The sequence below is a fragment of the Hippichthys cyanospilos genome, chromosome 19 (assembly GCF_059441005.1).
Source record: "Hippichthys cyanospilos isolate Australia breed blue-spotted pipefish chromosome 19, RoL_Hcya_1.0, whole genome shotgun sequence".
Taxonomy (NCBI): Eukaryota; Metazoa; Chordata; class Actinopteri; order Syngnathiformes; family Syngnathidae; genus Hippichthys; species Hippichthys cyanospilos.
Window position 1 is genome coordinate 8,972,994 of NC_142387.1, and position 121,896 is coordinate 9,094,889.

At 39.7% G+C, this 121,896-nt stretch overlaps 2 protein-coding genes and 1 long non-coding RNA gene across 4 annotated transcripts; 1 reads left to right on the plus strand and 2 right to left on the minus strand.

Annotated features, from left to right (window-relative positions):
- Positions 1-9,971: 9,971 nt before the first annotated feature.
- znf438 (zinc finger protein 438) lies at positions 9,972-42,641 on the minus strand. Of its 2 annotated transcripts, XM_088441881.1 has the most exons (5): positions 42,523-42,641; positions 41,285-41,374; positions 21,860-21,932; positions 11,305-13,056; positions 9,972-10,710 (listed from the first exon to the last, which is right to left on the minus strand). In XM_088441881.1, the coding sequence occupies exons 4-5, from the start codon at positions 13,026-13,028 to the stop codon at positions 10,119-10,121; spliced, it is 2,316 nt and encodes a 771-aa protein (XP_088298007.1). In that variant the 5' UTR covers positions 13,029-13,056; positions 21,860-21,932; positions 41,285-41,374; positions 42,523-42,641; the 3' UTR covers positions 9,972-10,118. The 2 variants fall into 2 exon arrangements, with proteins under 2 accessions (XP_088298007.1, XP_088298008.1); XM_088441882.1 differs by lacking the exons at positions 21,860-21,932; positions 41,285-41,374; positions 42,523-42,641 and adding an exon at positions 15,732-15,872.
- A 14,842-nt stretch (positions 42,642-57,483) lies between these two features.
- LOC148407820 (zinc finger E-box-binding homeobox 1-like) lies at positions 57,484-121,616 on the plus strand. Its single transcript, XM_088401807.1, has 8 exons — positions 57,484-57,790; positions 100,253-100,405; positions 109,721-109,882; positions 111,357-111,559; positions 112,632-112,737; positions 113,075-114,792; positions 117,554-117,734; positions 119,482-121,616. Exons 1-8 carry the CDS (start codon positions 57,733-57,735, stop codon positions 120,078-120,080), a joined length of 3,180 nt encoding a protein of 1,059 aa, XP_088257933.1. The 5' UTR covers positions 57,484-57,732; the 3' UTR covers positions 120,081-121,616.
- Positions 106,082-106,647, minus strand: LOC148407821 (uncharacterized). Its single transcript, XR_015863607.1, has 3 exons — positions 106,558-106,647; positions 106,411-106,480; positions 106,082-106,173 (listed from the first exon to the last, which is right to left on the minus strand). It is a non-coding gene; the product is annotated as an uncharacterized LOC148407821 (long non-coding RNA).
- Positions 121,617-121,896: the final 280 nt, after the last annotated feature.

Sequence of the window (121,896 nt, forward strand, 5' to 3'; positions counted from 1 at the left end):
CCGACTGTTTTTAGAGTGCAATTTTAAAAGTAGGTCAGAAGTAACCCACATAGGTTAACAGTCCAACCCAGAAGGTTGGGTCAAATTGCCCATTAGTAATTCATGCCCATAGTAACGGCATGAAAAAGTAGAATCAAACTAACCCAATTAGTGGATCGGCCCTTTTTTGGCCAGAATTTGGATTTTTATGCCATCTGTTTATAGAGTGCATTTTTAAAGCTGCTGGGGTTCAAAGTAATCTACATAGGGTGAAATACTCTAACCCAAAAAGCTGGGTCAAATCGATGCAAGTAGTGGATCGGTCTCTTTGGCCCAAATTGGGTTTATTTTTAACTGTTATTAGACTCTAAAATCCATTTGGGTCTCTAACCCATTTCTTGGTTGCTTAAACTCAGAACCCCTTGTTGGATCAAAATCTTGACCCGACACGCTGGGTCAAATCCTCAACCCAATGCACTGAGTAGATAACCCAACTTTTGATTGTCCCATTTGAACCCAGATGTTTTATTTTTTTTTTTTTTTCATGTGATGTTCACACCATTTTTTGTCCTTTTAGGGTTGGGTAAATTTCCAAATTTTGAGTAACTCAACAGTTTGTAAAAGTTATCCATTTTTTTTACCTTCCAAAAATCAAAGAAAACAACAGAAACAATAGGAGCGATGCGGCCAAATATGTCTCCTACATAGACATGCAAACGTTCAAACACATTTCTATGCAGAGAAACACTCCTCCTCTCATTACCCACGCAGCCACGACTCCTCGGAGCCAGACTGTGTAACCAAATTAGCGATTCAGATGGCTTCTTACTTGCAAACCTTGTTAGCTTTTGCGCTACAGCAAACACAGACATCCTTGTTGTGAGTTGTGTCTAGAACTATTGTATTGATGATGGTTATTAACCGCGCATGTGTTCGTGCATGCGTGCGCGCGCGTGAATATACGTGCGCTGTGTGTGGAAAGCGCGTCGGCCCTTCCAGCAGGCCTGATTCATTAACCTCATGTAAGAGACAACTCAGTGAATGTAGGTTACTGCTCCGTAATTCCCCAAAGGCAAAGTGTCGGCATTAGCATCCGGTTATCTCGCCATATTCCCCCGAGCTGAGATGACTCCGGAAAGATGCTCCCCGCCTCATTTAAAGCATTGTTGGACACACACGTGCAAATGTTGACACACGCGAGTAGAATATGAGATGTGATCCGGACAGGGAAGGTAATGGGAAAAATATGTCACGAATAAACATTTTCGTCAGGATCGCGAGTGGATGTTTTGGAACCGATGACAAAACATGACCGAACGAATCCGGAAATAGTGCGCGGAATTATGAGTCTACATGAAGCGGATAGCAGACTTTGAGTCATATGAGAAGTGAGGGTAAGATTGGAACAGATGGCAGGAGTTCCCCTGGGCGAATGGCGCCTGCCCCACTGAACACCGGGAGCTCTTGACCATCTGGACAGAAAGGCAACGAGCAGCATCCCGGAGAGGATTCCCCACCAAGCGACATGGAAAAGGAGAGCGGGGGCAGGCCCATTTGGAGCAATGTCACCAATATTATGTCCGCGAGCCATGTGAGAATCGGGTGACAAGTGGCCTGAGGAGCGGGCGGAGGGGGCATGTCCGACCGCATCCAGTAGTAGGCGCCGTCTCCTATGGTATAGGATGGGTAACATAAATGCTAGAGGGAGCCATTACGATGTCATAAAAGACACCTAACAGGGTCAATTACAAAAACACATTCATAATAAATACACTTAATATTTTTACATTTTTCGATGCATGTATACAACCACATACTGTACCCCCCCTCCCAGTACAAAGGGCTCACTTGCATAAAAATAACCAACATGTTGATTCCTCAAACAAAATCTAATTGAAATTACAACATTGTTGAAGTTTTTGCATCTAATTCCAAATCCATAGTAATTAAATCATAAGAAATGAATAAATAATTAGGGCAATCAAGGACCCATAAGTGCAACTAAGACATGTCTGCCATCTAGTGATGACTGGTGCTATTACAACATTAAATCGCAGTTAGGCACCCTCAGATTTGTAAACACACATATACATATTTGAGCGCAGGTGACCAATTCAAGGCCCTGGGGCCAGATCTGCCGACCATGTCCTTTTTTTTTTTAGCTAATAATAACTTCAAGTTACTAGCTGAAATGCCAAATTTGCAAGATATATTCAACTATAATGTTACGAAACAAGGACCTTTGTTGTTATAAATTCCCCTTTAAAACAATTTTTGCTGGCCTCTGATTTCCAAAATAGTTATGTGTGACGATCATATTCAAAATTGATTTGACTTCACAGTCATGACGACCATCCAACAAAAACTATAACGCCAATGCGGCAGACGATAAAATTGAGTTTGACAACCAAGTTTGACAACAATCGGTGTTGCCTCAAGTTGAGATGTGAACTGGCCATTGGGAACGAACGCCGAATCAGAATTTTGACTCAAATACATCATGACATATTGTCGTCAGGGAGGGAATTGTTTGTGCGCATTTTAGCTAGCTAATGAGCATTATATTAAACTGGTAAACAATCAACTACGAAGGAGCAATGTATCATTACCTTTGTCCTTCCTTTGCTTTTGATTTGTCGTTGTGTTCCGCGACAGGAGTTTTCAAACGTTCGAAGTGGAACGTAGAATCCTTCCTTTGCTGACTTAGCGCTAAGCTAACTAGAATGATGGACATGACTCGGATGGATTTAAAAGTTACGACAAGGGTGGGACGCTGGATTGCAGAATCCTTCCTAGCTTAGAGCTAAGCTAGCTAATATGACATACGTGACTTGGATGAGTTTAAAAGTTTACTTAGTGAAAAATTCACTTTACTAAAGAGATAAATTACCTTAGGTTCTGCCAGTGACCATTCTTCACCAAGGATAAATTGGATTCCCGTTTTGAAGCCTACATACTGTAAGAAGGTGGTAGCAAAGTATTTTTAATAGGTGTCAGTATCATACACACTAAAACGTTAAGTGCGCCAATCTTCGTTCAAAGAGTTCAAGCTGATGTTTAATGCACGCACACGCTGAGCGTTTTTTTCAATCTCAGCTGTTAAGAAAAAAAGCTGCAGTAGTGAAGCATGCGCGATGGAAGGAAATCTCAGTAATATTCTGTAAACTGTCCATCACCTGATGGAGTGTAAGCACTTGCTGGAATGTATGGAGCCAAGCTTGGCAGAAATACAAATCAAAAGCATATTTCTGGTTTTGGCTTTGGGAAGTGTGCAGTCATCTCTCATGCTCTTCAGGAAGCTTTAAATGGAACCAGACTGAAAGCGGAGTAGGGGCGATGGTATGTTTAGTTAAGGTAGATGATTTGAACCGGAGAGTTTGTTTCTCTTATCTTTCTATCATGGTACTTCTACATGAGGCGTCTATGAATATATAAACAAAGAATATACCGGGAAGAAAATGAAAGGGGAGCTTCCGTTTTGTGCCTGATTCATTTGAGTTCTTTTTAGAAGTCGTTTAACATTGTTTTTAACAAATTGAAAAATAAAATAGCCGCGCGCATCCATTCAGCCATAAACTTTCATAAACATACTTTCAAGTCTAAATTATGAAATAGACACAAATAATGAATGCATTTTGAATCATGACTTGGCTCTTGTTTATATGCTTTTCTAAAGTGAGGAGCAAGTTAGGCTCAATTTCAGTCGACTTGAAATGCACAAATACAAGCTTTAGTTATATATTGCGCAACTGTAGGATGGACACAAAGGTGTTTTTTTTATTGAAAACATCTTCTGAACAAATGTTTGTACCTGATTTAGATCTCAACGTGATGTTTTCCCGGAACACTTTCTTGGAAAGTGGTCATTACAAGTGACAGCTTTTCGAAAATATCTTTGGGGCTAACTTAAAAAGTGCAGAATCTTTGGACTGTTCACGGCTTCCAGGTAAGAGTGCAACTGAGGCATAGTCTACACCAGGGGTCACCAACTCTGGTCCTTGAGGGCACCTATCCAGCATTTTTTCAGTGTATCCCTCCTGTGCTGCACCTGACTCAAATTATCATGATTGTTATTGTGCTCCTGCAGAGCTTCCTGGTGAGCTCATCATATGAATCAGGTGCAGCGGAGGAGTGTTACACTGAAAAAATGCTGGATAGGTGCCCTCAAGGACCACAGTGGGTGACCCCTGGTCTACACATAGCCAGGATATTTTCCAAATGTGCGGTAAATGTCTCGTTTGTCCTATCTGCATGCCAGTGGGGTTTTTTTTCAAATTCTCAGAACAAAGTGAAATTTGTTGAATTTTCCAGATCCGTGTTTTGCGTGTAGCTATCATGCACCAGAGATTTACATGATCACTGAGACACTGTTAGCGATTGAAGTTCTTTCTGACAGGACAGAATTTGGTGAAACTACCACTGCTTAACGACTTGGCATGCTTGTGAATAAATAAAACTGCACTATGCAGATTCGTGTAAAAGCACATTTTTTTAAATTAAAAGAGCTATATGGACGCAATTTTTTTTACACACCAGGAGAGGAGAATCACCCAGATTTAAATAGCCCTGGTTAGACTTAGACAAGGATTAAACAGTCTTTCCAGAGCTGCACCTTTATCTGGGTCTTGGGTCTTTATACTACGAACGGTCCGGCGTGTACGCGGAGTCAGGAGGCATAGAAATTGGCTAGATATGCGTTTTAGGCTTGGCGGTAACCATGCAAGCTTGTCCTCCTGAGGTGTCTGCCTCTTTACTCCATTTGGAGCTCCAACGGATCGATGACTTTCTCCAGCCTACCGTCATCAATTATTCACCTGATCAGCCCTGCTGCTCATTAGATGACTAATCTCTGAGGGCCAAGGGAGACGGGACACTTTGAAACCCGAGACCAGTCCAGAGGTAGCGAGGGAAAGGAAAGGCGGCTCACGTGTCTGTATTGAGAAAGAGACACGGAGGGAGGGTGGCCTCTCAAATATGGGCCTTCCGTTCAGTACATGTAGATCCTGACATGTAGGCGCTTTATAAATCTTTCATGTAACCATAGAATCACTTTGATGAATGTGTACACATATCACCGACATGCCGCATGTGGCGACAGAGTCGTCACACATGTTAGTGTATCAAGACAGACTGGCAAGCACCAGTAGGGAGTGAGTGAAGAGCAATGGAGCTCATGTTCAACAAAACATTGCATGTTGGGTTCACGTTACACTGCCACTTAAGATCTTCTCAATGGCTAGTGGATCGCATTTTTATGCGCCAATAAATCTCTGCTCAGGGGTGCCAGCTCTCCTTTTTTTGGCGCATGTTCGTTCTGCTTCTAACCCTGTTTAAGAAAAGAATCGGGAGATAAGAATAGATTGCTTCAGAAATGTTCAAAATAAAATTCTTGAAGAAAGTCTTGGTTTCAAGATCGCTCTTGAGAACATTTTTCAAGGGTCTTGAAGGCATTTTTCAAGGGTCTTGTCCCAGTCTTGTACAGAGCTCATTTAGGATTTTGATCAAGATTGGTTGATACCTGATTGGTACTCTTACGATCAAGGAAACACTCGGAAGGCGGGATCGACTCATTGTATTATTCCTTGAACATATTCTGATAGAAACATGTACGTTATTACATTTAAACACATACCGTATAAACCATTTATTTGCTCAGGGTCTGTTAAAAGGGCGAATGTAAGACATGTTGCTGATATGAAAGACGGCTGTGTACCGGCATTGATAGAACCAGATGGATTGCTTCTGTATAGAGTGGAATGTCCCTGACCAGGTGGAGAAGTTAACAAAGGCATCTGGATTCCTTTTTGTTTTGTTGAAAGCCCACAAAGTGTGAAATGGCAGAAGAAGAGAGGTTCTCTTCAGAACAGGTTAGACTGAGCTGACGCCCTTCACTATGCTGCACATAAAATCAATTGTTTGAGATCGTGTTCTGTCTCCAGTCTCTTTTATTGATAACTCTGACATTGTGGCAACAGAAACACACATTGCTGTTCAAGTATACTCTTCACGTCAACAAGTAATGTACAACATAGTTAAAGTCATCAATGTTATTGTATCAGTCATTACATCATAAAGGTACATTCAAAAGTGCCCCCCATCAAATCGCCAGCCGGGTGAGGCGCAGTTCCAAAGCCCGTCACAACATTTACAGTCTTGGCCTCAAAATTCTCGGTCTTGTCTTGGACTCATCCTTCAGAAGTCTTGGTCCACCTCCAAAACTCTTGATCTTGCCTCTGTGTCAATATTCTGTCTTGATAACGTCAGGTCTCCGTGCGATTGTCAGTCAACAGATATAGCCCCAAATGGTCTAGGATTTTTCTATTCATTTTCCTCAAAAAAATAAAACTCAATCCAGTGGGCATGGTAAATAGATAAAAACGATCGGAAGCCTGCCTCAACTAGAACCAAAAATCCAATATAAGATTTCTAGAAATCACTCCACCTTGGTCAAATGACACGTAAAGGTTGTCCTTCTGGTAGTGCCATCAGAAAACGCTAATCGTTGTCCCTGTTAAGTCATGGAAAAAGGTCCTATACACACACACACACATCAAAAAATAGTCTGCGTCCAAGGCCAACTGCCAAGGTGTGCCAAAAGAAAAACCACACAAAGAATTGGACCCAAAGAAAGCAAAAAGAAAGCTTCAGTTCTCCGATCTCACTGATCACGAAGCAGAGGGGGAGGCTTTGATCAGACGGGTCCCCCTGAGAGCCAGGCGGAGGTGAGAGCGCTTGTGTGACGGCTGTGCTGCTCGTTGACTGATTAAAGAGAAATATGCATCAATGTATAGCGCACTTCTTTTCATCTGCGCCTTCCATGTGTAACTGATGTCGCACCTTCGGCGGCTGAAACACCACCTGAAGTCGCTCATTTAGAACCTTTTGAGTCTTTCCAAAGTAGAGGAAAATAAAAGAGAATAAGGGATCGATTGACGTGGTTTTGTCTTTGACGAGCTGCAGAAAGCCTGCCAGAGATGCCCTTTGACCTGTGACAAACAATCTGTGTGCTTCCAAAACAATTAGAACCAAGGACCTGCATTCTACACCGCAGTGATGAGGAGCTAGCCTCCATCCGTTGGATTTATTTTCCTGTCTGCTGTCTTTTGGGACTTGAAAAAGAGTGGAGTTTCATGTCGCTTGAGAACAAGAAGACAAGCTGGAATCGGCCTCGTCTATTAAATATGAAGCAATCAAAGGGAATACAGCTATTGTTCAAATGCTCTGCTTGGAACCTGATAACCTCACATTCCTCTGAACGTATCCTCTTCTCTACTGCATTTATCATGTAAGACCCAAAAAACTACGCTGCTGCTGATAGGGTGGGACCTCTGGATGTAGAAACTTCGTTCCAAGGCAATGATTGACCTCCAGATTTGGTTGGCTTCGAGACAATCTTGGGATTAAAAAAAGACCCTCTTGTTCCTTGCTTGTAACGGCATGAAGCCGCATATATATGCGGTGAGGTAAGCAAAGAGCAGACAACGGATGATAGGCACAAATCTACTTTCCCTACGGGCAGGTATAAAAATACAATGGCTGATCTAATTGATAGGCACAACCGCTCTTCAAAAATCGCATGGACATTGGGGAGAGTGCCTCAGACCAGTTTTGTGGTTTGCCATTTGCGATCACAGAGTAGGTTCAATTAATTTGAGCTTTGGATGTTCATACATTAATGTCTGAAGATCTGTTGAAAACTTTATCTCATTAAAACATTGAAACTTACCCTTACCTATGTGACTTTTCTTACTCAGCCATTTTCTGACCGTTAAAATCTGTAGTGTTATTGCTCTGACAAGAAACGTTTATATTCAAAAGTTAAAAAGATAGTAGTAGTAAACGAACAGTAAAGTGCCTCCTAAGCACAGTACATAAAACGAAACACCATTAACAGCAAAACAACCTGCAACTTCAGAACAGACTTCCATTAACAAATTAGAAAACTATAGACATTACGTGATTAAATGAGTCACACAAAAACTGTCTCAGCAAAGCATCTTTTTATTTTCATAAACGATTCTTTCTCAGGTTACACAAACTAGCACAAACACATTAAACCTTTTTTTTTAAACTTTATGGATTTTACTCATGTCATTGATGAGGTTTGTTTTAAATCCAACCAAGAAATTCTGACCCTCAAGTCAATTCTACCACTTTCTTCCTTTTAAGTGTTGAGCATTGAAACACGAGTCAATGAGAACTCGTGCGCTTTTGTTTGGTCACTTCCAGGTTTAATACCAAAATACGGGCAACTTTGTGTTCTCTTATGACCAGAGCAGTAGATAATCTAAATATATGTGTAAATATATATATTTATAATTTTCACAATATATCTATAGATTACATCTATATATCATATTTATATATGGAAACTATGAAATAGGATTTTTTTTTTTTTAACATCTAGGTACATTCATTTGACCCTGTCATTTTTTCGTATGAAAAGATACATTTTCACCGTATTTTTCCGACTATAAGAATACATAAATTCCGTACGTTTCCTCAAAACTCTCTAATGGATCTTTTGAATTATCTACACTTTCTTTTCGGATGTAGAACTGAAGTTTAATTAACTTTACAGACATTTACTGTACCTTTTTTCAGCAATGTCCCTTATAGACCGAAAAATACGGTAACTCCCAACCAAGACATTAAATATGAAGCAAACAAACATCTCCGTGACACCTCATTTACCACAACCACACTTAAAGACCTCTGTATTAATCTAGTATAAAATAGCATATTTCTCTGGACAACAGTACATGAAGCTCTACAGAGAGAGTCAATAGATTTCTTGAGGTGCATACAATGAGCTGGCAACAACATTAACTAGCTAAAACAGTATCATGTCAGTGGTTAAAAGCTTAAACACAGATGTACAATCACTTTTGTGAATAGAACCTTGGCGTGTCACAGAATACAGAAATAGGCAAGCAACAAGTCAAGACGTTTTGGCTACCTAACTGAAGCCGCGTAACACATGGAGTACTTTTATTTATTCTTTTAAAGGCCATGAGTACTGGTCAGGTGTTGTTGGGTTCAAGTTGGCATCTGACCATACAAAGGAGAATTTGGACCACACAAAACAAAATGGAAATACTGTAGCTAATATTTCCATATTTTAGGGGGGAAATTTGGTAAAGAAATGCAAGAGAATTAAGTCTAAATGTTGCTAAAAGCTGTAAATCATGTTTGGATCTCGTTAATTTTATGGGAATAACATTGTAATATTGAGACTAGAGAGGCAAAACTACTAAATTGAAATACAAGGTTAAAAAAAAATACAACCATAAACGTTGACGACTACTATTTGTAGCTTAAATTAAAAAATAAAAGAAACGCTAACGACATTGGCATTTCCGTGTTTCTGTAATCACTGATTTAATGTGATCTTGTAAACGTTTTTTTCTGATTAAGACCCGCACAGTATGATGCAGTGTGGGAATTTATAATCTATACCTAATCCAGTGTTGCCCAAATACTCCTACGTATGACCCAAAACAGTACAGTGCCTTTAATGCTACAATTTTTCATTACAGTTAGCAATATCTCCATTCTTTTGGGCCAACAGATGATACGGTCTTCCAGTGTAGATAGTCTTAGCTAAACTACTTACACCCCTTGGCTCATACAAAAAACAACAAAAACAAAACACTTACTAGTGACGGTGCCACACCATGCAAATTATTTTGGGTTGTTCTTGCAATATTGTCAATACACAGGAAAGAAAAAACAGTCCTGTTTTCCTGAATAAACACACAGAACAACCTAGGACCCATTGCAAACAAAGTTGTTGTTGTTTGACTATAGACAACGAAAAGTACTTTCATGTGTGTTATTGAATGCAGATGTTCCACACAAGTTGGACCAAATCTACATTCAGGGCTACTACTGAATGTATCTATGAAAAATACGGATGTTTTATATATGTTTATATATATATATATATATATATATATATATATATATATATATATATATATATATATATATATATATATATATATATATATATATAAATTATGGGAGAAGTTGAGAACATAAACATGAGTAAAACAATAAATCCCTGCCTCGCTAAAGGTTACAACAGAGTGAATGTGACGACAAGTTCCAGGTAAATGGGCTCCATGTTGGGTAGCCTAATGTGGACTAAGAACAACAGAAACCAGAGTGTCCCTGTCGGCTTCATTGTCTTCCAAACCTGAGAAGGAGCTCAAGGCAGCCCACAGTAAGTCGGGTTTCTCACAGTGGTGCAGATCCTTCCAGTGCTCCAGAGTTCCTTGTTTAGTATCTAACACCTTACTGCACAGTACACAGTTAAAGGCAGAACCCACCGCAAGTACCCCGAGGCATTCGACGGCAGCTGACGTCGCAACAGTCTCCCTGTCCTCCCCTTCATGTCCACGTTGGTGGAACACAATGTGCCGCTTGAGTTTTGCAAAAGAGAAGAACTCCTTATCGCAGTTGCTGCACTTGACAAGGTTGCGTTTCTTGTTGAGCTGCCAGCAGTAGTGTGCGGCATGTTTAATCAGTTCTTCCTCAGCAGTACGACCATCCGGTGATGGTTCACCTTCCTGAAGTTGTGTTGACGGGATCTCCTCTCCATGAACACACACAAGGTGCATCTTCATGTCGGCAAAATTGGAGGTGACCACTTGACAGCGGACGCATTTAATCTGCAGCTCCACAGATTCTTCGAGATCCTGTTCGTCAGAAGCTTTTGAGTTGTACCTGTTGGGAGAGGATGAATAAATACCTGATGAAAATTGACTCACACAGATGTGAGACAGCTTGAGGGGAAATGCTCCAGACCCGCATGGTGAAGGTTATTGCCCAATGAACACATACGTTAGAGCAGTGGTCACCAATGCGGTGCCCGCGGTCACCAGGTAGCCTCTGGGGATCGAATGAGTAGCCCACAGGGCTCAAAAATCTGGTTAGGATGCCTCTTAGACTCCTTTCTTGGTGAAGAGTTCTGGGCATGTCTCTTGCCCCAAAGGACAACCCAGGACAAGTTGGAGAGACTATGTCTCTTGGCTGGCTCGGGACTGCCTGGACATGTCTCCACAGAGGAGCCAGAGGAAGTCTGGGCTGTTCAGATAAGCAGTAGTAAACTGATGGGACTATATTTTATTATTTAAAAACACACAAAAAAAAGTTGTTTGTTTTCCTGGGGAGGATTATATAAATTGCATTCCCTTTCATTTCAATTTATAAAGATGATTTGAGACGAGTGTTTTGAGTTACTGGTGCAGTCAAGGAATGAATTAACAGACGGTCTGAAAGCAACACTTTTGTCAGAGAGGATAAAATGAATCATCTTACCCCTCAGGCACGTTCTCTTCATGACGTTTAATGGACGGTTCCACTGTAAGCAAGACCTTGTGCACCTCTCGCAGATGGCTGAAATACACGCCCACGTATCCAAAGGACTTTTTGCAGAACTCGCAGCTCAGAGACCGGCAGGATCGAGCTTCACAATGGTGAAGTTTCATATGGGTTCTCAGGCTGCCTGAATGGGTGTAGGTTTTGCGGCACACCGGGCATATGTACGGTCGGCTGCTGGTGTGACTGTTCATGTGGCTTTGGAGGTGACGTTGAAACTGGAAGCAGCGGTTGCAGGTGGGGCAACGATGGATCGAGCACCTGATTCTGGAACGGGACAAACTCCTCCGATGGTAAGCGACCGGGGGTTCTAGGGGAGGAGAATCTAGGTCCTTAGTTGCAGTTGTTGTTTGGAGTTGATGACTCGGTACAAGCTCCAGTTCTTGACCTTCTGAAGTACTGGCAGGTAGGCTAAGTAGCTGGGGAAGTGTTTCCATCACCAACATTGGTTTGGGCTGAATGCTACGATACTTTTTCGAAATATCAACTTCTTGTTGCTTGGAACTTGATGTGATTACTGATGATTTTTCGGGGACCCTTCTGCGAAAAAAGGACAATGACCTCTTTTTTCGGGCCTCATATGCTAAAATGTCTTCCATTGTCTTCCTTTTTCTGCCTCTCTTGTTTACCGGCAGCTTCTTATTACCCAACACCGGAGTGACCGAGTTTTTACTCTGGGGCTCACAAGATGAGCTTGGCTCCTTGCTACTACCCCGAGCTTGATCGTGGATCGAAGATGGAGGGTCTTTGGGGCTCATGGGAGCTGGTTGGCTTAAGCAATCCTTCTTATCTTGGGACATGTTGAGTTTGGCAGCTGGAATGAGTGTGGTCTTCATTTTAGAGTAGGGAGGGATGGGCAGCTTACCCTTAGGAGGGGAAGGGACAATCTGAACTGCTTTACTGAAGATGGCTGGAGAGATAACGGTGATACTGTTTGGCGCCTTTGACTGGCACACCTTCATCATAGTACCATTTTGCTCCAGTGATTTGCCCGTCGACATCTTTGGAGCAGTTGGGACTGAAGAAAGTGGGCATATATTTTGGGTAACGGCAGTTGCCGCTGATTGTTCAGATTTGTCCGGGGCTTGTTCTAGTTGGGACCCCGGGTACAAGACCGCATTGTCTGGTAAAAGGGCAGGGACTGATATTTCAGAACGGGCCGGGTCTATAAAAAGGACCTGCTCTGACGATTCCTCCTTTGGTTTTTGATTTTGAGCGACCACGCACACCTCTTTCTTTATCCTAATCAATGAAGACGTGCTGCTCACCAGCTTCTTTGTCGCAGCAACCCCAGAGGCGTTTTTTACCCTTAGAGCCATCTGCGCTGACTTTGCCTTATCTGTGGTTCCTGATCTCCTCACAGGCTTATATCTGGGTATGGGCAGCTTAATACTCCTTAGGATTGACTGGCTTTGTTGAAGTTGTTGCTGTGAGGTCTGAGAGGAGGAAGGATGGGGCAGTGCCACCAGAGAGAATGTGCCACCTTGACCAGCTATTTGCATCAGTGCATAGTTCTGAGTAGGCATAACGATGGATTTAGGGGTTGAGCCACTATTGGGTTCAGGGAGGGCAGAGGGAGGTTGGCAGGCGAGGAGTGTAGAGAAAGGGGAAGGCACAATGACTGGGCCCTTGGGGGCGATGCTGCGGAACTGAAGGCTCTTCATTTGAATGGCTGGATTCACTGGAAACCAGCTGAAAAGCAAAAATAACTGTATTAGATTTGGATATTCGGACCCAAACTTTCCATAGCCTTGCAGCTAAACATCTGCATTCTTTTGCTGGTGGACATGAACATTTTAGAGACCTCTTTTCGGAATAATTTTCATGAACTGTTGGATGTCAATTCAATTTCATGGTGCACAGCTCAAACGGGAAAATCAAATATAGGACAAAAAAAGTATCTGCACCAGTGTGACAAGCTGTCTGTTTAGCCATATCTCTTTGGTCACACATAGTAGTTATCTTGTCCCCCAAGGCTAAGGACAGAATACCCTCTTTGATTTGAACTCAGCGTGTAGTCATAGTTCCTGCTGGGCCATTGCAGTGAATTACTTGCGTCAGCCCCCCAACTCACTTCCTGGAAAGTACCACTAGTAGGGCCTGATAACTCTGAAAAGGATCATCTATCGACACTAAAAAATATTATTGATGACCTTTATATTTTTTTGGGATTATATTTTATCAAGCTTTGTTCTTTGTTCATTGTTCTTAATGAATTATGTTTTGAAACTTGATTTTATGTCTGTGTTGCAAAATGGAGAATCTTTTTAACCTTTGTGCAGTATTTTGATCATTTTGGGACTTTTTTTTTTTTTTTACACACCATTCTAGCAATATTTTAGCCAAGGGATAGCACACTCCTGGTATTGTGATTTCATCGGTAGTGCCATTTTAACTCTGACATTTTGTCACCATCTGGGTGAAATTTCAGTTTGCCTTTGATGTCAAGATCAAAGGATTGGACAAAGTTAAATCTCAATTTTTGCAATTTAAGAACCTACAGTGAAAACTACCGTAAAAAAACATGTTTATATAAAAGGTGACAGACAAAACACTGTAATACATCAAAGCCCAATAGTAAAAAAAAAAAAAAAAAAAAAAAAAGACTATGCTAACGACGACTTCAGTTTCATAAGACTGATTTCCATAGAACCATTAAAAACAGACATTATTCCAAATCCACATTCTTATAGCAGTCGCTAAAAAAAGCAATCTGGTGGTGTTACAAAAACTGTGACAAGAAAAAAAAAAAACTGCAGCGAGATAACATCTTTTTCAAAAAGAGGCAGTAATGAGAAACAGCAAAAGGCATCATGTTTAACAGCTGGAAGTGTTTTTGTGCAAAGAATATTTACACAGTACCTGACCACATGACAGCTCCATAAAACCGGAGGTATTCCTTCTCTATACACAGTAGACAGCTGATAGTACTTTGATTGTTACCGTGGCTGAACGCTCAGTGGAATAAAACCAAGGGATGCTAGCCATTGTTTCTTTTGTAACAGAGCATGACTGATTTCTCATAAAAGGCGCAATACACCTTGGTTTGGATTTTGAAGAGATGTGTCAGGGTTTTAGAATTAAATGTTAATTCTGAAACCTCTGCATGAAACCATTATTTAACCCTTGAGCACACACTTAGCAAATGATACATTGCATTTTCCCCCTAATTTTGTAAATGTTTTTAAAGGTGTAGTAATTAAAGTGTTTTATGAATATTTTTTTCCTTCAACCACTCAAATTGTTCAGTGCAATTAGTTCTATCTGGTCTTATGTAGGTTAAATGTATTAACACCCACAAAAAAATTGAAAAATGGTTTGGTCTGTCTATCGCCTGTGACGTGAAGATGTCATTGTAAGACATAGCCATTAACTGGTCTCTACCACCACCTACTGTCTTAAGGTGAAACACAAGTCAACAAAGAATTTTCAGTTTGCTGACATAGTTTGACTGCCGCTCAACAGAATGTTGCAAAAATCGCAGAAAGTCAATGTAATCAAACCTATTAAATTGCATCTTAAAAATTGTGATAATGATTTAATATGGTCCAAAATTTGGACAATGATGATTTTTGTAAACACATTCTTGCATGTCCAGCTGCAATCACATAGAAATTAAATTTTACATGTTTTAATAATTTACTGGAAATTTCAGCTCCCTAGTGATTTTTTTCCCACTGATTCTTTTATGATATCATTAAAAAAAAAGTAAATTCTATCATTTGTAACATAATGCCACAAGGGTTAAAGCTGATTATTTCCACCAAAAAAAAAAATTGTTGAATTACTTTTAATATTGTTGTCCAATAGGTTCTAGCTTCATGTTGACAACTGAAGCTCAGTCACATCTAACTAGTCCAAGGCATTCTTCTCTTACAATGGTCTCAATTTTACAGTCTGGGTTTATTTCACAGTCGAGCACTGGAAAGTTGTGCAAATATAAAAATTGAAACCTAAAAGAAAACCAAAAGGGTCTGACTATTTTACAAAGTCAACAGTGAGCAGTGAGGGGCTCCAAAATTTATGATTATTGAGCTTATAATGGCCGATCAAGAGGGGAATCACATTCAGGAGTTAAAATACAAATCCATGTGGAGGTGATAGATTCCACCCAATCTGCCATTGCATTTTAAAAGGTTTAATCTGACTGAGGTCATAGGTTAGAACTAGGATGATGCTGTTTTGTTTTGTTTTTTAAGAGGATGCGGGGATAGAGAGAAAGGAGAGACAGATTACCAGGTGAAGCCAGGGGGTGAGAGGTGAGGAACGTATGTTTATGCATGGAAGAGGTCAGGGTTGAATAGGAGGGCAGTGTAAGAGCAGACCAAGCATGAAGAGAGCATTAAAAAAAACACACACACACACACCTTTGGCTGACATGCTCAAACAGAGCTGGGACACATGCAGAAATGTCGCCCCCTGAAGAAAAATAAGATGGCAGACAAAACTGGCCTTAGTTATTAATACTTTCGAGCCAAGCTAAAGTTGTGCTGTAGAGATGTGGAAAGTGCAGTGTCTTCCAGAGTGCATTTTTTTTTCCAGGAACCATAAATGGTCAATGCGCTTAAAAGACAATACAAATCACAAATTTAGGAGAAGAATAAGGATGTCAGATCACTAGATGCCCTTGATCTGTACAACTAAAGATTGATTGCTAATTTTAAATATTTTTAATGGTTTGAGTTCCAAAGTACTGCTGCCATGATGATGTACACTATATATTATGGCTACCACAATAAAAAATACAAACGTAGAATAATAGCTGCATGAGAGTACATGATGTTTTGGCAAAACCGTTCAAACTCCACAATACTATGATGCCTTTTCCTTACATCTTTCATGAATTTGATTTTGTTGATTTGGCTGAACATGTTACAATTGTACTAAAAAGTTTCATTTTTACATGTTAAGTGCCACAATAAAGTAACATTTGACAAGTATTGTTTGAAATAAGCTGTGATATGACCACTGTAACGTCCAAACATAAAACTTTTAAAGGTCAGGGAGCAAAGTTTTATAGGCGCTGTTAAAATTTTCTTTCATAGGATTTGCAAGACATACAGGTCATTTCTAGCAAGTTGTCAATCATAGTCCGATTAAAAATTAGGTTTTAACTACGCATTCCGAGTGTTTCCGAACGTCCTGAAGCTTGAGTCATCAAATGTGTAGTTACTCTCAACCACCACTAGGGCAACTGGAAGTCATGTTTCAACAGCAGAGAAAGTAGGCTTAAAGATGCTGCACAATTTTTCATGCATTACACGCAGTACTCAATGGTGAGCAACATTTTTTTTAATTCAAGGAGGAGAATGTTTTGACACACAGAACCCCTTTATCTAATCGCTGTTCAAGATTTTCCATTCTTGATTCGTGACCTTAAAGGGACTTAAAAAAAAAAAGACTTCAAATTTGTAGGACTGTTAGAACATTGAAATAGGTTTTAACATGTCTGCATTGCAGGGCTGCTTGAATTTCTGTTGTGAACGTTCTTATTTTAAGAATACGTTTTTATATGATTGTGTAATTGTCTGAAAACACTCTCTTGCGCAACCACACTATTTTGGTACCTTCGTTGTCAAATCGAATATACTGGGGTTGGTTCCACTTTTTTTTGCCGGACAGAAGTAGTCTAGAAATTGATTTTTGTTTTTGAAATAGCGTTTTGCAGAGCCCTTTAATTTAAACTTACTGTTTCTGTCTTTTTTTTTTTTTTTTTTTTGCAAGTACTGTTTACTTGCATCATTCCGCATTGGCTGAGAGCAGGAAACAAGACATACTCCATCCATTTTTTTTTTTTTTTACACTGAACTTGTATTCTAAGGAGGGGACAGCAGAGAGCATAGTTGTGAGGTTTGTTATCTCTGATCAGGGAAAGCAATGCTCATCTGGGACTCGAAGATAGGGCCTAGAGATGGAGCTGGTCTGGAATGAACTAAGTGTCCATGTTTGGGAGAGGGAGGGGCAAAAACACAGCAGAGGCCAAACTCCCCCAGGTTTTAGCGCAGATGAAAGGCCAGGATCTGGGCTAGATAAGAGAGCAGATCATGGGGGGTCGGGGACAGCCGGCTGTGCGAAGCCATGTCTACCAGCCATCTTTCACAATCCCCTTCCTACAAGCAAACATGTGACAGAGATCAATACATGTGAATATTTTTACCGGTTGTCTTTTTTGTTTCAAACAGTTCAATTTTATTCCACTCGAGGAAACTTGTTTATCCGCGTTATCTGTTGCGAGATTATTTTTCCCCTATGTATGTAAACTGCTCAATCACTGTTGGCGAAAACAGTCTTCAACTTAAGCTAAGTGTAAAACCGCATGCATTTGTGTGTGTCGGAGAGTTAAGCTCTCTTGTGTCCGGAGCAAACGCAGTCATGGGGAAAATGAAAATCGGTGTTTGCAGTGGTCCTCGATTCGGCCCACGGCTCATGCTGGATGAAACAGCTAGAAAGGCCCACAAATAGCGATTTGATAGCATCCAGCTGCTACTTCTGTCTTTTCGTTGCACAACAATGAAAGGTGTTGCTCTCTCTCTATCACAGCACCATATGGTATGCATGGCATGTACAAACAAACACGGAACCATATGTCATCCACTGTCACCTGAGCAAATCAATGCACGGGAGAAATCCATTCCAATTAGGGCCATGCCGATTCAGCCTGCATGTGGATGAAAATGAATCGATGTTGAGACCCTCCATTCCTCATATGGTATCCCTTAAACTGACATAAATGGACTTAACTGCCTTTTTGACCACATACAAATAAAACTGTTCACATTCTGTGCAAATCAATAGTATATGCATTCCCTGAATGTATATGGAGGTTGGTCAAAACGCTATTAGCCCAGTCCTTCTCATACAGTCGGGGGGGTCGCACTGTGATGGCAGGGGTAGGGAAACGGGCTTTGCTTTTGAGCTGTGTCGTGTAATTGCATAACTATGACACTAAATGTTGCAGTGGCGCCCTCATTGTCAAAGTATGTTTGGGTGTTCTGATAAGAATTGACATATTTATCACTTTCATTCACTTTAACTGTTTTAGTGCCGAGCATTATTGGAAAAAGAAACCTCGAGAGGGCCAGTATAGTTAGCATTTTCACTCATCTTTCAATGTTGAGGAAATATCATGTGCTATGTCTATGTAAATGTGGGTGCTACCATATGAAAGATTGATTTCCATTCCTTACTTTGAATTGCATGTAGGTAATATCTGTGTTGGAAGTGTGGAAACACTGCCATCCAATGGTCAGAGTTATCACTCCAGTGCTCAAATGGCTTATATTAGGTAAGCATTAGTCAAGGGTGTCAGCTACCCTCCATAACGAAAGGTATTTGATGAGAATTGTAGTATTTATTATTGTTATTACTATATTAAAAGATGAGAATTCTCGTTCATGGCACTGAAAGAGTTAAGCTAGTAGAATTAACATTTGCTGAACTTGATTTAAATGGTGGTTAAAAAGGATAGAAATTTAGGTATCTATATCATTTTTTTCTTAGATAATGATCTTTTTAGTTACCACAGGTAGTGGAGTGCTAGGGGCAAATTTTTCTCTTTCCTTGGGGGGCTTTGTCAAAAATGATAGTTCTGGCTTGGTGAGGCTCTTCTTCTGAAATTTTGATGTTTTATATTTGGTTATATTGCCCTGGGTCAAACATGGACGAAATAACTGAGAAACACTGCATTAACCTCTTTCAACCAATGACCTTTGACATACTTTCAGCAAATCTGTATATCACCCAAAGGAAGTGAATAAATAATGTGTTCACAGATGAACCAAATAGACATATTTACAAGCTTACACATAAATAATTATTACGGCAAAAAGGATTTGGACGTGAGTGGCATCAATGTAGAGTGAAGGTGACAGCAGTGTGTCCAAAAGCCTGTCCAGAAATGTGTGTTTGTGGTCTCAAGTGTTAACACCCTATCCCTCCCCAGGCAGCCAGACGGTCTTAGTCATCCAGACTTTGCAACGCTAAACCTTTACCTGACCTTTCCTTACGCGGTGACATTTGGACCCATTCGAATAGGTCAAACAGCACTAAGGAGTGTGGAAGGAAAATGGAGGGGAGCTTGATGAAATAAATAAGATGTTGAGTGAGAGCAGTCGGCAGAGAAACAAGACGTGCACATCGACTGTCTGAAAAAAAGAAACCATTGAAAAAAAAAGTATGTAGTATTCAAACTTGATGTTCTACAACGGTGGTTCTCAAACGAGAGTACACCTAGAGAGTATATGAAGGCGCATCACAGGATATAATGGATTTTAACGGTTTCTGTATCAGATATCAAATATAATATCATGCGAAATATTAGATGCATATATATCAAAATTTGATGAATTATTGACTTGACTCCCTTTCGTTATAGATTATAGATTATAAGGGCGAACGTTTGGTTGTACCCCGTCAACTAGAGCTTATATTACCAAAGGAATACCAATAACACAACCATATTAGAGATCAACGGTCTTGCATCTCAAGTTACTAATGATACAAAAAGCATCGTAACCACAGGGAGGGGAAAAAACACTTCCCCTTTTTCCTAGTTTACCACGAAACCACTTTAGATTCATCAGCACGATTTGATGCTCTGCTCAAAGACAAGAGGATGCAATGTGTGATGTACTGTAGCTCTAATATATAAACATTATAATATTTGAAATAAACACTTCAACACAGCATCTTAAAAAGAGTTTTGTTCATATTGGCACTGCCTGGGGAGAAGGGGCGTCATTGCAACCTCTACTGGGACACAAACACCTTAATGATCCCTCGACTCAATGGGACAAATTCAATGGGGAATCTGAGAGGAAGGAAGATGCCGGCATGCTAATTCTGGTCCCCTCTGCATCTCGGATAAAACATTGGAAAAGCAGTGGCTTGTCGAAGTGGAAAGTTCTGCACATCTAATTTTTGACTTTTTTTTTTTTTTGCATCATGTCGTTCTTAGTATCATTATCTCATGCATCCAATATGAAAGAGAGTCTCATAGCGCTTTGATTTTGTGAAGCATTCCTCCCTCTCTTCCTGTTCCCAGCCCCTCATCGCCTCTTCCCCTTCCTTAGCTTTCTGCTTCCAACGATCCCTTTCATTCTCACCTCCCTCCCCTTTTCTCGGTACCTGAGTAAATAAACAAGTGTTATGTGGATGCTAATTACAGCTGGTTCAGGGACGTGATGGGCCCAAGGTAGGAAGAAGGCAAAATGAGAGGCAGAGGTGGGGGTGAAGGTAATGCAACTCAAGAGCAACCCAACACAGGCGCATGTGTGTATGTGTGTGTGTGTATATATATATATATATATATATATATATATATATATATATATATATATATATATATATATATATATATATATATATATATATAAAAAGCTCGGCTATAACAAAAAAGGCACCTCTGGCTTGGTTGAGCCATTAAAGTGATGTGACTCAAAGAAAGCAATTGAAGGCAACGCCAACTTGGAAGAATACTTGCAGGAAGAATTGTTCTTCCACTTCTTAGAAAAATAGTTGAAAAGTTGAAACAGTTGAAAAGGCAGAAAGGGGGGCAAAATTCAAATAAAAAAAAAATCAGACATACATTTGTCTTCGGTACAGTCCACGCTACACCTGAACAGGATAAGCCATATTCAGAAGGGGTGGATGGAAGAAACATCAAAGACCGGCCAGTGTCCCAAAATGTAATGTGGTCCAACACAAAAGTTCTCCTCCTCCTGATATTCAACGGTAGTTGTAAATACACAAGTTATGAAAATCATAGGGGAGATTAAACATCAAAGACATGCCCGTCCTCACTATCTCCTGTTAATTAATGAGGAAGCAAGCACTCTAAAGACGGAAAGGAAGGTGAAAGGATGCAAGAGACCAGGTAGAAGAGACAGTTGAAGTGATTGATTTGTGGCTAGAGGACATGGTTGGCATCTCACGAAACTACTGTTTTAAATGTTATCCTGAGAGGTTTCTTGATTAAAAGAAATCTTATGATCCCAGATTAGGATGAGATTGGTAATGACAGGTGCAGGAGAAACCTTAATGTTACAAAGACTTGCGTAAGCTTTTAATCTTGCGTTAAATCCACTGCAAACACCGACAGACACACAAAGTGGAAAGGGAAAGGTAGAAAGGATCACAACGTATAAGGGATTGCAGAGGAGAGGCAAAATTGAAAAAAAAAATGTGATGGGTGGATAGATGAGCTATTTTTATAATGAGGTCAGTGTGAGCTATGGGATTTTTTTCTCTTGGGAATTACACACACACATACACAAGGAGTAGTCATGTATCCTGCTGTGCATGGCTACCTCCATCGAGCAGAGGTACATGATGCAACTGTATAATGCATTTTTAACAACATCCTTAATGTGAGGACAAGTCGTGTGAAAAAAAGACAATTCTACCCAGTGATTGGGTCGATCATTCACTACCAATGATGACTATAGAGGTCAAAAATACATTTTAACTAGGCAGAATAAAACTCATAGAAGATTACCTATTTGATGATTTCCTTCTTCATTAGGTGGAGCCTAGGTTGTGGTCCTGCCACCCACCTCGCCACTCTCCCCCTACGAGGAGGAGATCAAGAAGCTCAACATTAGATTAAAAAAGTCAAAAGAAAGAGTAAAAACTAAAATGAGCATCAATTGTGATGGAATGATTAATGGAAACAAGCTCACTTTGCTAAACTCTGTTGCAAAGCATATGTTCTTCTTGATCAATATTACTTGCACATGGTTCCCACCAAATTTACTCAAATAAACTAAATATTCTGTAATCTATGTATGCAGGTATTGAGTATTTTGGTTTCCGAATATCCCATGAAGATTTTTATTTTCTTCGTGAAAAACAGTAATAAACACAGAAGACCAAATAACACATTTCTTAATTATGAATGAATAACTTTGATCATCTTTAGATTGACAATTTAAACTCATATTTAAATTGTGCTTAGCAATACACAACTCTCAACTCTTGAACCATAACATTTTAGACATTTTAGGTTTGTCAAAATGTGATCAGTAGGAACGGCACTGTCAGGTTATATGCATCAAAGTGTACAGAGTTATTTACTATGTCTATTTTATGTCTCCAGCCTATATGGAGCAATTGAGCGCTGCAAGCTTGCGGTGAATTTTATCGGAGCCCAAGACACCCGTAAACACTGGCAACAGGTGCCGTATGTCAATGTCAGTGTAATAAAGTAATTTGTTAGTGCTCTGAATTGGCAATTGAACATGATTTTAGAACAACGTTGTGTTGTTTGTGTCCGGAATCGGGACTACCTGTCGCAGTAGAAAAATTCGTCAAACTGTTATGCTATGACATGCTGCTGTGAACAACTTTAAATTAAAAGTGTGCCAAGGTATTTGAAAACAAAAAAAAAAAGCTGTTTTTATGTTTTTATGGTATAATACCAGCAACTTGGTTGCCAGAAAAGTACAGTTAAATTACGGTAACACATTTTCTACATTTATAGGAAGAAATGGTCTTGAAATTGTTGATTTTACGCAGTAATTGTTAAATTAACAGTATCAATACAATTTTCTACTGTAAAAAACTGAATTCATACAATTTGTTTTACACAGTTATTGTAAAATTAACAGTATTAATAAAAAAATTTAACAGTAGAAACACTACTTTTCAGGCAAACAAGTTGCCGGTATTTTAAAACAACATGTTTTTTTTTCTTTTGTTCTCCGCATATATTATTAAGTAAACCGTTCATTTGAAAGTTGGCTTTTCATGAGGTATGTTTTACTGCCAATGCCAAGCAGTAAGAACTGTTGCTAGGATTTTTACTGACATTTTTTTTTTTTTTTAAATGACGTATTTACTCAAGTACTCGTTTCAGCTCTAGACATAGCACACATGAGCTTCCTCCAAGGATTCAACAAATGTTCCTTTGCAGGGTGTTTGGCTGTTAAATTGCTTAATTCGCAAACGCAACAATGACAAAGGTGAAAGATTTCTCAAGCGATCTATTTGCATCAAAGTGTAAAGAGTAACACGGCGCGGCGACGAGTACATTCGGCAGGGACATGATTCACACGTGGCTTCGCGCATACACACACAGACACACTCCATTTAACAAAATGAGCGCTCGTTTAGCCAACAGTGTCTCGGCAGGCAGGGACACAGGCTGCCCACTCAGTCAGATCCATCCATATTAAATAAATAAGAAGCGCTCTTGTGTGTAAATTATTCATTTAACACGCCTTATCCTCTTCCAACAACCTTGTTAGAGCAACTCGGGAGTGGAAAGAGGGTGTGCGAGGGGGGGCACAAAGCAACGACCAGGCAGACACTGTGGCTCATGAGCGACTCAGCAGAACCTGTGGTGCATCTCTAAGCTCTCTGGGCGTTCAGTCATAAGAGGGCTAATTCGGCCTGACACCTCCTTTGTTTCAAACAGAAAAGAGCTGCGTACACACGTGCAAAAGGGCACACACTGACACGCACAAACTTGAAGAGAAAGAGCACAAGAAATGAATTTTTACTGCATATTCAAAGAATAATCATTCTACTTGTCTGGATAAATTATTGAAGAACGGGAGAGCGGCAACACGCAATGAAGTAATGCAGTGGATGTTTTCCTGTGCAGCCTGAACAATGATCAGAAAGCACAGGAAGTCATCAACGCTGCACACACTGACGCTAACATGACGCAGGGTGAGCACAACGTATTCACTGCGTGCCCAGTCAAATGGATCTATGACTTGATAGCCATCAAAGGCGGGGAACGGGTTAAAACGTGGAAACGCTGATTTCTTTGAAGTGGAAAATTCCACCCAAAAAAACAAATTCCTTCTTGTTATTCAAAGAAAAATAAGGCAGGTGCCCCACAGCGGCGGGACAGCAATCTAAATTTGCTGGGACCACATGAAAACATCGTCTCTATTCCAGACCAGGGCGGCAAAATTACAGCCCTGCTCATTCTACTCTAGCATTAAACCTCAATTAGCGCACAACTTTGCCAATGATGTCATTACACTGGGACTCAAATGTCCTGAAAGTAAGGGTTACCTTAGAAAAAATAAATAAATTAAATACAAATGCTTGTATCTGAACTACTTCCAACTTTCAAGTTTTTTCTAGTGTGGTTCCTCAGCGAAAAAAAAATCCTTCGGGGAAAAAAGGTGATGTTCTTCAAATGTGTGAAAAAGAAAAACAGACAAAAAGTTTATGGTCTGATTTGTCTAAATTTACCAAGACTGGTAAGACTATCACGGCAGGTCTTTTCCAAGGGGAAAAGTCAGTTAGACAATAGACAATAATAAAAACGCTTTGACCTATTATAATCTGCCAGAAGAGCATCCAGTTGGTCACATGTAGAGAAAGAATGAACACAAAATAATGGACCTCCTTCATTATCACTGTTTGTTTACTCTGCAATTACTTTTTTATTGAATTCATTAGAAAGTTATGTTTCGCAAAAAACGAAAATTTCACTGAATGGTCACATTCTATTGGCCTGTACCCAATTGCTAGAAACATTGTAATTTATTGTTAATTCCGCAGGCCATTTTTTTAAAAATTGTATTTGGCCAACATTATACTTTATAAAAACTAACTAAGTAGAATGTATTTATTAGTAATCATTATGGTATTATTTATGTTATTAATAATGTTAATGTTATTTATTAATGTTTATTAATATTCCAACGTATTTAAAAATACATTTGAAAATGAAAGTAGATGCACATTCGTTCAAAAGTGCTTGCAAATAAGTTCAAATCAAAAACACTCCACAGTATATTGATAGCACCATGCTCCCGTAAAATGTCATCCATTTGATTTAAAAAAAATATTATAGTTATAGTTATTATAGTGCAATCATGTGGTCCATTGTTGGCTGGCTGTCCCTACATGGGGAACAAAGGAAGGAGCAACATCAACACACTTCTTCCAGACAGCACCTCCTACCTTTCTTTTTCTGACAGTTTCCTCACACTTTAAATTATTTATTGCTGCTCATAGCAACTTCTCACCCAAAGACTACTAGTTGCAGGGGAGTGGGATCATTCTCACATCTTCAAAGAGAAATCAGTTATGCTTTAAGTTTGTGGGTGTTTTTTTTTAAACCGCCCAATGGCTTTACAAAGCTTCTCAGTCACTACGCCGTCACTCACAGGTGAAAAGAGATGAATTGGTGGGGCCACTTGCTCAGAAAGTGGAACAGGCTTTTTTTTTTTTGTTGTTGTTCCGAGCAATGCTCGGGCAAAAAACTTTGAGAAGGGGTTGATTTGGAGAGGGTGAGATCAAAAGCAGCAAGTTTCTGGTGAGCGGATCCAATCAGCCGAGAGGGCCAAGGAGAGGAGGAGAGACAAGTACTTCCCTTTTAAATTGATCCCACTGAGACCCTCAAGGTTCCCCTCGTAGGACTCGCAGAAAAGCGCTAAAAATTTGGCCCCGTGGATCTGATGAGGCACTGGGAGGAGAGAGGGAGAGAAGAAAGACTGTTTTGGTGGGTGGCGGGGGGCGGAAGGAACGGAGAACTGCGAGGGAGAGATGCCAGTTGTGGCAGATCAAGAGAGGTGAGGTAGACAAGGTGCGTTCGTTTGCCAAGGGGGTATCATTGCATATCTGTGTTCCAGCAAAAAGTGCGGGAGGTATCTGCTATCAAACCAGTGCTACATGTACCATGATGAGCTCAACCAATCACAAGTGGATCTTTATTCTGCCCGGGTCTTGGCAGCAGCGACTCTGGATCATTTCAAGCTGGCCTGTGATCAGACCTTGGACCAAGATGGTGTCATTACACGGAGCTTGTTTGTCTCTCAAAGGGACATGCGCTATCAGAGCAACACAGAGACTGCATCCTGCCAGACTCACGACCAACTAAGCGTTCGCCAGCATGTGCATGAAATACACACAGTGATGGTGTATATGGATGTCTTGTCAGTCACCTCGGTTTTGAGACCAGGTCGTTTCCAGGAATTAGCAAAGGAAGAAAGATCCAAAATACGAATGGGGTATAAGTCCTTGTAATCCTTGTATCGTTCAAGTCCCTAATAATTTGTTTGAAGCTTATTTGGGTTACTTGAGGAGTATGACAGTAAGATCAGGAAAAGCAAGATGTGGGCATTCCACAACCTTTGCATGACGAGTGTGTGACACGCAATCGTGTCAAGCGCTCATTACTGGTTCTGGACAGTTTTAGGTGTTATTGAAACCTTGACTTTTTGACACCGACAATGCCAACTCACCAGCAGTGGTGAGAATTCCCTCCATCAAAAAAAAAAAAAAAAAAAAAAAAATCTAAACAAACAAACAAAAAAACACACCAAAGCCTTAATTTGATCAAATTCTCTAGTTGCACATTATTAGCTCTGTGGCATTTATAGCCTACAATAAACCAACTTGTGATGGACAGCCACTGCTCTGCATAAAAAAGTCACAGGCTAATAAATAAGCAGATCTCTACTAATACCATTAAAGTACCCTAAGGTTAACCACGCCCCTTTATCCCTGAAAGCACCACCATCCACAATCCTTTTCCCAAGACAAATGCTCTGGAATCAAATGACTAATTACCATCAACAATGCGACATTTCATCCAGATGACCATCCTGATAAAGCCATTTATTTAATTACAGAGAAAAAAAAATAAAACAGGCATATTCAAGGTTACATGAACAGATAACCTTTTTTTTAGTGGGGACTTGGTGTGGCCAATTCATTTCTTAGAGGTCAGGCTAATCATGAGTGCAAATTTCTTCAGTGTACACGTTGGAGTAGAGAAATAAGAAAATCTATTTATAAAGGAGAAAGCTGTAGAGGGGGATTAACTTAATAAAATAAAGAATGAGGACGAACAATCAATTTCAAGACTTAAAAAGCTGCTAAATACACCTCACTTATTCTTTAAAGCCACCCTTTTTTGCCTCAAGAAAAAAGATAAAGCTAAGAAACAAGTGGCAATTAATGTGTATCAATTTAACAGCTGTAAAGCCATAGTTACAATAGACACTTGACAGAGATGAGTTTGTTTGCCCCCCCCCCCCAAAAAAAAAATATCCCTATTGTAATTATAAAGGACTTTTTGATGAAGCATGTATGAGACATCCATTCAGAACTGCCCGTCATATATTTCATAAGCTTTTAGTAAGCATTATGTTTTCATAATTGTTAGCCCATCATCACCTTTATTGACCTCTTTTTTTTTTTTTTTTTTTACACATGGTGAATAGGAAAGCTTTATCTGAGAAGAAAATAGCACATTTACGAGACTAACAAGTTCATTCAAACATACGGAAAATAAAATGACAACAACAAAATTAACTGTATTATACCCTCACAAACTAAGTCATATCTATTTGATGGTTCCACTTTGAAATCAGACCCACCTGTCAAAAACATTCAATCAGCTTTTTTGGACAGGTGGGATACCCCTAAAGGCCATGCATAAAAAAAAAAAATAAAAAAAAAAGAAAATCGGTGACAGAAAACCAAACTGTCCTTTTCATCCAAAAGCCTTCAATGAGAGAAATAGCCATGTTTAACCAGAGTGGGAACATTTAAAGGCTCAGTTTGTCCACCATCCAGAATTTGGACAATTCGGACATCTTTAGACAGCTAGACACGACAATCATCCAACAGAGGCCAAATGTCTAGATTGTTCAATACGGAAATAGAAAACCTTTGCAACAATTGATCCTACGACCCATTTATAGCACAGCTAATAAAATACAAGGAGGAAGCGTAGTAAGATAATTTGTCTTGTCTGCGGAGCGCATTGACAGGCCCATTGACGCTGACATCTCTTTAACATGAGGTTGGAAGGTGTTGGGTCTCCCCCTTCAGTCGCTTGTGAGTTGCAGAGGCTGGAAATGATTAGGCCTGGGAGGGCAATTAGCCTGAGCATCGCTGGGCTAAATATAGTAGTTCAGCTTGGCCCAGCTCTGCTCCTGGGTCATGTCCACGATGCAGCCTCCACGCACATATGTTAGCACAATCTGGATTGTTTCATGACTGATGCGAAAGCTCCGCTGACTCAGACGAGATAACATAACTCGGCTGTCGATCAGGTGTCTCGTGAGCCAAGGAGTTGGGAATCAGCCCTGAAAGGAAACAATTCCCTTGTCCTCTATAACTTATAAGCTTACTAAAATGGAACCTGATATTGACTATTTAAATTTTTTCCATCACACTACAACGCAATTTCTTCTTCTCAAAAAAAAAAAATCGCGATAGGGATCTACTTTCCCACAGTCTTGCAGACATGGCCGAGAAAGCAAAGAAAGAATGCTTCTCATTTCGTAGCCTCCTGCCCCTTCAGTCGCAGTATCTCCTGCCCCTGTGAGAAAAAATGCAGATTTTATCCTTAAAAACAGGAGGTTCGCCCACTTGTTCACCTGGGACAGCTGTTGGACAGCAGAGTCAAACCAAGAAGGTTATAAGAGCCTGGGAATGTTTAACATCTAGAAAGCAATCAGAACATAGCCACTGCTCTGGGAATTGGACAGGAAATACAGAGAGTAACCCTTTCCTGCCTGAAAGGAAAGACAAGAGGAAGTAATTTAGGCTATGACAAATATTCAAACCAAAATGGGAGCCTGTTAGCGGGTCATCTCAAGAGAATTAAACACCAAGCGATCACATTAAAAAAATACAAGTCAGTGAAAAGGTCTTTGCCCCACGCCTGCTGCTGCATTTTTCTGAATATTTATCACATGTAAGCAACAGTAATGTTGCCAATGTGGAGTTTTTATTTTAAACTGGCAAACTCATTTGAACATATTTAAAAGGTATTCTGCAAGCATTTTTAAGCTTATATATTTTGTTAAAAAAGAAATTAAAACTTTCTTTTTGTCAGGTCCGACTTGGAGAAAAAAATATCAAGAAAAATAACTGTAAATCTGCTCTAAAGGTAAATTAAAAATCCACAAAAACATCTTTAATTTTTTTGGTTCTCTTTTTTTAACTTGTTTCTTACATTAAAAACATAAATACATGAAGTCAGTATTTTTCTCGGTGGTTTAAACGTGGGAAAAATATTAAAAAAAACAGCAAGATAAACCTGCAAAAGAAAAGGTTATGGCCATAAATGAAAATCTGCGATGGAGTGAAGGAGCAATAACCGAATCCTGTATGATTACTCCACAATGGCAGCTCCACACTTCCGCACAAGTGAAATGTCCTCACTAATAATACCTTCAAACCGATAATGTTTTATTTTGTGGTAAAACATCATAATAAATAAGTTGCCTTAGTGGGGGAAATAGTAACAGGTCAGCGAAAAGCTCTGAGGGATGTCCGTCCGATTAATGTGCGATTATTTTCTTTATATTTTGTATTTGTAATGATAGAATATTTTTAATTGATACAGTACTGCCAAAATATGGATCTGATATTTCTTCGCACCACTTTTAATGTATTCGATCCCATAACTTGCAATAGGACGGAGGTACAAAATAATCATGACAATCATTTCAGGGTGCGGCAGTTTTGAAATTTTAACGCCCTCTGCTGCTGACTGGAATTGACGTCAAAGTGTTCTCAGGTAACACCATGGCTCATCAGCTAGCAGGCTAGATGTTAGATATTCCGGCCAATGGCGCGCAAACAAATCACATTCAAATGATCGATTTGTTTGTGTGCATTTTTTGGATGCCTGATGATCTTTTTATGTTTGATATAGTGGCTGAATCTATTTTTTTTTCCTCACAGGATGGACCTTTCGCCTGTCACAAGACAAATAGAGGAATTTCATTCTCCTAAAGCGCAGCTGCTGACAACTAACCTTCTCTTCCTCAAACAGGCTTATGTGGCAAGACTTGCGCGTGTGTGTATAGGTGATAGGAAGTTTCGTTTCCGTCCAGTGTTCCTCCTTGCTGTTTTATTTTACTGTCTCTTGTTCACTTTTATAGTGTATATAAACCATTTTGCTTTACTGCTAATGAAAGGTGGGGGGTTGTGGGAAATACTTCTGTGAGGATCACCCCTTACAATTTAGCCAATAAGGTACATAGGTTTGCAACAATAATATTGTTCAGGCACCATTGCATGTTTCGCATTGTGATTGAGATCACTGACTACCAGTGAATTCATAATGATAATTTAGTTGATCTAGAAAGGTTGTAAAGAGATCGTGTGTATTCATTTTGGTATTACCATATATAGTATATTAATGTTATTGCGTAGATCATTGAAGTGCAATTTTGGTTTAACGTTTACTGTATTTCAGAGAACATGGAAAGGTATTCCATTTGATCCGTTTATTGAGATCTTTTGGCCCATACACACAATCATAAACTTGGTGGAACATGGATTGTGTGCAACTTTGGGTATTTATGGTAATATAAACTCGAGTTGCGTCCCAAGGAAAAGGAAAAACAACTGCTTCGAGCGAATTCAAAGTTACACTGGCGAGGCGTTCAGGATCGCAAATATAATGAAAATACCAGACTGAAATAATGAGACCGAAAATAACAAATTTGAACACCAAAATTAAGGGTGCATCTTAAACACAGACGTGTCTTCTATTTGGGGAATTCTAGAACTATATTAAAAAAAAAAAAAAAAAATCCAATTAAAAACAACAACTAAACAATTAGTTTACAAGGAAATGCAAAATTATAGACAGTACAATTTTAACTGAAATACAAAGAGGAAACAACAAATACATTTTTTAAATAAATATAAAGTTAAAAAGCTGTTTTTCCACAATTTTAAACTATAGAAATTGAATGTTACAAGTACGGGTGTCATTTGAATTTTTTTATATAGATTATTCTATTGAATATTCCATCAATTATTAAATAAAAAAAAAATGTGTCTTACAAAACCATTTTCCCCCCAGTTTGAATGTATTTAGCAATTATTGTTTTTTATTGTGTCTAGTTTATTTTAAAGGGATTGGTCATCATTTTCCCAGACTAAAAGCAAACTTTTCAAATATCATACCTAATAAAGACTAGAAAAGGCTAAATTGGAGGATTTGGACAAATCTAAGTTGTATAACGGGTCTAAACAATTACTCGATCCAGAAAACTGTCAATAAATTTGATCATTCGTTCGTTCTTGATTAATTGGTTAATTTTGACAGCGCTACATTCTACGCACCCAAAATACAATCCTAAAAATGGCATTGACTCAAATCACATTTGAAATCCCTTCCCCTTTTACCCGCTAAAGTCGATTCCTTGCGCACACTAAATACATACGCAGCAATATTTATACAGCCTTTGGCGCCAGAATAAAAGACACAAATACATTCATCACACGGTGAGGTTATTGTGCCAGCCAGAGAGAGTTGGTGATCAAACAGTGCCCTCCTGAAAGAAACTGTTCATCATCTACCATTTGCCACAAGAGAAAGGAGATAATGCGGTATGGCTTACAGTCGATGTTGCCCTGGCAAGATCCCTCCATGTCCTTGGAGTGACATTATTTATTGAAATACATTCAGATATGTATAGTGAATGCATTATGAACAGAGCTTCTGTTGGAGCGATATTGGCTCTAACTCGGATTAAAATTGGCTTGCTCTTTCTTAACAGATGTCCCTTGTGACAGGCGGTGGGGATAACAGAGGAAAAAGGCTCTGAACGGTTTCATTTACCCTTTTCATGGATGGAAGGGATTTCTTTTTGATGGCCTATTTAATGTATAGACAATTTATGGCCGTTCTTTGAATCGAGATTTTGATCTTAATTACTTTGTTAATTAGCTGGGATTCACAGGAGAAGCCTTGGTCTCGTCCAGGTCTCTCTGCATTGCTGAGAGGGCTTCTCGAGAATCTCTCAAATCCTCTATTCTGTTTTTAAAAGTACCATCCCTGCACTTGTGACTCTGATTTGCAAGTCTGTCTTTTTTTTTTTGTTTTTTTTTTTTTTTTACCCTTCGAATGTCTGCAAACCACAGAGAGCTCCAGCTATCGGTTTCCACTGCCAGGGGAAAGCAGAGCAGAACCTGGCTTTCTTTCCCTACCTTCTTACGTTCATGCAGTAGACTTGAATCGCATGGACGCATTCCACAGATTTATGTTTATCGTTTTCCAATGAAAGAGTCAGAGAGGTAAGGTGATGAAATGGCTCCCTCATTCCTTGTGCCTCACCCTTGATTTATGGATCAAACATTTAGCTAATCGAAAAGAAATGGACTGTCAAAGGCATACAAATGGTCTATTGTGGCTGTTTTGTGAACTTTCTAGTCAAACAATGGTTTTCATTTGCATGTGATGTTTACTAGCTTGTGATATATTCAAACAGGTTGTGCGGAACATGAACAAGAAGTAGGCGTTATTGGCACCCATGCTTTCTTGACAAGAACAAGCTAAGAGCGAGGAAAGGAGAGGTCCAGCTGAGGCAGCTGCTTGCTATTACTCACCCCCCTCCCCTCTGGCAGGAAATGAGCAATCATTTAGTACTGACAGGTACATGCTGAACCACTGCTATCTCTGCTCTGAACCAACCAAATAATGGATTACAGCAGTTTAGTATTAACCTTAAGCCTCTCAAAGTATCAACGCTAGGTTCGGCAGTTTATATCTTTTCAGGTGCAAGATTTTTTGAGCAGGGCGAATCATGAGGTGACGTGGCCCTTAACCGATAAATGGACTTGAATCCACAGCCATATCAGAATCCATGTCCACAAGTGTGATGCAGTATCAAAGAGAACAAGGAAAAACAGCTTTTTAAATCCCATTCAAACATGTGAGGTGCTTTTCTGGTTGTGAAAAGCAGTAATTTAGAGGCCTCTGGTGTGTTGGAGGGTTTAGTGGGTCCAGCTGGATATGGAGTGTAGCTGTGGACGTGCCTTAATGCACTGCCAAAGAACACGAGCAGTTCCCAGTGACATTGGTTGCATAAAAGTGACAGTTGAAATTAGGATCCAACGATACAGATTTTTTGAGGCCAATGCTGATTTGACCGTTTCACAGAACCGTATTTTATTTAAAAAGGCTCACCAGATTATAAGGTGCGGTTTCAGTGAACAGGTCAATTTATGGAAATTGCCATTTAAAGGGTGCACTGGGGAAAAAAAAAGCACAATACTGTATGTTAAGGTAACCAAATCAGTACAGAAAATGAGTCAAACTTTATTCAATTCAACTAGACCGATAAATAAGGCAAACCAACACTTTTTACAAAAGCGTTGACACTAATAAAAGCGCCGGAAGAAGAAACACTATAGTGTAGAGTGAACCTTAGTTCACTCTTGGTGAACTAAGATTTGTTGTAGCATACTGTAATGTGATGACAGTGAAATCAGTGAACTATTAATGATGTCATTGGTATTTCCTATTATTGAAGTTTTGAAGAATAAACTCGAAATCTAGCTTCTGTTTCCTTTCTTGGTCATTTACATCAGTTGGCTACGTATACAGTGACAATGTACAACGGTGACACGAACAATGAATTCAACAATAAAAGAGGAAGGCAACAAGTTACAGTTAGTTCTGTGTGCTGATAAACACAAATGGCTTTGAATCATCCCTCCTTTTTTTCCCCAATTGTTCCTATTCCATTACTGGAAGGAAGTGGTGATTCGGTTTAGCTTGGTGCTGCAGTGGTTGGTATCCCCAATGGGAGGGTGCATAACATAACTGTTGCATAGTCTGACTGTCATTCATGGTGTGATTTTTCTATGATATCCGAACGAAGATATTAGTCTATGTTGATACATCGCAAATGTAATTAATCGTACGATGTCCACAAAGAGGAACATGTAAACACGCTCAGTGGTTTTGTCTGATAGTCCTCAACAAACATTTCTGTTGTGCAAACCCCAGATGTCTCATTACTGCAAAACAAGCAGCAAGATGAACAACATCGAAGCCACCGGCCCTCAACGATGCCTCCTTTTCAATTAGCGAAGATTATCCCAGCCAGAGTGGGTCTTCCTGCGCAGTGATTTGCCGCCTTGCCTCGCACATGACGGCCATGTGTCATGTCAAAATAAATTTACTGAGTAGTGGAATTAAAGGTGATTGCACAGGGGGAGTTGTAGCTCCACACGAGTGCACAACAATCTTAATAGCACGAGGTTGCTCCGGCATCTATAAACTTTACAACCTATGAGAATACATAGGCAGAGCCACAGTTACACACTTACCACCCCTCACTACCTCTCATAAATTAAAGCGATAGCATCCCACGATCCTTACAATATACAGTAGCTTTACTTGGCAGGCATTAATCAAATCATAAACCTAAGCAAAGGGAAATTCTGCAGGGCCATTTATTAGCTAAAGGAGGTAGGCACACGGATCCAGTTTTTTCATGGATCTGCAATATGATCATCTTGTTGTGCAACCAAAGACGGCTAGTCTTGAAATAGAAAATGCAGCTGCAAAACAGTGAAGCACTTTGCCTGACAGTAACGCTGCATAACTTTCCAGAGTGTCTGTGCCATAGCTGGAGCAACTCCACTGACCATGGGCGTCTGTGGTTAAAATGTGCTTGTCTACAGGTCCGGAGGAGGCGGGCAGGCTCCAACTACTGCTGACACGGAGCACCCTTGCAGGGGAACGACTGAGTAATGGCAGGGTAACGCGATCCAGAGCTCGAAGGGAGTGGGAGCAAGCGTGACGCCTAAATCATAGCTGTGGGAAGGAGAACGGGAGACGTGCAAAATGTGTTTGCAAGACGGATCTGTAGGAAGATGAGAGGCTGAGGAGACAAAGGGTGGGGTAATGAAATAAATTAACAGGGGGGCAGTAGATTTTGGAAACCGCCCCAGAACACGGGGTGCAAGGAAACGCCTCTCTGCTGCCATTCATGATCGTACCGCACCTCTTGAAGTGGGAGGACCCTCAGAGGAATGACAGGGTGTGGCTTGGGTCTCATATTTTATAAGACATCATAAACATGCACCAGTTCCAAAACACGTAACATTTTACTTCATTTCATGAGCTAATGCGGAAGGGACATGTCGCCTACAACTGTGAGGAACTGGTTTGGACCATCCATCCCAACATCCCTCAGCCCCAGATACCCCTACTACTCCCTAAATGAGGGTAACATGAGCTTTAATGGGGTTATGGCAAGTTTCAGGATATCTAATTGAATCCTTTTGCCAAAGCACAGTACACCGTGCCTTTTTCTTTTCAGATTAAGAGCAAATTGATTGGAACTTGAAGAAAAATCCATTGGAAGATGAGGGAGTTTATTGCTAAATTCTTAAGCGCTATCCCACTGAGGGGCAGCTGTTGGCGTGTCGGCTCTTACTCCATTCCAAAAATCCATGCGTTGGTCAAGGGGGTTGAAAAAGTATTTCGTAGAGGGTACTAAGAGCTCCTGGCACATTATTGTTGTGTTGGTGCACTATTGTAACAGTCCAAGTGGGACTGTTATGTTAAAAATATGTTGGTGATGCTCGTATTTCTAATCATGCAAGCATGTTCTGTCCGTTTTGAAGATGATGTTGTAACCAGGCAGTTTGAAAAGAAAGTTTTAAATAAAACCTAACTTAAAAAAAAACAAAAAACGCCCATGTTCCATCTTTCCGAGGATGTATCCGATGCTACAACTTGTGGATTCGATTTCAGTGTGGCCTGTACGTGACAAAAAATAATTTTCTGTTAAATTTTTGTTGACGCATCTTTTACTTCAGTGTGGCGCACAGTCAGTATATCAAAATGTATCCGAAATAATTTCTTTTAAAAACAAAGTCTAATAAGACTATCAGAGAAGCAATATTCAGCCAACTATTACTGAGCCAAAAAAAAAAACACATTTTTCCATCCACCATATGGTCTTCATTCATTATTCAGACCTGAGATGCGCTTTCCTTGTTCTTCAGCCATCCGCTCATGGCATATTTGGGCAGCACTTACTCGACAGGACACGTATGCGCAGACTAGTAAAAAGGGGGGAAAAAAGATGTTTTAAAATTGCTAACTTCAACAGTTTTTGGGCAATTAGATTAGAGCGGGGATGTTCGAAAATCTGCTGGTGGTCCATTTTTGTCCTGCTGCCCGATGGCTACCGCACGGTACATACAGTATATATACAGGAAGGCATGGGCTGATATATGATTGTGAAAGTGTGATAACCATGAGAAAAAATATCACTGTCACGCATGGAATCACACTTATTAAAATTAAACCTTTATGTTTTCCACTGAACACAATCTATATTTTTCTTAAAAAAAATATTGAATGTTTGGTACATTTAGAAATGTGTATCATGTTCACTACAAATGAACGAATAAAAAAATTGACATGCTTCTTTTTTTTATTTTTATTAGCAAGTCACAGTGCCCTGTCACTGGTAAGCTGTTTTTAAGACAGAGCTTCTCCTTATCCTCCAAGCATGCTACAAAGGTTAAAAAAAATATATATATTTTCAACGAGGCCGCTTGTTGGGTCAACTCTGCAAGCACTAGTGATACCATATCACAAGCTCTTTTATTGTCCAACTGCGCCACGTTTTCATAAATATCCACTGTGAGCAGAAATAGATTTTGAAAAAAAAAAACTTCTCTGAAAAAAAATTTGATATCTTCAAAATAAAATTGAATGTTACTTGGAACCTTTAATATTATACACAACCCAAGTTTGTTTGACTAGCATGAGTATAAATGTGTTTTTGATCAGGCGTGTATTTGTTATGTTTGCCTTTTTGAAGTCAAGTTTTGAGAGCCATCTTGTAAGATTGAAAAAAACTGTAGGGAGAGTGCGTCATGACTTGGTTTGGACATGCAAACTTGTCCTCCATGCACGCCAACAAGGTAAAAAAAAAAAAAAAGGAACACAAACTGCCATCTAATTATTTTCAGAGGCAGCTTGTTGAGTCAATTCAGGAGGCAGCCAATCATATTCTGCCCCTTATAAATGCTTCTTTTTTAAATTAAAATAAAAGAAAAACACGCTCATTACTGGAGATAGAGACTATTAGCGGCTACTGAAACCTTGACTTTTTAACACCACAGTAAACCATCAAAATGGTTATCGGGCCATGTTTATAGCTGAATTACTGCTCTAATGCCATGGATAAGCAGTATAGAAAATAAAAAAAAAAACTTAATATGTATTTGATGGGGCGAGTTCACATTTACAAATGGTTGGCCAATTACTGCCTTTCTAGTGTATAAACCAGTAAAGTAAATTGTCATCTGTAAGTATGCATACAATTGAATTCAAGGTTTTACTGTAGAGTTCATTTCAGAGCATCTTATCGCTCACTTGGAAAATTGGTTAGCTGACTCGTTTTTAAGAGTTTTCACAGGCCCAGTGCAGCTCTCACCTCTTTGGTGGAGTCGGTCACAGTCGGACTGTGACAGCCTCGTTTATCACGCTCACCGTGGCAAATCGCTCACACTTCTAAGGTCGCGTCGTATTCGGTGGCTCTAAGCGAAAAGTAACGTCGTCGTATTTTTCATCCCTCCCAACATGAGTAAGGGCTTGGCATGTAAACATGGCACCTTGCGTAAACAAAATCCATGCCGTACAGCTGGTTGTGATGTTGACTTTGGCTTGTGAGCGGTTCCACTGTGGTTTCTCATGTGGCGAGATGGAGGGTGGAAGCAGGCAAAGGAAACTTAGATGCTTGTCTAACGTTTCCGCTCAATCATAACTATGATCATATTACACAGACAAAAAAAAAAATCAGGCGCCACTCATTAAAACTCTTTGAAGAAACAGTCGCGGCAAAAAAATGTCAAAGTCCCGATAAAGCTCAAAAAGTGTATTGCTTTTTCAACAGCAGTGACTTGGCTGCTATTTTCTGAATAAGAATTTTAATTACGTGTTCATTCTCTGACTAAAAAGGTGCATTTCAAACTTTTTTCTTCTTTTTTTCAAATATCAACACTGTGCCATATAATCAGGTGCACAAGTGTATGAACGTCGAATTGAACTTGAATAAAGTTTGACTCATTTGCTATACTGGTTTGTTTCCTTTTAAATTGCATCATGTAATGCACTATATAAACAAGTATGCCTTATAATCTGGTGTGCCTGATAACCAGTTGCACATTATATCTAGAAATGTCCAAAAACAGTTGTTCATTGAGTCTGCGCCTTATCATCTGATGTGCCTTATAGTCCAAATATTACAGTACTCTCGCTGAACATGGGATGTTTAAGATCATTAGCAATTAGCAAAGGAGAAGAGGAAGTTATTGACCTCATCTCTCTATAAGTAACTTTAAGAACAGTAATATGTGTTTAACGTACATAACGTGTATGTGCGAACAAAATACTAGTAAGCATTTGTTGACTTCAAATGGCAATTGCTAGTATGCTCATGCTAATTGCGATTTCTAACCTGTTAGATATGCAAATTTTGATAGACTATAATAAATAATGAGTAGTTATACACACTGATTTCAACTCACGTTCAACAGTAGGCGATTATAAAATTGCAAATAAAATGAATGGCATCAAGTGAGTTATAGACTACGTTCTACCAAATAATGAAAGAACATTTAACTGATCTGTTTGTCACAATGTCGCGACCGTAGATGGATTCATATAAAAAAAAAAAAAAACAGTAGTAATTAATTAATCATATTTCAAATTTGAAAAAAAGGGACAGTTACGGGCATGTTTCCATAGAAATACTACAAGACGAAAACAATGCATTATTTGCATGTTTTGATCCGGACACTAAATACTTAAAAAAAGCCAAATTGCAATAGTAGATTGACACAAGACCCCACTGTCAGAGCTCAACAGGGAAAAAAAATTAATAGGGGTAAGTGAAGGGTAAATGCACGCTACCCTTTTGGGGGCAACATGTGATGACAGCTAGACAGTAAAATGGCAACAGTTCAGAAAAAAATTGCAGGTCTGAAGGGGTGCGAAATGAAAACTTCCTGCAAGAGTTGCAGCATGTGGGATTCGCTGACCTTTACAGCTCGTTATAATGTGACAAAACCTGGCTTCCTGGCAGCGGTGAAAATAATATTTTGTACCTGGAAAGGAAAACCAAAACCCCCTCTGGAATACACACCACAGTGAGAGCTATTTCCAGTTTCGGTATGTTGGCTCTGCTTGGAGGGGAATTTCTCCTTTACTCCTCCTCCTCAAATCACATCTTCAATTTATCACAGCTGATCACTCACATCTAGGACTATCACTACTACACAACAAACAATTCTCAACAAATGATAATGCTTAGTCCTCGCAAGAATTCCAAACCTTTTTTTAAACTCACTGATTGTAAGAAACATCGACGCTGACATACTGCAAGCTCAGAGTTGCCAACCGTGGGCTGATCAAGCAGAAAGCTTCCAGTCACCAATCGATTAGGAAAGTGATACAGCAGATGGCTCGCTTCGCAAAATAATTTCTTTCACATATTCATCTGGTGAAGAGCCAACATAAACTGCACAAAAACAAACTTGAAAGGTGACTGGACAAATGTTCATTCCTTTACATTAACAATATTAAATAATTTGCAAATAAAACAACTATCTGACAATCTGTCAGGCATTTTTTTTTTTTTTTGCATGCAGATTGAACTGGATTACTTGAATTCTTTTTTAACTCATTCAACCCTCCATACGTATTTTTACGTTTTTTGAATTAAGAAAGATTAAGTACAGTAATTTGTGAATTAAGTACTAAGCAATTACTTTAGAGACTTAGGTACAAAAGTAACCATTTACTTTTGGCACTGAAAGTACTAAAGCGATTATTTTAGAAATTTAAAAACTATAATAATCAATTGCCACAAGTAATTAAGTACTAAAGCAGTTCATTACTTTAGGTAAAAAGTACTAAACTAATCCTTCACTTTCAGTATGAAGTAATTGATTACATTAGGCACTTAACTACCTAAAAGAATTTATTGTAAAAAAGTAATGAATTGCTTGACTACATAAAAACTTAAAGTAATTGGTTACCTTCGTACATTGGTACTAACTTTAGTACTGATTAGTACTTTTGTACTAATATCGTTAACATTGGATCGGGAACTATTTTGTCACAATTTGGCAAATTTTATATTATAATTTCAATAATCTACTTTTGGTCAGTGCACACGTTTTTAATTTTCACCAGTCAGCCTGAATTTAAAAGTTTGATTTATTAAAAAATAAATCCTGTGCAAAATATTTAGACAACGATAATGCAGATTTTAACTGACTGTAACTGGTTTTATTGTGAATTTAAAATTCATAGCTTATGCATAACTTGCTTAAATGTCACAATTAACTAATTCAATCCCAAAGAAGTATTTTTATGTATTTTTCTAAGTCAAGGCATGAACTGTTGAGTTAAGTAGTAAATATAAACTTCTTGCATATCACTCATCCAACATTCTACCAATTTTGCAAAACATCAATTTCACGATTGTATTACTTTCAAAACAGTGTTGAAAATGGCTTACTCCCTCTGATGATGCAATATTAACTGTTGAACAACAGTGCAATATTTGGTGTCTACTGAAAAATGAAGAAATTGAGGCTCGCGGCCAACTTATGACATTTGCAAGCCTTTCAATGACTTTGTTTAGTGGTTTAGTCTGGACTCCCATAATGCAAAGTTCTTGTTATGTAATGTGGGACTTGTAGTTGACAAAAGTATCTGTGCCTTTGAGTGTGTACGGCTTTAAAAGGGGAGTGATGTGAGTGTCAGTGAATGAGGGTTGCTGGTTGTTGATTGGCTAAATCATGGCCACTGGCTACATGAATGTGCATATTACGTGTTTGTTTTTTTTCCTTCGATAAAGTAATTTAAGTAATTTAAAGAGCATCTATGATTTTTTTTTCTTGACAACCTGGAGCAAGCATACAAAAATAATCCAACTACCAATTGTAGACTCTTTTAAGCATCATCATTTTGTGCAATCGTGAAGGTCGAAAAGAATGTATAAACGACATCAAAAAGTGTACATTGCAACATTTGCTCCACTTTCTAACCTCTGTCAAAGTAGGATTCATAAAACCCATCACTTCAATCACAATTGACCAGTCACATGTTTATGATTAAAGTAGGGCAGGAAGGATGCACAAAGCTACATACCAGTTTCCCCAAAATGTGGGCCTCACGATCCATCAAAGTATCCCTACTTAGGTAGGGCACAGTTTCAGAACTTTGGTCCTTAAAGCCTCCCTGTAAAAAAAAAAAAAAAAACATGAAAAAACAATTTAGAGAAACTGTAAAAAAAAAAAAAAAAATGTCATCTGGTATGAAAAAAGAAAAACCATCCCTTTGATAAATGCTAATATCCATCCATTCATCCATTTTCTATAGCCGCTTATCCCCACAGGGATCATAAAGTCTAATCTGTTACAACAAACAAAGAGGAGCTCCAGCATCTCATTTGTCTAACCTTGTATTTGGCTGTTTATTACAAGGTGCATACCATTGTATCTGACACCAACAGAAATGTAGAGAATGGTAACATATAATGCCACTTCCACTGCACATGATAGCGCAGGTCAGGATGGAATGTTTTGCTACAAATACACTAGTGAATGTAAATTTCAACTGGTTAACAGCAATTGGTCTATCACTATTGGTACCAGTAGTGTGCAAGAGTCAACAAGTGCAAAAATCTTTTACCTTGTGTCATGTACCTTGCAATAGCAAAAATGGGTAACTAGCTAAAAAACTAACTAGCTAAAAAAATAAAAAAAACAACTGATATACACGTCGCTTCCTGGTTAATATATGCGTCATTACGTTTAAGTAATTAGACTTGGATTGCAAAAGATAACATGAAAAACATGGAGCAATGCTTGGTTGAAAGAACAGCTACCTAAAAAGTAATTTGAAAACAAGGGGGGCGTGTTTTCATAAAAGTTTTCAAATCTGCAAACCATTATCACCGAATCAGCAGTGCAGACACAACTGAGATGCATTGTATGCACGAAATCACAGCATCAATGTCAGTGCATCACTTTGAGATGATTTATGACATTGTTTGTTGCTGGTATCCGAATTTAGTGACGTTTGTCTGCGTAGCATCGCCGTAGGGTTAGCACGGGCCTGCTCTGCACTAACTGTACACAAACTAGCAGATGTGACGTTCGAATTCAAACATGAAAGTTGTTGCATGTGCATATTCACCGCAGTTTTATAGTATTGCATGTTATTGTGTCTCAACTTTGACAAATATTATGAAAACGTAAAGCAGTTATTCGAGCTAAATGTACAAGCTTGGCAACATTGCCAACTAAGCCCTGTTTGGATTTGGTGACGTGTCTCAAAGCAGCAGGCTCCATTTAGGTCTTGAATTACTTCGAAGCATGTCTCACCTGAAACTCCAAACAACTGGAGGTTGCACTTTCACTCAATTGACGAGGTCATTTCCGAAAATCCTTGGCAAAATCGGCGATTCTCATCTCTGTTTCGCTTCAGCCATCTTGGACGAAACCTTCAACGAGACTACACGGGGGTGCTCATATGCAGGCGACAATAGTCATCGCTTATTTCTCGTGTCGCATCGGCTCATAATAATTGTAGACAGCTAATTTTCTGAGGTATTATACGGATTGTTTATTTTCGCTAGCGACTGGTCAAAGAATAGTGGCTTGTAAACATGTTGTATTGAGTACTCTATATCCAAAAAAATGGTACAGTCCGACTGTCTGCGAGTCTGCTGTTATTGCAACCAATAAGCTGCTACTGTAGTTGCCAGGAGTGCAGAGATGCGAGGAAATAATCGAGAGATGCGAGGAAATGATCGACATTGACCTTAATTTTTGGGTACCTCTGAAGTCACGGGGCCTTGAAAAAAATTATAACATTTATTAATAGTTTTTCCAATTTTCCAATTCCGTTGTATATAATCTATAAAATAACAATAAAGAAATTCAATTCCAATCTAGTTTTTTTTTCTTTTTTAAGTGTGAATTCGAAAAAAATCCTGTTGGATAAAGTCCTTGAGGACTAGTGAATCACGCGACATTTTAAATGTAATCGATAAGCATATAATTGCACGTTTAGTAGTTTATCTTCTTTGTTTTACCACTCACATAAACATGACTTTAAATCTATTGTGTCCTCCTCCATAGAACTGACAGCAGCGCTTCTGCTAGAACTGACTTGTTGGTTCCGTGCATTTTGTTTCATCATGAAAACAGCTGAACCCTTTACTAGCGTTGATTTTGGAAAAAAAACAAAAAGTTGTTTTCATCCCAGCTTCTTGTAAACCATTTCATCTCAAACAAGTTTTTTTTTCCCTTTTTTTGACCTTCTTCCTGAGTGAAGTCTTCACATGCAGTAAGGAGACTGAATTGTCCCCTTGATGAGAAAGGAGTGGAAGCACTCAAAACAATCAATTTAAGTGAAGTATTTTGATGTGTTTTGAAGCACATCAATTAAGCCTAAAACTGTAAGTACTTTAGATAGAAGAAAATATTAATCGGTTGTGAAAAAAAAAAAAAAATTGGGGGTCCCTGGAAATGTATGGCCGTGAGTGAGAGAGCCGTGCAAAGACAAACATTTGGGGGAGGGGGTGAGGTGTATGCAGATGCATGACAGAATGAATACACAGGCCGAGCCTGGCCCTTTAAGACTGTGCATTGTGAGCCTGAAGGAGAGTTAGCAGCCGCTCAGCACACTCTGGTGCACTGTGTGTTGTCAGAGAACATACTTTTTGTGCCCCAAAAGAGACACATGCAAATCCTACTTTGTGGAATTCACTTTTTGAGGGGGGTTTCTACTCCCCATTTACCATGAAAAACGAGGGAATGCCGAATACAAATAAATATTGAAATTCTGTCATTTAAAAAGCCCATGAGAAGTCAACTTTTTAGTGCTTTAAACCATGTTCCAATGTTGTTTTCTCACCCTAAACACTCCCAAAGTGTTATTTTCCTTCATTGATGCATTTCTAATCATTCCACACTTATTCTGTGCTCTCATACCCAGCCTCGCTTGTGTAGGTGAAAACAGCTTGAAGTGCGCTTATTATGACAGAAGCATTTCTTCCCTCCCCTACACCTCCCCGTACCGCCTCTGCAAGACAATATACACGCCGACCTTGTCCGCGTCTCTTAATTTCGTTTCGGTTCCGAAGCGGAGGAGGAGAGATTTTGCACCGAGTTTTGCACCAAGTAAACAGAAACGTTTCATTTTACCTACAACATTTTACTTTATAAAATGCTGAAGTGGCGTATATGTATATTTGGGAGTAAACAATTCACCTGTGGGCGGAACTTTTATTGTGAATACCGCGTTCCCACGGGGACTAATTTGATAGGACGAATGTGTGTTAGTGACCTACGTTTTGACCTACCTCATGAAGGCGGCAAGGCAGCTCAACTGTAAGGTGTTTTACTTCCTGTTTAGAAATACCGGTACCATAAATTATTTAATAAGATATTAAATCGCCCATGTGCTACATGTAATATATACAGTATACACATATTACACTATGGAAAGTATAAATATCATGTTTTAGGCCATTTTATACAATTAGTGATCTAACTACAAAGAAAAATACCGTAGGTAGGTTGAATTGGTATACCAACAGAGCACACGCTACTGCAATATATTTTACTATTATATGGTGTATGTTTGTAGCCGCAATTGCTGTGTGAGATGCGTCAATAATTCAAGTATGGATAATAAATTTGATGGCGCACCAATGATTACTTTTTGTTGACATCTAATGAAGCCATAAAAAGACATGAAGATACACACGAAGGTACGCACAGCCTTTTTGCTAGTGTTTCACACTGCGTTCTTTGGGCAGTGAAGCATGGTGTTGTTAGTTTTGCAGTTTGAGTCACCTGGGGCTACACACGTCTCCTTCTGTTAACCACTGTCAAGGCCTACAGAGGATCGTCTGTGACAGGTGCTCTCTGAGTATGTCACTTTGTTTGTGCCTGTTGATGACAAACGGTCAAATAGAAAAAACAGGCATTTATGCAACTTAAGGGTCTTTTTTCTTGTTCTTTTTATACACTCGCTCACGTAAAGAGGCGGCAGTTGGGTGAAGGATTGAGAAGAAAAAGAGCGACTCGGCTGCCTCTGTTTCACGCTGATAATGCCGTGTGACTCATATCAATATTTCTCATCTCTCTAAATAGGATATGAAATAGCTTTTTCTGTAAGCCTTGATGAACGACGCGGCTATCACTTGCCAGCATTTGCCGAGCCGCTAACTGCTACTCTTGATTAAATCCTCCGAGTATCATTGTGAAAGAGATGTTAAAGCATTTCAAATTATATTCCAAGCCATCACCAGTGCTCGCTTGTATATTGAGCTGTAGGAGAGTATTGAGGTCTTAACCATAGAAAAAGTAGTGGTGTCATCCGACTTCGTGATCAATAAAAGGATCTTTAGCCGAGGTCCAAATAGAATTAAGAATTGCTTTAGGATAATGACATTATCGACCAACGTTCAGTTAGGCGTTTTAAGCTGTGTCAGGTTCATTTCCATCTATGAAGGTGTGCTGGTCTGAATCGCGTTGGATGGTCGATGTAATGTTCTCGATGTGATGTTTTCAGCGCTACCCTCAGCATTACTCAACATTCTTTTCTTGCGTAGTGGTTCATCAGTTCTCAAACTTTTTTCACTGATGTACCTTCTGTGGAATATTTTTGTTTGTTGGAAAAACACAAAACCGAGTCTTGTTTCATGAATCGCTTAGTTAATTTGTGCATTTGCAGTGGTATCTATGGGTGTATTTTATTTAGCAATTGCACAAGATAGATCGTGTAGCATTTGGTTTGTATTTGGCTCATCTGCCAGAATATTGCATCACTGATGACAGTTAACTTGCTCCTGATTCACAAATGTACTGTTTCTCTCATGGCATTACAAAGCATTCAATTAGATTTGCTGATACCAGTGGGATTCTTGTTTCAAATCTCACATACACTCCTGAATTGTCTTCACATGCCCCCAGGTGTACACTCACATTTGAGAAGTGTTTTTCTACTACATTGACAAAAAAAGCTATTGTCAACTGCTAGTGTTCAATCAGGGGCACAGCCAGAATTTTTTGTGGGCTGGCCAGGGTGAAAAAACATCTCAGTAAATGATTAAATGTATTGTATTGTATAAATTGTAATGTAAATATCTAGTTAATATGAATAGCGAACTGGTATTGACTGCCTGCTTGTAAAACTGGCAGATAAATGGTTTCATTTTCCAATTGATAGGCTCTTAACTTGAAAATAAACAAACTGTGCCGCTCATGTAATTATGAAACATATCAAATTAAATTTGCTGATCCCAAGAAAAACCTTTTAAAATGTCACACACCCACTGAAGTCAAAATGATCCAAATTTGGTGTGGGTGTGGCAAGAGTGAAAAGGGGTGGCCACCATGTAGCTCCGCCCCTGAGTCCAACAATGTGATTGAATTTGACCAAAATAAATGTTCAAATCAAGTGATTTCAATACACAGCAGAATATCTCAGCATACCATGACAGTTCACTTCAGCCAAAAATGACAAAGTTTTGTTTTTTCTTATTTCTTTCTATATAAGTTAAAAAATCCGTTTTAACTGTACTTGCAGTAAATAGGCCAACAAAGATTTGTTGACTCCAGCATAATGCACCTGAATAGATAAGTTATTTGATTTACAGGAGCAGAACTTGATTGGGCAAAAATGACTAGGAGGGACATTAATATTATACGGATCTAACCTTGTTTCAGAAGTTCACTGAAGAAAACTCCCTTCCCCCCGAGGATGCATTATATTATGTTACTGCTTGATTTAACTTTAAAATAAGTTGTGCATGAGGAATCCTTTGTTTCTTTTAACCCCACTGCCAATATTTATTTTTCTTTTTCAGGCAAGGCACTCTGATTGACCCTCCTCTTGTTGTGTATTCCCTCAGTGAATAAAAACTAATGCACCTAGCTCATGATGAGAGACATTGAGGTGTTTTGATGTTTGGGAATGAAAAATGCATTTCTTCAGTTGGCTTAATTATGTATGTGTCCACTGTCGAGTTGAAAACTGCTGCTCATGTGAGGGATGTTTCAAGCGTACCTTTTTGCCATTGGCACGGAATGCATTACTTCCCTATTACCGGCATGCTCACGTTCCCTCATATGCAACCTTATGGAAATATTAAATGAAGTGTCTGCACACCTCAGTGGACACATTGAATAAGCATGAGCATCCTGGTTCATGGTCCACAACGTGAGGATTAAGTTGATTGCTATTTTGGACTACTTTTAGCTGACAGGCTTCAATACCCAAAGTATGTAAGAGGTAATGTTTTTTGGGAATGGAATTTTGTCGTTCAGAGCGGATGGTTGTGTAACCCGACTGCCCAATAAACTTGGACTACTTAAATAATACTTTATAGGTGGTCAGGAATACCACAAACTTAAATATTTGAATACAAGAAATTCAATTTGTTATCATATGTCCACTTTGAGATACATTTACAGTACATGAGTCAAAATAGTTTTTTTTTTTTCTTTGTGAGTTTATTAAAGAACTATCAAAAATTCATTGTAATTTTGCTAGCACTGAATGGGTTGAGAAAGCAGTTGGGAAAAAAAATATAGATATATCCACATTTACAAGATAACAACATAGGGGTTTATGTATACACTGTGAATAATGTCATCAGTCACTTTGTAAAAAAAATACTTGCCTTCAACATGAGTGTTATTTCGAGCCTGCAATATTGAGGCTTGAATCAAAATTATGTCGGTGCAGCTCTACTGTAATTCTTACCAATTACATGCCACCTCCATATAGTTCCATGTTTAGAGATTGCTGTCATTTCACATATTTCACATATTTTGCCATATGTGACATCAGGTTAGAATTTCCCATGTTGCTGGATATTGCTAAAAGTAACAACATGGTTATGTGTCTGGTTCCTCTGATTAGCTGTATATTGTGCCAGCTACCTCTTTTTGTCACCTATATATATATATATATATATATATATATATATATATGTACTGTATATACATATATATACTAATTTCTCCCAAATAGCCTGTTCAGTTTGTCCCTTTTTGACCCACATTGGGTAAATTTTTACATTGTCTTTTGTGTGGATACAATAGCGAATTTAATTCAAAGTTAAAAAAAAAAAAAAACTAAAATGAGGCACTGAACATAATGCTCTACAATATAAACCTCACAGACATACATACACTTTCATAAATTGCATCATGTTGGTCAAATGAGAGGATGGCATTTGCGTACAGCTGAAGATACAAAGTATTTCAACCTCGTGGTGCGTGATTGTGCAAGAATTAGGGCTCTGGTTAGCATAACATATTTTGGAAATGTCAGAGAAAACCTCTCAAAACAGAAGAAAACAAATGTTTCCCCATCATCCCTCCACATTTTTCATGTCCAAAGCTTAAATGATATTATTGCAGTCATTTCCTGGACTGGGGTTTCATTTTGAGACTCCCTTTTCAGGCCTTGTACTTACAAGCAGTCTGTCACCTTTTCAACACCTCTCTCTGGGTGTTTAAAAGGTGTGGGTGGCCACCATTGGACCCTGAAGTGGTCATAGGGACATTGGGCTATGAAATTACATGAGGCCGCCAGCCTAAGGTCCGTGCAGTCGTCTCTTAATGAAAATTGTTTCACAGTGCAGGCTGCTCAGAGCTGCGAAGACAATCTGTTTGACAACCAGGCTTTAATATGCAAAGGTTGAGTAAAGGGACACCCATAGTAATTGCTTGGCATTTTCAATGTTCATTTATAGTACTGCGCCGTTATTCATGCATAGACCGGAGACAAATGTTCTGATGTACTGCGGGTACACGTGGGAAAAAGGAGTAGGTGTATGGTATTCACATTCATCCAGTGAAAACAGTGTTGGCCTATCACAAAGTGAAACATAAGCAAACATAAACCACCTACACGTTTCTCAGATTCAGCCTTAAACTTACACCTAGAAACACGAGTAAGGAAATGTTGAGGCACACTTTTAAATCCTTGTGGACTGATCCACTATTCAAAGGTAGTTTAAATCAGGGGTGTTCAAACTCTTTCCTCTAAGGGCTGCATTAAAAAAAAAAAAAGAATAAGAAAAAGAATAATGAAAGGACCACTTTTTTTATTTTTTTTCGACATATATATATATTTATATATATATATATACATATATATATATGTGTGTGTGTATATATATATATATATATATATATATATATATATATATATACATATATATATATATATATATATATATATATATATATATATATATATATATATATATATATATATATATATATATATATATATATACGGCGCCTGGGCAGTAGATTTAAAATTTTAATTACCTTTATTTGTTTCAAATTATCTATTTGTTTATTTATTATTTTATCAAATAATATTGTCATATTTTTGTAAAGCTAAGTCAAAATCATTTTTGGCATTCTGAGATCATCTTTCCGAGGTCATAGCAAAGTTTTATGGTAAAATTTCCTAATTCATAAAAACATCTGCCTCAAAACAATTTGCCTCAAAATTTGTAGAAGTAATTCAACATCAAAAGATCATCATAAATGGAAATCATGCCTAGTTTTTGAATAGAGGGTCGACATATTAAAAAATATATATGCAAATGCATATTGTAATATCCTTGATTTGCATGTGTTGCTGCTCGATGTGTGGTAAAGCAGTGGTTCTTAAATGGGGTATGAGTACCCCCGGGGATTTGCTAAGAGTTAGGTTATCTTTTCATATTAAGAGCAAATTAACTGGAACATGAAACGACTTATTGCTGAATTGTTTTATATGATGACTCCTTTGCAAACCGTTGCATGCCTTTATGTTTGAACTATTATAGTGATGCTGAGTTCCTGGACTTCTGTTAGAAATCATATGATTTAGTTAAACATATTTGTGTTTGAATAGAAACATACTGTATCTTTTTTAAAAAAACAACATAACATCAAATCAAATTCAAGACTGCATGATTACAGTATTGACCTGTCATTGGCACATGATCCAAAAGAACACCTCAGCTCACACCAATTATTTGACAGCACACTGCTTTCAAGTGTGTGATTGATCCAGAAACAACACCTTGATACTCTGGATTTTTATGCTTAGTTTGATGGGCACAGAGCACACGAACACTAAAACATAACAGGCGCTCCAATGAATACAATATAAACGTAAGCTGGGCTTTCTACCTTTGACAGCCATAAAACACGACTGGGGCAAGGCTTTCTGGGCCATTGCAGTTGTGTATTTTGTGTATATACGTGTGTGTTGGGATAACACACACACAGGCACACACACACACACACACACACACACACACACACACACACACACACACACACACACCCTCCTAGCCAAAACAAGTATATATCTTGGACCAGAGTGCAGACAGGCAGCGTTACATTCACCCGGGGGTCAGGAACTCGATGTTGTGTGGCCACCCACTTTTGCAGAACCATACAATGAGGCGACTTAAATATTTTTTTCTTTGGTGCAGTCAAAATGCATGATTCAGGTTAACTAACCCTAATTAATAATAGTCATATTGAAAGCATTTTTAGGCACTTTTAATTTCAAAATTTATTTGGATCTACCTCTTAAAATGAACCATCTCATTTTAAAGGGGGTTCATCTCATTCTTAATCTCCAACGTTATGCTTTTAGATGCTGCTTAGAGCGGGTTTTATGCATCAGGCTTCCTCTGCTTGATTTGATTGGGTTGGAAAACAAAGGTCAGTCGCATCCTGGAGTGGACACTGATTGCCTGTCTGTTTTCGGCATAACCTGATTGGCTCCTGTCGTGGTCAAGAGCGTAATTTTTGGTAAATTTGACTTTATAAAATGCCCCGACGGTATATATGTGATATTTCTTGTAAGAAGGAGCTTGCTTACTATAGCGGCAGCTCAAGTTTAGCTTAACACATAAATGCAAAGCACCCACAGCTAAGGATAAGAATAAACAAGCATATGTTGCGCAGTATTTGAGCAAGTCTGGCTGCCCTAAAAAACACATCATCCTTCTCACAATGTATGTAATATCAACAGCGGCCAGAGGCGGCGCCAAAAAAACAAAGATCAAGCAAAAACGTATGAACTGTTAAACTAAATCATCTCCAAAACATTATTTCGGGTGCAGCCCTGTACCAGTTGGTCCACGGACCGGTACCAGTCCGCGGACCGGGGGTTGGGGACCACTGCTCTAATGGACAAGGGGGATTGTGTTGCATTTATGTTTTCTATAAGTGTTGCATCCAACTCTTGGAACTACAGTAGTCTGAAATAAAGCAAAAGATAAATGATTACAACTGCATCTGTTAATGTAAATAACACTTTTTTGTTGTTGTGTCTCAATCTTTTGAGCTGTCATAATTAAACCGTGTTTCTAAATTTAAGAAAAAATTGTAGTTGCTGGTTGAAAATATTTAGGTGAGATTACGAAGTTAATCATTATGAATCTTAATTCATCTTTCAATTTGACAGCACTAATTTTGCTTCACCTTTCCTCCCTCAAATTTTGTTTGGGATGTGGCCGCCTTCAAAACCTTTGTGTCAGAAACTTCCTGTCTTGAGAAAAAAAATACACAGGAGGAAGGTGGAAGTGTGTTGAAAATTGGCCGGCTTGGTAAAGGGGACGGGAAAAAGAAGATTGACATCTGGTCCTAAAACATTGCATTGTTGTGTTTCGCATTCGGACAGCATGCATTCAAATGCAGCTGAATACTTGAGCAAATATTTGTTTAAAGAGTTTCCCCTGGGGACTGCTACAACCCCCAGAGGTAGATATATGAGAAAATTCTCAGGCCTGCAACAGGATCTGTTTATTTGCTGGAAATAGGACCATTAATTTAAAAAAAAAAAAAAAAGAATCATTCATCATTCTCACACTACTTTGTGCAGCGTGTTGTGGCAGTTGAACATTAGCCTTGTATCACGTCGGCTCCACTTATGCACTTCAGGTTGCGGCTTTTAGCGGGATAACAGCCTGGATTGCAGCCGAATAGAGTGCCACGGTGTTGTGCGGGGGGTTTGGTGGCCTGCGCAAAGCAGAAGAGGAGAACCTCACATTTTAGGAGGTCTCTAGGGAGAGATTAAGCAGTTTAGTCTGTTCTGTGTCGCTCCATCACGGCCGCAGCTTCTTGTTCCTGTCTTCGGAGTAGCGCAGGGTGTACCTTTTCCGTCGTCCTCCTTTTTGCACTTTCTGTTCCTCTTTTCTACTCTCATTTCCTGTTCCTTTACCTTGCTCTTCAATCCATCCATCCTGCCTGTCTTGACACACACTTGTTCCATTTTCTCTCTCGAGAATGTTTTTATGTGACAAGCTGTGGCCTTCTTGCCTTACCTCTTAACCTGCGGGCCCAGCTGATGCTCTTAGCTGATAGGCCAGATGGCGGTCCGTTAGTGAGGATGTACGAGACCAAATTGCTCTCCGTTGCACCTCTGTCACCCGTGGCTCGGCCGTCCCGCTGAGCTGATCCCCTGGTCCTAGTGGAGCACTATGGAGCTCAACCACTTCTCACATTAATCTCCTAAACGATCCTGCATCTAAGAGGATCAATACTCATTTTCAGGGAGCAGCATGATCCCTTAATGTAGTAGAGGATGGCTGCTTATCCCTCCCTCATCCTTTCAGTTTCAGCTCACTACAGAAAGATAAAGGCTGCCTTTTTGTTATATTTCATGGCACGCATTGAAGACAAAATTTGAACGTCATTGTCACAATTAAATTGCACCCAGGACAAGTGTGAGGGCAGAAATTTAACTAAACCGGCGACAGAAGCAAGCAGGTTTAATGAGAATTGCGTAGTGGTTGATCACATTTACTCTATTTACTTCTGCAAGGTTTAGAATTACAACGATTAATGCTTTATAAATTAAACATCCACTGGAGAATATTCATACAAAATAACCAAGACTACTTTGAATTCGGTTTTAACATAAACTTAATTCATAGCTTTTAAATAGCTTGCTTAAATGGATCGTACATTTTTTTTGTCATTTAGAACAGTAAAAAGTTAATTTTTTGACCATGATTATTTGCTAACTACATTTATTGAATTGCTAAGTTGCTAACGGCGATTAGCGTTCAATTCAGATAATTCCATTTAACTTGGTTTAATAAATAAGTAAAATGATGCTACACGAATCTGCCAAATGCGGTTTTATTCATTCACAAGCATGTCAAGCCACGAGGTAGCAGAAGTTTTGCCAAATTCTGTCCAATCAGAAAGAACATCCATATCTCAACATCATCAGCGCCTGCATCTTTGGCAGTAAATAATAGAGCAATGACGTAAAACGATGGTTTGTGATTGCTATATGCAAAAGCGATTCAAAGACTTTGGGAAATCTCCCACTTCGGTAGAAGTTTTTAGATACCTTTTTTATGAAAAGAAAAAAAAAGGCAGACAAAACAGGGCAAAGTGGAGACATTTACCGCCCGTTTGCAAAAAGCTCGACAATGTGTAGACTATGCCATTCACTGACCCCTGAAATAAATAAAGCAAATTAGGCAAAAGTGATGTATGAGGTAAAGTTAATCTTTGTCTCGTTTTCAAAATAAATAATAAGTTTGAAATATTTCTACTATTCCACAGCAGTCTTTTTCATTACTGTCGTCAGTGTCCTATTGAATAAAATTCCTCTTACTTATCATGCATTGACCTTGTTCATAGAACACCGTACAAGAGAAATCAGAAAGCCTGCATGTACCGAATAACAAATACATTCCCCAATTATTCGCGTATGAGTCTGCTCCGCTTGAGCATTCGCTCGAAAGAGAGAGAAAAACAACTCCAGTTTTTCTTGAAGACATCCGATGATGTCTTCAAGCTGTTTTACGTTACATGCAGTGGGGCACACTTGCGATTCTTTGTTTTCCAACAGTCTCCATCTTCATGCTAACGGCGGCGTGCTCCAAGGAAAATGGGAAAAGATCTGACTTTCCATTGGATAACAAGCATCTTATTTTCCATGCTCGGTGTGCAAGGACCACGTGGTTAGCTGAGAGTTTCGCCATTGATCTTTGCTGATTCAGACTCTTTCTGGGGCCTTCTTTCAGCAAGCTATGCAGTGTCTGGGCAACCACCCCTCCCCTTGTCAGACAATTATTGGAACAGTGCAAGTTTGGAGGTGTTGTTTATGCTAAAGCTATTACTCTCTGTCTGGTCAGACTGTCCTCGGTGCTGGCCTGCTCTGCGCTTACTGAATTATTCAGTCCTAAGGGACTGCCAATCGTCAGTGGGTTTATACTACATGTAGCTGAATGATGAGTTGCACTAAAAAGGAGACAATTGCCCGTGCCCTGCACATTTTTAGTGGCACAATTTCCTCATGACGTCAAAGCATCGGAGAGACAATCTGGGAGAATTTAAAGAGGGGACAAAATCAAAAGACGTGAGGGTGATATTGCTGGCGTTTGATTGGCATTGTTATTGTTGGTGTTCGCACTGCACTGAATCTTAATGTTAGGGGTATATTGCGTAATGTTTTGGTCAACTGTCAAATATTACAATAACTCTGCGGTAGATTGTCAAGGGTGTAGCCAGGAAATTTTCACAGGGGTGGCCAGGGTGACATAACACATCATTTGTGCGTGAGTTTGACATTTTTGAAAAATTCGTATATCCACAGCTAAACTGATTATTTTAGTTTTATCTAATTTATCAGTGGTGTTAGGATAAATAAAATAAAATAAATCATAATAAAATAATCAAATTAAAACATTAAAAAAATAAGTAAATACAATCTGAGATGTTTTTTTTCATTTTAATTTTTTTTTCACTTTTTGATGCTTTTTTAATTTGTTTTTCATTTCACTTTTCCATTTATTATACTGTATTCACTGATTATCTATGTTTTGAGGCTAGCATTAACATCTTTCACTTTTTTGTTTATAACACCCTCAAAGTTCAAGCCTTTGTCGAAGGTAGGCAAAAAAATTGCACACAAAAAAAATGTGAAATAGTCAGCCCACAAAAGCTGAACTGCGTTATAGTGAGGGAATACTATCATTTAAAAAAAATAAAAAAGTTGTGGTGGTGTATCAAGGGGTCTATAGGAATGCTCTAGCTATGTGGAATTGGCAGAAATCATAAATTTCGAAAAAAGAAAAAAATCCTCTTGTATGGGAGTGGCCATACCTCCGGCCACCCTGTAGCTCCGCCCCATTTAGTTCTATCTATTCTTCTGTATAAGTACCTTTGTTCATATGCTTGTAATGGCAAATTTTTGACGAGCAAACTTGTTCGAACCTACTTGCAAGCACATTTTACCAGTATGTTCAAAAGTATTGGAATACATTCGAATGAGTTTGCAAAAACATCTGAACTTTTGAGCTAAATGCTAAAAACAACTTTTTTTGGCAGGTCAAGACAACAAACTAAAGGTGAATTTCCTCATCTGAATTAGGTAACGCAATTCATCGCCATCAGACCTCACTTGAGGTCAAGGGAATTAGAAACCTTATAGTTGTCAACTTTAAGAATAGCCACCACCTCACAGTAACTGCAATCTCTCTGACCTATAAATGTATATGCGATTGAGCTTTCATACAGTCAATAGAGTTCAACTTTCCATGAAAAAAAAAATCACCTCTGACATGTGACTGTTTTTTTCAGTTTGCTCAGAGCGTGGTGTGATAAGCATTGTGTGTTTGTGCACGAAGGTTTCATCTGATTGGAAGCAGCCTGAACCAGCTGATTGCACTGGCATGTGTGTGTCCTCCTAGTCTGAGGTAAGCGCTACTCACAAGAACAGCGGGGTCTTTCTTTATGCGGAGGATTGAATCAGTGATGACAGTCTCATGACTTCTTCCTCTCGCTAACACACATTTCACACACTCAAATATTGGTCAAGGATGGGTAAAAAAAAAAAAAAAGAGGAGGGGATAAAACTCTATTAATGCCGTTTACATAATGTGTGCTCAAGGAATCCCCCAAAAAGTGGATGATAAATGAATTAGAATGTTATAATACATTGATCAAATGTTTTTGTTTATATATTGTATATATATATATATATATATATATATATATATATATATATATATATATATATATATATATATATATATATAAAATAAATCTTAAGTATATAAATAAACAATTTATTTAAATCACCACATTTTAAGAGACTAATTACAATTAACTGCCTTTTTAAGAGTCTTTTTTTCCATCCATCCATACATTTTCTATTGTCGCTTATCCTCACAAGGGTCATGGGCTTGCTGGTGGCTATCCCAGCTGTCTATGGGGTGTAGGCAGGGGACACTCTGAACTGGTTGCCAGCCAATTGCAGAGCACACCGAGACGAAAAACAATTTGCGCACCCAATACACCTGCCATGCATGTTTTTGGAGTGTTGGAGGAAGCCGGAGCAAATAAGAACCCACGAAAGCTCGGGGAGAACATGCAAACTCCACACAGGATGGGCGGAGCCTGCTGGAATTGAACTCAGGTCCCTTAACTGTGAGGCGGATGTGCTAACCACTGCACGGCTTTTTTTTTTTAAATTAATTAATTATTTTTTAATGAGACTCAACTTTTCAAAGTAAAACTAACCATTTCTGTGTGTCTGTGCTGGCGACTCAGTTTGCTTCTAGATTTAGCAGTTTAACTGCCATTCATTTTTTTCTCTCCTTTTTTTTTTTTTTAAATAAGCCTTTGAGCAACTTTTTAAAGTTCCCTGTCTCTGACTCCCCTCTCAATTTGGTTGCAAATTTAACAGTTATGTTCGCACAGTTAATAGAACTGAGTTTTTTTTAATTATTAAAGTTTACATTATTTTTCAAAGTTAGCTCTTTAACTTTGACTATAATATAAATATATATATATATATATATATATATATATATATATATATATATATATATATGTATATATATATATATATATATATATATATATATATATATATATATATATATATATATATATATATATATATATATATATATATATATATATATATATATATACACTTTATTGTTATTAATTATAGACTTCAACTTGTGATTCTTGTACTTTCGCCCAAGTATCACTTTCAGGTACAAGACATTTTGTACAAGATTGATTATACCTAATGTTCCACACAATTCCTATTTTGAATGTAGTTGAACGTTTAAAATGCAACCCACTTTGTGAAGTGAATAAGAAAACTAAATCAAGTAAATAAAGGTATTGCACATATGTGTGCAGAAGTCATGCATGCGGTAGTGCTTTATGACGCCAACAACCTGCAAAGCGCATTTATCATCTTTACCTTTGATGGTCAAAACAAAGTCGACTTAAAAGAGGCAACCTACACAGCTCACTTCCTAGAGGCTGGTCAGGTAAAGTGCACACAAGCTGCCAACCGTCTCTCTCTTCTCACTCCCCGTGCATCCTTCGACGGGACCGGTGTTCGCAAGTTGGGTCTGCAGAGGTACACGAGGTGATGTCGTAAAGTGTTAGTGTCGTAAACCAGGTGCGGTTAAGGGCTGGTGAAGGGGAGGGAGGACGCAGAGGGGGAGAGGGGGTGATAGAGGAGGTGACTCTCCGGCAGCATTTAGACACAACGAAAGGATCATGGCGGATGGCCCCAGGTGTAAGCGTAGAAAGCAGGCGAACCCGAGGAGGAACAACGGTGAGTAAAAGTACTTCTGACGCCGCGCTTTCCGTTCGGGGGGACATTTGGGAGGCTGTTGTGTCCCTCGCTTGTTTGGGTCATAACTTTGGTTGTGCAAAAGTGTTGTTTTTCAAAGTGCTGTGAAGTAGCAAGTGAGCTCTATTGCAGCCTATGTGGTGTACCGTTATACCTGGGTCGCGTCTCGCCCTCCGCCTAGCGGTTCGTTGCACCCGAACCGTTATTCGCATCTCATCCGTTTATAAACGGACACGCTCTTATCTCCTGTTTACATTTTAGTATACTTCCCCCGCCTTTATAGATCTAGTAATCACTTGCTTTAAGAAAATTCTGTCGAGTTTTTTTTTTATCCCTTTCCACCGGTCCGTTGCACCCCGAGAGCATTTCTCGCACCTCACCCTGTTATAAACGGACAGTGCTTTTATCTCGTCTTTGCACGTTTTCGTTCATTTGTGTACGCTTTTTCTTTATTGGAGGAGATACTATATGTTGGTTTTGTCGAGTTAGAACTCTTCACGTACAAACTCGGACCTGTTATGAGCTACCTGGTTATTATCACAATTTTCTCGATGGGCTGTTTATTTATTCCGCGAGTGTTGCCGCGCATCCGCGGAAGCATTTGTTTCTCAAACTTAAAACAGCAACTCTTTTATGTGCTTTTTTTTTAATTCTTTGACGTGCTTCGAGCAGGTAACGCCAGGGACACTGTTGCTGCACGGTTGGGGCGGAACAACTCGTGTTGCCTTATCTAAGCTAAGCGGTTTTAATAACTTTAGCAATGATGTCGCAGTTAGCTCAAATTGTTTAGAATACTTTTTTTTCTTTTACATTTTTTGTGCGGCTCTGTCGCGGGATGCAGTTTAAATGTTTGTTTTGCGCATTTAAGACCTTTTCATCGTTATTTATTTTTGTTCCGTTGTTATTACGGTAAATAGGGAACGGAGAGGTAACGAGAAAAGACGTCGAGGTTTGACTGAGGTTCCGGAGCGCGAGGCACAGCTCACGCGCCTGTTTATGTGAGCATGCACGCAGTCCATATAAGGACAGCGGCACTCCGGCTGTTTCGTTGGGAATCTTTTCCAATCCACTGCCACGCTTGTCACCTTGCTCGCTTTTTAAACATAATATTCGTCATTTGGTGCGTTTGTGTGTCACTGTCACACATACTTGCGCATGTTGTATTTCCCCGGTGCGCTGAGATATTCGCAAGTGACACAAAAAGTATGCTGCTTCCACGCTCTGTACTTTTCCATAAATAACACGTGCATCCTTTGCATGTCTTAATGCCAGTAAATGTGCAATAGTGACAAGAGAAGCTGTTGTTTTGCGTCGTGTATTGTGTATTGTGCCACCCAGTGTAGCCCCACGGAATTATAGGGTAATGCTGGAAATAATCCCAGTGCTTTTTCATAGAATCTTTTTTTTTTAACACACAGAATTTGTTTTGGGTTGATGAAGTAATTCGTTAAGCAATACAAATGGTTCAGTATTGCGGTAATACTGATTTAAAAAAAACGTGCAAATGATGAATTCTTAATAATGACTCTACAGTGATGTGTAAATGGGCAAAAGTGTAACTATGAAATGATGAGTCAACTATTTAAGAAGTTAATGGCACTGGGGGGAAAAGCTATTGGAATGTCTGCTGGTTTTGTGTGCTGAGCTGGAAAAGTCAGGGATGTAGATGTTGTGGGCGGTATCATGCCACCAAACTATGTTTATCTCTGCTTTTTCCATTGGTGATTTGTCACAGTGTTGTCCAAAAGCGTCTTTTTTTTCCCCCACTGTCATCTTAGTTTGTTATGGGGCGTGTTCACTGTGCTGCGTTGTCTCTGGAGATTGGGTGTAAATATGTGGACACGCCTTAGATAACAGCACAGCTAACTAGCTGTGTGTGACTGTGTTAAAACATTTCTTTAGATCAGATTTTCACACACTTAAGGTGTATCATTTTCAATATTATCAATGAGGCTTTTCTCATTAGTGTTGAAATACAGCGATTATTAAATGGGGCTACAAGTATGCCTGGGGGCATGTGAAAGTACTTCTGCGGCTATATGACATTTTAATAGGGTTTTTGTAGGTGACAGCAAATCCAATTTGATACTTTTTAAAGTTGTTGCAGGAACAGGGCAGTTTTCTTTTCAAATTAAGAGCAAAATAACTGGAACACGAATCTCACATTTTTACATGCATGCAGTATTCATCGACCCATTTATATTAATCAGTTATTTATACGAACTGCATATTTATATTTAAATTAAAATACTAAAATAAATGTAACTATTTACCTCTCACTGATGTGTTTTGTCACTCAGGCAACCCCACAAAAACATTTTGTACAAATACACGACAATAGCTTTAGATGAACAAATACACGGCAATAGTTTTAGATGTCTAAGTTTTCAAATAAATACTTTTCAAATGTGTATACAAGCACCCCTGAAGGTATGTGAAGGCACTAAAGGGAGTATGTGAGATTTTAACAAGGTTTCAACAGAAATCAGCAAATGTAATGGTTTTTAATGCCGATGCTGAACGCATTAATCTGCCTCGTCACCAGTCACTTTACCGCACGCACACATGCATCTTACAAATCCTGCACAGTGCAGTAAAGCTGTTAAATACATAATATTTTGCACCATCATCCCCATATGTATAGTTTCTTCCACTCCATCTACTCCATAATATGCTCACAATGTAAGTCTATTCGTTTATTAGTGATTCATTATTAGTGCCCTTATGATTTTTTGTTCTCGTTTTATTGCCTACTTTATTATTTGCTCCATTGTGGAATGTAGTCTGCTCAGGGAAGTGAACAGAATACGAATTTCATTTAGTACTACTGTGCAAAACACTTGAATCTTGACAGGAACAGTACATTTTATTTTCAAACTAAGAGAATTATTTGAAACATGACACATCATAGCAGACCAGATGATGTTACATGGTGACACTTTTTGATGTTGTCACAGGAACAGCATATTTTTTCCTTTACAAATTAAGAGCAAATTAATGGGAGCTTGAGGTTTCTTCTCGCTGTGTTGTGTCATATGAGAGTTACTGACCAAAATAAGCTTAGCAATACGACTGCAAATGTACTTCCAAAGTTTATCCTTTTTTTTTCAAGTGCTGGTGGTGTGTACCTGGCTAAAAAAACTTCACAAAAAATCTTGAATAATTTTTGGAATGAATGCATATTTGCTTAAATATAGCATATAGAACCTCTTTTCGGACTTTAAACACTGCTCAACAAAGAATTCAGAATGTGTACTTGTCCCCTTTAAATTGACAGGCTTTTACACAGGCCTATTGATATTTAAAGTCCGTGACCAGGCAGATGTCTTGTCTGTTACTTTGACCTCATTTGCATTTGGCTTAATATCCAGCCTTCCTTTTGTCTCGTGACCCGTCATGCAAACGAGCTAAATGGACCACTAATGGATGGAATTTAAGTTGCATGTACATCTATGAAAATTTGTACTTAGTGGCTTTTTGGACCTTTAGCCAAGTTGCTCGCTAACATGTAGCGGAGATCAAGGTGAGCTCCATTCTCTGCCGTAAACAGAGAGGTGTTAACAGCTCGCAGGATGACAGGTGTTTGCAATTGGTGGCATACTACCGCTCCCTTTGTCGCTTCTCTCCATTCCGCTCCCCTCGGGAATAGTTGCCATTCCGAGCAAATGGTAATTTAACACAGCAATTTGGGAATAGAGGAATGCGAGCGCTGTTAGCATTCTTTGCAAAAATAAACAGGGCGTCCCAGGGATGGTTTTTGGACTCTCTCAACAGCATCAAAACATTCAAGCACAATCTTCCTTGACTCCGCGTTTCTACTCGGCCCCAATGAATCACACATCAAATAGGGAAAATGAGGTCGGCACTTGGCAAATACTCGTGTGATGTTGAGCACTTGTTTATTGGCTCGATGAAACGACATTATACGGAGCGCGCTGGACTCTGTCACCACGCCTAAAAACTTTTGAATACAACCACATGCTGCAGAGTTTGCTCGGGAAACAATACAAGCCGTGGATACAGTTTGTCAAAGTGAAACAAGCGGCGGAGGAGGTGGGTGGGTGGGGGGTACGGCTGTGTAGCTCCGCATGCTCACATTAGTGTTTTTAAAGGCATGTGTTTACATTTAAAAGGTTCACCCCTGTTGTGTGAAGACTTTAGCAGAGGAGGAAATATTTCATTTATCTCACAGCTTTTCAGCAACTTCCCCAGCAGCTTCATTTGAAAGTGCCAAGTTAGAAGAAGTTGCCCCCGCCCCTTCGCACACCCTCCTCTCGCCCCAAGCTTCTCCTTTATTTGGGCGGGGGGGGGGGCCTAAGACACAGTAGCCATGGGTGCTGTTGATTGCCCCCTGACCTAGGCACCCAGCGTGCCTAGAGTATGACTTCACTTTCCTCCCCTGTGCCATTGTGAGGCTTCCAGCATGTCCAATTGTGTTTGTGTTTAAGTCTGTTCAATGAAAGGGGAAGAGCGGGGGAGGAGGGGTAGGAAGGGAGGGAGTTTTGGAGCCCTCACCCCTTTCTCCTCTCCCTCCGCTTCTTTCTGTCCATTCTTTGGTGACCCCTTAAATTGTGTGTCCCCCGCCGACTGGCAAGTGGGGGATGGATGGTGAGAAGCAGCTGAGGTGTTCAAAGACGGTTAGAACAGGTGACAGCCGAAAGACTCGGCGAGGGCGGATAAAAGGTGCGACGCATGAGTTTACGCATTTTTAGGGTGACCGTTTTACGGCGAACTGATCGCCAAGGTAGGAGAACGACTTTCCTCAGCGGGCCGCTCCTTGAAATTCGAATTATATGATGTACGATCCCACCTCTGTTAAGGCTGCTTAATGATTAGCCGCCCCCATGGAGGCAGAGAGCATTAGCCTATAAAAAGGTGCTCTTCCTGCATAAAGGAGGAGTTTTAAACCCAGAGTCAGTTTCAGTAACCCCCTTAACTGCGCTTGGATGTGCTTTATTGTGGTTTGTGTGGTTGAATGCGTAAATGAACCATTGTGTGGCGAAGCTTTAGTGAGAAAGCCCGAGGAGAAAGAGCCTAGTTACCTTTGCAGTTAGCCTGCTCTACCTCATTCACTTTCAGCGGCAGAAGAAAAGGTCCATTCAGCCGGCCTGGCATGGGGAGGGAGAGCCCTTTTCACACTGGGCTTGTGGGAAATTTCTTCTCCATACTGTGCATGCCATTTGCATATGACCCATTCTTTTCCTGAAGGTCCCCGCGAGGGAAGAATCTGAGGAACGTAAGCAGAATTCATCAAATCCTTCCCACACAGCCCAAGGCCCTGAAGGACCCATATTGTAGCTCTGACATTTTTATCTTGTAGCTTACACGGACGTCACGTTTGTTCCACTTTGCATACTGCTCGTTACATGTCTATTCTGTGTATCTTTGCGGGTACTTTGGGGGTGCCCAACATGCTGGAGCGAAGGCTTAATATGGCCCAGTAGTATTATCTGAAGCATGGGCCAGGAGGACAATGTGACGAGGAGGGGGCGCACACCTTGCCCCCCCCCCCCCACCCCCCACCCCAAATGAGGGTGAGGCACCATCCGCGGACCAGCAACAGTGTTCATGAAAGGGTAGTAATATCCTGGAGTTTGTGGGGCGCGGCGGGGGGAGCTTCTAGTAACGCGTCTGCTTGATGAGATGAACAAAACAACAGCCGTTGCGCTCAAGCAAAATATACCCCCCCACCCAGTTTTTTTCTCTTCCCAAATCAAACTTTGACTCTTCTGCCTGTTGAGAACTTTTCACTACTCACAAATATGAGCATGTTAGCAAAATTAAAAACCTAGCCAAATCAGTGCTCAGCAATAGGATTCATTATAACCTGACAATAGGTGACCCCAAAAAAAAAATTGATCCATGACCTCTTTTGAGCATCTACGCTTGGGAAACCGTCCAAGTAGCCGAGACCCCCGAAACAGACACGCATAGCAATGTAAGCGGTGCAGCGCGAGAAGCGGTGCTCGGTTAAGATTATCATGTGAGCCTGACACCAAAGCAGTGAGTCATGGGCACAGGTGGGTTCGCGAGATGACTTCAGCTACGCAAAACTTGCCAACTTTTCTTTAATTTTGTTCATTCTGCCCTCTTGGCTGGCCCCAACAGGTGCAAGGGTGAGATAATGTTCTCGAGTGATGTGTATACTTAAGGAGTGATTACAGCTTAATTGCCATCCTTAGTGGTATAAAGAGTACATTCATATATTAATAGGGATTCCGCAGGTATCAGAAAATACAGTTTAATCCTTATTTTAAGCCATGGCAGAAACAGTACAGATTTATTTTCAAAATAAGAGCAAATTGATTGGAAGATGAAAGAACTTATGGAAAAATTGCACGGTGTACCATGCTGCTATTATGTTCTTTTATATTAATGCACATTGTCTTTTGTGATGCCGTTTTTGGGCAGACGAAGTATGAATAAAACAAGATTTACACAATCTTAAATACATCTACAAATATAGTTAGCAATGCTTATGATACATGACATATAGAATCTTCAAATTATGAGCAAATTAATTGAAACAAGAAGTAATTTAGACTAGCATAGCCCTCTAATTGAAAGGAAAAGTATTGGTGTCAACATTTAAAAAAAAAAAAATACAAAAAAATAATTAATCACACAAAAAAGTAATCACACAATTTTCCCAAATTAATCGTCATTAATTGCATTTTTTAACAATAATTTTCTATAAAGCTTGTAACTAATAGGAGAGTAAAAAAAGCTTCAGTGTTCCCAAGGTCACCAGAATCTATGAGAAAGTTAATGAAAAATGTAACTAAATAGTTCCTTAAAGATAACACTGGATAAACAGTGCTCTGTTATTAGCTATCAGGTTTAAAAAAAAAACAACATAAAAAAATACCGATAATTATTAGTTAAGAAGGCCGTTAACTTGATGTTTGAAGCAGACGTATTAAAATAAAATAAAAAAATCACAAACTGTTCCCACATTAATCACAATTAATTGCATTTTTCAAAAATAATTTTCTCTGAAACTTTTTATGCAATTTTTATTGCAGTAAAATCTTGGAATGACCATAAAATGTTTGTTTCAATGTTTTGCTTTAAACTTTGACAGCCTAATTTTACATCCTACTGTACAAATTTCAACAAAAAAATTCAGAGCGCCATCAGTGTGCCTTAAAAAAGTTAAACAAGTTTTTCTACAGTAAATCAAATCCTTCCAAAATTTCAAAATTAAAGAAATGTTACAATTTCAATCATCTTTGTTTTAATTTAAAACCCAGTAGAAACAAAGTTTAACAGGCTTTTCTACAGTAAATCAAATTCTCTAAAATTTCAAAATAAAAGAAACGGTAACATTTCACGCATATTTGTTTTGATTTCAAACCAAGTAGGTGCGGAGTGTTTTCAGGTTCAGCAGACTTCCTTATTAAGCTAACAAAAACTGTAAATCATTGTTTGGGTATTTTCATTTCATTGTTGCAAATGTGCAACACCTGCGTGGAGAGGGTTAAATTACCGGTCATCAGATTAGTTACAAATAAAAGTTAGATATTTGTCTACATTGGCCTAGCAATGAGAAGCAATGTTATTGAGGTGTCCCTCGCGCTGCCCGTGTTTATTTTTAATCACGCATTTGGTAGGCCAGCAGTAATTCCCTTTGGGTCTGTCTGCAGACCCCTCCCGGACCCCCCCGTCATTACCACCACCCCCTTTCTCTCCCCGCCTGCCCATCCGTCCGTCCGTCCCCTCCCTCTTGCTTGTGGTCCTCAGTGGAGCGGTTAATGAAAAAGACCGGACGGACACAATAGGCAGAAGGCGGGCTCAGTAAGGCGCTCACGCCAGCATGTGTTGTGCGAGGCAAAAGCTCTTTAGGGCAAACCTCTGCTGGAGCATCACTTCAGAGCACCTGACTGTCAGTTGGTCAACTTTTTTTTCCTCCCCTTTCACAAAGACGTCGGCCGGCTAGCCCCTTTTGCTAATGTGCTTGACCTTATTGTAGTCCCACAGTGGCCGGGTCCACGGGGATGAAATCGGATGACATCAGATGAGAAGTAATCCGTCGCTTGGCGCATTGTATTTTGAACACGGCCTAGTGGCTGGCTTTTTGCCAGCCCATTATGATGACCATATTGATTTTCCTCTCCATAGCACACACAACTGATAATGGCCCTCCCGAGGGGGGCACGCATTCATATTCACACACCGATTCCAGTCGCCCGACTTTGATGTCCCGGGGGTCACGATGACTAACAAATCGAGAGCGCTCCCGCGCAAAACGAGACGAGCCCTATGACAGCTGAAGCAAAGTAAACCTTAGTCACCCTGTTTGTTAGTCGGAAAAGAGGGCCGTCTGCTATGCTGAATGTCAACGTGGATAAACATCCACACGGGATTAATGAGAGGAGAAGGCTCCGCCTGAAAGCAGAGGGAGGGCGTAATAGAGGGAGGCATGGAGGGACCGCGTCGCCCCATTTAACCCATAAGTATTTTTCGGAGCTCCCGGTGCCCCCCACCCCCAACCCCCCCGAGTGTGACCTAACCTAAGACGGCCAAGACGAGACACACTCGCTACTGTATTCGCTGCTACAAAGCGCGGCAGAAAAAAAAAAAAGTGTTTTTCCTGCGAGATGTTAGTATTTAGTTGGGAGCGGTAATCATCTTAACTGTTCCTTAATCACTACCCAGACCGATTGACCCATTTCCTATTGACGGACATGTTTGCTTCTCGTGAAATTTCACCTTTGTCTTATCGCAGCCAAGAGTCGACCGTTTCAACCGGGAGCGAGAATCAGAAAAAATAAACATTGTGGCGGGAGAAGGGATGATACTCAAGATATTATACAGCTGTCCTTTTAGTCCCGCTGATGAATAAGCGCCCCCGTTCCCTCCACCCCCCCCCGCCCCACCGAGTTACTCTGGCGCCAGCGCTTTTGCCTGCGAGTCAATGAAGCGTGGCCTTTAATTGATTATGTTCGGAGTTGTACAACACTATTAATTAGCGCTCCTTCGTCACTTGTTTGTTTTGTCCTTCTGTTCCCGTCGTAATAACCTTCGTTTAAGACGTTTGCTACTCCGACATTTTCGGCTAGCCTCATAAACCTTCGCTCGGTCATTAGCTTGTTCTAGAGATGCGGTTCTCAAACTTTTTTCAATGATGGACCCCCACAACCCCCCTGGGAAATATTTTTCAGCCAAGTACATTAACAAAGAATTTCTTAATAAATTAATAAATAAAAATAATCACCTAAAACTAGAGCTGTGACAATGAATGGAATCATCAACAAGTAATCGATTATGAAATTAATAACTATTTTATTTTTCGGATAATCATTTAGGGCTGCCGTCTAACTTAAAATAGTCTGAACTTTCTGAATATTCTATACTTTCATTAATGCAGATCTTTTACATTTAATAAAAACAATATATATTTCATTTCATTACACCCATAAGAATTTCATTCATGGAAAATTTATAAGCTGTCACTTTTTTCTCATGCTTTGAACCCTGTGGCTTGTATTCCAGTTCATATTATCTACAGTTTTTTGACTAGCCAACAGGGGGAAATCTCTGTAACTGATGTTACAACCTGCAGTTTACAGTCCAAAAATGATGGTACCTTAGCTGCTTTTACTTTGGGAAAGCAGCTAAGTATCAAAACAGTATCTGAACTTTAAAAAATAAAAAAAAAGTGAGTAAATCATGCTTATCACAATTGGCAATCAGTGCACATTTTTTATAATTTTCTTAGTATAAATATGAAATAAATGCCTCTGACAAACTTGTTCCAATTATTTTGCTCTTAATTTGAAAAGAACATTGAACCGTTCCTCTCAAAGCAGTAAAAACAATAAAATTAGATGTGTTCATATGTGCTGGTGCAAAAAATGTTCCTAGTGAAACGATGAAATCTGCTTAAAAATAAATACTGCTTCCAATTTTGTTCAATTTAATTTGCTCTTAATATGAAAAGAACACTTCACTGTTCCTGTCATCCCAGAACCTGTATTACAGGGGTGTCAAACTTTTTTTTTTTTTTTTTTAAATCACGGGCCGCGTTGTGGTTATAGTTTCTGTTGGAGGGCCATTATGAATGTGAAGTCAAAGAAATGTTTAAGTACATTATGATCTTTGAACATTTAGCTTGTGAAATGAAAGGCCAGTAGGAAACGTAAAAAGGGGGCTTGGTAACAAAAACAGCTTGTTGCTTCCCCCAAAATTTTTAGAGCTGAAGACAACTTGCAAACTTGGTACTCTAGTCATAAACTTGAAAACATAATAAGCATTTTGCGGGCCACATAAATTGATGTGGCGGGCCAGATCTGGCCCGCGGGCCTCAAGTTGACACCAGCGCTCTATTACAACATTACAAGCGCTCTCACGTGTTCCCAGGGGTACTCGTACCCCCATTTGAGAACCACTGTTCTCGAGCCCCAAGTAGCCTACCCCACTCTTGTTCTCTTATTGCAGTCTTTAGCAGCTGCCTTGGCTCGGATTCTCCAACACCAGCAGGTGCTGTAGGCATGCAGCTACTCAGCTATACACCGCTCATAAATAACACCTGACAAAAGTATGAGAGAGCCACAGCTCCAGCCAGAGCGAGGTAGAGAGGAGATTGAAAGTTTCCTCTGGCAACAGAACAGGGTGTGTTCATGGTCGAAAGCTGGCATTCAAAATGCAGAGTGGAATGTGGGCTTTCATACTTTAAATGTGCTTCTCGTTCTCCTGATGTGTGCGCCAGCTTTCAATAAAGCCCTCCCATGCAAATATGTAGTAAATACACCTTTTTAAGCACAAGGCTCTCGCTAAGTGACTGCAAGGAGGAACTTGAATTTGGAGGAACGAAGCACTGCCTTTTCTTTAATTAGGACATAAGAGCTTGGAACAATGTTAATTATGCTTTTAAAAGCAACCGGAGGGGTCAGAAAATAAAGTATATGCGCACTTTTATCATCATGGCTAATGAACCAGCACTCAGAATAAATGAATACATAAATCACCTCAAATCAAGGGCCTTTTATTATGAGCTCAATCAAAGTCGCTTTGCTATTAAATGCTTGTCAGATGCCAGACTCGCATCCGGCTTCATCCTAAGTTATTGATCAGCCTCTTGTGGCGAAGGTTCGTTTGTCATTTTCTCTCGCCCGGCCTTGAACAAAACCAGGAAGTGTGTGGGAGATTACGGCCCAGGATGCAACCTGAAAGCCCTTTATCTCTGTGAAAACAAGAAGCTTCCTGCGGCCCTGCTCCCATCCAGGCTACCCCTCCCAACTGCACACCCCCTGGCCCCCGGCACCTGTGGCAACCTATTTAAGGCTCCTCATCAGGGGCTGGGAGGACCACAAACCAGGATGTTACTGTACACAAGTTATGGTTTGGTACTGTTATATGAAATAAATCATGACCAGCTTCTTTCCCCCCCGACAAACTATAAACTATAAAAATAAAGTGGTAAAGTGCGGGAACTCACACCCATCCATCCACAATCTTAATCCGATAAAACCGTAAAAATGTAAGGAACTAAACTGTACCTCTTGCTTGATAAAAATAACGAAATAGCGCCTCTAATCTAAGAGTAAACGCAAATATTCCAAAGAGTGCCGGTATTTAGAGCTGAACTCATTTGGAACCAATGCGTGATAAAAATCAAAGACTCATGTTAAAATGATGCCAGGAATATGTGAGAATAAACAATCAAATGAATCACTACGTACAACTAGCAGGTGACCCATTGGAAAACACTTGTATGTAGTGACTTGAATAGGGATGAAGAACAATTTTTCTCTCATGTCTTTCTGTGACTCTCGGCATCACCGCACAGAGCAGAGTGTGACACAGTATGACAAACGCATACAAAAAAAAAACCTTGGCTTGTTTGCCTGTCATGTCGGTGTCATCCTCCTCTGGAAATTCAGGGCTTAAATGAGTCATTTTTTACAGTAAATGCCTGGCTGGTCTAGTTTCTGTGTTCTCAACCACAGACTCAACCTTGGATTCACCGTATTTTTCAGACCTTTAATACACCTAAAAAAGAAATGACAGTATGGTTTATGATCAAATGCGTATGAGGTATGGATGTTGAAATTTGACTCCTTTGCCATACTGATTTGTTTTCCTTAATGTGTAATAATGCACCTTATAACCAGGTGCACCATGTACACGAACATTTTCTAAAAATGGCCAAATCGTTGAGACTGTGCCCTATAATCAGGTGTGCTTTATAGTTGAAAAAATTAGGTAAAAGCAAATGGTAAAAAACAATTGGTAAAAATGTAAAGTGCAATTAAATTGTTAAAAAAATGGTAAAAATACGGTAAAAATGAATTTTAACCCAGTGCGCCTTAAATATGGACATTTAAAAAAATAGACCTGTTCATTGAGAATGCACATTATAATCGGAAATATATGGACTGTAAAAATACTGTAGAACTGATGTTGAACCTATACTTATTTACTGTAGTGTTTTTTCCCCTTAACATGCCTTATAACCCACTGTGCCCTATATATGGAAATCTTCCACAATAAACTGCACCATAATCTGGTGCGCCTTATTGTTTGGAAAAAATGGTGAAACATTGAAGGAAAAAAGCATACCGATAAATAAAACAGTAAAATAAAAAATATAGTAAACATGAAGTTCAATAAAATTTTACTCATTTTCTGTAGTTTGTTTCTCTTAATGGACCTTAATAACCAACCTGGTGTGCCTTATAACCCAGTGAGCCATCTAGATGTTAATTTCTAAACATAGACTTGTCATTGAGTCCGTGTATTAATATCAAGTGTGCTTTATCGTATACATTTATATGTATGTGTAGTATAAGTATATACATCTTCAAGCAAAAAAAAAAAAAAGATAAAACATACAGTAAAACATATGGTTTAAAAAAAGCATCCAGTTGAAAAATGCAGTCAAACTAATGTTAAATAAAGTTTTACAAAGTGTTTATCCTGGTTAGTTAATATAGTTCGCCTTATAATCCAGTGCGCCTTACATATAGAAATTTCCAAAAAGAGAGAAAAGCTCAGTAGTTTTTTTTTTTTTGCTGACGAAGCAACATCAGATCAAAGATGCTCTGTGTCCCGGTTCTGATGAAAACCCCAAAGTTGAGCTTTGCAGAGCACCCCCACGCCCCATTGAGTTGCTGCCACAGCTGGCAACGGCGCTTGGTCTTGACAGTAACCTGCGCAGAATTTCAATGACCCGGTTCCTCCCCCCTCACTCTTTATTATGCTATCGCTGCTAACTGGCTCCTATTCACGGCTGTGTCCTGACTTCCCAAAGGGACCTAGACAAACAAGGGCTATTGAGCCACTGAAAAGCCTCCCCCCTGCCCGTCTCGGTCCCTCCGTGTTTCAGTGCCAGGCTGCAGCGCGTCTTGCTTGCCACAGACGCCAGCAGCAATGGGCAGCGCGCCATCGATTCTTCTGCTCCTCACAGTCTTCTTTTAAAGGGATTAAACATAGACTTAACTGAGCGGACTGATAAATGGCTGTCGTTAATGTAACATCTGAATGATGAGGGAGGCTGGAACAGGGTTTGTTTGTGCCTACGACTTGGCCGAGACTGCGCCTGTGTTCCGATGCAACGCGCGCGCGAGGGAGAACTGGCTTATCTGTAGGTGTGGTGTTAGTTGCCGGCCGATTGCAGGCTCACTTCCTGTTGTTACAGTCCATCAGGGGGATCACGGGTGGGGGATGCTCCCATGAGATTACCCCGTGAGAGTCACATGGTTAGGCTGTAATGTGTTTCAAGACAAAGCTCTTTGTTTATTTTTTCTGTTTGTGGTTCTGTTTCATAAGCAATTATTTGGAGTGGGTTTCAGAACTCCACCTGAATTATAACCTGATTGGAAACTGTCGCTTTTTGTTGTATCCTCTCCTCCTTTCTTCTAATCAGCAAATCTTGAAGGAAAAGCTCATCGCCTAATCATTATCTAAAACAGCGATACCTGTGAAATATTGTTTGAGTTGAGTAACCACCTAAACAGCCCAACAATGACTTAAATCTGAGTTAGTCTGATTTAATAAACTTTGGAACTTTGGGGTTATCTCTCCAAAAGATAGATCTTGTAACATTTTTATTTCCTGCTTACCAGATAGAAAAGTGCATCACTAACGACTCAAAACTTAATTAGTTTGATTTAATAAACTTTAGAACTATGTGGTTATCTCTCCAAAAGATAGATCTTGTAACATTTTTGTTTCTGGCTTACCAGATAGAAAAGTGCATCACTAATGACACAAAACTTAAATAAGAGAAGAAGGCATGTAATGTTTTGCAAAAGAGTCACGAAACACAACTTGGCAACAAGTGGCTTTATGTTCCAATGACTGCAATTTCCATACTATAAGAAGCAACAAAAGCCTTTGATTCTCTCAAAAAATGACAGTGCGCCTCAAAATCCTGTGTGTGCACGGAGTTCCAAAATCTGTAAAAATGTTATTGTGCGACTTTAGTAAGCTCTCGCAATAAACCAATCACAGAACAGAACAATATATGTACAGTAAGTACCCTTGCAACGATAAACCAATCAGAGAACATTATATAATACGTACAGGACATATGCTGAGAGCGATAAACCATTCAGAGAACATTATGTCTTTTCCCTTTTTTTTTTTTTTGCTGAGAATAAATTTGACAGTGCGCCTTTGAATACGGTGTGTCCTATGCATGGTTTAAGTTGCAGAAATAGACCCAATATCCACACTGTGCCTAAGAAAAATACGGTGAACCGTAAGGATGTGGGCAATAAGGTAATTTGTTCATTACCAACAAGTTGATAGCATAGTAAATATGGATTTTGACTTTTAAGAGTCATCAATGGCAGTGGATGAGATACATTTTTAAAGGTTACATTGTTTTTATATTGTCAGAAACCCTAAATCAGTTCTTGCTACTCTTTAACTCTTTTAACGCCAGCCGTCATTGGTATTCTTCTGTTGACGTCTTTTCACGTCAACGGCAGTCAAAGTGTTAATCTTCTCTGAATAAGAAAGGTAAAATGAAAAAGCCTTTGATTTGCTGATGCCTGCAGAAACCTTGTGAAAATTTCATGCACCTCCCAAGTGCCTTCATTTACCCCCAGGGGGACATGTAACCCCCATTTGAGAAACACTGATCTAAAGGAAAACACTTTGATATGTGCTTACAGTGGAGAAACCGTGTCAGCTGTTGTTGGCAGTATCAACCCAGTTCAATTAATTTGCGACACTCTTTTTCTCATTTTGCTGGACCTGACTTTGGTGTCGCTACTTGACATTCCGTGAATGTGTTTTCATGTGGATAGGTATTTTTGTAATGGTCTTGTTGAGGACTGTGTTTATAGGCTGAATAAATCCAGGCATGTCTGAAGGTCTGTTGGTAAGCAGAAAGGCGTATCCAATGTGGTAATGACCCTGTCTTTGGCTTTCCTTCATCCGTCCCCGACTCTCCTGCCAATTCAAAGCGGTGCTCTTCTGATCGAACGTCCGTCCGATATATCGAATCAGGACTGATGTCCAGCGGGGTGTGGCAGTAATACAGCGTCTAGACAGGTCGAAAGGTGATGCAGATGACTCCCAACGTGATTCAGATCTTGAGGAATCTCCCCTCTCCGTGGTCCTGTCTGATGATGTGGAACGGCATCTGCTCTTCTGGAGTATGTAAGGGTCAGCTCTTCAGGAGGACAGGGGAGTGTTTCTCAGGGCGATGCACATTATTATGGACACGCACAATGAATCTTAAGTGCACCCTCAGAAATAACATTAGAGATGAGTGAAGCATACACCCTGGAAACAAGGTAGCGGGTTTCTATTTGGGTCAGGCTTTATCTACCCTCCTCATAGGAAAGGGCAGAGGCCCAGGGCTGGATTCCACACAATAATTGTATTGCGGCGTGACAGATAACGTTGATGTAAAGCTGTTTATTGTAGGCGATGAGTCTATTCAACACGGCCGTGCTCTTTCCCTTGTCCTTGGTGAGCTTATCCCTCAGGCGATGGCGGCTGCGTTTTTATTAAAGTCCGGCTTTAAATGGACCAGATCCCCTGATCGACAAGCAGATTACCCAACTAATAAAACATACATCACAATCACACAGATAGGCCGCTCTTGAGACTCTTGCTATTAATATACAAATATGGAGGATTACTGTCTGCTTGTGTCCGTGGTCGAGGAGAGGGGATTAAGGTCCTGGTCCAGACAGATTGGATTTAATGTGTGTGTAAGGCTAAATGATTGCTGTACTGCAAAGCCCGCCTGGATGTACGGGCCTGATCTCTGCTCTCTTCCTGTGACATCATATCACCCTGCAATGTTTCTGGATCGCTTTCAGTCGTTACTTTGTGCTTGGCTCAGTTTTGGATGCTCCACGGTGTGGTGGAATATCACGGTGCGTTTTCCGACCAGTCAGTCAGTCACTTGTCAAAAGGAATTTGAATAGGTGGAAACGGTGAAAGGTTTTTGTTTGTTGAAAGAACAAAATCCACTTCCTGAGCACGACATTATGACCAATTGCATAAAAAAACAAGACCTAATACAAGTCGTCCCAAGTATCATTATTTTCACAAAGATTGTGCAACTTTCAAACTTAATCAACATGTAATTAATGTTCAAATTAATCAACGGCTATTTTAAAATGTAAAAATATTTTTTTAATTTCTAATAAAGTATTTGTTGAAAGTTGTTCTATCTTTAAATTGAACAAATCTTGATTTCAGCCACATGGCATGATTATGCTCAGATATGTCGTTCAGCAGATCGATTGCATTTTTAATCAAAATAAAACATTTGTAAAGGTTTTCTTTTACTTTGGTAGTGTTTTTCAATACACTTGAATGCAAAAGGAAATAACATGTTTGATACCATGGAAGAATCCTGATGAGATCAAAGGACCTTGACCATTTGAACAATTTTAGGGCTCTATTCTATTTATCAATTATTATCAAATATTTGTTTTTATAAAAAAAACATCCATCCATCCATCCATCCATCGTAACTGCTTATCCTCAAGGGCCGCTTAGTTATCGATCACAGAGGAATCAATCATCTTTGCACCTTTACTTTAGATTCATATGGCCAGAGCGGTATTCATTAAACAGTTTTGTGAAGTAAAAATAAGAAACTCAAAAATCAAATTGCTTAAGTCGTTTGGGTATTAAAACTTAACTTGGTGTCATGTGATATACAATCATCAATTTCATAGTCTAAAGCAAATCTGACAAAAAGAAATTGAAGCCAGTCTGGCATTTATATCTATCACTGTTTTCGATTAACCGTCGCTCACCGTAATGCACTATTGGACTAGACAATTACGGGGTACCGCATGAAAAAAAACGGTTCCACTCAAAAAATGGGATAGGTACATTAAGACATTAGTCTGCTTTTTTTGTGACTTTGTCAGGAGCTTGTGGTGAATCTAAAGAGGCATCTTCCATACAACTTCCATCATAGGGTTAGGTATTTGCGGGTATAAAGCAATTGGTGTGTTGGACATCCTTTAAATAACAAAAGGAGAAAACATGTTCAGAGTCCTACAGCAGAGATGTCCTAGAGATAGCACTAGATATACAGTATGTCCTTTACCTGTTTTAACATGCGGACCACACACTACAACACGTAGCCCATAGGCTATTTATTCTCAAGGGCGGCCAGCTAAAGGAGAGAGAGCCCCTTAATCATGTCCCTGTCCCATGTCCTCGTTATCACTCACGATTAATGAGCTCTCCATTAATGAAAAAAACAGAAGGTGCCAACCTCTCGTGGAGAGGAGGAGACAGGTTGTGTATATGTGAGGCGCTGATAGTAAACGCTCCCCAGGTGCAATGACATCACCTTCCAAGGTAGATATGATAGCTGTCACAGCTCCACGTAGTTAGAGATAACAGGGCGTGCGTTTGTGTGTGTGGCTTTCATACTCGGCGCTATGTTTTGATTGTGCCAGCTCAACCTCTTGGGCCTAATTCGTTATGCCTTTGTATATCTGTCCCCTTTTGTGTATGAGGAGGCGGGGAGGTATGGGATCGGGGGGGCTTGATGAGACACTGGAAGAGGAGGAGTCGAGGGCGGCAGGTGCAGCGGACACCCGGCGCAATCACCGGCCCGCTGCAAAAACGGTGACAGGAAATCAAGGTTGTCTTGGCAACCTGGCACTATCGATTAAGCGGGGGCCATCTCTGAGCTTCCATCACGGTCCCGGTGGAAATGTTGCCGCGTTGGGGGAAAATGTATTCGGCAATATAAGAGGGGCCGAGAGGTGTTGATGTCAGGGGTGTGTCGACCAGAAGTGTATATGAGGAAGTAATGATTCGTCTCGCTCATAATTAACTACGATTGACCATTTTGAACTTCCATTTACGCTCTAAAATCATAACTTCACGCTTTTCTTTCGTTCATCGTACATCTATCGAAAGAGTGGGTATTAAGGTATCCTACTGAAAAACTATTGAATAACTGAAAACCTGCGGTTTTTACTCTTGAGAAACATTAAATAGATTTTAGACAAACATCTCCCCATTTTCCCTATGACAGAAAATGGCGTCAAAGTCAAGGTAGGGATTTTTCACTGGCTAAATCAGTACATTTAAGTTAGTCTGATTTGTTAAAAAGTGATCAGTAGGAACAGCAACTATGTTGGTTGAGTCATTGACGTCTGCCCTTGAAAAGTAACCAAACGGCAGCCTATGTGGGGCAGCTAGTGCAGCTAGCCGCTAATTCTATAAATGAACAATTTCCGTGTAATTGAGTTGTTTTTAAGCTCCCTTGATTAGCATAATTAGTAATTAAATTTGGTTTCTGGACAACATAGTGTTGTCAAGTCACCTGGTACACCGCCACTCCGAGATATACTTCAAAATAAAATGTGATTTGGGAAGCTAAGGTTTATTTTGAAGTTAGTCTTCTCAGAATGTTAATGTCATGCATAGCATGCACACTTATCAATGTGGTTAGCTTGACTTCTTTCGGAGAGTTTACACAAGATAAACAGGTAAAAAATGCCTCGAGCAATTTTTTGAATCGAGGTACTTGTATTACTCGAGGACTCTTTTCGCGCCACTCTATATGAATGGGTGAATCTAAGCAGTTGCTTTTTCAAGGCCATTGGCTCACATTGTGTAGTTTGATTTAGAGCACGTGACATGCATGAAAGCTTTACGTTGCTATCTCTGCTTTGCAAAGCCCCGCCTGCACTCTTGTGATTTTGCCATAGTTGTACACCAAAGTGGGGATGTTGCATAAGCGCAATCAATAAGCCGTATTGATTTGTTAGAAGGTGTATTTTCGGCTGACTCTTGTGTATTCGGGACAGGCTGTGACTCTCTCACATTCTCTACCCCCCTTTGTCTTGGTCTCGCGTGACATGAGGTGAAATAGCCCAGTTCCAAATCCCAAACAGATGTGTCCTCCCTCTGTGGCCTAAACACACAGGTGTATGGTCACAGGAAGAAAAAAGTGGATTTTCCTCTTGTATCATGTGAGACTTTTTTCCTTGTGCCGTATTTTTCAGAGCTCACGGTACATTTCTAATCCTTTAATTTTCTCAAACGTTGACTGTGCCCTATGAAGGGATGTCTGTTTTTCGATTCCTCTTTAATATAATTCTTTCCTATTTGCCCTTATGGTCGGAAAAATGTGGTACTTAACATATTTCTACAAATAATTGCCTATTAGAATACCTAAAATCTTAACAGGGATAAATCTAGAATTGTAGTTGAAAAAAAGTATGATTTATTTGACATCCAATTATGAGTTAATAACATTGTGTGCTGTATAACCATATAACGGTATTCCGTATTATCTGGTGCACCAGATAATACTGAAATACCCCAAAAATAGACCTATTCCAGGTCTGAAACATACGCTAGCCACCCAACATGCACTAAAAACATACAATCAGTTGACCATAAAGCAGTAATCAGTTGCAACTTGCCGTTATATGGATTTTGCTACAGGGTTGACCCTTCTTGTCCCCTGGGTCTGGCTCTGTTTTTCCCAACATCACTGACCAACCTTTACAGTGTTATCACAATAAATGCCTTACATTTTAGGACAGCGGCATGCTATCTAAAATCACACTCTGAGGTCTTGTTCAGTTCAGTTTCAAGCACCCTGAAGGAGCAGTATTACATTATCTTCGGGTTTCATATTTGCCCTGGTACTGAAGAAAATATTTACATTTTTGCCATATGTTGTATAACTGTGCACTTTTATAAATGACAAGGCGCAACTGATATTGATTTTGTTTTCTGTTTTGTTTTTGTTTTTTTTTGGGGGGGGGGGCTACAGATTTCGATCTACTTATGATATTTGGAAGAATGAAAGGAAAGTTAACAAAATCTTTCTGGTCCCATAACACAACCACTTTAATTACTATCAGAATATTTCACGGTTTAAAAAAAACAACTATCTTACAATGTGTTTAGTTTTACAACTAAATTATGGGCCAGGACGGATCCAAGACATGTTCCAATTTTGTTGTACACCTGCTATACAAATGCAATAAAGGTATTCTATTCTATTCTGAGTATCATAGATGATTGGAGGCTGAATGATGGCAATCTATAACGATGTCTTTCCATTTTAAAAGATATCTAAATGTCGCAAGTATCAAATTTGAATAATCAAGACTTTAAAAAGACTTTCAGAATATTGTTTCTCCTCGCAACGTACAATGGTTAATGACATCATTGAACTGAATTCAATTGAGCGGCTTGTGGCCTGGAGTAGCATCTTAGTGGAGTATAGCAGGCGCCTAGCATCAGCGCTCCTCTCCCATCTCTCTTTATTTGGGGCTATTCTGGGCTGAACGAATGTGGCGGCAATGCTGCGTGTTGAGTGAGTCAGCGGTCATTAGGGTGTGCAGACAGCGCTCTGCCGGAGGCCACAGGAGCCAGGCAGTCTAATGATGAGGCCAGTGAAGTGCCATGGTCCTGAGCGATCAGGAGTGCCTTGAGCTTCAGCCATTAGCTCCCTTGACTTGGACCCGATCTGTAGTTATGTTGTATTGGCTCCAGCTATTGTCGTTTTTTTTTTTTTTAACTCTAATTGAATGAAATGTAATTTGTGACTTCATGTTTGAACACTTGTAATAAACGGGTAACAAGAAGTGTCAGTCATTGTGATCCGAAAGAGACTCAAGCCCATGGGGATGGAAGGCTCAGTCACACTGCTCGGTCCAGTCAGCCTCCCCCGGGAGAGGCTGTCTCAACTGGAATGTAAACATGGCAGCTAAATAAACTGCTGAACACAGAGATGAAAACGGCAAGGGAGGGAGAGAGAGAGAAAACGAGAGGCTCAAACAGAAGGCCTCCCTATTTGAAGCGGACCGCAGTTCCCGAGAATGATCAAGATCAGAACAAATGCAATTAAGGCCTTGAGAGAGGTTGTAATTGAAGAGTTTAAATCAAAAAGGGCGGAGCATGCGCGGTGGCCATTTGAAGGGGCCTATAAGGACAGCTCAGCATTCCTCTCCCTCCCTTCCCTTTAACACCTTATCTCAACCTCTCACTCTAAAATAAGAGGCAGTCGTACCATGTCACATGGCACCAGCAGTCAATCAAAGCCCCTTCAATGTCAGATATATATTCATATTGTTTTTCTTTCATGCTTTGCAACGAATAGTCAAAGTAATTAAGCCCCACCTTTTCTGGAGATGTCACAAGATGAAGTCAAAGCAATACTTTGTCTGAATCTCCTCAACTCACTTTAACATCGTACCTTTGCACGAAGATCTACGGTCAAGCACTACGTGTGTTTAAAGATTCTCAAAAATCTCAAATTGTATTGGGTAGAAATTGGGTTATAACTCGTCTCAATAAACAGGTATATTTTTAGAAATTTCCATATATTTGGTGCAGTGGGTTAGAAGGTGCATTATAAAGGTGCTCCATGTTAGAAGGTGCAGTCTCAATGAACATGTCTATCTTTGGAAATTTCCATGTATTGGGCACAATGGGTTATAAGGTGCACTGAGTTATAAAGCACAGTGGGTTATAAAGTGCAATCTCAATGAATGGGTCTGTTTTTTGAAACTTCTTATACACAGCACACATCAATAAGGTGCCTTATAATGTATAAGTTTATAAATCATAAGATACACTAAGTTATATGGCGCACCAAATTATAAAAGTCAGTCTCAATGAATAGTTTTACTTTTGGAAATTTCCATGTGTAGTGCATTAAAAGATGCAATAGGTATAAGGTGCACCGGGTTATAAAGCACAGTGGGTTATAAAGCGCATTTTTTTTTTTTGACTTACATATATGGGGCGCACATACTGTACTGTATATAGGGTGCACTGATTCAATAAGGTGCATTCTAATTTATAAGTATACATTTATAAGTTACGAGGTGCACCTGGTGATATGGCGAATGTGCATTATAAGATGCAATGGGTATAAGGTGTACAGGGTTATAAAGCACAGATGTTCTAAGGCGCAGTCTCAATAAACAGGTCTATTTGTTGAGACTTCCATATTGTAAAGTGCACTTGGTTATAAGGTGCACGGGATTATAAAGCGCCGTCTCAATTAACAGCTCTGTTTTCGTCAAGTTCCCTTTAAAGGTCACAGTGGGTTATAAGGTGAGTCATAAGGTACACCAGGTTATAAGTCACATTACTGCACATAAAGGGAAACAAACCAATACAGCAAATTTGGCAAACTACATAAAACTTCAGTGTGACGATGTAGATAGTCCCAAAAAAAATATAGGAAACTGTCCTTCATACAAAGGTGGCACAAGATAGTATGAAAGTAATACTTTTTAGCGCATGGTCTTAGTAGCAAAACAATGAATATGAATTTTACAGGATATGCTCAAAACAATCTGAGGAGATGACTTAGTAAAAGACGGACTTTAAATATGCAGGGTTGACTGTTTATTCGGATTGAATTTGGCGACTGCAGATGCCTAATGACTGGTGCCAGTACAGTGACAAAAACATCTTGTGTGCATTTTGACCACCCCCGGCTTCCACTAATTCCCCAACCTTGTTTTGATGTGGCGACTTGACAATTGAGCACAGGTGCCACCAGCTGCTGTAACGAGCTCCCGTTATTCGCCGTAACTCGGGGCAGGTGGTAGCCATTATGGCTCTATCTCGGGCCGCAGACTGGCAGGTCCTGTCGTCGCCGCGCCAGATTCTGTTCTTGGTCGGCTCTCAACGCAACTATTGGCATAGCGAACGAAGCTCGGCTGGCGGGCCGAGCGCGGACTCCCACTACCACCTGTTTCTCGACAACATCACCAGGACTTTCCCAGAGGCGCCGCTTTAGATCCCGCTGCTCGGGTGCCTGCTTTCTCTTCTATTGCTTTCTCTCCCGTGGCAGATCAAACAGCCGAGGTCTGCGGAGGCGTACATTACCAGAATCCACGCCAACAAGTAGCTTTTTATAACGCCATCCCATCTGGATATTCGATCGTGCTTGAATCTACTTTCTTTACAACTTCATTGAGACTAGTTACTGAACCAGATCTGAACGCCATACATTTAGGGATCCTGGCCAATTTCTTTTCGCAAACCGTAAAACAATTAAGTGCATATTAACTGCCCAATAAAATTAAAATATACCTGTAAATATTGTGGTACCTTGATTTACTGCATATTTTTAACCTTAAAGTGGCAATGTGTAAGATTTAGACTGTTTTTCATTGAAAATAAATGAAATTTTTAAATATAAAGCACATTTTATTAAGCACACCGGTTTAAAACTCATCGGGTTTTAATGCTCAGGGATTATAAGACACATTAATGCACATAACGGCAGCCACCCTAGTACCACCGTTTTGAAGATGGTATTATTTACTAATTTGTAAAAACAATATAAACAGATTTGTGGTTATGTTTTTGGAAAACAAACTATTTTTTTAACACTTGTTATATTTTTTGTGGATTTTTTCGGTATCTTGTCAACACATCTGGTTGTTTTTCTAGTTACAGTTCTTTTTGTATTTTATTTACATTGTAATAGTCAATGAACTGTGATAACTTGAATTAGACTGACTATGGGTGTGGCCTCGTGAGTTATAAAAACAGGTCCAATTGGGTGAGTTTGTAGCTGCTAGCGGGTGTGTTTGGTCTCTATTTTTGAGTGACTGTAAAGACATTCTTGTTACAGTTTTATGTACTTTACGCAACTAAGGTAAAAATACTTTTTGCACAGCTAAAAAATTACAATTACTAGTATGCAAGTCATTCTACTCGAATGCAGAAATGGCAAAGTGGAAGGTAGTGGTGGAACAAAACTTGATTAGTAAGACAGGCGCTTACTTGTGCAATAATTTGACCTATAAATGAGGTCCTGAAACTTAAATGGGTTTTCCTTGTACCTTTTGGCTAAAAAAAAAAAAGACCCACTTTTCTGACAGTAGTTTTTGTCGTGATGAGATTCATTTGAGTTCTACGTATAAACAGACAAATTATTACCAAAAACAATCCCAAATATGGATTTAGATGTCTTGACATCGGTTTCTTGATTTGATTCAATACGATTCTATAAATAATAGAAAAGTTATTTACATATTCAATCCCATATTAAACCATTCAACCCCAAAGACGTACTTATACATCTTTACAGTCCAGACGTCCAATTCCAGGTCCTTATCCCGCATGTTTTTTTCAAATATCAAGGTCAAGATTTGGTAAGAAAATATCTCACACTGAGTTACAGTAATTTGTCACACCACTGATTTATTGAACAATCCTGAGCAATTTGCCAGCCCCTTAATCCATCATAACGTTAAACCACTTTTTGCTGATTTTCCAGCCTTCATCGCTGCCTTAGTCCACGCTATACCGTCATCTCTTCCACCGCTGGCATCTAGCCAGAGGTGCTAAGCAGCCTCTTAACCTGGTGTCTGAGCCTCGACTCATCCTTTATTCATTTCCATTAAAGTAGCATGAGAGTTGTTCCCTGCCTGTAGACGCTGCTGTTTCCCCCTCCATTAGAAAGACAAACGGCCACAGTGTGAGTTTCCCTTGCAAGTCTTCCATGCATAACTAATGCGCAGACATGAATGAAATATGCAGGTTAACCCCCACCCTAATACCTGCGAGCTTCAATTGTGACAAGGCAAAGCAAATGGAGACAATTGGTGTAAGTACAGGGCCGAATTAGGGAAATACTCCATCGATATCTGGAGAATTGTTCAGGGTGATGTCTTGAAGTTTAAATTTATCTTGGGAGTTTGCAGGTAAAATCAATTAGAGGTAGAGGTGGCGAGCATGCAAGTGCACAGCAAATGACAGACACAACGCTCATGTCACCTGTCTGTTATTGGTTGTTTTTCCTTGGGTGCGGTGGTACAAACTTAACCTTACATCAGCAGATAAGGTTTTTCCCTTAAAAATAGAAATACTGCACATCAGGGCTGCAATTAATGATTCCTTTGAAAATCGATGAATGTGTTGATTGATAAATTAGATATTAAAGTTTTAATTTACATGGCTTTATTCAAAAACATCATTTGTTTTTTTTATTTTTTTTAACTGACAGTGCAATAACATTTGGACTATAAGATTCAGTGGTTTGGTCCATAACTCAGGATTTGGGCAGTTTTCAATTAAACTAGATCTCAAAATGATTCATCAAATTAACTCATTCAATGAAATAAGAAATAATTCGCAATTATTTAAATAATAATAATAATTTAAATAATTCAAATAACTGATTTGTCAATTGCATTGCAGCTCTTTTGTACAATACAAAATTTAAAAAATATCTCCATGAGACTCAGCCTATTTTTTTCCGACAGGACATTTGCGCTACCTCACTATGTCCAAATGTGCTTGGAAGGGGACATCCTGGACTTTTCAACGATGTCTTGAGTGGGACTCAATGTACACAACAGTTCACCCAAATGAATAGGCTTGCTCTCAGGAAGATATAACAAACACATGTTCAACTAAAAATCAGTCAATCGGCAACCCCTACATATGAATCCTTTTTTATTTATTTTTTATCCTGTGATAAGCCATTTTTGGAAAAGAATGCATAAAAGAGAAAGAAGCATCAGATGATAGGCAAAGAGGTTGAAAATAGTGATGGAAATGGCAATAAAAGTGCTACGCCAGCAACGCTGCCGGGGTGATGGACAGCAGTATGCGTTTTTGCCCCGTTGGAGGAATTTTGAGCAGGGAGGCGTTGAGTGCGAGGGGAGGGCAGGTTAATTAAATATCATCGCATCACACACAACAACCATCCTAAGATGGAGTCTTTTTCACAGCCTCCGGCTTGTACTGGCATGTCAATAACATGTCTGGTAACAGCACAACATTTGCTGATCTGTGATGTGGAGCAGAAGGCAACCGGAGAGGTAATCCAGCTTTGGAGGAGCTGTTTAAAATGAGCGGAGCCATTTAAGAGAGGTGGATGAGGAGGTCAGGATTTTCCCTTAATCCTCACACTGCCGCTGGCAAAGGAGAGTGACGGGGGCAGACAGGCGGTAAACTTTACCGCTGTGACTGTATGTTTAGAGAGGAGGGTCAGGCTGGCACGGTGCCACTACGGCGCTGCGTGATAGGCCGCTATTGTGATCGATCAGCGTGGCATCTTTTTTTGGGGGGGCTTCAGGAAACTCCCCAATCAACTCCCATCTTGTCACTTAGCATCTGCCGTCCTACTGTTTCATGGTGACGTGACGTTTGAAAACATGCAAACACATGCCGCGTTTGTAGCACTAATCACTATCCCCATGGATAATGGGTGTTACAGCAACATAGCAGGTGCATGTCCGTTGATGATAATCTATAATCTGACGGTTTATGCAGTGGCATCAAAGGCTCACGGCTCAAAAGATTTAACGGGATGACAACATTGCATTATTGACGTGTAGTGAGAAACCGGACAATGAAAACCAAGGTATTTGCATGGAAACATAGGATGAGATGTGACGAAAAGATGTATACTGGTATTATGTGTGTTCATTTGTCGTCTAAATTCTTTTTGTCCTCGTTAGGGTCGTAGTTAGGGTAAACCTTCGGAGGGAACAACAGAGAGTGAAATTGAAGCAAATACATTGTTAAATCAGCTACTGTTAAAAGAAGAATATTTAGGCAAACGTAGCAAAAAATTGGGACCCCTAAATCTTAAAAATGTTATTGTACAACTTTTTTTTTTTTGGTAAACTATCTGACAAAGGGACGAGAAGGAACACGCTAATAGCAATAAACCAATCAGAGAACATTACGTACGTTCCCTTTTATTGCAGAATGTGTGTTTGAGCAAGCACCTTTTACATTTAATATGGTGTGCCGGGTTATGAACGGAAATAGGCCGCATAATCTAGACTACGCCTAATAATCCGGTGCGCCGTATGATGTAGAACATTCGCTATAAAGTACAGTATATCACACTATAGAGTTTTGTTACGTCAGTATTTTGTACATGCATTTCTTACTTTTTTGACTCTCCTGCTAGGTTTTGCATTGCATATGTGAATTTTGTTTTCGTTTACTTTCATAAACATAGGTTAAAGACTATTTATCGTGAACCTTTTAAGTCATTCAAACCCAAAGACATAAATTATATATATATCTTTTTCTTTACAGTGCAGACAATAAATCTTAAGTACTTATTTGGTATATAAGTTAACCTAAGGGTCTAAAAATGGCTGCTACTAAGTGCATTAAGATTTTTTTTTAGTTTATATAATGTACATGCTAATTATTCACATTACTTTTCATATTATTTGCGTAATTTATCCAATAGTCGTAAATTATTGAGACCAGAATTATGATGATGACAACACTAAATACTAATTCTACTCGCACTACTACAAAAATTATTATTATTATTAATAATAACAATAAATAATAACAGTGATTGTGGAAAACATCTCATCACATGTCAGTTATATAAAATCTGTCACTGATGGGGTAGCCATTTTGCTTAAAACTGAAAATAAAAAATTAAGCAGCAAGATTTTTTTTAAATGCCCACCTGTGTTGGTGAAATGTGGACAGAATAAAACAATAAACATAAGGCTTGAAAAAATGGTGGTCTGACAATGAGGAGGATGAAGGCTGAAAAATGAAAAATGTAAAGAAAAATGTATAAAAATGTCCACATTTGTTGATTACGTCATTTGTGGAGGCTGAAAAAGGTAAAGCCTATTAATATGTACAAGTAAAAAGTCGTCTAAAAAATACTTGCTTGAAAAATCTACATAGGTACTTTCTATGACACTTTCTTTTTATTATTTTTTGGGGGTCATTAATCCACTTAAGAGCTAAAAAGCTCAGTATGGGTGTGGTTGCTGAGTCCCTGATTGATTGTGTTTTTACTCATGATGCAATGTGGAACATTAGAGGTAATACACAGATTTTTAAACTGTCACTGAAAGTGAGTTAATGCTGGGATGCAATACTTAACTGGTGTCCAACCCAAGCTGCAGTATTTGCATGGGAATGGCTACTTAGTGACATGTCACAATGGCTTGCGTAACATGACTTGATCATTGCTTTATAAGTTGTTTACGATGAAGAAAATGAGCGGTATTAATAATGAAAATATACTCGGCAAAACAATACATGACTGAAAGGGATTAGATCATAAGATACACTTCTTGGAGTTGTTGTGCTTTGGAAGGAGTTATTGGCTTCATTTTATTTTTTTTTTTATATCTTGTGACAGTCATGCAACTCTGCTTAGCTCTGTGACATAAATTGTCTTGAATATGACAAACAAGTTGCAAAATTCCCCTTCTTATGTCCAGCTTGAAAATCCCCCTTGTTTAAATGGGAAATAATTACGGTGCAAAATGGGCTTGTCACACTTTCTTAAAAAAATGGCCTCGTAATGCAGAATTGCTATGATTCTGCAGACAGAAAATTGTGTGCTCACTAATTAATTGTTATTTTTCACTAAACAACAGAAAAACGTTGTTTTTTGACACCCGTCTTGCCTCACCTGTTGATGCGTTGTCACTGAGCAAGTCATAAGACGTCTAACAGGATTAAGAGCGAGACTAGCTTCCTCTAAAAGTAGTCACTATCCAGCCTCCTCGGGCAGGCGGTGGAATTGTGGTGTCAGCGCTCCGACCCCCCCAATTTCCTCCTCCTGCAAAGATAAAACTTCCCCCAAGCCTCCGGCTCTGGCATGAGAAGTCTTGTCTTTCTTCTAGTATAGAAATGAAAGTTAATTATGAACACAAATGGCAATGTATCAGTTATATACATGTATGTGTTTTTTTGTTCGTTTTTTGTGGAAAGTTTGTCTCCCTGTTCATGTCCAGCACATGGGAGGAAGCAGATGCAGGTAGTGATTCCGTTTAAAGAGCCCCAAATAACCTTTCCTCCTCCTGTGGTTACTAACTTTTTTATTACTATCTTATCCTCCTAGTTACCCAATCAAATACTAAAGAACCTCATGCGGTTAAACACTTCTGATACACCATAGTTATACAAGAATGAGCCACTATAAAAGAAAAATAATCATATAAGCTTTGAAACGGTTTTTAATCAATAGATTACAAATAGGCTGATATTAGGTTCTGACGATTTGGTAATCGTGCACAATTATAACAATGTATCGTAGTATTAAAATTAGAGCTCTATTTTTTTTTTTTTTTTTTAATATGGGTAAATTTAAACACTTTTTCCCCACAGAAAATAATAAAATAAATAGAAACTAAATAGAAAAAAAAAGTACTTGCAATCAGTGAAATCCATAAAGTAACAGCTTATTTTTACAGTCATGTTTTTGATTATTATCTAAGTTGTTTTTTCATTCATTACTCTGTTTTTTTTATTTACTATACCATGTTTTTTTTGTTAATTATATATTTTTTTCATTCGTTATAGGTTTTCAGGCTTAATACTTATCAGAAAGACGTTAAGATTTTCTTAAAGTTGAAGCTGTCATAGAAGGTAAGCAAAAAATTGCTTAGAAAAAAAAATTCACAAAACAGCCACAAAAGTTGAACCGTGTTATAGCGAGGGAACACTGTCATGACACATAACTGCCTCTTTTGTCTTATCTACTTCCGCCCCCTACTTCCTTCTGAGGAGGGGGTGGGGGCGCAACTGGCATCTAATTAACTTCAAAGAGGAGCCTTTTTGACTCAATTCCACAAACAGTGATCAAATTGTCATCCTTTTAACCCTTATGCAGTATTCTGACTAATTTTTGGTAATTTTCTTCACCATAATTCCCGCAGACTCCTGGTAGTGTGAAAACTAAAGTGGTCTAACTTGTTGAACCTTTGACACGTTGTCGCCATCTGGTTGAAATTTCAGCTCCCTAGCATCAACTTTCAAGGCTTTCAAGTATTGGACAAAACATTTCACAGGGTCCCTTTAAAAAAGAAAAGAGCAGCTAAATACCGGTGACAAAGCTTCAGCAGTTATCAACACAAAAACTAAACTGAAATCAAACATAAAACTGGTTAATGCATGCTGAGTTTCAACCTTTGTTTTGGCTCCCCAAAACACCGACTGCCCTCTGACATCTATTTTCATGGTTATGCTGTATAATTGTCCTCATATATCCAGTAAAATTGCAAATTGCGCAACCTCAAGCGCGTTAAACAAAACATACCGCAGCAATTTGACTCAAGTTTCAATAAAGTATGACCTTGTGTATACTGCGCACATACGCTGAAGGCTCTGCTCACTCAGATAAAGTAACATTAGCTGAGCATTGCAGAATATGACCATATGGCCTTTTTATTTTTATTTCTTTAAACCCACCCCCAATGTACAGTATGTGTGCAGTAGTGCTCCTGTTGCTCTGTAGAAGCGCATCAATCACAAAGCCCGGACCTTTCAACAAGATGCGCACACGGAGACGGTAAAACATACACACTCCTTGGGAGTTTATTAAAAGCGTTATCACTGATCTGTCTGCAACAGCTGTGCACTTGGAGCATATACAGTACGCAACAAACACACAAATTGGATACACGTAGTATAAACACACAGTATGTTTTCAGTCGCGGTTATTATCGACTGGAAAAAATGTGACATAGATGTCTTTGCCAAACTAGAAAGGTATATGGACAGAATTGTCCATATTTCCCTTTCCGTACTACTCAAGCGCGTATTGCCCGACTTCAACAGGAAGGCCAATGTTTAGGTCAGGTACTATCCAGTGGAATTCCCCATAAACAACAATTCTCACTCACTCATGCGTAGAAAAAAGTGAGAGTTCTTTGCCCCCATTTCACCACCGTTGGGTAACATTTTGCTGAAAAACGGAATCTGCCATTTCTGCTTTAGCCATTGACTGTTATACAAACCTATGTTTTTGCATATATACTGTGTTTTGCTCAAAGCAACAAATAAAATTGAATGGCTCTGTTTAATTTAACTCCAAATTCCGTTCTATTGTTCAAACACTACATTTCTGTAGTGTGGGACAGCATAAAAGACACAAATGCAGTGAAGCAGGATGTAGTCCAAAAACAAAAAGGAAACCAAAATACTGGGAATGATCAATGAAGGGTTCAAGGTTGCAGGGGTAACTAACAAACCAACAGGAAACGGACAAGACTCGGACAATGAACCGTCAAGGACTGTAAGAAAGCTTGGAACTAAATACAAACCACCTGATGAGACAAAAATAAATACCTGGGCAGGACACTTGTGGCTATTGGAGATGATTGGAAGGCTGGGTGGAAGATAAACACAGGTAGACTTAATAACCTAAGGAGGCAAGCATAAAACAAAACAAAATAAATGTTGAAAATTTTCCGAGCAAACAAATATGAGCTCCAAGTGTCGGTTATTGGTTTGCTTGATCACAAATATGATTATCCGCCTGGAGAAAAAAACTTTGGCTGATCCCTACTTTAAATGGCATTACTTGGTACGCTTGGTATTTCAAACATCTGGATATTCCCTGACATCTTAAATGATTGATGACATCACATGAGAATCTAGTCCCATGATTTCATTTTGCTATGTATCCTGGACCCACCCTGCTGGCTCTTGCATATTGGAAAACATTAGACAGTGGCCTCCATCTTTCAACCTTGGGGACTAGAAACTTGTATCAGAGTACTGGAAAGAACACACAACTCTTTATATATTACCTTCATAATATATATGAAACTTTAATTACGTTTACCCGGCTATTCATTTTTTCTTTGGAGTCTGGTTGACTCACATGTATTCCCTTTTGCAGCTTAAAACCAAGAGTTCATTTTTATACTGACACACTAAAAGAAGTCATGTAGAATGGTGTTTTGGGTTTTTAGTTTTGCCCCTTTTTTCACAAACAAGATGAATTTTTCCAAAGGGAACACAACTCTTGCAGTCATCGTGTTCAGATTACGCAAGTGTTTGGAATTTTAGACTATTTTGTAATGTTTCAAACTTTTTTGGGGGGGCATGAAGTGCACTGGGATATAGGGCACTGCGTGATTTTGAAAAATATTTCAATTTATAAGTGTTGCACATTAAGGGAGGCAAACCAGTACAGCAAATAAGTGAAACCTGATTCAACTCATATTCTAGATTTGATCCCGTAACGATACGATTTTTGCAAACACGTAACTTGTAGACAAACGCAAAGCAGCATATTTTTCAGACGTGAAGATCAACGAAAATCCAACATCCATGCAGGAGCCACACGGTCGATTTTTGAGAAAATTTGTGTGCCTGATAGTCTTAGAAACGACTATCAATTACCAAGGTCCTCAATTACCGTATTTGAGGTTCCACCCCATTTATTTTTGAATCATTGTACTTGCTGAATTTTGTATCTTTCGCAATTAACCTCGCTTGAAGTAGTCTTTATAAAAAAAACGATGGATATACCAACTTGACTACTTTAACGTACAGTAAGCGATGTGGTCCCGACTAACTGTAAAGCCATTATCGTAGATGGCACTCGGGTAGTGAGAGATCTGTGGCTATCGATTTCCTCCAGTTGGACTGTCGATAACACCCGTCGAATTCCGACACGGTGGACTAATGGTCTCCCGTGCCGGTGGCAGCCAGACGCATACCCCCCTATCCCCCGCACACACAACATCCCAGCACCTCGGGGTGTAATGAACAAAACAATCCATTAATACATCAATACATGACAACCTGAGTTTACCTGCTGCCTCAGCCATTTCCCATTTCACCAATGGGCAACAAAGGTTAACGCCATCCTTTGAGTTTTTCACAGTTTGGGGCCTGGGTTGCAAATCACGGTAAGGTAAGGAATCAAGAATCAGCGAGGCTAATTTTACATGTCCGGCTGAGGTCTAGCATACAGTATGCATTGACTCTCTTCTCGCCTGGTTTCACAAGATTTATCCCTCTGACTGTTCCACAGTCAAGTTGTCTGCAGTGCACCCTCATGGTCATTTAACAGCAGGGTAATGGTGTGTATGGTGCTGCTTGAGTGCTCCTCAGCTCGAGTCGCCCTGGAGGAGGGTGTTAGCGAACACGGGGGGAGGGGGGGGGGGGGGGGGGGGGGGAGGAAAACCCTCCCTCATCACATGGGCTAAGACCACTTTGTAAGAGAGAGAGGATAGAATGAGGTGACAAAAGACCTTTTGTAGATGCAAGTTTACGGCATTAACCTCTTTCTCCCCAAGCATCACATGAAGAACAAGAAACTACTGTGACAACTTAGCGGTAGCCCGAGGCAGCGTGTTTGATTATGCGGTGTGTGAGTGTGTCAGGGGGTGTCCAGGATGTTTGCCCCCGGGAGTCTTGTGACTGAGCTGACATTCTGAGGAATGGGGAGTGTGGTCAGCTGTTGTCAAAATGCCACAAAGGAGAGAATTTGCTCCAAAAGGGAAGAGCTCTCTCGGCATTTTTGCTGAATGTTAGCGTCAAAATTAAGTGAAAGCAAGGTGGGATGTCAATTTGCATCAGGGCCACGGCTTCAGAAGAGAGGAAACAAATGATGACGTTTAGAATTGTAAAAATAGTCAAGGAAGTAACTCCATCACTGCCAGCCATTTTGAAGAATTTCGACATTTTGGATGAAAGTGGGGTAACGTCAAACGCGGATAAACAGAATTGTACACTTGCAAATCAACACATATTTCTTTGCATTCGCCTGTCCATTGCTGTGAATTGGAGTGTAAAACAATGTGCGTGGATGCCTTGTTGCCCATGGCCTGTCCCCCCCCAATGAGACATATGTCAGCCACAGCACCAACCCCTGACCTTTAATAAGGCGCATGTAAGTGGAAAATGCACAAGCTGCTATATTTATTAATGTCTCTTCACTTTCAGTCGCCTTGTCATTTACTGTTGACGCTTGATTTCATTTTCTTAATCAAGCAATTGGTTGTATTCGCTTTACAGAGGTTCCTTTTCAATCCGTCTCTCTGTGTTCTTTCCGTATTTACTGGCTGTTGTCTCGCTCTGACATTTTGTGACACCCTCTCCCAGGGGCAGCCATCACTTCAGATGAATATCGCGTGTGACAGGCCAGCTTTGTCTTTTTAAGCCATTAGCACTTCCTCTCCTCCCACCTTGCCATCAGCCCTGACCCGTTTACGTTTTATGCCCTCATTTTTGTTTGCTCCAGCACTTTTTGACCTGATATTTTTTTGTATGCATGAAAAGGTGGAAGACAATGTGATTGGGAAATTAGCCTTAAAAATAATTCTGGAAATATTATTAATCAATTCCAGGTTCAATAGGACACTTTAAAATAGTTAGTCTAAAATGACCCAACATGGGTCAAAAAGGGACCAGTACAACATTTTGGGTTAATTATTTAAACCACAATGATGGTTTAAATGAAAGACCAACAATACAACGAAATTTGGAGTTGCATTAAACAGAGCCATCCAATTTTATTTGTTGCTTTGAACAAAAAGCAACTTTGTTTTGGGTGGTTTGTACAAAACAACCCACAAAGTTGTGTCGGTTCCTTTTTGACCCAAGAGTTTACAAACTGCTGGGTCAGTGTACTAATTTATCGCCAGTTTGGATCCTCATTTGAAGCCTATGAAATAGGTTTGATTAACGTTATTACTCTTTCTCATCACATTTTGTACACTATAAACAGGTTGAAAAAAAAAATTTATGGGTCAGAAACGGAGTCGACCCATACTTGTGTTATTTTTGAAAATTGTTTAAGTGTATTATACAGTATAACCTTAACGCGCGTGTTGAAAAAAGTACAAAATGTAATGTTCAATGAAATACTGTTAAGGCCTTATATGACAAAAGCTAAACGGTAAAGGTTCGCCTGGCACGAGCTGTATTCCCCTCGAAATTTCCGGTTTAATACCAAATTGTACAACCTCAGGTGCATTCAACTTTCAGGTTAAACACTAATCTACGTTTAAACCGCAGTCTACGTGACGGCAGAGTTGACATTGCCGATGGTGACATTCAGCTTCTAGTTTGACTTTATTGATAGCCGTGTCGAATGTGGTTTACTTACAGGTAAGCAAGATTTAATGAGATTTTCCAGTTGGGAGAGTTATTTCCCTCTCCCTCTTAGACCCGTGTAATTCTCCTTGCTTTGCACTCCCCCACAGTAAACTGTCAGGCCTAATACAGGAAGGAATGTCCAGTCACCTGCTCCTAAAATGCAACAGCCCTGTGCTACACTAACCTAATATAGACCTGCACTGCACAAGCAGGTTGGATCACGCTCTTATTGCTCATTGCGTATATTTAAACACACACCTCATTGCACCCTAATGCGGCTGTAAGGCAGTTTGACCATGGAAATGAAAAGCAAAATTGACTTGATTGAAAAGAATAATGTTTGCCAACTGGACAAGCACCCTGTACCTAGAGACAGAAGAATCCATCCATGTTCGTTTTGATTTCTATACGGAAGATGAGGACCAGCTGAAGAAAGAGCTAAACGGATTCCTTCGCAGCTTTCTCGGAAGAACCAACAAGAAATCCTTGCCACGGCAAAGACAAAAACTGCTGTTGAAAGATCGTCTTCAAAACTGGAGATCTTAAGAACAAGTTTCGGGAAAAAGACTCTTGACGCTCATGTTTCTCAGTGAGCAAAACAAATAAATATCCTCCAACAGGTCTTCATGAAAAGTGTATATTCTGCTTGATACGGTGCACCGTATTATCAGGCGCAGTCTTGATTATGGGGTGTATTTCCGTACTTAACTCATACATAGGGTGCACCGCATTAAAAGGTGCTCAAACAGATGGTCCTGCGTACTGTACGTGATGCATAAACTCCTCTGGGTTCTCGCTTCCAGTGTACGTACTGAATGCATTACTTGATATTCTCTGGTTAATCGCTGCCATTACGTATTGTTCAGTGATTGGTTTAGAGCTACTAGCTAATGTACCGTGTGTGTTCCTTCCCTTACCTTCCTGTTTCAACAGGAAAGGGTCACACAATGCAACAGATTGTAGGGCACACTGTCGAATTTTTTAAAGGTTTGTATTTGAAACTTATGGTACGGTAAATACGGTAATTTTGGTGCTGTGTGCCCTTGTTTTTGGATTGAGCACAACTACAGATAGTCACATGCTCAGACGACAATATCTGCCAACCAAATCATATAGCTGTCGTTTTGTTGAGATTAAAATAAAGCACGCTATGTAATGGATGCAAGTAGCTATTTAAACAGTCTGGATACCTTAAGGCAATGACTCTAATAATATCTTTACAAGACACCCCCACTGAAAATGTCAGCCTGAGATGCAAAATTCAAAAAGGAGAAGGGCACCAAAATAATATTCTGAAGCTTTCATAGTACATTAGACTACACATGCAACCTAAATAGGCTTTGACAGCAGAGGTGACATTTTCCCCATGGCTCTAGAATAAGGTTTGATGGATATAAGCTTAAACTTGGATGGCTAAGTTGGCCTGGAACTGCAATTCCTTTTTATGCTATTATGCTTTCTCACTTTAGAGGAGTCCCAATGCTTTTCCATGTCACAACCTTTTTTTTCCCCCCAATCACATGCCTTTCCCGTGAATAGCCAGGTTGGCTTACTGGTTGAACATTCTGACACCACAGATAACAGCAGCAGGCCTCTCCATCAAGGGTGGCTGAGTTATAAGTAGGCGGTAGCATCAGGTTTAGGTGTTTGCTTTGGCCACTTGAAATGACCTCTGCTTTTTAAATGGTCTATAAGAACACACTCCAAGTGTCACTTGAGTGTTACCATGATGATTGCTGCCGCTAGCGCAGGCGCACCCCCAACATAAATAATGGTTGCTGTATCACTATTTCTAACCTAGGTTTTATTTGGAGTACCCATAGTACATAGAGAATTCCAAAGTCCCCTTTTCCTAAAGAACACAATTCCCTGTGTCATCATCATGCAGATTAAGCAAACAATAAGTGCCATTAACATCAGTCTTGTCATGGAAAGTACTCATCAGACAACAGATGAACGACCCACAGAGGCCAATTAACTACCGGGCTAAAACCTTGATCTGTGTCATTAGAAAGACAAGAGCACTTGACTTAACTCTATTAATCCAATAGCACAGCTTAGCAAATTGGTGAATAGTCTTAGGCAATATCCCCAAGCCAAGGATAAGGATGCCAGAACACACCAATGGGAGACTGAGTATACCTAACAGTAACATGCATCTTTATATCCGCTATCTTCTTTCTATAATTTCGACACAGGATATAGCTATGGCCTTGTCTGGTACATCACAAAGATATGGCGGATAGACTAACAAAGGGCAAGTGCCATCGAGAAATAAAGGATGGGATGTTGTCACAGCTACATATATCGCTCACCTACTTGAAGAACATACCGTCAGACCCAAACGGCCCGGCAAATTGGAGGCGCTCTCGATTCTTTTGACTTTCGTTATCGACATTTGAGCCGACCTTCCTGGCTCTGTGGAAGGGAAGCTGTTGTTTTAACAAAAATCAGTGGCATTTACCTCGGCGCTGACTGAGGCGCCTCACCTTGAGACGGCATACTTGAGGTTTTGAATGGCACTGCTTTGTTTTACTTTGGTTCACGCTGGGTTTTTTTTTGTAGTGGTTGGCTTCCCTGAGAAAATAGCATTGCCGAGCTGCAAGGGCAGACTCTGTGACGGCAAGGTCTGTACTCTTTAAGAATGCCTGCGGTAGTTGCACCGCGACCTGCCTGCTGGCCCGTAGTGAGCTAGATTGATAAATTGCCTACCTCAGTGAGGTACTTAAAGACACAGGAAGTTTGAGGACAGACAAAGAGTTGATTCCCATGATGATGAAAATAGCAGCAGAAAACCTACCATTTGGAGTTCCTAGGAGCCAAAATGTGTCACGGTGCTGCACTCAAGACATTCAGTACCTTTAAGCGTTATTAAAAGGCGATGTTCAACTGCCATACGTATCCCTTGTGAGGATATGCTTTTTTAATGTTGCCTCTAGTCAATAATATTCCAAATGTATGGTATTCATCAAATCAGACCTGTGCTGAATCAAAGCCAAGATTGTGGTGGTGCGTGCTTTGATTTGGAATGTCTTTTGAATGCACGTATTGTTTGTATGTGCTTTGAAATGAGCATGTGAGCGATAAAACGGAAGCACCGTAAGCAAGTGGTTAACACATCCACCTCACATGAGGTTTGGGGTTTGGGCCTGGGCTACATACTTGAGTCATTTAGTTTTTAAGGATGTCACCAAAAAAATAAAAATAAAAAATCTGCCAGCATCATAATATGTCGGAAAAACAAATCCATTTGAAATCAGGATGCCCAATCCTGCAATTAGGATATTTGTAGTCAGGGCATGTTTGGTTGAGGTTATTTAGCTTGCATTGATTGTAGCACATTAGTAAAATCAATAGAATGTTTCAGTGAAGGAATAATGTGTGATCTACGGCCACAGGTCACGGACTAAGCTTTCAGACTTATTTTCGCAGGTGTTTCAATGAGGGATGCAAAGGGATGGAACGTCTCCGCTAAATTTGGATGGGAGGTCAGGCTAGAGAATGTTGGAATTGTTCCATTTTGAAAGTTTCCATGGGAGGTAACAGTATTGGAATTTTGGGTATTAATGGTAATTTATTGTTATTTTAAGGAGAGATTAAACAGATACCTGGTTTTTTAACAAGGACAACTCTCTATAAAATACTGTCATAAAATGTTATTATTATATATAATTAAATTGGTGTTCTTGATGTCCTTGAGAAACAAACATAAATTAATGTTTAAAACAAAATATTGGATTTGGATTGTACACGTTTCGGACATGACTAAATCCGTCAAAAACGGTTAAAAAGTCACCCAAGTGATGGTGGTATCTAAATTCACATGATACATTTCCAAAGTTGAACATTCTTGGACTTTTGTAAGACTAACAGTGCAACTTAACAGGAAGTCGACTATGCATCACTTCTTCCACCTAGCAGTGAGTTGTCTCTCGCATGCGTAGGAGTGGTCCTCCTGTCGCGTGTTAGCATGCTAGCGCTAATAAAGGCAGCTGTCCAAACGCTCAGCCGGTTGGCCAGAAGGGTCTCCAGCCTTTGTTGATGCTAGGTGTTACATGGCTGTCAGAACACACACTTTTGTTGTAAGACCGCCAACCATTTGGCACAGGAAGATTATCTCTGTCCGTAACCCCCGCAAGCACCTCAGGACACCTAAAGCTCCCTACCCACTTCTATTTTTCTTTATTCCACTTTGTTAGCTGCTACTTTTGCTACCTCCCATCTACGTATACTGTATATCCATTTGCTCTTCACGGCCTTGTCGGTTGATCATTTTCTTTTGACGCTGCTGGCAGAAAGTGTTGCTTTGTAATTGTCTTCATGAGTGGTGTGCTCCTCAACAGCCTTTAAAAATATGCTGTCTGCCATTTGGGCTGCCTAACGTTACGCCAGTCAGGCTGAGAGTGAAATCGTATGGAGAAATACAAATTGCTGAGATTCATTATATATTACATAAAAAAAGACTCTATTAAGTTTCTTTTTTATGTACGACATACCCCATGCAATATCTTAATTATAATATAACATAACTTTGAAACTTCCCTGCAAGCCGGACATATGAGTTAACTATACTCCTCGGACATCGACCTACTGCAGTTCACGTTTACTTAAATTTAAAGTATAAACCATATACAGTAAGTGTACTGTTATCCCCTCCCATCCCTTTGGCTGTAGTTTCATGGAGAGTCGCGGTTATATTAGCAGCACCTGGTGCTGCGCTTCTCTTTCCTCCACATGATTGGCTCCTGGTGCGAACACCGACCCTCCCCCAACTTTTGCCCTCATTGGTCAATGTACTGTGTTTGTTTATCTTGTTATGCTTTGATGCTGAATAGTGGTATCTTTTGGCAATTATAACTATTTTTTGAGTACACCCTGGCAATTATAACCCTTTAGTAACTATTCCTCGCAGGTCTCTGTCCTTTACTGTATTTGTTTAGGTTGGTGTCAAGAAACTATGTTGAAGTTCTATTATCAATTATAACCCTTTTTTGACTATTTCCGGCAGGGGTCAATTTTTTATTTACTGCTTTTGTTTAGGACAATTTTTAGGATTTCAGGATTTCTTTGCCTCGGTATTTACAATACTCAGCTTGAGACCGGCATGAATCATACACTTGCTTATGACCCTCAATGGTAGGTTTCTAGGCCAGATCAGGGTAAAAGTTGGAGTTGTATCACCTCACCCACATAATACAAACACAGCCCTATTGATAAAAAGCAGACACACTGTACAGTATGCAGGTGGTGTTTATCTTTGAAGGTGATGATCCAACGTAGAATTTGGAAAGTCTCCCTGCTAGTTAGCTGTAAATGGATTCCGTTGATCTTTTGGCTTTCTCTGGAAAGAAAAAAAAGAAAAGAAAAACCACAGAGGAGCCAAAGCTGGATCCCCCCAGCTGACTGGCTGAATGAGTAACGGTTCTTGGGATTGCGTCATGGTAACACAAAGCAGATCATAGTGCGGAGTATAAAAGACGGTTGAGGGATGACAAAGCTCTCCTGATGAACCTCACTCCCATTTGGCGACTGCAGCACAGCATGATGACCCTATGAAAACACCAGCGCTCCTTCACGCTCCTCCTCCTCCTCACACACCTTTCATCTCAGCACCCGCTCAACACCTTCAACCTCTCAACCACTTGCAATGACCTACATGATTCAGAAAAGTTCACTGATTGAGACATAGGCTCGCGCTATTCCCAGATACACCTCTTCCCAACATTTGAAGGCTGTCCAGAAACAAGTGGGCGAGTAGAGGAAACGTAATGTTCAGGTGGTGCATATTTGCCAAGTGAATGCAGCTGGTGTGTGTTGTGTGTCAGAGAGAGATAAAGTAGCTTGGCAGGTAGTTGGAGTGTTGCGCTGACTGAGCCACTCTCACTCCAGAATTGATTCGGCCTGTTGAGGGAATGTGCAATGTGAGATGGACCGAGGCGTGGGTAGAACTTTCACGGTTGTACTATGACGGACAAAATGCAAGAAGACAAAGGAACACATGCTTGACTTGACAGTCAGGTAAATATTCAAGCTAATACTTTTTTTTTTGGGGGGGGGGGGGGGGGGGGGGGCAGTGTCTGTCAATCCAATTGGGTTACATCAACTCCTACACATTTCACTTCAGCCCCCAAGCAAATAAACTCACACAAACACAAAAAATACACACACAAGCTGTGAATATCATCCAGCCTGTTGTTGTTCTAAAGCTCGGAACTGCATTGTAGTTTACAAGTACTAGACTTTAACCTCTGTGCAGTATTTTGATCATTTTGGGTGGTTTTCTTCTATATCATTCTCATAGTGTTTTAGCCAAGGGATGACACACTCCTGGTCCAGGTGCAATTTCAGCTTTCTGTTCGATGTGAAATACTTTTGACGTAAAGATCAAAGGATTGGTAAAAATACTACGGCTTGGCAATAAAAATGGCTTAACAAATTGCACTGCCATACGTGTCTGATTTAATAAACTTTCAATGTCATTTGTAGTGGTACCTTTAGGGGTACTTTATTCCGCAACATTGACATTTTTTTCTGGTCCATCTGCTGGAAAATTGCGTCACTAATGACAATATGCATCAGTAGTTAATTTAAGACAAGCCACATTTTGTAAAGGGGTGACTATAACACAATTTAGCAATAAGTTGCTTCTTCCAATCAGTTTGCTGTTAATTTGAAAAGATACCAGAACTGTTCATTTCACGGCATTGAAAAGCATTCAATTAGATGTGCTGATACCTGCAGGGCTTTTCTGCAAAATTTCACGTAACATTTGAGAACAGCTGCCTTCAGCAACAGAAAGACAAGCGGTGAAGCAAGACATGTAGACAAGTACTATAAGAACACTAACTGGCATTATTTCTTTATCCTCCGCAAAGTATGTCTCCAGAAAGAGCAACACATGAATTGCTTACCAGTAAAATGTTTGACTTTTACTGTAAAAGAAACTTTCAAAAATAAATTGTAGTTCTGTCTGAAATTACATTAAGAATACAGTATTATGGCGCAAATGTATTTAGAATGCGTTATGAAATTTGACGTCATTGCTCATTTCCCTTTCGGCCTTCCAACTCTGGACCGCTCGTAGTCAAAAGTTGCAAAAATGCTGTTCGTCGCTTTCAAACATCTAATGGGACTTCCTGTTTTCCGCCTGTTTAGTGAGCAACTACAATAATGTGGTGGAAGCTGGCACAGACTCGGACGATGAGGACAAGTTGCACATCGTGGAGGAGGAAGGCAGCCTGGCGGACGGGGCGGACTGCGACAGCACCCTACCAGACGACGAGCACCCCAGGGAGCACTGGGATCGAGGTGAGACCAGCTGGTTGCTTGTGGGCCGCCGAATCGCACCATCGGCAACATGCTCCCGCTGAAGAAAACACTTTTGGTTTTCGTTTGAATATTCAGTGATTCTCGGCGGTCTACAAAACCAGCCCACGCTCGCTTTAAAACTTTAAAAGCGTTGATTTAGTGGCTATGAAAAATTCCACGCGCCATTCAGTTCACTGGTGTAGAACAGTGCAAGGAAACAGGTACTACAAGCGGTTGGTGTTCAACTAAGACAGGAAGCGCTATATGAAACAAAGACAATGCCGACAGAGGGGAGACCTTCAACCAGACAAAAAAAGCCGCGCCAGCAAAGAACCGCTGGAGAGGTTTACGACACTGGTGGGCATTGTAGCACCGCTGTGAACTTTTTTGAACCTCCACTTGCTTGACATGACGTCAGACACGGGCGGACCCAGAGGAAGGACAGATGTCCCCACTGTCGCCCGTCAAATACAATGACCGTTGGTGTTTCAAGATTGGAGATGGGAATACAACGTCTTACTCATCAGAAAGAATAATGCTCAAAGGGATACAAAATCTTGTACAGATTTTTTAATCCACATTATAAATGAATGGGATTTTTGGGGTGAGAAAATGTTGAATTGTGGATAAACTGAAAATTACAAAAAAAGAAAAATGCGGTACCCTGGGAATCAATGGAGCAATATGAAGTTGGAATGGTTTGAGTCGGTCAGAAAACGGCGAAAAAAACAATGCCAAAATACGGCAGAATAAAAAGCATGACATTATTCACGTTACTTTAATAAATTATAGCCGCCAATCGGCAAATCATCCAATACAGTTCAATATATTTTTTCCAATGATGCTTGATTTTATTTATATATGTTCATAAGTACCAATGACTAGAAAGCGAAGCGTGGCGAAATAGATTCTCTACCGAAATAGACTACACATCCCTTCATTCTCACTTGTCTCCTCTCATCATATTTTGATATTTTAGCCAGGAACTTTAAGTCAAATCGACATTTTGCAGGCCACATAAAATCATTTGGTGGGCCGGATCTGGCCCCCGGGCCTTGAGTCTGACACCCGTACTTTAAAATGATAGATAATACATGCAGGCGTCTTAAAAAAATTGACGCAATTTGAATGTTGCCAAGTTGAAATCCACAGTTTGGAGAAAAACACAACGTTTTGGCACATTCATCTTTCAATAGTGCGCATCGTCTACTATTTTCATACTTCTCGATTACAATTTGATACCTTTGGCTGCTTGGAAATGAAAGTCAAGGAGGAAGGTGCTTAAATCTCTGCAACAAGCTCGGTTTTGTGAAACCACATAACATTAGTCAGCAAATAGACAAAATATTAGCGTTTTACCGATGAAAATGCCTACATTTATAATTATTATTATTACTATTATAATTTATAATGCGTTTAAAATAGTCTTTTTCCCCCCCATTTGAAACCAGTGTGGGGTTTTCTAATTTGTGCATTTGACCGCATGACTTAGGTTGCACGTAGCTGTAGACTTTAAAAAGCAAGCGATAACCATTTGCTTGCGTTTAGCAGTAAACGCACACATTCCTATATAAAGTCAATTACAGAGCTGCGTTACACGGTGTTACGGGGCTAATCCCAAGGCTGTGATGTCATTCCTCTTAGCAGCTGTATCTCCTTGTGTAAAAGTTGGAGGAGGAATAATGTCATTGGTTTGGCCTGGAACTGTGAACATTAAACATTTTGAAAAGCATGAATTACAGTGACACAGCTCAGCAGGCTGGCCCGGCGCCACACTTGGGCTTGTGCAAATGTTCATCTTGCCTCTCTGGTGTGCGCTCGCTCACATTTGCACACGTATAACGTTTTCGCTTTTTTTTTTTTTTTTTTCTTGGTAGCCTCGACTTAAAATCGTTTTTTTTTTTTTCTCGCTCCCGAGAACCGGGGTTCCCGCCTTGAAACGTGAGCGCCAGCCGCTAATCTTCCCAGCCAGCCCGGTTTGCTTGGAACGACAACCCTTCTCGCGGGATTGGCGCGCTCCAAACTTGTTGTTTTTTTTACCTCTCTTGCCCCTCCTCCTCCTCCTCTTTTTACACCCTTCTTCTCCCTCGCTGTTTCTCATATTCTGATTCATTCCTCTTGATTATATGGTATCATGGGCGCCGCGCTCGCTGTCATTACTCATTCCCTCCTAAGTGATTATGTTTTGGTGGGGCGGCCCAGTGTGGATGTGCTAAAGTGAAGCCCAAGATCAGGCTGAGTAATTCAGGGGAGGAAAATGTTAGAGTACTGGCCAGGGAGGACTCTCCTTTTATTTTTCATGACTTGTAGAGCTGATTACATCTCGCAGAATGAACATGGGTGGGGACGGGGAGCTTTGATATGGTGAGGCACTTAGCCGCTTTTCAATGTGAAGACGTACAGCTTGAGTAGACCTTAAATAAATAAATACGTAAATAAAATGATCACCTGGTTGGAGGTACTCAAGTAGAGAACATTCTTGGTAATCTATTATTCACTGAAAGAAGTTGGAATCTGATTGAAGTATACCTGGACAAAAATTATATAGGTTCTTCTATAAAAGATGGATAGTAAATAAAGAGTTTGAGTATTGGGACATGTTCATCCAAGGTGTGTCTTTTCAATTAGCTTCACAGGCATGTTCGAATGGTGTGTACCACCTTAAATATATGTAGGCTAAAATATAATAAGATATGAGATTATATATAACATAAGCAAAATATTAAGAAGTAGACCGTAGTTGGCCACCATGCTTCCGAGAGGAACTTCAAAATAAAAGCTACCAAAGTCGTTTGGTTCATATTTTATTACTTGTTGTGGTAGGGTTTATTTTGAAGTATTGACTAGCTAAGCAGCATTGAGTAGCATTGACATGTTAAGCTTTCTCACAAAGTTTGGCTGTTTTACTATAATGGAGTAGCTTGAGAGGCAGCGCATTCTCCTGTGTTATTTCACTGCACCTTTGACCCCACAATCCATTAAAAAAAAAACAGATCTGTTCCATTCCTATAGGTTATTTCCCGGTAAATATACATTTTGATATACAACAATGCTATTTCATCTCTGTCCGATATTGTAAACGTTGAAACGCATTTTGCAGAAGAGTTGCAATAATACAGTTTAGCAATATGTTGATTCATGTATTCCATTTAATTGGCTCTTAATTTGAAAAGTAAAACACTTTTCCTGACACAGCAATGAAAAGTATTTTAGATTTGCTACAGAATCCCTGTTAAATTCTTACGCACCTCCTGAAGTGCCTTCACGTAACTTCCGGGCTATGTATAATATATGATATTATATCATATGATATATGATATAATAACATAATATCATGCAATACACTTAGGAGTTAGTTCTACTTGTGCCAGAGTCTTTTCCCACAATTGCTTTTACTTTTACCGAAGTACAGAGTGAGTACCACCACCTGCGGCCATTAGCACAACAATTAATCGTCACTACAGGTTTGCACGACCTGCCCCGATGACAGCAATGCAGTTGTTTTTTTTCAATCTGCTCATGTGCATCAGGGACTCACAAGGGGGAAAAAAAAAAAAAACAACAAAAAAAATACATTCCTGTGTGCGTTACGTCATGATGTGGTGTAAAAGTAAGCCACTCCTCTGCATTGGAAGGGAAGAAGATGGTTTTCCAAAAGACAGCAAAAGTTAGATTGAGCCAAGTTACTGATAAGAGAGTGCATTCTTGTTTTGGAACATCTATTTTTGACATGGACTTTTTGCAGTCTTGCAAATGATAGCGGAGGTTCAGAACTGTTATCCTTATCACTGATATGACACAGCGTATATGAATTTGCTGCATAATCACAAAAGGCAAATGTGATCATTTTAATACTGTAATCCCAAAGATGTAATAATATGTCTTTATAGAGTCCATAAAATCAAACCCATGTAATTTCTTTACAGTATTTTTTCAAAAACTATGGTAGAAGAGTGTCTGAAAATAGCCTGTACGTTCAATCCCAAAGACGTAATTATACGTTTACAGAGTCCAGTCATTCAATTCCATGTACTATTTTACAGTATTCAAATTTTACAGTAAAAGTGTTTCTGAATATAGCTGGTGCATTCAATCCCAAGAACGTTATGTTATTATACATCTTTACAGAAGTTAGACATGCAATCCCATGTACCCTTTTTTATTTAACAGTATTTTTTTCCAAATACTACGGTAAAAGAACATCTGGAAATAGCCGGCTCACCCAAGTCCCAAAAAATATTGCGCCATTACAGAGCCTAGACATTCGATTCCATGTACTTTTTTTTTCAAATACTACAGTAAAAAAATGTTTGGAAATAGCGCGTCAAATCCAAAAGACATAATTTTACATCGCTCAGACATTCAATCCCATGCACTTTTATTGCAGCATTTTTTAAAATCTTATGGTAAAAGAGGTACTCACTCAGAAGCATCCTAAGATCTTAGATGAGAAAAGTAAAACATAAGGTGGTGAGGGAAAAAAATGGCCATGTCCCTAGCGCGGGGTCATAGTATAAGCCTGGAAAAAACATTGCTAATGCCACATATTATGTATATCACCAGCACTACAAATCTCGAGGCATTAACGTTTCATTACCTTGTACTTTTGCAGGTGTAAAGACAATAAAGAAACCTTCAAACATTATTAAACTATTTGTTTAAATGAGTGCCGGAAAAAAGCGGGCACTGAATGAGTTAAAAGAGAAGACTCTTCTTTTGGTAATGTTTGACTCACAGCACAAAATATTTTTGCAACCTTCTCAGATTTGGATTTTTTCGCCCCCTTGAGTGCAGCGGTGCATTCGCATGCCCGCGTCAGCATATAAAACGGCCCGTGTGATGTTTCATGTCAGGGGAGGTAGCCTTGATATCGCGGAGCCGCTTCAACCCCCTGGCCTCACTCGCGCTTAACAAAGAGACGAGAGCGACACACGAGGAGTAAAAACAAGAGCTTGTCGCACCTTTTTCACAGACCCCCAGCTGGGGGCCGCACTTCACACTCAAGCGCAACATTTTGGAGCCCGGAGGTGTGTTTCGGAGCGTGTGGCTCAGCAACACACAGCTACATCAGCATTTCTCCATGCAGACACAACCAATAAAAACAATTGAATGTTTGGGCTTGGTTTGAGTCCAAAAACATCATTTTTGTATTGTAATTATGTTGAAGGAGGAAAACTTTTGTCATGAGGTGAGTTTGAATGAATGAATGAATCTTTAGTGGTACCAGTCATGGAAATGTTCCGACCCATCCTGTAGTTTTGGATTTTTCATTATAGTTCGTGTCATTTTCGTTTTGACCTGTAATTTAAAAATGGATTAATTTGATAGTTTTTATTTTGTTCTTGGCAGTACAGCAACACTCAGATAACAAACAATACATTCCTGCTATGATTAGAATTTTCATTTAATCTTTTAATTATGTTTATTTTAATTAATTGTTGTGATTTTTTTGATAAAATTGTAGCACTTGTTATGCTGTAACATGAATTATGATGTTGGTATTGTATTATAACTTAGGCTAGTGCAGAAGATCTTGGCTCGGCTAGGAGGAAAGTGAGGTGCTCAATGATGAAACGGAATGCATATAGTCAGCAAGGTGTTGTTATTATGTACAGTGAAGACAACAAAATAATACAACGGAATATATACAATATATACAATGTGCACGGGGGTAGTTGGTTGGCTCACTCAGTCAGTGAGTCACACGGCAGGTGAACGCACATGTCAGTTCGCTCGTGGGTTTAGCTCGCCATCAACGGGAACCTGGCCTGTATAAAACAGGACCAGCGATACATGATATGATAATCTACCATTACACATAATTCACCATGTAAAATAGCATTTTACAATATGACCATGATCATGATTGATTTAAATAAAATCCTAGGGTTTTCAATAGCAGATTGTCACTGCACAAGAGTACTCCTTTAAACATTCAAGCATTGACACGATAGCCTTAGCATAATAGCATTAGCATGATAGTGACAAGCAGCATGCTGACTCACCAGTCCCTCGTTTACAACAAATCATGGCGTGCACAATTTCTCATGAGAAGGGCGGAACATCTGCAATGGTCTGCAATGGTGGCAGCACAACAGTTACCGTCGTGATCGAAACCGATTATCGCGGATTCAAATCGGCTAGGTTCGTACCTGTGTCTGCTATGGTCCGTCCCGCACCCAACTCACGAGGGAATGCCGGGCGCGGCCATGTTTAAAAAGACGTGCGCACGACGTCTCGCGGTCGATCTCGCGATAGGTCGACCCTAGATAATAGCAAGGCATTGAAGAAAGTAGCTGGGTTACAAAATGTTTTAGTATAATTCGTAAATTAAATTGTTGTATATTTTTACCATTGTATACAATTTTCATTATGATATTATACATATCATAATATCACATATATCATAATTATTTTATACATATATTATCATACCTTTTACCATGAGTATTTTCTTTTATAAAATGTATTAATATACATTCATAAATTAAATTGATACACACTTTTACCAAAGTATACTACTTTCATTATTATATTATACATATTTTATTATGCATAATTATACAAATATTTTATATTTTATATAATTATTTAATACGTATTTTAGCATATATTTTACCATGAGTATTTATACAAATATTAATAATATATTTTAATTTAATTATTGTATTCATTTTATTTGAATTACTGGTAAAATTATTGATTTTAGTTATTTATTTAGTTTTTATTTTTTGGAAACAATAAGTAGTGTGTTTTAAAAGATATATTAAAAGCGTTTATATTTACAAAAATATCAAACTAAAAATGCTTGAAAGTCAAAAAGGAATACAATAAAAAATAAATGAAATAAGAAAAAAGGAAACAACGTAAGAAAGACTAAAAAGTAGATTAATTTAAAAAAAAAGAATAGGTTTATAGTTCTGATTAAATAATTTTCTGTCTGGCTCGGAAAGGAAAGATATTTAAAAATCATGCAAAGTAATAATAATCTAATTAAGGTCCCTATTTACGGTATTACTCCCTATTTAATATATGAACCTTTAACAGCAGGAAGCTGTATGGTTAAAATGAATGAGAATGCAATTTACCCCTTAACAATTGTACTCATACCACATATTGTACTAAAGTGCAAAATGTCTTGATATTGTTTTCTAAGGTCATGGGAGAAAAAGCTGCGCAGTATGTAGTCGGGCGAGCAGCACCTTGTGTTCCTGACGCTCCACTGTGGGAAATGAATTCTGCAATTCTCAGCTGTTACATATCCGCACTTATGTTGGCCAATGGACAACCTCTTTCTTTGGATTTAGGTTTTATTACGGGGGGCTGGAGGCCTCATTCATTGCTTCTAACAACCATAGCAACAAATGACTGTGCTCATATTGTTTCACGACTTTGTTATGGCGCACCAGAGGAAGCTCGGGAAGAAGACGGATATTCGGCGAGGGTCGGCGCTACACCTGTTACCGTCTCCAAGGAGAACACACAGCTGGCCTAGTCTGTCAACACACACAGCACTCTTAACACTTAAGTAATAGAGGAAAAAAAATGCAACTGTTGGAGCCTAATTTTTACATTCACAAGCCAGAGCCTTTCAACACGATTTCACTTCAATAATTAATGACTTATTTGCTATTGGTAATATTTTATTTGTTGCAGCTATCTATGACAGTGACGTATAGTGACCGGTGGGATATTTAAAAGCCGGTTGACTATATGGCAAAAAGCATGACTGCTGAACTCAAAAAGTTATTTTGTTGGTCTCAGACTTGACTCAGACTCCTTGGACTTGTCTGGACAGCAAAATTTTGTTCTCAGCCTCAACTAAGTCCAACTGTTTATTCATAAAAAGTAATGTCTTCCTTCAAGAGAAACTTGAAATAAGTTTTTTTCTGATGATCAAAAGAGCAATCTGATTGGTTAACCGGACAGCCAGTGCCAAAGCAAACAGTCTTTTTCTTTTAGTCAAGTTTTCAGCCGCACCGCAGTTATAAAATGTGGGTTTTACCAGACATAGAGTTGGTGTTAGCCACAACGCCCTAAAAAATCCAAACATGAAGCAGATTGTGTAAGAAGACAATTTCATTGTTTATTTGCTCGCACGGTTGGTTAATAAAGCAAAAGATTCCATGTCATCATATAAGCGTGTTGGAGCACATTGAAATGAGAGGAAATAGTATTTTTCTGTGTTCGGGTTTACTCTTGATTTAATCTGGACTTGGACTTGAATTTTTACTCGGACCTTGTGGACTCAGACTTGTCTTTGACTCAAATTTGACCCGATTTGGACTTGGCGCAACAAAGGTGGACTTGCATGTCATCATATAAGCATGTTGGAGCACATTTAAATGAGACAATATAGTATTTTTCTGTGTTCGGGTTTACTCTTGATTTAATCTGGACTTGGACTTGAACTTTTACTAGGACCTTGTGGACTCAGATCGGACTTGATGCAACAAAGCTGGACTTGACGCGACAAAGGTGTACTTGACTACAGCCCTGGCAGAAGATATGTATCGTATATTTTGGACTATTAGGTGCGCCCAATATTATTAAAATTGACAGTGTGGGTTATGATCATGATCACCTGTGCTTTAGTTGTGGATTCCGAATTGATTTGTTTGTAGTACTGGTTTGTTTCCCTGAATAACTCGGTGGCCTTTTATTCTGAAAAATACCGTAAATGATTCCTCCAATTTGAGGCATTTTCCTTTGTGGGCGCGCTGTGAGATTTTTCAAATGTACAAAACGTGCCTTTGCTTCGTATAGGACGTCTTAATAAACCAGGGTTGATGGGTAGAACAGGAAGTACACTTGCAAACCTGGAACTGCAGGGTGGTGATTAGCGCTTGTTTGCCGAGCTCCGCTGATGTAACTGGAACAACAGGCAGGTTCTTACTTTCTCAAATACAATACACAGACCTCTCGAGAGCAAGTGTGTGCGTTTGTTTTTCTCGTTTGATGCACATGCGCTCTTCTACCTGAGGTCATGATTCGTCCCTTATGATGTCTCATTAACAGTAAGGACATTAGTGAAAGTGTGGATACTGGTTTGACATTCAGTTCTTTCAAAGAGCATGCTGATCATACTTGACTGTATATTAGGCCTTAAAGGCCAATGTAGTTCCTTCAATCTTTTTCGAATGAAAGCCTTCATTCTTTTCCATTCTGTACGGATCAACACATGAGAGCTTCACCTTTAATAAAACCATGACATTGAGCGTGCTAATCACATTTCTTATGCTGCTACGGTTTCTTAAATGCTCCTCATGTACATCCTTGAAACCTCTAACCGGAGTGCGTTCTGTCAATTCCTAGTGAAAGAAGACTGTGTGTCCGACGGCGACGATGACGTGAGCACAGACGCCTTGGTGGAGGAGATGCTTCAGCAAGGGGACACGGCCGTTATTTACCCAGAAGCCCCGGAGGAGGAGCTGCAACGCCACGGCACGCCTGACGCCAGCATTCACGATGAGAACGGTACTGAACCATCACCAAAGTACTGTATTTTCCACACTATAAGGCGCACCGGATTATAAGGCGCACCCCCCAATTAATGACGCATTTTTAAACCTTTTCCATATATAAGGCGCACCGGCTTATAAGGCGCACCCTCAATTAATGACATATTTTAAAACTTTTTCAATCACAATCTAGTAATACTCAAAGTAATAACAATAATAACTCCAATAATAACTTTAAACTCTCAATAGCATAATAACTCAATGTCAATATGACCAACTTTGTTTAACTGTTAACTGTAAACACACAAAAGAAACAGGTAAAGCTTACTTTATCACTTCATTCCCCATCTACCAATCCCAATCTCAATATTGATCTATATATATAAGGCGCACCTGATTGTAAGGCGCACCATCAGCTTTTTAAAAAAATTAAGGCTTTCAGGTGCCTTATATAGTGTGGAAAATACGGTAATACATACAGACACCATTTTTTCCCCCACACCATACGGCGCACTGTTTTATTACTTACTGTACGAAATAAATAAAAATTTCGCATATTATTGCGCATTAATAGCCATACTCGAGTCTTTTGAAACCATACGGGGAAAATGGCTCATCACAAAAGGTTTGCACCTTTTCACTTTTGTCGCCAGTGATTTAGACATATTGGCTTTATTGAAGAACTATGAAGTTTGTACTTTTGTTTTTATTTCCTAAATACAAGTATTATAAAGTGTCCAATTATGCGGGAAAACCTATCATAATGTAGAATGACCCTTCATTAGCAACACTTAGCAACATTACACGGCTATTTGTAAATGCAGCACAAAAGTGCCTTTTGTGGCCTCTAGGCATGCGGCTTTTACCTGCTCTAACAGATGGGGTCGGTGAGGTGCGGGGGGGGGGGGGGGGGGGGGGGGGGGTAGAGAAACAGCAACACCTGAACAAATTGGTCACATCTGTGTGAGCTGTGACTCATGGCTACCTGTGCGATAAGGTGGGTGAGTTTCCATCCCAGGTCGCTCACCTGCGCCACAAGGGAACCTAATACATCACCTGTTAACAAAGTAATGTTTTACCTGTGTGGGAGCAGGTCTGCTGTAATTTTTAGCCTGGTCCTACCAAATCCCCTATTCTACAAAAACATGTGTTTTTCACATTTTTTTAAATGTTTTTTTAACTTACGTAGCCTACATGAGTCCTTTGACCTTTTTTCTAAGATCTGTACTTAGGTACAGAGTGCTAGCACTTTTGTTGGGTGTAATTTAGAAGATCAAAAGCCCAAATGGCGTCCCTGTGTTATTTTGTTTTTGCCGTTGTCTCAGCAATCAAAGTCGGAGCCATTTGGCTACCTGTGTAATGTTTACCTGCGAGGGAGGAACTCTCACTGTTTGGTGAGAAAGTAAAAAAGATTTGTGATACGCTTGGAAGCTGCTCTCACCCTTCTTTCAACTCCTCACGTCGTTATTTTCCCCCCCCCCTCTATTCAGGAACTCCCGATTCCTTTTCTCAGCTGCTCACCTGCCCCTACTGCTCACGGGGCTACAAGCGTTACAGCTCCCTGAAGGAGCACATTAAGTACCGGCACGAGAAGACCGAAGAATGCTTCAGCTGCCCCGAGTGCAGCTACACTTTTGCACATCGCGCACAACTGGAGAGACACATGACGGCACACAAGCCAGGAAGGGATCAGGTAAAATCGGATTTACTTGTCATTATGGTTTAAAAAATAAAAACAATTAAATAAGGTAGTACATTATAGGAATTCAATCCCCAAAAAAACAACACAGTACCTGATTTTATCTATTTCCAAAGTATCCAATATATGCGTTTTTTTATTTATTTATATTATTAAGGTGTCTCAATTCAATGTTTTCACTTCCAATTTGATACCAATATTAGTACTGTCAGATACCAATATTGATCAGATGTGAAAATCGGCAGGAATGTGACATGCTTATATTTTTTTTCTATAAAATTTTATCAGACTTGATTGTTATACAAATATGTATAAATACGATGCGTTGTCACTTCCGCTTAACATAACATGTATTATATACAATGTATATGTCGTGGAGATTAGTTTTTCGCATAACTAGGCATTTCAACTTGGCAACATTGAAATTGCAATAACTTTTCCAATTTTTGAGCTTTGTATATAATACATGTTATATGTTATTTTAAAGGGAATGTAGTGTAGAACTATAATTTAATCTATTTTCTTTTTCAGACACGAGCCTGAATTTATGAAAATGCATCACCTTAACTATATATATTTAAGGTTTTTAAGATTCAAGAGTTTTATTGTCATATGCATAGTAATACTACACAAGGAAAGTCTTCTTCTGTTCAATTCCCCGTGCAGACTACATTCCATAATCGAGCAAATTATAAAGTAGGCAATAAAACAAAAACAAAAAACAGTAATAGAGCAATAAGGGCAGTAATAATGAACTACTAATAAATGGACTTACATTCTGAGCATATTATGGAGTAGGTGGAGTGGAAGAAACTATACATATGAGGATGATAGCGCAGGGTTTGTACTGTGATGTAATCGTCATGTCCTTCGCCAAAGTGATTCTAAGTTACGCAATGGTGCACGGAAACATCACGCCACGTCGTTTTCCAAAACATGACGCTCAAACATGAACTTTTGTCCCCGATTGATTGATGACATTGTGTCATGAATTAGTAGCGGTTCAAAGGTTATGTACTGTCATTGTGTATCTCGCTGACTGACCCCCTCTGCCCCGTTTCAACAGAGACACATCACACAGTCGGGAGGCAATCGCAAATTCAAGTGCACTGAATGTGGCAAAGCGTTTAAATATAAGCACCATCTTAAGGAGCACCTACGCATTCACAGTGGTGAGTGGCCAACCCTTCGTCGCCATGGAAGTGGAACATGTTTGTGCGTGTGTGTATGTGTGTGTGTTTTAGCCAGTTCCCTATAATTATCCGTCGTGTTGTCAGCCTCTAATGCGTACGCCTCGTTAATGTGCTATAACTGTTTCTTTAAGCATTATGACTGAGCAATTAAAGAAGGGCATTTCCCAACTGTGTCATTACATCAGCATTCTAACGTCGGTGAAACGCATGAGAGATTTTTTTCCATCTTGCTTCAATCGCCTTGTCTGCTCATTTAGCTTCATTAACTAATGGATACGCATCCTTCTCATTCCATCATTTGCTCTCTACCGCGCAGGAGAAAAACCCTACGAGTGTTCCAACTGCAAGAAGCGGTTCTCCCATTCGGGCTCGTACAGCTCGCACATCAGCAGCAAGAAATGCATTAGCCTCATCTCGGTCAACGGCAGACAACGACTGGGCAGCAACAAAACCCAGACCCAGGTTCAGACTCCAATCCTTCCCACGTCGCCGTCGGTGCTCCGCACGCAGATTAGAGAGAAGCTGGAGCACAGCAAGCCCCTGCAGGAGCAGCTGCCCCTCAACCAGATCAAAAGTGAGCCTATGGACTATGAATACAAACCCACGCTGATGACCTCGCCGGCTATGGCTGGCGTGAATGGCGCCGTTTACAACGGAGGGGCTGCGGCCCCCCTTCAGGGCACCGTGCAAGCTGTCGTATTGCCCACCGTGGGATTGGTCTCACCCATCAGCATCAACATAGCAGACCTGCAGAATGCCCTCAAAGTAGCCGTGGACGGGAATGTTATTCGCCAAGTCTTGGAAAGTAACGCCAAAGGCCAGGGTCAGGCCAGTTTGGGGTTAACCACTGGAACGCTCCACTCCCCCCAGCAGCAGCTCATCTCAGCCATCAGTTTGCCAATCGTGGGGCAGGATGGAAATGCAAAAATCATTATAAACTACAATTTAGATCCCAGCCAGGGCCAGCTGACTGCGCAGAACCTTAAGAAAGAGTATGAGCCCTACTCAACTGCTCAGCCAAACACTGAGTCGTTCAAGTGTCAGAAACTCCCCGAAGATCTGACTATCAGAAGCATGAAGCCCACTGATACCAAAGAAGAGGATAAAACCACTAAAACCTGTCTCCTGTGTGATAATTGCCCCGCGGGGCTAGAAGGACTCCATGCCCTCAAACACTGCAAGAAGGAAAGTCTCAGACTCAACGGAGAGTCTGCCGTTACTGCCCTGCTGTCAGAGGGAGGACTTTCCAACCATCCCAAGAACCTCTTGTCCCTGCTCAAGGCTTACTTCGCCTTAAACGCGGAGCCCACCAAGGAAGAGTTGACCAAGATCGCCGACTCAGTCAGCCTGCCGGTTAATGTTGTCAAAAAGTGGTTTGACAAAATGCAGGAGGGTAAAATGTCACACGGCGCCCCAACACCTCCTTCGGAGGAAGAGGATGATAGCAACAGCGTGGTTTCTCTGATCCAGGGAAAGGGGGCGGCCTTGAGTCCTTCTGTGACACAGGACAGTCCAACAGAAGCAACCCCAGCCGAAGTCAACGGCTCCCACAGTTCTCCGGCATCTCCTTTACCACTAAACCTGAGAGGTGACGGCCTGTCTCAAGACCGGCCCCCTCATAGCACTGATGCACCACTAGACCTTTCCCTGCCAAAGCCGGACAAAGAGGAAAATGAGGCCCTGGTTGTAAAACCCCGCAATTACCCCTCACCCCCCTCTGTCCGCACCAATCTGGACGAACCTTTGAACTTAACTTGCACAAAGAAAGATGCGTCACCACTCTCATGTATGGGCTCCAGCCCTGTCGCACTGTACGCCAGCCCGCCAAGTGCCAAACCCCTCAATATCGTGACCACTCAAATCCCCACGCTGGTGGCCATTGCCGACCAGAGCCGTATGCAATGTCTAAGGGCACTTAGCACCAATAATAAACAGACAATCCTGATCCCTCAGCTGGCTTACACCTATACCACTACAGCTAACAGCCCGGCTGGAACCGAGACGCAGGAAACCATCCATCTTAACGGGATCAAGGTTTGTATCTTTCGCTTCAAATATAGGGAAAGTTACTCTGCCAACAAATTGGCAGACACTTCTCGATCAACCTTGCCTGATACTGTTTGTAACTTTGGAAGGGTGTCAAAATGTGGGCTGGTTCAGAATGTTAAATTTCGTTTCCTGTCCCTCAGGGTAGTGGCACTCACTCAGTGCCATTGACGGTTATAGGCGTCAAAGATCAATTTTTACAGGGCTGATGGGGAATGAGTAAAATGCTACTAGTTGTAGCATTTAGTTGCAAACAACTACGGTTTTAAGCCATGAACTACCTAATTGAAATATAGCATACGGTGCTTGATAAAATAGCGACCCATTATGTTTCCGGATCGAGTCGATTTTTTGTTTGACGACCTTGATTATTCTAACCAGAGCTGGGTAATTCACCGCCAAACAGACCTGTTGCTGAAGGAACACCCACCTTTGGTGAGTGCTTCCGCACTTCCAGCGAGTGCTTTGTGATGTGAATTCTCGTAAAACATACGGACTGTCTTCTATCTGTCCTGATCCCGATCGATGGACGTTGCTTTTCTTTCCTGTTCATTTTTTTGAAGGCTTTGCTTTATAAAGCACACGCTGAAAAGCAGAAGCGTTTGCCAAAGGTGGGCGTCCCGTCGAGCCGCGTATCAATTTGACGATGGATTACACAGCTCTGGTTAAAACCGTAAAACTTTTAAGTTCACGTCTTATTTTCACTGCATACTACCTTCACTATACAAATGTGACATTCTGAGATCAAATCCATTCTAATCAATGTCATATATAGAAATGAAAGACCTCATTTCCATACAAAAATAAAATGATAATAACGGTCCTCAGTTATAGCTATTCATTGTGCAGGCATTTTAATGGGCCAGCAGTGATAGATGTAGATTTCCGTAGGCGTGTGAGTGATCTTCTGGTCCGTCACCCAAAGGACACAAGGATACACTTTACAGCTGAGTCCCTTATTGATCTTCTGGAATCTTTTTAAATGCAGCACCTCTGCCTTTCTCATTGATTTATCTTTGTTGTATTATACGTTTGTGTTAAGTGGATTGGCGTAAGACTGCCCTGTAAAAAGAAACTTCCGTGTGTATTGGTTTCTTAATCAGGACTCATTGTCTTTCCCAGCACCTCTGGGTGGGCTTTACAGGCTCGTAAGTGAATGGAAAAGTTGTTTCTTCACAGTCGAACGTTAAGTGAGAAGGTTCATCAATTTTGTGGAAACGTGGATCGCGCCAAGGGTGTAAGACTCAGGAGGAAAATCTAACTACATCTTGGATGGGAATTGTAGAGTTTCTCCAAGGGTACAATTTGCTTAAGCGAGGATAGTGTCAAGAACATGAGCTTAATCAGTGTTGGTTGGTCCCGTATTTTACAAATTGTAAGGCTTACTTACACTCGTTTAATTTACTCAAAAAAATCAACAGCATATCTTATAAGGTGTGCCTTAAATTTTATCATCTTTAGCTAACTCCCTCCTATTTACTTCAGCTTTCGGTCTAAAAAAATATGATACATTACATCAGTCTACAAATGAATGCATATTAGTAAAAATAATCTTAAAAATCAAGAATGGAACTTGAATAAAGTTGGACTTGCTGTATCGCTATGTTTCCCCAAATGTATACGTGTACAAATAACCTATAAAATATATCTTTTCATTAAAATTGCGCTTTATGATCCGGTGTGCCATGTGGTCCAGAAAATGTGCTAAAAAAATGTGCTATAAAGCACAGTTGAGCACTTAAGGCTGTGCTCCTAAGAACCCAATCCTACCTACATATATGGAAATTTCCAAAAATACACCCATTCATAGAGACTTAACCAGATAATCTGGTGCGCTTTATGGTCCGAAAAAAGTGGTGATCAATATATTGGATCAAATTAATTATATTCCCTTTAAAAACCCTCGTAAATACATGGTACCAATGTGGGACCTTTTGGATGATTCCTTTGTGAAATCAAAGGAGACAGCATTGAAAAAAAACACTCGGGAGTTGAAATTTCATGCTAATTATATAATCATGTTAAAGTTACAATACAACAATGTTGCAAATTCTAAACTGTTGCAGCTTGGCGTACAAAGTAATTACGACACATTTGTTCATGGGTACTGAATATTGAGTGGTTTTAAAGAAAAAAAAAAAAGAATGTGGGTTATCCCGCCCTCAAAAGCAGGTACCACGTTGGTACAAAAAACGCGAGAGTAGTCTTTTTAAAATGAATGCGTAAGGGTTAAGGCTACATTCAGACAGCAGGGCTTGATGTTCAATTAAAAAAAAAAAAATTGTGACCTCTGTGACCTGCATGTGAACTATATATGGCCTAAAACTGTCTCACATGCGCATTGAGGACACCATGAGGTCACACACAGCCACATACCAAAGTGGCCTGGGTGGTATTTGAGGGAATCGGATCCGTGTCTTCCAAACTGCCAGTAAAAGATCATATTCAGGTCGCATAGGGGCAAAAAAATTGCAATCGGGGCACTTCAAACTGCGGTCTTAACGTAGTCTTTAAGTGCTAGAAATTTGTATGAAAAACATTTCTCGGCTGTAAAAAAAAAAACATTGTTTTATACAGAACCCTGCCTTGTATTGTCACTGGCCTACAGATGACTGTTTGTAGTTATGACATAGTTTTAGCTTGACTCAGCACCTTCCTTCAGTGTAGACGTTATGTTTTATGAGTCATTCATTGTTTTTTCCACCTTGACTCCATCAGCGTTAGTAATCACGTCTGCTGTTCAACTCAGGAAGAGAAGCAGGACACAAGCTCGGAGGGCATGTCTGCCATGGAGGAACACAACGACTCGGACTCGGGCCCGCTGCGGAAGAAGATGAAAAAGACGGACAGCGGCATGTACGCCTGCGACCTGTGCGACAAGATCTTCCAGAAGAGCAGCTCGCTGCTCCGACACAAATACGAGCACACAGGTAATCAATAACAACGGTTTCGGTTCCTCGCCAACAAAAACAGATCGCGAATCTTGGGCTAGGAACATTGAGTCAGATTACAAGTGAAAGGGCGGTTTTTTACCGTGGAGGGGTGGACAACTCCCTTCCAGCAGGTATTACTCAACATGCACAGAGGAGGTCTGAGAAGATCTTTCCGCCAACTCCACAACCTCTGCCAGCTTCTCTATGAAGCATCAAAAGTTGTAACAGTCGAGCTCTGGTTGTGATTTGGATTGCTTGGAGCCAAATGCAGGTCAACCCTCTCAGAGGCGATTTACCCGTTTTCCCCTCGTTTATTTCTCTGATACCTGGCGAGCAAGTCTTGTTTTCATCTCCAAATGAGTTCAGTTTAGGTGAAAGTAGCCCTTCCATGTCCTGGATTAAGTTTCCTCAAAGGCTTTGACGCTAAATTGCTTCATTACTTTATTTTCATATTACGTTCTCCTCGGAAACAAAGCTCTGTACGGTTTCTCTCTCAGTGCTACTTTTTCTGACAAAATACCTTTTTTTTTTTCCAAAATAAATTACACTCACAGCAGGGGACCCCGTTTTTAACCTGCTCAATCAATTGTGATCCAATATAAGAGCTGTAAAAAAAAAGAATTCTGCGTTAGCAAAGGGACGAGCGCTCAGACTTAAATGACACAGCTGGAGATGTCTTCACCAACGTGCACATTATTGCCTTTTCAAGGCAGAAATTGCTCAAGGCGCGGGGGTTATCTCAATCTCTATATGTGGTTAGTAATTAGCGTTAATTAGCTTGTTTTATGATAAGACCCATTGGCAATGTCTAAATACACTTTATTAACGCAAACAGTTAAAATTTGGCTTTGGTGGTCTGCATTATGAGTGTTATTCCAGATGTGTACCTGGCAGAATTTTTGATTGATTTGTTTTGAGGTCATGGATCATGGTTTAACGTACTGTGATTCAGTAGACAAATTCTAATCGCCTCTTTAAGTATCTTTCACCCGTAATCCATTGCTGAAATTGACTCGTTATATTTTTTATTGCGGCCGATGACAGCATGGAGGTACAAAGGTAGCGGAGTAATTTTCATGCTTGTGTATATGGGTACCGTGAAAAGTGAAAAGTATTTAAAAGTATTTATACTTTATATATTTAAGACAAATATTACTGCAGTAGACATATTTTTTTTAAATCTTAAATGATTAAACCCTATACAGTAACTGTACTGTTATCCTTCCCGTCACTTTGGCTGTAGTCTCACGGAGAGCTGCGGTTATTGAAGCCTATAGCTGACCAAACATAATAACAATCCGAGTTTACACTTGAAATTCCAATTTATTATAAAAGAAATCTAGATCAACATATTTTTTTAAATCTTAAATGATTAAACCCTATACAGTAACTGTACTGTTATCCTTTCCCTTCCCGTCACTTTGGCTGTAGTCTCACGGAGAGCCGCGGTTATTGAAGCCTGTAGCTGACCAAATATAATAACAATCCGAGTTTACACTTGAAATTCCAATTCATTACAGAAGAAATCTAGGTAAGAGAGTTACAAAGCTCCTCTTCCCACGCGTCTATTAGCGTGTATGAGTTTCATGAGGGAAACAGGTACTCGAACAAGACACGTATGCTTTTTATCAGCTATATGATTTCAAGTGGTATTTTAATTGCGATTACTTAAGTTCTTGATATACCTCCAGAAGTGATTGTTGAAATCTTGACTGATGTTTTTTTTTTGTTTCTTTCCTAACAGGGAAACGACCACACGAGTGCAGCATTTGCACCAAGGCTTTCAAACACAAACACCACTTAATCGAACACATGCGCCTCCACTCGGGGGAAAAACCCTACCAGTGCGACAAGTGCGGCAAACGCTTCTCGCATTCGGGCTCGTACTCGCAGCACATGAACCATCGCTACTCTTATTGCAAGAAGGAGTCTCAGGGCCAGGGCGGCGGCGGCAGGGACAGCCCGGAGGAGGACGCCCTGAGCCGGGTGCGGGGCTCGCACGCGGGCCCCTTCCAGATGGACTCGGACGAGCGAGGGAGCAGCACCAGAGAGGACGAGGAGAGCGAAGAGTTTGAGGAGGAGGAGGAGGAAGGCACGGTGGACATGGACGACATCCAGGTGGTGCAGATAGGGGACGAAGGAGGGGACGAGGAGGCGGAGGACAAGATGGAGGAGGAAGACTGCACGAGACGGGAACGCCAGGAGAACGGAGTCGAGGCGGCCGAGGGCGAGAAAGCGAGAGAAGAAGAAGAAGAGGAGAAGAAGGAGGAGGTCGTGGCAGAGAGCGGGGGCGACGCCGCCGGTGAAGAAGACGAGAAGCGGGAGAACGGAGACAGTGACTAAAAGACCAGAGAAGCTTCAGTTCACTACTGTGTACAAATCCAGGTGTGCCTGAAAATTGAAAGAAAAAAAAAATACTAGTGACTTTTCCACAGGAAGAAAAAGATTTCTCCAATCCATTTGTAAAGAGAAAAATATGAAGAATGCAAATTTTGCTAAAGGAAGGAAATGCGTTATTCAGACTTTGGAAGCTAGAGCCGACAAGTTTTAGATAATGTTTTGTTACTAAAACACCTTGGTTCATTTCTTTTTGTCAGTGTTACTAATTTTGCCACTCTTATGTTAACCCTTAAATGCTGTACAGTTGGGAGATATTTCTATACCTTTGTATTGCCAATGAACAGAAAAAAAAAAGTCAGTATTTTATGAAGTTGGAAGGAAAATAAGACAAATCCTGTGCACTACAAGTGGCTTGGTTTACGTGAGGATGGAACAGTTCTACCCTTCAGTATTAGCGCGCCAACGTCACGCTGTTATTCGGATCCATTTGTGAGCCTTAAGAATCAAAATCGGCGAGAGGACGGGTCTTTACAGCCATTTACATTTTTCAGGTGTTTTTTTTTTTTTTTTTTTCCCTTCCTGTACAAATCTTTTGACATTTTGGGATAAACGCTTATTCGCTTTCACACGTTTGTATGCCCAAAAGGCAAATAGAAGACAGGGATACATGTTAAACAACCTTGAACCAATGGGCAGAAAATTCCCAGAATAAAGTCATAAAACTGTATTTGCAAGAAGAAAATTTCATAAGCTTACCAAACTCTTCAAAAACTTGTTTCACAGTACTCATTTTTATTCTTGTATTTTATTATTTATGCCTTTGTTCTTGTTAGTTTTTTTTTTTTCTGTGTGATCTTGGTACTATTCCATACCTGGGGTCTCACTACACTTGATTTTTTTTTGCACCCTATTCTCACGTTTTCTTTTTTTTTCTTTGTGTTAATCCTGGTACTATTTCATACCTGGGGTCCTCCTACAGTTGATATTTTTAAAATATCTTTACTCTTGCATTTTTACATTTTTTTCTTTTCAGTGTGTGATCCTGCTCCTTTTTTCTACCTAGGGTCCTACTACAGCTATTTTTTATGCCTTTCTTCTTGTCTTGTTGTTTTTCTTTTCCTCAGTGTGACCCTGGTACTTTTTTGTACCTGGGGTCCTACTACACTTGAGAATTTTTTATGCCTTTATTATTGTATTGTTTTTCAATTTAGGTTTTTTTTCCTCAGTGTAATCCTTGTACTATTTCATACCTGGGGGTCTTACGTGACCTGGTACTATTTCGTACCTGGGGTCCACTACTGTTGAGCAATTTTTTTTCCACCTTTATTGTTGTAGTTACCTTTTTTTTTGTTTTGATTTTTTTTCCTCCATGGGATCCTGGTACTGTTTCATACCTTGGGTCTTACATTTTTTTCCCGAATGGTACACACGCATTTGTCAACTGAGAAAAAAACATTTTTGCAAAATTCAATTTCAAATTTCATTTGTCAAATTTAAATAATGCTGAGCCTGAAGTATTAAAATCATATTTTACGAACAGCCCAGAGCAATATGTATTATATATATATATATATATATATATATATATATATATATATATATATATATATATATATATATATCAATATATAATATATATTGATATATAAGAATGCATATTTAATGAAGGATGCTTCAAAACCATACAAATATTTTTTGTTATGTTTGAATGATTTTCTGGTACTGTGAGAGTGAATGAGCATTTTCCCAAAATGTCAAACATGATATAAATGTTTAGAGACTAGCAAAAAGAAATGTAGTTTTGTTTTTTTTTTTCATT

Coding starts and splice junctions, on each gene's coding strand:
- znf438 (XM_088441881.1), bottom strand. CDS start 13,028: ATGAAGAGCCTTCAGTTCCGCAGCATCGCCCCCAAGGGCCCAGTCATT. Junction 10,711..11,304: donor GAAGAGAACGTGCCTGAGGG/GTAAGATGATTC, acceptor CTCTCCCAACAG/GTACAACTCAAAAGCTTCTG.
- LOC148407820 (XM_088401807.1), top strand. CDS start 57,733: ATGGCGGATGGCCCCAGGTGTAAGCGTAGAAAGCAGGCGAACCCGAGG. Junction 100,406..109,720: donor CAGGGAGCACTGGGATCGAG/GTGAGACCAGCT, acceptor GTCAATTCCTAG/TGAAAGAAGACTGTGTGTCC. Junction 112,738..113,074: donor GCACCTACGCATTCACAGTG/GTGAGTGGCCAA, acceptor TCTACCGCGCAG/GAGAAAAACCCTACGAGTGT.